The sequence below is a fragment of the Oreochromis aureus genome, linkage group 17 (genome assembly GCF_013358895.1).
Source record: "Oreochromis aureus strain Israel breed Guangdong linkage group 17, ZZ_aureus, whole genome shotgun sequence".
Lineage (NCBI taxonomy): Eukaryota > Metazoa > Chordata > Actinopteri > Cichliformes > Cichlidae > Oreochromis > Oreochromis aureus.
Window position 1 is genome coordinate 8,943,968 of NC_052958.1, and position 144,179 is coordinate 9,088,146.

The 144,179-nt window shown below is 40.5% G+C and overlaps 5 protein-coding genes and 3 non-coding genes across 16 annotated transcripts; 5 read left to right on the top strand and 3 right to left on the bottom strand.

The window, feature by feature from the left end:
- Positions 1-460: 460 nt before the first annotated feature.
- On the top strand, positions 461-22,170 carry nampt1 (nicotinamide phosphoribosyltransferase 1). Its single transcript, XM_031726509.2, has 11 exons — positions 461-617; positions 6,876-7,032; positions 8,599-8,702; positions 10,471-10,599; positions 15,563-15,721; positions 16,021-16,157; positions 17,707-17,932; positions 18,045-18,164; positions 18,240-18,380; positions 18,543-18,677; positions 18,804-22,170. Exons 1-11 carry the CDS (start codon positions 564-566, stop codon positions 18,915-18,917), a joined length of 1,476 nt encoding a protein of 491 aa, XP_031582369.1. The 5' UTR covers positions 461-563; the 3' UTR covers positions 18,918-22,170.
- A 2,778-nt stretch (positions 22,171-24,948) lies between these two features.
- sypl1 (synaptophysin-like 1) lies at positions 24,949-35,372 on the top strand. The gene is made up of 6 exons (XM_031726598.2): positions 24,949-25,049; positions 25,583-25,770; positions 32,933-33,051; positions 33,146-33,350; positions 33,447-33,638; positions 34,126-35,372. The coding sequence occupies exons 2-6, from the start codon at positions 25,699-25,701 to the stop codon at positions 34,255-34,257; spliced, it is 720 nt and encodes a 239-aa protein (XP_031582458.1). The 5' UTR covers positions 24,949-25,049; positions 25,583-25,698; the 3' UTR covers positions 34,258-35,372.
- On the bottom strand, positions 29,446-29,556 carry trnal-caa. Its single transcript has 2 exons — positions 29,519-29,556; positions 29,446-29,491 (listed from the first exon to the last, which is right to left on the bottom strand). It is a non-coding gene; the product is annotated as a tRNA-Leu (tRNA).
- On the bottom strand, positions 30,297-30,408 carry trnal-caa. Its single transcript has 2 exons — positions 30,371-30,408; positions 30,297-30,342 (listed from the first exon to the last, which is right to left on the bottom strand). It is a non-coding gene; the product is annotated as a tRNA-Leu (tRNA).
- Positions 30,743-30,815, bottom strand: trnak-cuu. The gene has a single exon. It is a non-coding gene; the product is annotated as a tRNA-Lys (tRNA).
- A 3,449-nt stretch (positions 35,373-38,821) lies between the features above and the next one.
- Positions 38,822-72,158, top strand: atxn7l1 (ataxin 7-like 1). 2 transcript variants are annotated; one of them, XM_039601101.1, is made up of 12 exons: positions 38,822-38,999; positions 39,460-39,534; positions 47,192-47,296; positions 55,345-55,543; positions 55,652-56,079; positions 58,568-58,650; positions 60,457-60,719; positions 61,355-61,565; positions 65,241-65,362; positions 65,904-66,425; positions 66,628-66,880; positions 68,007-72,158. In XM_039601101.1, exons 1-12 carry the CDS (start codon positions 38,903-38,905, stop codon positions 68,022-68,024), a joined length of 2,376 nt encoding a protein of 791 aa, XP_039457035.1. In that variant the 5' UTR covers positions 38,822-38,902; the 3' UTR covers positions 68,025-72,158. The 2 variants fall into 2 exon arrangements, with proteins under 2 accessions (XP_039457035.1, XP_039457036.1); XM_039601102.1 differs by lacking the exon at positions 38,822-38,999 and adding an exon at positions 54,723-54,831 and having other exon boundaries at positions 39,499-39,534.
- Positions 72,159-80,262: 8,104 nt separating this feature from the next.
- On the top strand, positions 80,263-112,655 carry znf800b (zinc finger protein 800b). Of its 8 annotated transcripts, none has more exons than XM_031726582.2 (12): positions 80,263-80,436; positions 94,303-94,414; positions 97,510-97,852; positions 102,075-102,170; positions 103,659-103,802; positions 106,324-106,504; positions 106,593-106,782; positions 106,868-107,030; positions 107,731-108,095; positions 108,194-109,360; positions 109,744-109,855; positions 110,355-112,655. In XM_031726582.2, the coding sequence occupies exons 2-11, from the start codon at positions 94,358-94,360 to the stop codon at positions 109,843-109,845; spliced, it is 2,808 nt and encodes a 935-aa protein (XP_031582442.1). In that variant the 5' UTR covers positions 80,263-80,436; positions 94,303-94,357; the 3' UTR covers positions 109,846-109,855; positions 110,355-112,655. The 8 variants fall into 8 exon arrangements, with proteins under 8 accessions (XP_031582442.1, XP_031582441.1, XP_031582443.1 ...); XM_031726581.2 differs by lacking the exon at positions 80,263-80,436 and adding an exon at positions 81,528-81,877; XM_039601269.1 differs by lacking the exon at positions 80,263-80,436 and adding an exon at positions 83,479-83,582.
- Positions 112,656-117,894: 5,239 nt separating this feature from the next.
- On the top strand, positions 117,895-132,408 carry LOC120433795 (metabotropic glutamate receptor 8-like). Its single transcript, XM_039600686.1, has 3 exons — positions 117,895-117,984; positions 124,832-125,676; positions 132,270-132,408. Exons 2-3 carry the CDS (start codon positions 125,134-125,136, stop codon positions 132,282-132,284), a joined length of 558 nt encoding a protein of 185 aa, XP_039456620.1. The 5' UTR covers positions 117,895-117,984; positions 124,832-125,133; the 3' UTR covers positions 132,285-132,408.
- Positions 132,409-144,179: the final 11,771 nt, after the last annotated feature.

Consider the following 144,179-nt stretch of genomic DNA (forward strand, 5'->3'; position numbering starts at 1 on the left):
AGCATCTGCCTAATAAGGGGAATAAATCAATCATCTTCTGAAACCAGACTTCTGTGTACAGTTAATATGCTGTTGTGATTTCCACATCACTAATTCCACAGAGGTACTCTAGGTGTTTTCACTCACTTTTGCTTCTTCACGTTAAATGTGCATGGTGTTCGTCACTATTCAACATTGACCTGCCTTTTTACTTTCACCTGTTGAAGGTGAGACAACTTTCACCATTACTATTCTTACAGGTGAAAGAACCTAGAGCTTATGTTGGAGCTGTATTTGATGGCCAATACTGATGACCAATACTGCCCTCATCTGCTCATCTTGAGAACTGCATGTAAGAGGGCCCAACGCGCAATCCAGCCGAGTGATTCCGGATATACACGACGAACGTCGGAATTTCGGTGTGACGTATGCGCCCGCCCCCGAGTCCCCGCCCCTTCCCCCGCCCGGTTCTCTCTGCCCGTCCTTCCCCCTTCCAGGCTACACACAAGGCTGGAGAGTCTCCGGCAGCACGGCGCGTAACACAACCTACTGACAGCTGCGACTCACAACCAAGGGGGGAAAAGATGGAGCACAGAGACACCGACTTCAACATATTGTTAGCGACCGATTCATACAAGGTACGGTACCCGTGATCGTCTCGGGCGAACGAGGCATTAGGTGAAGGGAGAGTCGTTAAGAGTGAAAATTGACAAAGTCAAGGTGGTTTCATCATCAGTCCCAAGGCCATCACACTGTTCTGTGTGGCCGGTATCCATCGGTTCACCGCAGGCCAAATTAGTTGGGGGAGGGAGAAGAGGGCTGGTACAACAGAGACGGTATACCACATTCACAAAGCAGGCATCCTTTTTTTTGCCTAGATTTCATGTAAGATCGCTGCTATTACCATACCAGTCCCCCCTCGGATTGCTAGTCATAGTGGTTTGCAGCTAGCTGAGTTAGCTAGCTAACGCATAGGGAGCGCAAGAGAGAGATGAAGGGTATTGATATAAAAAAAAGCTAGTATTAGCCCCTAGCTAGCAAGTGCTGTATGAACTGCACATGGGCAAAAGCTCAGTCACACTAGCTCGACGTCGTGTTAGCCACTATAGGGCTAGCTCGCACCACTCATAATGCAATTCATGACTTACGAGAAAACAAAAGCGAAAGTTAAAAATGAATCACAAGGAACAGACTTTCAAAGCGGGTTTTTAATGATGTTTGGCAGTGGGTAAGGGTTTATACACTGGCTAACGACAAGAAAAAACCCGCTGATAACCAACAATATAAACAGAGGACAAATGATTTTAGAGTATTGTTTAAGCTCACGTAGCAAGTGGTTGCCGGGACGGCTGCCAGGTCAACTGCCATGTGACACCATTCAGCAATTCGGTGATGCTGATGATAGGAAAGTAAGTCAGAAATGACAGGAGAGGGGAGTATGGGGCTACAGCAGTACAATGAATGAACAAAAAACTTGGAAATGCAGTCTAATGATACAAACTAACATCTTGAATGTATGTATACATGGATGTACTTTCATTGTGTTATCACTTTTTAAAATGTGTATCATTTACTACCACTGTGTAAAAGAATCTCTGATTAACATACTGTCTTTTGCAAGCCTGGCAGTCTATCTGCCATATTCATTTTATACAGGAAAAAACCCAAAGAGGTGTGTTTTCATTTTTTAAAAAATTCTTTATTAGCCTGAAAATGTCAGAAATATACTAATGTTAGTGTGGTTTAATTTGCCTACAGCATATCTCTTAAGTGTGCTGTTCAGTTATATTTCATGTTCTGTACCCATATATATCAGCTGCATTGCCATATCATAATTTTTTTCACCAAGGAAATAAAGAAAAAAATATCTTCACTTAAATACCTCCAAAATCTCCCGTCGGTGTGTAATGCACAGTCACACCTTACCTTTCATTTCATCCAAATGAGTGGTTTTGGTTTCATTTCATTGTTTCATTTATATACATTACAGTTTAACTTTCACTATAGGAAAAAATGAAAGTAAGCGTATACCTGATTCTGGAAGTATTCATCGATTGGGATTATCGATGAACAGCCAGTACCACTGCTGACTGGTGTTAAGTGGATGTATATGTATATTATATAGTGTGGGTGTTTTTTATGAGCTGAAACATCCCTTTGGAAGTGGTGGCGGTTTCGTGTTGAGTGGTTTCCAGAAAGTCTTAGCTTTCTGGCACCTCCTTTTGTTTTAAACTAAGTGTAAAGTATCTGGATTGACTATTTTAATAAAGGGCTTATGTAGTTAACCCCTTTATGAGACATCTACAGTGAAACTCAGTCTAGAGTATCGGATATTTCCCGATGCAACAATTACATCAAGTCCATTAAATCCTCCCACAGAGCTCATATTTCATTGATTTGACTTTATTCAAGTTATTGGAAAACAAAAAGTAGATTTCAAACAAAGACCCAGTATTTTCTGCTCCGCTTCACCACAATGTCAAAAATCAGAATACAGAATACACATTTCCATTCATAGAAAACAGTTTTTCCTTGTAACTTAAGAAATGTCATGAAGAGCTGCATAATGTCAAATAGAAGGCTACAAATGTTTTTGTTAGGTAGCAACAAAGTGTGTTCAAAGTAAAGCACAGCATTGTGTGAGAAGTCGTGTTTTCAGTCAACTAGTGATAGTTAAAGCCCAGAGAGAAGCAGCAAATGACAGTACAGATAAATGTCTCCTCACTGCAGCGCAGGCAAGTCTTACTTGTGTTGCAACACCTGTCACCCATCTTTACCTTGTATGTGTAGCTTGGCCGTGCATGACTGCAAGAGAAAGGTTAATTCAAAGAAACGCTCGGTGGTCTCTCAGAACAACTGAAGGCACACACAGGACAGAAAAACAAACTCCACCTGAGCACCTTTGTGTTTTGTGTGCTTGAATTCAAAAGAGAAGCTCTCTGTCCCAAAGGCACGCCGGCCTATTGTCTGGAAGCATGCATCCAAAAAATCTCTGCATGTTCGACAGGGAGGAGTTATATTGTGTTCTATTATTAGCACAGATTTTTAAAGAAAAGCCACATTAGTTTGTCACCATGTGACCACATTTACATATTACACTCTTCTGACCCTTAAATCCAGAGTGAAAGATGGTGAGAAAGTAAGCAGGGATCCAGGGTCTTACATTAAAGTATCTGGGGATTCATTTTAGCTTTTCTTTCTTTTTTTTTAATGCATCCCCTTGCTCTTATTTTGAAAGTTCGGGTCCTACTGTCCGGCTAAACCCGGCACTTCCTGCTTTGTGTTTCCTAATCGGAATTGTTGATACCTTTCACCTGGTTCTCCAGCGTGTCTTTCGTCCCGTGATTGGACAGACCAACTGCACGTGTTGTTTGCGTCTTTGAAAACTGGCTGCAAGCTGAAAAGCCACTTCGACAGAGAACCGTTTCACGTGCCACTACAGAGAGGTGATCAAGCCCGGAGTTGCAGAGTTGGAGTTTATCTTTGGGACCAGACTAACTGAACTTTCAGTGTGTGTTGTTCCATTATTTGTCTTTGAATTGAACTGTTAACTTCAGGTAATGGGGCAGTGCCCTGAGTGTACTGCATTTTAGGCGTGGTGATGATGGAAAAGGTTGTGGTAATAGATTTAAGGAACTTTTGTGAAACGTCCAAGCGTTTTCACAAGGCTGCCTTCATCATCTCCTTTCCAGTCTCGAAAGAGCAAATAGAAATTACGTGATGTTTATAGATGGCAACTTGTGTGCGAGAAAATTACTGACACTGCATTGACTTTCTGCGCTGTCATAGACGATCAGCGTCAGTGTATATGTTTGGTGTTTTTGATTTTAAGTATCGTGGAATCATTACACCCTCAGTTACCTCAGTATCATCAGGGTTTTAAAGGAGGAAGGAAGGAAAAAGAGGAAGCAGATAACAAGCCCCAAACCTTACTTCAGTTGCGTTTGTGTCTGATCAGTTTTCTCAGTACAAAACCCAGACTGAATGAGCTTGTGATTGTATAATAAGTACTCAAAATATCATATCCTCAAATTTATGAACCTAGAGCCTGCTTACGAGTTATTCATATATGAAAATAGTGAGATTTACTTAACAAACATCTCCTTATAGTTAAGAGGTACTGGTAAGTGATGGCACTCTGTGGTTTTACCACTACATGCACCTCCTTCCATTACTGATACTGTTACTGTAAAACTGAATTGTGTAGCTCAGTAGTTGGTCTTGTTTGTCGTAATTAGGTTCATGTTACAATAGATGGATGTTTTATAATCAAATATTCATATGTGTGTCCTCTGCTGACATTTAATAATATTGTTGGAGGACAATATGGACGTACCGCTCGTGCTTTGAAACTCTCTGATTAGTTTTGTCATTCTAAAGCCATGGGGGGGGGGGGTTGCGTGTGCGTGTGCGTGTGTGTGTGTGTGTGTGTGTGTGTGTGTGTGTACAAGGGGTGCCAGTGAATGTGTACACACGTGGTTGCACTCAGTGTCATGTTAAGTGTCTTGACTCTATTTTGAGTCCTCGAAAGCCCAGAGGAAAGGACACATACGGGGGTCAGAGTAACTGAGTGGTTCATTGACATTTATCTCATCTATACTCAATGTGGGTGTTAAGCAGTTTTGTATCTTAATGTCTTGATGCATGCTCAGTAATCCAGGTAAGGAACGCCCAAAAAGTTGATTCTGTTCTTCTGGATGTAGCGTTTTAAGTGGGAGAAACATTTTGTCACTCATCCGAGTGACTTCTTCAGTCTCAGCTGACTGCAGGTTTCCCCAGACTTATAGCATAATGACTGAAACTAACCCAATGAATGAACAATGGGCTGTGAGGTCAGTTCTTGAACTTTTATATGGATATTGTCATGACCACTGATCAACAACCGCTGATCAATAGCCATGAGTACCATTCACAGAGAGTTGGGGAATGGCTCCAATCACAGTGTTGTAAGATGGTGAAGGATGTACCCTTAGGCCCCCTCCTCGATTCACCCTTTCTCTTTTCACGTAAATGGCCTCCTTGACTCCGCGCTCAAACCAGCATTCCTCCCTGTCCAGGATGTGTGTACCCTCATCACTGAAAGAGTGGCCACTGGCCTGTAGGTGTGAATAGACTGTAGAGTCCTGGCCTGACGAGTTAGCTCTTCTGTGTTGTGCCATCCCCTTAGCCAGATGTTGTTTGGTCATGGTCATGACCCTTTGCATATTAATGATCAAGGAAAAAGAACCACCAAACTTGGAAAAAGTGGGAGTCAAACTGGAAATGGAGAACATTCTTTCAAAGTTTCACTAATGCTTAGCAAGTAGTTAGTGTTTTCAGAAAAGTCAGCGTTTTCCATACAAACTGCAGGCAAGCTGTTAGTGACCAAAACCATCGCAAGGTGTTTTTTGGTGCAGCGCTGTAAACTTCTTTGTGAATCAATTTCACATCCTAGCGAAAGCAAACAGCCTACTGCAACCACTTGCCAACCTGTCAGCCATCAAACTTTTCCCTAGCAACTGAAGGTTACCACTGAGTCTCTGCACTGTCTATGGGTTTTTGTGACTGGGCCTTAGCAATCAGTTTCATAGCAACAACTCGCCAACTGGTCATTGAGTACTTATTTTTCCTTGGTGACTAGTGTTTACCAAGGTGGTCACCAGCCGGTCTCTAGGTATGTTTGATCAGAGTCTAATGTCTAACAATAATAAATGACTCTTGCTTGTACTGTGACTTGTACTTTGACTGTGTACACGTTAGGTTCTCATGTGACACATGATGAGGCAGGAATATAATTTCTAAATGTAATTGCACTTCAGTTGTGGTAGGAGCGTTGCTGGTAGGAGTTAAACCTTTAGTTCACTCTGGAAATCCATTAGCTCATTTAGGGATTTAATTAATGACTGATGGCTACCACTGACTATGTATCGTCTCCTTTTTGTGAGACTGTATCATACGGGTATGATAGTAGAGTCTGTTATTGAAACATGTCTGGACTTGCCTTAAGCTGTTGACTTGATTGCAGACACTCTGGATTCAATTTTCACTAGAAGTGCACATAAAGCTCCAAACAACTGTTTTCCAGAGAAAATGTGTATGTGTGAGAGACAAATTTGACTTCTTTCTCCCTGAATGTGATTTTTTTTTTTTAATATAATGTTTGTTTGTTTTTTAATTTAATGCATGAAATTGAAACACTTTGATGAACTGAAATGTTTCATGCGATCACAGATAAGTTGTGAAAATGTGTGTTTATTTGGTAACAGGCTACTGATTTTATGGGATTTCTTCATTTCTGTGGAAGATAAGTTGTTTTTTTCAGTTTGAAAATGCTGCTGTTTTCCTTTGAAATCCCTTCGACGCCCTGAAATCAAGCAGGGTGTTGGTCATATTGCGTTGGTCCAAATTCTGTGTACACTAAATATTATTTTAAAGACTTGCACAATCTTAAAACGCATTCAGATAACATCAGTTCCTTCGAAAGGTGGGATTGTGCAGTATTGTACAGTGCAAAATGTACAAGATACATTGTGAAACTGGGCTACAGTGCAGGCCCATTTCCTCCTAACACTAATGATAAAATCTAGATGAGTCAATTTGCACAGTTGGCATGTTAACATGTGCATAATAGATAAAAAATAAAGTAGTTAGTGATCATGTTGGATGGGGTTTGACTCAACTTAGAAGTGAGTACACCTTCACCAATGTATGTCAGACTGAAATAAGATAAATTGGACATGTTGTCTTAGTGTTCCTGGATCCAGAAATTTATTCATGCATGGTGTCTAGGGAATTTTCAGCTGTGGCAATGGTATGCAGTATCAGACTGCTCTTGTTTTAGTTTTCTCCTAACTCGGTTAAACTGGTTAGTCATTGTTTATAGCCAGTCTAATTTGTCTTATGCTCTGTTTTGGCAGGTAACGCATTATAAACAGTACCCCCCCAACACGAGTAAAGTGTACTCCTACTTCGAGTGCCGCGAGAAGAGGACAGACCCCAGCAAAAACAGAAAAGTCAAATATGACAAAACTGTCTTTTATGGCCTACAGTACATCCTGCACAAATATCTAAAAGGTAAGTTTGGCTTTCATTTAAGTAAAAGCTCTGTAGCCGGACTAAACGAGTCAGCATGACCTGCAGCTAAGTCCAAGCTTCTCAATGGCAAATAAACACAGACTGGAGGGAGTCGGGTCACATGCAGCCATCGCGTTGTGATGTTTGCATAAATAGAAGTGCTTCCAGTCCACTTAAATTAAATAAGGGTAACAGTTCAATACTTAAATCACATAACCAGGACATGGAGGCATTTTGAACCAGCTGTGCACATTATGTTATGATTCTAGTGCTGTGAATGCAGTTTACCCAACCGCTATTTTGCTGTGGTCCAGCAATCCTCAGTCTCTAGTCAGGCGAAAGATTTTTACTGGTTAATAAAAAAAAAATTAAGTGTAGCTGAAAAAGTCGACATCCAGACTTTGGAGGGCCTTTTACAATACTTGATTGGTCCCTGTGGGAGCACACTATTGTTTTGGCCGTCCCTCTACAGGGCAAGGTCAGCATACAGGGTCAGTTGCAGAGCAGCGTGCCCAAGGCTCTTCAAAGTCATTGCTTTGCTGAAGGACACTTCAGCAGAGCAGGTGGTTTCTATCAAGTCCTGCAGCAACAGTTCTTTTATTCATTCGAAAAACAGCGAGGCTGCAGCGTGCTGCTTCACATTGATTAGGCCATACAAAAAAAACATACAACAAAAGAATCCAGGTTGGGAAAGAAAGGAGAAAACAAGACCAGCCTGAAATAAGCCCAAAACACTCTATGCCCTAATTAACTCAAGATGATTAACGCTGACGCTCACGTCCTGAGAGGCAAAAGAGAGGGCAAGAGAGAGTGTCGAAAGAATGCATCTCCCTCATGTCTGTTAAGCGGATTTCATGGTGTGGTAACAGAGGTGTGGAGAAAGTGCCACGGATAACAGAGAACATAGACGGAGAGGACAAAAGCACAGCTGCTCTTTCGCTGTCCGAGGGAGAAAAGCTGGCTCGGCAGAGCGTCGCTCGGAGCACAGTGATTAGGCCATCTACCAGCGATGCATCCTCGATCCTCTATCCTCTAACTAATTTCATGAAGAAGTGCAAGTAAAAAAAACAGAACCTCTGTTACCAAAGCTACAAGAAAACCTCCCCATTCAGAGATTTTAACCCGCTAATGCATTGTTGAAAGAGGGTTACATTAAAGTAGCTTAGTATAAAATCTAGAAACCAAAGAAAGCAGCTAGCTCCACTTACACTTCATGGTTTTATAAATCACGATAGAGATGATTGCACACGCATGTAACACTGTCAGACCTTTCTTTTGCATTTCCTAATAAACCACAGTATCCCCTTATAGCGCCTTTCCCATCTGTGGTATGCTGTGTTTAATAGTTTCCATGAACTAGAAACTAGTCAGACTTGAAATGAGACAAGGATGTAGTTGGTGTCACATGTTTTCCAAACAAAGATGCCTTCTCAGCAGCTTCAAACTTGATTATCGTGGTGGACAGTAGAGAAGCACACCAGTGCTGCGGTGTTTGTTTCACCAACCTCTTCGTCTGTACTGTCTCCCGCTTCCTCCCTTATTCCCCACCTACTTCCTGCTCTCCAGGAAAAGTAGTGACTCCAGAGAAGATTCAAGAGGCGAAGGAGGTCTACAGAGAACACTTCCAGGATGATGTTTTTAATGAGAAGGGGTGGACTTATATTTTGGAGGTAAGAGAGTACTGAAAGTGCTTAGAAAAATGTTTTTTTGTGTGTCTTTTTTCCTATATGATGAAACATTTTTTTAGGTATGTTTGTAGATAGGTTTCCTAAACAATACAGACTGTTTCAGGAAATAGTTTATTAAGGAAAAAACTGTGTGTACATGTACACAAGCACATCGTAATGTTACCACATGAAACACTGTGGTGTTGATGTTTCGGGTGTCAGAGAAGCTAGAGGTCTGAGTGCACACCAGGAGATTCAGCGTGTTCCTGGAAAACTGTTTTAAGGCAATTTTTTATCATTAAAAACTAGAGTTGTTTAAAAAATCATTACTAAAAAGAACGCCTCTATCAGATGCTCGTTTGCAGCGGTACAGACACAAAACTCCTGTCATGGCCTCCTCCATTTGGCACATATCACAGTACCAGACCAACAGGCACACACACTCAGCCCCTCCCCTTACTAGCAGCACTATATGAGGAATTCTGAGGGGTCAGTAAAGCATCAGTTTCAACAACATTTATCTATTAAACAGTTAATTTGAATGGTACGTGTTAGCCATAGCCAGCTAACTATTAGCAATTATCAGTTAGTCACATTAGTCGTTGGTTAAAGTAGTGGCTACGGCTAATAATGAAATAATATCGTTAGTGTTGTTGCTAGGAAGCAAACATTAAATCTCCGTGTCTGTAATGTTAATACATTGTTCATTTCACTGGATACTAAAGTCTACGAACAAATAGACAAAAATAGTAACAGCCTGCTTTACCGATTCCACTCTAACAGCAATTAAAATATAGTGCTGAGTCAAGTGCAGCACTACCCCAGGCAACCAAAAATACTGTTTTTTTGCTTCTTTTTTTTTTTCTGATAGAAATGTGTACCTTATTGCTATGTTATGTCCTCGATGGAAATTGTGTTTTGTTTTTTGTTTTGCAACCAAACCTAATCGGCAATTAAAAACTATGGAAATGAACGTAATGCTTCCCACTTTAACTTACCTTTCCTTCCGAATCAATGGTTTATCTCTGAAAATCTTTTCTGCAGCTTAGATATAAATCCTGCTGTGCGATATGACCAAAATCTCTTATCCAAATGTCCCGACAACGATATATATCACAAAAATGTTACATCTTCTGTAAATTCTGTGAATCTTGGGGAACTCGACTTGCGTTAAGTGTTTTCAACTGTGCGTCGTGTAAATGGAGTCAAGTGTTGCATAAGTTGAAACGGCTGCAATTTTCTTTGTATTTATTACACGGCGGGCTGTGGGGAAAAGCCTGTTCTAAGGTTTATTTTTTAGCACCTGACGGCTCTTCTTGGCTTCTCGTCCGTAAACTCTCTGCATACTATTTCTCGTGATTCAGTTTATTTTGAAAAATCTCAACAGGCTCTTCAGCTTTATTGTGAAAGGTTTATGTGGAAAATAAACAAGCGGACGGCGGAGCCACGCGATGGTTTTACCGTCGTTGTTGCTAACGACAACGCATAAAACAGTCGCGTGTCCGTCCGTAGTGTGGTTTATAAAAAAGAGAGAACTTTAAGAAATTCTACAGTGACCATCAAAACGATGAAAAAATATTGCCGTAAACAGTTTATTTTGCGACACCACGAAACAAACGATAGCATAATATGAAACGATAGACGTTTTTATCGTCATCCGATATATATCATTATGTCGAACAGCCCTAAATCCGTTAATATATCCAGGAAAGTGATGCTGGTAACCTTTAAAGCGGCAAATATATTTGTGTGCATTTCTTTGTCTTTACAGAAATACAACGGACACCTGCCCATTGAAATCAAGGCAGTGCCAGAGGGGAGTGTCATTCCTCGAGGCAATGTTTTGTTCACAGTGGAGAGCACAGACCCCGAATGCTACTGGCTCACTAACTGGGTGGAGGTACGTTTGGTTTATGGACACGGGTCGGGGTGGGATCTGAGAGGGCCCTGACATGACGTCTTTTATTCATTTATGGATTTGAGGTGTACGTTTTATGTGTGATCTATAACAAAAAACTGAATTTTGACTGTTGTTTAGATCTGTCTTGTGGATTTCAGTTGCTTTTCAGTGTAGTGCTAAATCACAGGAGAACCCCTTCACAGTGTCACTACTGGAAGAGCTCTATCAAGTTAAAAGCCCTCGTAAATTTCATACCCCTGTGCCCTCATATGCCATTGAAATTTTTTATGTGCTCATCACATTGCTACTAAAACTACATCGCTAGGCTTAGCGATACCATTTAATGGTTATTTGATAATTAATAGAAGAAGGAAGACATTAGCAACGTTTAGGTCCCATTTATTACAATAGAGAGGTAATAGTTTTATAAAAGCCATAAACAATTTAGTTTGGCAGCATGCCCTGCGACACTTCATGACTTCTTAAATCTCACTGAGTTGCAATTCTGCCATAGTTTATAGCTTAATACCCACTTGGAGACGTACTTGTGTTACAACTGCAGCAAAAGGATAGTGGCAGGAATATCCTTACTTGTTGCTTTTTATTAGACCCTTTCTTTCGGAAATTATTCTAAGAATGTAGTAGTAGTAGGTTCATATGGTCATTGTTGTACACTTACACTTATTTGACACCAAAAAAAGAAGTGTAAATTGAGTTTTGTGTGCTGCAGACTGAAACACACTTAATCGCTTCTTTGTTGAGATCAAGGTGAAAATATTGATACCACTTTGGTGGCTCTGTAAAAGGCATACAAAAGCCACCTACCAGCCCATTTTAAACTCATTAACTACAACATAATGCATGATCCCTTTTATTTAAAGGTCAGGGTGAGGAGTTAGCGCCACTCGAGACTATACAAGACTGCTGTGAACTAATATACTGCACATCAACAGAATAACCTGAGCATATACTGTTTATGTGATTATTTATATCTTCAAAACAAATCTACAGATGCCAGATATATGGTGTCTAGTTCAGTTAGAGCTAGCTGGCTAGCCAGGCCTGCATCACTTTTGGGTATTATTCCTTTGTATATTTACAGAATTTATTGCTGTCCAAAATAAACATGACTTTTTGCTTCATGACTTAGTATCATGGAACTATGGTCACTTAGTATTTTATCTAGTAGTATTGTTAGCAAGAAAGCTAAAGTTAGCCTTGGGGGATTAATATTGAAATTATTGATTTGTTATCTTATTGCACTGATTGTAGTGCATATATGAATATAAGTCTGTATCTAACCCATCTTAGCTTACTCCCTGGCTAAAGTTGTTTCTGGCAAAATGCTATCACGCAATATCTTGTCTTTCTGTTCAGTGTTTGTTGGCGGTGAAAGCTTGTTGATTTGTGGACTCCATTCATTAGCTAATGTTAGCAGGTCATTGACTTCAAAGTCAGTAGTCTTTTTAAATATCAGGGAAGGTCTAGTTTTTTGAGATTATATCATATTTGATTTTGTCATGTTATGATGTCATATTTTACCTTTCTTGACAGCCAGACTACCTGTGCTTTTCCTGATTCTACTATTTGTTCTAAGATGATCTAATTATCTTTAGTTTTATTTTTCACTACACAGAAGAGTGATGTCACTATTTCCATCTAATAAATAAGCATATTTAGCAGATATCTTTTAACCATACTGTAGGTTTCACATAAAATTCCAGAGAAAGTTAAGCAGATTTCAGTGACTTTATTCTGGTAGTTTGAGTACTGCATTTTTACACTGAGCTGATCCACAGTATGACTCCTCTCTGAGATCAGGATTATCATGAACTTAATGCTGCATGAACAGGCTGTCCTCAATGACTCGGCAAAACTAGATTCATTTACCAACCACTTTCTTCCACTTCACTTTCACTTTCTGTTCTTCTAACTGCTGTCTTGTCTCCTGCTGTTTCTTTTTCTTTTTCACCATGTCAAACCAGTTCATAAATATCACGTTTGACTGTTCCTACAAATGAATCACTCGTGATTAATCAGAAACAGCACGCTTTTGTTTATGTCTGTTGATGCAAAAAGGCTTTTCATAATCTATATGCACACACTTACCAGCGCATTAGTATGTTCAGAAATTCTAATGTATCCTGAAAGTGGTATGCGTTTGGAGCTATTATGTGATGCACACACTCTCGACTCTGTGATGGCATAGTACTTGGAGGTCACCTACAGCCAAGAGCTATGTGACGGCACGTCCACAAACCCATTTACACACACTTGGTAAGTTTCTGTGGCTGATATAAATACACACATAAACAGACACACACGGGGGGGTCATTCTTCATGGCTGTGAGGTAAAATTAGCCACAGACTGGTGTCCTTGAGCTGCGTCATTAGGTCATACTCTATTTATCTCTTTCCCTTTCAACCTTGCTGTCTCTTCTTGTTTCGCTTTTCTAATTTTCTTCTTTGTCACATCATTTTTTTCCCTTTCTTCTCTATTGCTTTCTCGTCCTTTTTATTTATTTATTTATTTATTTATTTTTTGCTATTACCTTCCCCATTCTCATCCCGCTCTGTTGTTCCTTATCGCCGTCCATTTTGTTCTGGGACATTGACAGAGTAGTTGTGTTGTTGTGTGTACGGTGTGCATTCCTTCTTAGTGTTGCTTTTACTGCCCCTCCATTTTACCGTGGCAGAAAGTATCCTTTACAAACTGTCGCCTGACAATGACAATGGTAGAAAAATTGCAGTGTAACATTGCTTACACTGTACTTAATCTGTTACACACAAATGTAGAATTGGTTATAACTACTACATGCCCATGCTACAGTGTTGTTTGATCTGTTTGTGCAGTTGGCAAACCGATACACTTAATCACATTGAGAAAAGTTGCAAAAAAGATGGCGTTTGTATGCTAAAAACAGGCATTTTAGCACACCGCTAGGTGTGTATTATTTGGCTTTTGTAGATAAAAATGACATGGTATTGACATAGGATGCTTTTATAAGGTATAATATGTGTATAAAGGCTCAAAACAGGGTGATTAAGCCTGTTGCCAGGCAACACAATGCCATGTTGACATCATAAAATCTCATGCATAACTCAACTTTTCTAAGATATAAATTAGATGTTACTGTTGTGAAATAAAAAATGATACGGTTCTTTTAAACAGTGTATAAATGCTACCAGTGGGTCACTTTAACCTGTTGCGACCAGGCAACAAAAGGACATGATAATGTGTGATATAAATAAGAACTTTCAGCGGCCTGTGCAAAGTTTGGTTGCTCAACTTCTTATAGTCTAGGAGGAGTTTGCGGACAAGGAAACAAACACGCACATGCGCACAGAGTTTTTGTTTTATTGTAAGAAATTTACAGCCTGCAAAAGTAAAATAATAACTATCATTTGAAAAAGAAGACAGCTGGGCTTCTTTAGGTTTGTGAAGACCTTTCAAGTTTGTATCCAAGAGGCTTCTTCAAGTCTAAAAACTAATGGTGGAGAGTCCCAGAGATTTAACTCCATGTGGTAGGTGGTGCTCTTTGGAGGCGGTCCTGAGGGTCCACCGCCATTTGTTTTTAGGAGTGAAGAAGCCTGCTGGATAAGAGCTCAAGCTCTCAAGACTACCAGGTCCTGGAACCTACACAGAAGCAATAAAAATTCAAAATTTAATTTTAATGCTTATGTGATTTCATAGATTTTTGATTTCCAGGAAAATGATACAGAGCCATCATAACACAGTCAGCATTTAGATAAGTTTAAAAAAAGCCTATGTGTTCCTTTATATGTATCTCTATGAGGACATGAGTTCCAGAGGTGGTGAGTGGGGATATTTTGGCCTGCCAGAAACCCCTACAAGAGCTATTTAAGTGCTGAGACTCGTTTTAAAGGTTAAGGCTAGCATTAGCATTAAAGGACAGGGTCAGGGGCTAAATGTCAGTGAATGTCCTCGCAAAGATAGCCTTACAAACGCGCGTGTGTGCGTACACATGGACTTTGGACTTTCTTTGGCAGTCACATGAGTCCATATTATGGAATTATAATTAGGCTGAGGATGCATGTGACCTGATCAGTGTTATAAGGTAGAAACACACTGCATAGTGTTAGGAGGCACAAAGAGTGTGAGCTAGGTAAACAGAGAATTTTTATAGCCTTAGTTATATTTAGAGTTTTAGTCTTGCTTGGTCTCTTTATCTGCTGTTAATGAGGTTCAATCTACATAGCATAGTACTTGGTTGTCATTCCTAACATGAAATGTTTAAATCGCAGTATGCGGTTACATATTCTTAGTTTAGTGCTCTTGTTCATAATCCTCTTGTCACCATATTGCACAGGTTTCTCTTTTTATCAAACTTTTTCTGCATTATCTGTTCTTACCGCAGCTTAAATCTGATGACTGCTTTGACAAAATGGATTTTGAATTTACAAGGAGGAGAGCTTTAGAAAGCGAGGGCAAAACACTGACTGGCAGATCGTCACAGAATCACGCTCTATGCTTCAGACTGCAGAAACTATGTATTCCTAAAATTTCCCAGGTGGCGGAGAGTACAGATAAGCCACTTGTTTTCATATTAAAGTCATTGACTGTGGTCCAGAGTTGACATGAAGCAACAAGGAATGTACTTTTCCCAGAGTTTGTCTTTGGTGAATGAGCAGGCCGCTGTGATCCCTCTGAGCCTGTTAGTTTTGGGTTTTAGTTCCATTTAAATATTGGGAAAGCAAAAGAATTGGGCCAGACATTCACCGGTCTGTTGCCTGCAGGGGAAAAAAACTTGACTACGCTTGCTTTTTTCTTTTTTCTTTTCTTTTTTCTTTTTTGCTTACCATTAACTGTTATGAATATTTAGTCTGATAACCTGGTTTGCTATAATAAATGCACATGGAAAAACTCGGAGCATAATGACACCCTGAAACAGTTATAAATATCCAGTAAAGTGAACTGAACTCTCCTTTCTTTCTCCGTCAGACCATCCTGGTTCAGATCTGGTATCCCATCACTGTGGCGACCAACTCTAGAGAGCAAAAGAAGATCCTTGCCAAGTACCTCTTAGAGACTTCGGGGAATTTGGAGGGGCTGGAGTATAAACTACATGACTTCGGCTACAGGGGCGTTTCCTCACAAGAGGTATGAAGAAAGCTAAAGGATTTAAATCTGGTTAATTTAAGGACAAGGACAATAAAGCTCATCAGAGATTTCAAAAACAAAGAACATTAAGACATGGTCTAGTCCACATTTTGCTATCCCTTGCAAACGTAAGGTTTGAACAGGAGGTGGGTGGGGCTTCTGTGCACAAAGCCATCAAAGAGCATCTGCAATTGCAAATCTATAAATGAGAAAATAAGGGGAAGCATATTATTTCCACTTTAAGGTTGTTTAAAGCACTTCAAGGTCCCTAACCACCAACCTATCCTCTTTATTCACAGACTGCTGGCATAGGAGCCTCCGCCCATCTGGTCAACTTCAAGGGCACAGACACAGTCGCTGGCATCGGAGTCATTAAGAAGTACTATGGCACCAAGGACCCTGTGCCAGGCTTCTCAGTGCCCGCTGCCGAGCACAGGTACACACACGTTTTACTTTACTGGCCTTATTTATTTAGTGTTAATCTGTAAAGGACTTTATGTTCCTGCTTAGAGATGGAATATTTGTCTGTGCAGTGTACCGTTCTGAGCTGTGTTTTATTGCAGATACGGCCGCACAGTTTACCGTGCGGTTTCACCACCTGCTTTTAAACTTTTGGAGATTTACTTCCAGACTCCATGTAATGACGGGTGTCTGAGAAACGCTGCTTTCAAGGGACTCCAAAGATTTGCACAAACTTTAAGCAGCTCATACAGGTTGCTAAATTACTGCACACAGTTTTAATTATCTGCATTTAGGCCACACATTCACCTGTTCTCTAGGAAAATCTCAGCTGTCTTTATCTGTATTGCTGCTTTTGATGAAATGGTGCACAGTTTGGCCAAGATCCCGCTCTGGAATCCAGCTTTTCATCCACAGAGAAGGAAACTTGCTTCACCTAATTATGTGCCAAAGCTGTTGATGTAGAGATTTTTGTCAGCCAGAGTGAATATTTATTCAGCATTTGGCTCATGATGGTGTTAATTTTCTCTCCTGACTTGTGCTTGGTCACCCTCGCAGTCATTATCTGGTTCGTCTATTTCATTCGGTGAATGGTGCTGTGATTAGCTGGAAGTGAGAGTTTTGATTGGCTGCTGCCCCGGCGCACATCCCTCTCCATTTATCCTGCCTACAGACACCTCTCCCTTTCTGTTTCGCTCTCATGCGCACACACACACACAGCAGCTTCATACTGGCCGCCAGCGCTGTTACTGCTGCACCAGCGCACCCTTCTTCCCCATACCAGTGCATTGTGGGATAGTGGCTGGAGTTGTTATAGCAACTGTTATGCAATGGCCTCCCTCCTGACATCGGTTTCGTTTCTACCTCCTCAGTGGGAGGAGTCGCAGTGATATTCCAGAGGAAAAGGGAGGGTTGATTTTTAGAGAAAAGGTGTGTCACCCTCAGTTTGAAGAAATCAGTGCCAGCAGTGTGTGCACACTGCACATGTTTCATGTATTGGGGTTGTGCCAAGAATCTCAGGAGCTGCAGCGCATAAAACTAAAATTATCTTCAGGGCCAGGTTGGATTCTGGAACAACACAAAGGAGAGCACCAAATCCTTAAAACAAAGCAAAATGATCATAATAAGCATCTGCTGTCCAAGACCTAATAAGCATAAAGTCCAGATCTTCATATTTTGCTGATGGCATAGAATTTGCCCTTCTCCATTTACCTTACCTTGTTATCATGGTGCGTGATGCATTAATATTAATATTTGATGTATTCATCAGGAGCTATGGCCTTTTTTTCCTTGTCTGACTACACTGGTGATGCTAGGTGATGCAGAAGAACGCCAGCATCAGAAGTGCACACAGCTGTTGTACAGTACCTGTAAGATCATATTTGGGCTCATCTTAGACTAAAGCCTGGAGTGCAGCGCCCTCTTCTGGACACTCTGGGACACTATCACGCGATCAGTGTGTTTGGTCTTTTCTGTCTTACTCTTCTTCAGATGTATATTTAATAGCTCTGCCATTCTCTCTGCAGTACCATCACAGCGTGGGGGAAAGACCATGAAAAAGATGCCTTCGAGCACATCATCAAGCAGTTCCCCAGCGTGCCTGTGTCCATAGTCAGCGACAGCTATGACATCTACAACGCCTGCGAGAAGATTTGGGGAGAAGACCTGCGGGCGCTGATCGAGATGCGCAGCGCAGACGCCCCGCTCGTCGTTCGACCAGACTCAGGAAACCCGCTCGATACGGTTTTGAAGGTGCGGTCACACAAACTTTACTTTCTTTATCTTTATCTTTAACCCAGCCAGGAAACTCAACTTTTCCTCTCTGTACCTCCTCCTCCATCCTCTCTTCTTTGACCGTTTACAGGTTTTGGAGATTCTAGGTAAGAAGTTTGCACCAAAGGAGAACTCTAAAGGGTTCAAAGTTCTCCCTCCTTACATTAGAGTCATACAAGGAGATGGAGTGGATATCAACACACTGCAAGAGGTACAGGCACATGGCGCCAGATGATCAAAGTTCGAAGTCAGCGGCAAGGTTTGATTGTGTGTATTTGTTCTCCAGATTGTGGAGGGAATGAAGGAACACAGATGGTCCATTGAGAACATTTCCTTCGGGTCCGGAGGGGCTCTGCTGCAGAAACTGACCAGAGATCTGCTCAACTGCTCATTCAAATGCAGCTACGTGGTCACCAACGGACTAGGGGTGAGGACCGGGTGAATGGGTCTACATTTTTTATGTGGCTTTGTAGCTGTTAAAGTGCACTTTGTGGAAATCATCATTTATTCATCCATGATCACAGACAGACTTTTCAGGGATGTCCTTTCTGTTTCAGTGTGACATAGATCTTTTTGTGCTGTATCTCAGGTGAACGTGTTCAAGGATCCGGTGGCAGACCCCAACAAGAGGTCGAAGAAAGGTCGTCTGTCTCTACACCGGACCCAGAGCGGAGACTTTGTCACTCTGGAGGAGGGCAAGGGCGATCTGGAGGAGTATGGCGTGGTGAGTTCACACAAACCCTTTTCTCTACTCAATTGTTTTGATTGTTCACAAGTAATTTGATTTCATACGAACGCTGCCATTCTCACTTTTTTGTTGTTGTTGTTTTGTCTTTACTCTTTCTTCCAGGACCTGTTGCACACTGTCTTTCGTAATGGGAAGATTGTGAAGACGTACACATTTGACGAAGTCAGAGACAATGCTAAGCTCAAAGAGAGCGAGCTTGAAGAGCTGCTGCACTGAGTGCAGTCCTGCTAATCCCCACATAATATCCAAACCCCCCGCCCTCCAAAAAAAAAAATATCCTTTTCCTTTCAATCTTTCACCTGTAGGCCTCCATTGTTACCCTAGAGAATGGAGGTAGTGTGCACTGTTGATAGACCCCACCTTTGAAGCCCGAGAATCTGTCAGAGTGTCCCTAAAAACTTCAGATTTCCTTAAAATTCCTGAATTTTCACCCTCTGTTCTCCAGCCAAGTGGGGAATAAGAAATTTTAAAAACGCCTCAGATCAGTGACAAAGCCCTTTAGAATGTGGGGGTGGGAGTCGGGGACAGAAAGAAAATGTGTTGTTGTGAGCAAAAGAAAAAGATGTGAGAGAAGTTGTGATTGTGATGTTAGAACATTCAAATCCTTGTGCTACTGCCCTAAGTTGATCACCAGCGCGTTGCACTGATAGGCCGGCTACATCGCAGCTTAACAAATATGTTGGTCCGGCTGCTGGTAGGAGGCGCGGCGACAGACCTTTGCCGTGACGCCACACGCGCGAGGGCACTTGAGATGATTGTAGGTTTTTTGAATGAGCTTTTCGACGGCCGCGTGCCGAATGAACCTGAGATGAGTGATAAAGAACCTGGCGGAAGCCACACCCACACGAGTTAACATTCTCCATGTATCCTGTACAGAACTGTTTAGAAAAAAAAAAATACATGTCTGAATCTACTTAGCGTTGTCTTTTATGTGAAGAAAGAAAACGATCACGGTATATCACAATGCACCGATTACACTTGGACTTACGGAAAAATCATGAACGCTCGGACTTGGAGCACGAGTAATGAAAGGTTAATTTCCTCCACAGTTCTTGCTTTTTAGTAGTTACAATAAATAAATAATACTAATTATAATAGGCCAATATTCAAGTCAAGTACTCCCACTGTCCCACCACAAAATTATTGGTGCATCTCTGGAGGTATATCTGATCATTTGCTTACTGTTATGTTGCCCACAGTGCGTTCCCATCATGAAGGTTTGATCCACAATCCAAATCACACCACAAAAATCACAAATGGAGGAAGACAGAGCTTAATCAAGCACTTTTTTTTTTCTTTTTTTGTAATTCTCATTGAGTTTTCAGATTCAGGTTTGATTACATTCAAATAAACATTCAGTAATAGACATTTAAATCAATCGGAAATTAAAAAGGTGCAGAGATTAGATGGTTCCCACTGAACTTTAAAGAGTGGGGGGTTTTTTTGGATTAGGTCTTCATGATGGTGAATGGCCAGTCTTTGCTGTTAATCAGACCAAGAGTTGATGTGAAAAAAATACATTGCAGAAATCGCCTTCACTGGAATGAAGAGGACAAAAACCTTATGTGTTTCTGAAAGATGATGTGCATATATATGGCGCCTTGGCTGAGATGTTTGTTCATTGTTGGTTCTGATGTCTTTGTGTGTGTGAATGTGTGTGTGAGTGTGTGTGGGGGGGGTGAGAGAGACGTTTTCTTCCTTTAAACGACTGTGTGGTATTTCCCTTTTCTGCAAATGTGCTTGTTTGTCGTGGGGATAAAACAACATTCTTCCCTGCCTTTTATTCTGAAAGGAGACGTTGTGACAGTCTAGTGGTGACATGCTAGAGAGTTAGTTTAACTTTTTGGCAACCCAGAGGCTTAAAAATTAAAAAATTAAAAAAGCGAGAATACTTTCTGACACTAACATGCACCAGCCTTGCATTGGTAGTCAGTGGAGCATAGTTGCTGGTCAGCAAAGCATTGCCCCTTAGTATCACTGCCTTAACTTTTGAAGGGGAGGAATGGTTGTTTGGATTTATTGCCCTGGTGTAAATGGGGGTTTTGCTTGCTAATGCCTTTCGGAGTTGATCAACTTTCCATTCAGAGCATCTTAGCCAGATTGTGGTGGGTGTCATTTCCTGAGTTGACCTTTTTCAGAGTGAAGGGATTTTTCTAGTAGAGTGCTAGGAGCTGGTGACATCACAGGACAAAGAGAGTTGCGTTTTTTTAATGGCAGTCGCCAAGTTGTGAAAGTACCAGAGTGACTTATCTCAGTACAGTCCACAGGAGATAAAGCTTTTGGCGCTCCTCATAATTCACGTAGCACCACCAAAAGGATTACATTTGAAGCTCTCGGGTTTGTGGACTGCCATTTGTGATTCGTTCCATGGGGTTGATTTAGTCGTAATCACATGATACTGTAATCGTGAGCGTTGCTGGTAATTCAGGCTCAACGGCACCCTCACGGAGCTGCTGCACCGGCTGTAGGCTGTCTTGTTTAAACTTTAAAGTCTCCAGGTGGTAATTTATTCCCTGTCCGTACACGCTCTTCAGACGCTCAGCTGCTTCACATTCATAACTTCACACGCTACGCCCTCTGGGAGCTCCACAGAGCCGCCACAGCCTCACCGGAGCTATTAGAGCATCAGCGATCTTCTTTTTTTTTTTCTTCTCCCCCCCCCCCACAATGTAACCAACCTTGATAACGCCTGTGATGTCACCAACTCCCATTCCTCTCCACTGGCTCAGACCCATCGCGCTCAAACACAGACAAGCTGAGCAAATCACCCACTGATACAACATCGGACCGTTGTTCAATTTTCCTTTATTTTTTTCCCCCCTTCTTTCCGCTGCTGTTATCTGTAAGGTCATATGTCATCCAGCTGTAACAAGTAATGAACCTGTAGTCCTTTTACATTCAGAAAAATTTTCATTTTACTATTTTGATACTGTCTCGGTTCTTACCTCAGAGAAATATTATTTTGTATGACAAAGGAAAAAAAAAAAAACGAATATGCCAGAAATCTAGCAGTAAATATCCTTATTTACAACTGATGCGGCCATACTGCCTTCTCACTTGTACATAAAAACAAGTAGTTTGACTGAAAGTGGAGAGGGCAAGTTAGGGGAGGCAACCACACTTGATGAAATTATTATTTTTGTCAAAACGATCATTTTTGTACCAACAGAAGAATATCCAAAACTGCTTGACAGACCTAGCAGTGCGACTGTCAAGCTTTTAGCTTCTGTTTGTGTGGGCGCATGGTCCGGTGGGAGTGCTCTGTGTGTGTGTGTGTGTGTGTGTGTGTGTGCGTGTAATGAATGAAAGTGTTTGTGGATACTATTTTTTTTTTCTCTCTCTGTTGTTGTTGTTTTACTTGTATGTATATGTTGATTGTTCCAAATTCTCTCCCAGCACAAATGATATTTTAACTAACATAACATGCTATGTTGTCAACAATACATTGATTAAAGATGCCACCCTGTCAGTTTGAAGTGCTTCATTTATCGCGCCCCTTTTTTGTTTTTCGATTGATAGCATTGGCCTTTCCAACAAGTGCCTTTGAAATTACTTAACAGCCCTAATGCAGAAACAGCTGGGAGGCTGTGTGAGATGTACATAAAAACACAAAGTAGTGAATATGAACTCTTATAGAGCCGTTTTTATTCACAATAGAACAGAAAACATCAAGTGTTTAAAAATGAGCAAATATACCATTTTAGGAAAAGTATTGGCTCGTCACATTCACTGAATTTGATGGCAGCGTTACAAAATACTTGCGACACGGCCATGTTTACTGCTGTGTAACGACAGTCTGGGAACTGAAGAGACCAGCTGCTGGAATTCTGGGAGAGGAATGTTGTCCTGTTCTTGTCTGGTATACTGAAGGATTCAGCTGGTAAGAGGTCTGGACTGCAGGCAGGCCAATTCAGCACCCGGACTCTTCTACTATGAAGCCACGCTGTTGTAATTGATCCAGTATGCAGTTTGGCATTGCTTTGTTGAGATGTGCAAGGCCTGCCCTGAAAAACATGTCTGGATGGGAGCGAATGTTACTCTTAAACCTGTATATACATTTCAAATTGATGGTAGATGTGCAGGCTGTTAATTCCACAGGCACTAATGGACCCCAATACCAACATAGATGCAGGCTTACGAGCTGGATGGTCCTGCTCCTGTACTCCAGAGGATGTGGCGTTCATGTTTTCCAAAAAGAATTTCAAATTTCAATTAATCTGACCACAGAGCAGTTTTCCACTTTGCTTCAATCCACTTTAAACGAGCTTTGGCCCAGAGAAGACGCCAGTGTTTCTGGATCACATTCACATATGGCTTCTTCTTTGCATGCTAGAGGCTTAACCTGTGTTAATAAACCGGGATTTCTGGGAGTGTTCCTGAGCCCATGCAGTGATGTAAAGGACAGAATCATGCCATAATTTTAATGCAGGGCTCCAGTACTGATTTCTGGCCTTGTCCCCTCTGCATAGAGATGTCCTCAGTCTCTCAATCTTTTTCAAAATTTTCCTCCAGCTGCTTCTCTTTAGTCTCAATTTAAATATTTGCTGTTTTCTGTGTTATACTGTGAATAAACTGTGGGTTAATGGGATTTGCAAATCAATGCATTCTATTTTCATTTACATCTTACACAGCATCCCAACTGTTTTGGAATTAAATGATAAAGCCTTAGTAATTTTTACAGCAGCAACGTAGGAAGGCATTAAACAGTGAGCCCACATTTGGAGATTTAATGGTCAACCAAGCGTCAGACTAACACAGGAGCCTGCTCTTTGTTTTCCTTCTCCAAGTGACAGCAGCCCCTGAATCATAATGTTTCTTTAAACCTAGTAAATCTTTAATCACTGGTTGGAAGAGTTTGTATATTTAACGAGTTAAAAATGCTGACTTTATAATGTTTATTTGAGAATTTAAAATCCTGATAAAGTTAATAGTATAAAAGATGGCTGCAGCCTTTAGTACTGAAAAGTAAAAAAGCAGTTCAAAAGTGCCTTAAACCTGCATTCGCTTTAATCACCAGCAGGGGAGTGCAAGAACACTGCTGGATGTTCACAAGACTTTGGGAAAACATCCCTCTGCTCCCTCTCTGTGACCTCAGAAAACACTTTCCTGGTTTCCTCCCAAACTTGAGTTTAATCACAAGTTGAAAGTCAAATTGAAGAGGGCGTTAGTATCATTTTGTAAATTATGGTCATTCTAAGAGTCCGGAAAGAAGGCTTAGGCAGGATATTCTCACTGGCTAACAACTTGCCAATTATAACCACTCCTCGTCCATCACACATGGTTTCACAACAGAAGGCCCAAGCTCAAGGCTTCATAACAGAATTTCACTAACTAATGGGCGACATCATGGTGGTTATGTCCAGCTTTTATATTATCTGTGGTACAGATTTGAAAATGGAAATTCCTTCTCCTGCAGTTTCCTCCTCTAAATGAGCACAGGCAGGCTTTGTGTCCCTCACACTCCATTCATAAACTTTTCAGATGGATGGATTTGAATGTAGCTCCTGTGACAGCATCAGTTTGTTTTGGATTTTTTTTTTTTCTTACAATTTTAATGTTGTAAAGTTGGACATTTTTGACAGGAATCGATCTATGTGAATCTATCTGCTTTTAGAGCCAACCCCGAGTGGTCATTACAGGAACTGCAGTTTTCTAAATTTGATTAATTTTATAGCTCTGGTGACTGCTGCTTGGCTTAAATGAAAAAACTTTTTAAAAAAACGCCACGAGCATGTTACTCATTATAAATGTTACTGCTAGAGAATAACTTGGGTCACCTTATAATCTAACACATTTGCCTTATATCAGCCTAATAGCTTGAGTATGATTTCAGGAACCATACAGTTTCCAGTCGCTTTCCCATCCCGTGAATTTTCCCAGTCAGACATTCAACCTTCCAAGAAAATTTGAAAACCCCAGCTTTATCTAGAAGTGCACCGCTACTCTGGGTCCGCTACTTTTAAAAGTCTGAAAAGTGATCTGAGATGAGGTGCAGGAGTCTATATCAGACTATAGTCACCTCCCAGATCACTTGAAGAATAATATGATGAGAAATGGATTGTTTTGTCCAGTGATTCCAAACATATGCTGAACGCCTTAGATTTGAATCTTGCGGTAGAAAATGTGGCGTAATATCCCTTTATTTTCACTGGTCCTTGCAGCGCATCCTTAATAGTAAATAAATGTCAAGAATTCTTCCCTTGCGCTTTGCTAAGAGTCATATGACCCAGCCAGCACCAAAGGGGCGGTGCACAGTTGGTGCAAACGGCCCAAGGGGCGGCAGCTTTCTGGAGAATGGATCCAGTGAGAACTCAGTAGGACACTTCCGATAGTTTTTGGGACTCAGAAGTGAGTCAGCGGTAACTTTCGTGCCTCTTGGTGTGAATTTGCATTGGTTTTCTGCGGTAAAACCCCAGTGCTTACCTCGCAGCTGTAGGGTTTTCCAAGTTGTCTTTGCGGCTTTTATTTTTTAATTTCACCTGGCTCGGGGGAAAGCACGCTTCTCTCAACAAACCCCCCCCCCCAAAAGACTAAAGAGGTTTTCTCTTTTGTTTTAGCCTTGATTTTCCTGTAACCAAATACACGGCACGCGTTCTGTTCAAAGGCAAAGCGAGTTTTGGCACTCTTTACGCGCGTATCCGCTCCATCTGAGCTTCAGCACCAGTCCAAAACGGATCTACACTGGAAATTTTTTTAAAAAAAAGAAAGAAAAAAAGACGAATAAGGAAATTTAAATTAAGATTTGTTGTTTAAAGTTTATTAAACGAGTGGAGCTTTTTATCTTCCACGCTAGACACACTAGATCTCCTTTTTGGGGGGTAAGAAGTTGGATTGTAAAACTCAAAATCTGCTCCCTGTTTTTTTTTTTTTTTTTTTTGCAGCGTTAGCAGTAGAGACCACGTCACTCGGTCTACTCCCCCTTTTCCTTCCCTTGTTGGAGCAACATCCACAGCTTAGAAACAGCTGGATAAAGATTTTGGATCAGAAAAGCGCAATCATGATGACCGGATTTCGACTAAACCTGTCGCCCCTGAAGGAGCCCATCGGCTTCGTCAAACTGGTGGAGTGGGTAAGTTGGACGCAAATTATTGTACGCGTATTTTCTGAGTTTGCAGGGAGAGTGTGGGTCCTACCCACAGGACAGGACAGGGAGGTCCAGTTCTTCCTTGATTCTTGGGTTTCCCCTTTTCCCTACAGAAGAAAGAAAAACACTAGTTAGAACGTTATAGCAGATTATTAGATTAAGCCTCAAAAGCATGACCACAACTTGATTAAACATTGGTTGTGGTTCAGGTTTGAACTTGAGCCAAGAAGAACGTATACATATGTGTAAAGTTAATTGTTGTTCATTATAACACTAGAATGAATATGATAAACACACTAACATGGTTAGCATGAAATAATGTAAGGCCTCTAGACAAATGTGGACAGCATTTTTCTAGGACACTAGAAAGTCTGCTGAAGTGGTGCAGATCAGTCCAGCTGGACTTGCCTGCCCTTCAGACAACACAGTTACATATTAATGCATCTTTTACCAATAATTCACCTCCGAGTGACTGCTGGTGGCTGAAACGTTTCGGTTACACTTACACTCACTTAAACATGCAGGAGATTTCTTGCGGAAAGTCCAGCGATCAGTTGTTCTCTGCATAACTGGGTCAGGAATCCAGCCCAGCAACGCTTTCCCTCAGCTGTTCTATTTTTTTATAACACACACAGGCTGGAAGAGCTTTATCGCAACAGTAACGCTCAGTCATCTGACTCAGAAAGTGTTGGTTTTATACAATCCCTTTGCGTTTCTCATTTACGCGGGGCTAGATGATGAAACGTGCAGGTATTCACACAATAATAAAGAGGTTTAACCGACATGATGGTACTAATACTCCAGGAGAGGACATGGACACAATATAAAGGTTATTCTGTGTAAGGTGTTTCAGAGGAGCTCCCATGACAAGCGGGAAAGATTACGTCTCTTGGTTGACTTTGGAATGCCCCCCCACAACCAATCCCCGGAAGAGCCGAAGGAGTTGGCTGGTGCGTCTCTGCTTGGACTTGGACTCTACAATCCGGACTCTGATTAGCAACGAAGAATGGATGGATGCACTTTTTGTAACAAACACTACATCATAACCAAATGTTTCCCACTAAAAGATATTTTTAACATGAAACTAGTGTGTGTGTGTGTGTGTGTGTGTGTGTGTGTGTGTGTGCGCATCCCCAGCAAACTCTTAAACACACAATCCTACAGACAGCCTACAGACAGTATCCTGCCTTCAGGTGATAGCACGTTCAGTAGATCTAGGGACAAAATTTAATGTAACATGAAAATTGAAGGTTATCAAAAAGTTTTGGGGTTTTTTTTATCCAGTGTCCATCTCCCTTATAAATTGTTTAGTGAATCAAAAGCCACTTTACTTGTACTCATAACTGGCATGTCCTGAACAGTCGCACCGCCCAAGATGTTATCTCCCACACAGTAGGACACAAGGAGGAGTCTTCAGCATAACAAACGCTGCAAGGATGCCCCCAGTCGCTCATCGTTGTTTAATAAGAATGATAATAAAGCTTTTTTCTCTCTTTATGGACTCGTGACTCCACCACATTTCTCTGGCTAAATATGGAGAGCCAGTTTGTGCAGGGCCTCTGGAGGGAAACACAGTGACACAAGTAGGCGTGCATACACTCAAGTGGATTTGGGATTTGTGGTCAGACTGACCAGAGCTCTGCGACTTCTGTGTGAGAAATGAAGGGAAGTGCTGATTATCCTGCTTTTCTGCCACTGTTTCTAACTTTTTGGGAAATTTATCTTTCCTTAGACCCCTCCTTCTGCAAGCACTTTCTCTTTCCTTATCAGTTCAGGTCTTTTTTATAACATACAAAAAATAAATAAATGGTAGCTTCTTCTACGTATTATGAATAGGTGCTGTGTGTGTAGATTGTTTATTCTCCCTCACAGCTCGATTATGAGCTCTAGTTTCAGGAATGTCCATAATTTGGCACTGAGGGGTTTGCAGATGTTTTGGATGCCAAACAAATGGAGACTAAGGACTGATAAGGTATTGCTGTGTTGCCACAGTTTTTAGGGAGTCACAGGGTTTTAAGAAGATGCCAATGTGTGTTTGGTCTATGCTGGCCCTTGCAATAGTTCATAAAGGCAGAGAAAATTTGAGAGAAGTACGTTATTGTAGCCAAGAAAAAAAGAGAAAAAAACAGGAAGTGGCAGTCAGTGACATCTGGAGAAACATCTGGAGAGAAGTCTCGAGGTGTGGGGGTTTGTGGTGTACATAAAGCGTTAAATGACAGCTGCCCCTGTTGAAAGCACTTTTCAGCGTGACCGTGTGTGATACAGTTTGGCTGACAAAACAGAATTCAGGAAGTGAGCTTAGAGTATTGTAAAGGTTTTAGTTGGTGTGTCCTCCTAAATGGGCTGATTTTTTTCTATGTTTTTCTGTATAAGGAAACATTCTCTATGTGCTTTGAGTCAAAGGCCATTTCTTTGTTTTCATGATGCAAACCACTTCCTGGCCTTCAGTCTGTAGACTCCCTGTACAAGGAGATTCAGAGCCAGTTCACATCCACCTTTATCTCAGGGAAGTAACTACAGTATTATTAATTGGACACTTCTCTTTGAGGAAGCACTTGGTGATGGTGGGGAAGAAGAACTTCAGTTTGTTTTATGTCATATTCTGTTTCTTTGGGTTCTCAGTTCTGTAGCTTCATCTGCTTATCCTGAATTTGATAAGTGGAAGAAATTGAATGGATTATTTGGTCTTTAAAAAGCGTTTATTTAAAAATTCCTCATAGTCCAAGGAAGCATGTTGATGAACATCTGTGGTCAAGAGGGTTAGCGAACTGCATCTGTAACTATATGGCAGGGGTGGGCACCGAGGGCCGGTGTCCCTGCAGGTTTTACATGTGTCCTTGAACCAACACAGCTGATTTAAATGGCTAAATTATCTCCTCAACACGTCCTGATGTTCTCCAGAGGCCTGGTAACGAACTAATCATGTGATTCAGGTGTGTTGACCCAAGGTGAGATCTAAAACCTGCAGGGACACCGGCCCTCGGGGCCTGGAATTGCCCACCCCTGCTATATGGGATGGTAATTAAATACATGCCGGTTATAAATCAGGGAGTAGGGAATTCCAGGCCTCGAGAGCCGGTGTCCTGCAGGTTTTAGATCTCACCCTGGGTCACCACACCTGAATCAAATGATTAGTTCATTACCAGGCCTCTAGAGAACTTCAAGACATGTTGAGGAGGTAATTTAGCCATTTAAATCAGCTGTGATGGATCAAGGACACATCTAAAACCTGAAGGGCACCTGCTCTCGAGGCACTGCTATAAATCATTAAAAAACTGAACATCCCACTCCTTAGAATATATTTTAGTGCAACTTCACAGTAAACAAGCAAGGTGTGGATGTGAGTTAGAAATTGAGGACACTGCACACTCAGAGAATCATGGGGTACCCAGACATGGAAAGAAACCTGTAGGGAAGTTTTATGTACTACATCATCCAGAGTGACGATGATACTTTGTATCAGAAGGAAATCAGCAATTTGTAGTACAGAGCACAGAAAACAACCTACTGCTTAACAAAAAACAAAACTAAGGATCTGACTATTGATTTCAGCTAAAAGAAAGCAAATTGATATAGATTAGTAGAGCTGATGAACCTTTTTCAATATGTTTTTACTAACAAAGTTTTATAAATGTAAATTAAATGTGAGAAGAAAGAGTGTGTCAGGAGTGGGATTTGAACCCACGCCTCCATTTGGAGACCAGAATTCCCTTTTGTGAGGCAGGAGTGACTCCTTGAGTCTGGCGCCTTAGACCACTCGGCCATCCTGACAGTTGTGAAGTACTGATTAACAAAATCACTCATGACATCACAACTACACCTAAAGACTTGCCCAATCTCAATCTATTTTATACTTTGCTGTGACTAAGGATGTAGAGGGCTGGTATAAGAGTTAATCTAACATTATTCTCTATCCTTTCTAATTATGGTCAGTTTTCTGTAGCAGGGATATAAAATGAATAAGACTCAGAATCACTCAACAGATTGAAATCAGAAACTGCTGTGCCTACATATTTACAGAAGCTGGGCTCAGTTTTCATTCGAAACTCAACAAATTCACAGAGTATGCCATTTCCCTCCACTACACCTAAATCGGAATGTTTGTTTTTTGCTGATTTTACCTAAGCATTCATCCATGTTTCTCCATGGAACTAAGTGGCACATTCTAGTTAAGTATCACACTTTGCAGTTGGATGTCTTCACAAACAGACTTCAGACAGTTTGGATAGGCAGTTAAACCTCCTCCACCCCCTCAGGGTTGTATGCTCAGCCCTCTTCCTGTTCACTCTGTGCACCCTTGACTGCTTTCACAGACATGAAAAGAAACCTGTGTTGAAGTTTGCAGACTACATCACCATCTTCAGGAGGAAATCAACATTGTTGCATTATGGTGGACAGAAAACTTCTCAAAGTCCACGAAACAAAGGAGCTGATGATTGATTTTAAGAAGAGTCAATCATTCCATGAGTTGTAATCAAGCAGCTTGATTGAAATTGGAGAGTAAAAGATTTTGTCAGGAGTGGGATTTGAACCCACGCCTCCATTTGGAGACCAGAAGTCCCTTTTTGTGTGGAAGGTATTTATCCTTGAGTCTGGCGCCTTAGACCGCTCGGCCATCCTGACAAGTTAGCTGATAGTGTCATCTAAGTCAAGACTGACATTACAAAAACAAGCCAACAATTCCACCTTTAGCCCTTTTCTCTTCTGGGGTTGTATTGATGAGCAATACAAAACATGTAATGTGAGGGAAAATGGAAATGTTGACATGCCTGTCTTTGTCAGCTAGAATTCATTCCATTCATTCCATTCCAATTCATTCTCTGATTATAGTGATAGAAAAACATCAACATAGTGACAAGTGATATACTGCCTGACAGCAACATAGTTTTGAGTCTTATAATGGAAGCAAGAATTAGTTCTTCCATTTCTTTGTCATTCAATTATTTAAATTTGCTTTCACCCAACATGGGGCTTGAACCCATGACCCTGAGATTAAGAGTCTCATGCTCTGCCATCTGAGCTAGCTGGGCTATGAAGCCAACTTACAACACTGATCTCAAAGCCAAAAAAGTTGCTAAACAGACTTGGAGCGGAGCATAAAAAATCTGAGGCAAAGTTTAGCTAATGGTAGTATGCCTCCTGCTTGCATACTCATCTGGACTAAATTATGGATTTAAAGGGTTTGAAAAAATGGTATAAAAGAGATCAAAGAGTGAGTTGCATACCTGAAGCAGCAGGCTTTTGTGTATCATTCTATTGTAGTTCTTTAATAACACTAACACAGTGGTCCCTCATTCATCGCGGGCGTTACTTTCCAAAAATAATCCGCGATAGGTGAAATCTGCAAAGTAGCCAACTTTATTTTTTACAATTATTGTAGATGTAATGCTGTAAAACCCCTCACTACACACTTTATACACTTTTCTCAGACAGGCATGAACATTTTCACAGTTTTCTCTTAGGACAAAAATATGGCTGCGTAAAAGATTACCACAAGAGACAAGCAAAGTTAGTAACTAGATAATAATTTTAGTGTAATATTTAGTTGCCAAAGAAAGACCCACAGATTTCCATAAGGAGTCGGTGGAGACCAAAACAGAGGAAAAAGGAAATTGAAGTTTACTTCAAGATTACCGTGCAGCCAGATACAGAATTCCAAATGTAAGTTACTATTGCATATCGTTGCAGCATGTCTGCTAGATGTGCAAACATGGAAGCCTCTATTTGCTTCGATCTTCACCATATTAACTGTTAAATGCAACATTAGTGGTCACAGGGCAGTCAAAAATCTCAAAGTCATAAATCTAAGAGCTATTCATTTTTTGCAATAAAATACGAAGCTTTCCGTGACACATGGTGCCTATCAACAACTCTCTTTCCGGTCTCCGTTCCACCTCCACTGGCTCCCCCCAGGGCTGTGTGCTCTCCCCCCTGCTCTTCATCCGCTACACTGATGACTGCAGATACACACAGCCCAACTGTCACCTGGTTAAATATGCTGACGACACAGTTCTCCTGTCACTGCTGTCAGGCCCCTCACAACACCACGGGCCCACTCTTCAGGAGTTTGTAGAGTGGTGTGACAGCTCCAAACTTGAATTGAACGTGAGCATAACCAAAGAGATGGTGGTGACCTTCTCCAGTAGGCAGAGGGATCTGGCTGCTTCAGTCACCACCACCATCCACGGGAAGCCAGTGGAGGTAGTTGACAAGTACAAATACCTGGGAACCATCTTTGACAACCTCCTGAAATTCTCTGCCAACACAGAGGAGATTCTCCTTTGTCCCCAAAGCCACTCTGCTTTTTAACTCCAGCCGATAAGACCATTTCCCACACCCATAAACATAAACTACACTCTTCTTATACTACCGACACTTTATTCACTTTTAGTCACTTACAGTTATTTATTCACCTTTCACTCACTTTAATTTTAAAAATGTGTAATTTTAAAACTGTATATTCTGTGTATTTATTATTTCACTCCTATTGCCTGTTCTTATTGTCCTTACCTTCAACATTATGCTCCTTGGTTGTTTGTTAATTGCCCCTTGGGGATAAATAAAGTCTTCTGATTCTGATTCTGATTTTCACTTGAAATCATTGTTACCCATCATGCTGCTCGATGATTTCTATTATCATTGGTTAACCTTGTTTAAAGGTTGAGCTGAGTGGCAGCCACCCTCACTAAAAGAATTCTGTTTGTGTTGGTTTAAAGGGGAGCATTAGTGTCACATGGTCAGCAGGCTGAATCAGATGCTTTTCTGCAAGAAAGAATTTAAGAGCTGAGTGGCAGGATTAGTGAAACCATGCAAGTCACATTTTTACATTTTGAAAAAATGATGTGGTTCTTTAAAGGAAATACTTGATTTGTGCTGTCATGGTTTTTTTCTGTATTTTTTTTTCAATAGCAAATAGAAAGTAACTGACCCAATATTCGATCCTCTCTTTCAAATTCTTGAAACTCTTCTTTTATGATCCTGTAAAAATTGCTCAGTTGTTGTGTGTATTCTTTTCATGCGGTTCTTTATATTGAACATACTGAGCATAATCCTACCACTTAGAAACTCTCCAGAGCCTTTGCTTTCCTGGTTTTGATGTTATTAATAACATTTTTCTCGTGCCACTATCTTCTTACTGCCCAAACAGCTCACAGCCATATTTGCTTTTGGCTGCTGCTGTGGATTTTCAGGGAAGAACGTCATATCTATCCTCTGTGGCGATGGCAGTAATGAAACTCTCAATGCCATGTATCAATACCCATTTAGGTGAGCATTTCAACATATTTAATTTTCACATACATTTTAAGTTAATTATATAAGAAATTACCCATTTATTCTGTCTATTCTGTATCATTCCCAGGTTAAGCCAGTTCCCGCTCATTGATAAAAATACGACTCTTTGTAACCAATCTGTCACTACAACACACATGATGGGAGACTCGGCCTCCTCGGCGGAGTTCTTTGTAGGTGTTGGGATTATCTGCTTCCTTTACAGCATGGCAGCTTTGCTGGTGTATTTAGGCTACATGCACGTCTACAAGGACTCTGACTTTGGACCCATTTTTGTGAGTCTTGATCTTGCCTCATGTAATCATCCCAGTTGATGCAAGGCCTGATTTGAAATGTATTGAAATTGTTCATGTATTTACCCTCCTCTCCAGGACTTTGTGATCACAGCGATCGTGGTTTTCCTGTGGCTGGTGTGTTCATCCGCCTGGGCTAAAGGCCTGCAGAATGTAAAGAGTGCCACAGACACTGAAGGCATCAGTGGCACGCTGGCACTCTGTAAGGGTAGCAACATCACCTGTGAGGTCACAGAGTTTGCTAACATGCGGACCCTCAATATCTCTGTGGTGAGATGAAATACAAAGCAAAACATTTCAGTTATAATACTAATAATAATAATAGAAATAAAGCTGAAAAGAACAAACAAACAAATAAAAATACAGCAGTGCCAACATACAGCTTCACAGAGCATGCTCATATGGCTTTGCCTTCTTGTTTTTTTGCTTGTTTGAAAGTTTGAAAATTTTACACATTTACAATAAATTATAAGAAACTCATGCTTTAGTGTAGATGTGGATTATTAATAGAGCTGATAAGATAAGAGCCAATAAATGAAAATTTGTAAAGCATTGAATACACAGGAGCAGCACTTTTGATTGATGTTTCATCGTTTGTCCACCAGAGGGCATGTTTGGAATGGCAACAAATGTTCAGGAAATCTGTTTCTGCTTTGTGTGTTTGAAAGATAAAAAAATACCGTTTTTTAACATTACCAAATATTGCATTGATATAAAAAATATTTCTAATTATTATTTTTTTGTCTGCATTATCCAGGTGTTTGGCTACCTTAACATGCTTGTGTGGGCCTTCAATGCTTGGTTTGTGTACAAAGAGACTCGCTGGCACTCCCGGAAATTTTCATCCCAGCCTGGACCGGGAAGGCACCAGGTCCCTGCGCCAATCTAACATACAGATACACACAAAGACTCAGTACAAAACACAGAAAATGTGCACATGCCACATACAGAAAATCACCCTTAAGTGCACACACATACACACACATACACAAAGTATGCATGCATGTTAAGTACATGTGGAGAAATGAAGAGATTTTAACACATAAACACACACACACACACACACACACACACACAAATACTCTGTGAAAGTGATGAAGACACACAAAGTGAAGGATGAATGGGTAGCTCATATTAAAATGCTGACTGCAGTTAAGTTTTGCAGCAGTACAGATTTGCATTGGTGTTTTGTAACCCAATATGACCTAATGTGGTATCAGGTGGTAGACAAGAAGCCATCCACACACAATAGCAGCACCAATGCAACAAGCATGCCAAATCCTTTTAAATGTGCCTTTGTTCTATTATTCTTAAATGGCTTCAGATGCTTTGCACACAGTGATCGAATCCTATGACCTGATTTGGCCTTCATAGAAGTATTGCAGTTTATGAGGTTTTCTGCCTCATCTGGTTTATTACACTTATTTTTACACAGATGAATGTAAAGTGCTCAGCCCTTTCTCTGTGACACCACACTTGGACATTTTATTTTCTAAGATCTAAGATCAACTGCTTTAAGGGCAGTGTGAAAATCCAATTTTATGACCCCTTGTTAACCCTAACTAAATGTGTTTATTTACAAAAGTGAGTGTGATCGATATTGCAAAATGTAATATGCATTTTGCCTTGTATTTGCACATTTTTCAAAATATTTGTAGATTAAAAAGATATGCCTCATTCCAAAACCACTTATTTTACATCAGTTAACTGACTCCCTCATACCCTCTAGTGTCAGAAAGAGGGAATCAGTGAAGTCTGGATGAAACTCCACTCATGCCAACCATTTATCCTTACAGATTTTTCTCAGTAAGAAACAGGCAAGCAGCCTGACCTAGTTTATCTCCAAGGTTAAAATAACTGTAGTCTAGGACCTTTTTTATTTTGCACTGATGAGGTGCTTGTGTGATTTCATCAATGTCGCATTAAAGGAACAATTCACCCTCAAAATCAAATATACATTTTTTTTTCTAGGTGTACTACTATGTGTCCATCTTGGCCACATCCGCCCCCAAAAAAAAAAGTATACATCTAAGATTACAGCTGACAGGGCGCAACCTGTTTGTTCACATCCTGTCACGGTGTCAGTCAGCTAAGCAAATATGTAAATTTGATTTTTGGTGTGAATTGTCTCTTTAAGCACTGTGAGCATAAATCCATAAATACTTGAGAGTTGCTTACTTTAATCCAAATGCAGTGCAGTCACACTTTTCTTCAGAGGTACCAGTTAAAGCATTTTCAACTTTTTATGCTAATTTCATCACTTTTTACATGAGCAAAAATATTCAGCCAAAGCGCTATTTTCTTTTACCCTGGTTTAAGCTTTCTACATATCTCGGTGTGATTTTTAAGCCTGTTATTGTGCCGTTGTTTAAACTAGTCCATCCTGTTCTCCATAGTTGTTTTGGGGGTTTTTTTCCAGACCAAATGGTGAGCTGGTATTGTGTTTTAAGAACTGTGTTGTATTTTTGTATCATTTCTCATTTTCAGTATATCCAGATGTGTTTTTTGATTATTATTATTTTTTCTTCTTTTCCTTTCTGTTGTGTTTTGATAAAGTCTGTGTGTAGGGTGGTTTCATCCCTTCTATTCCTTTAACTTTAAAGTTCAGTGAAACAGCAAGTGTCTGGTGTACTGGTTACACCACTGCACTACTGTTATCAGCTATAGCTTTTTTTAAATGACTCCTATACATTTAACCTGCCGATTTGTCTTATGCAATGCACTCTGTCACATGCACATTTTGGATGTACTTTTTTCCAATAAAAAACAAAATAATGATGACATTCCTGTTAGTCTGTGTATGTGTGCAAGCCTACATTCATTCCCACAAGAAAAGCCATTTAAAATAAAAGAACTATTTCACTTTTGTGTCACTAAGTTTTTTGTTATATAAGAAAAAAAAACACAAAACCAGTAGCATGTAACACAAAACCAGTAGCATGACCTCAGCTGAGTGTAAAAATAGCACTCTGTGTTTCCTATATTGTCCTGTGACCTTCTGATCGGCCGCGTGACCTCGATGTGGGGAAATAAACACAACACTGTGACTGAGTCATCCTTTGTGTGTGTGTGTCAGGAAGCAAGACAGGAAGGATTGTGTTTAAGCACAGATTATAATGTAAGAATGCACAGACTCGGTGCTTGTGTCTGTATTTCATCTGATTGACACATCAGCGTAAACTAATCAAGTCAATTTCCTTGCCCTCATTTTTGGGCTGTCATTTCCTTGTAATCTCCGCCATTCTCTGTCTTTCTCACGCCCCCTCTGATTCGCCTAAAAAGATGACTATATGTTGTGTCATGTGTGATCTGAATCCATTTGTTCTGTTCAGGTTTCAGAACACAAGACCGATTTGCAATCAAGTGGGAGTGGAAGTGTGACAGAGAGTACTTAATCCCTAATCATCGCTGTCATACTGGAAATGACGAACACATTGTGAGAAAAGGGACAAAATCTTGATTTATTTTTCTTTGACAAAAAACGTGTGTGTATATATACCTTAAAATAAACTCACAAAGAGCATCTCGTCTCTGAAGTCAGTCAAAATCATTAATAAATAAAAACATGATTTACTTCAGAAGATATTATACATTTTTTAAAAGTAGACCAGTCCATTGGCTTGGTACTTCTTTGCACAATGAATGCAGCTTCTCTTTTCAACCACAAGAGGTCATTGTAATGCCATGAGCTCAACATGCACAAGCCCTGCTGTGCATCCTTGCTTTCAGTGAAACTGGCTGACCAGGAGAATTCAAGAGAACTTAATGATTAAGCCTCCCACTTTGGTAACGGCAATGGCTATTTTACTTACAACACACATTTTATAACATGTAAACTCAATGTGCTTGACACAGAAGATCAAACATCAAAACAATGACTTAAGGCTGTAAAAACAGCAAAATATAATAAAACAAAAAACCCCTATTTCATTGAGCTATTAGTGTTTTGAGCAATTTGGGTATATACTAGAGGGTGAAAGCATTGAGAGTTTTGTGAACTAATCAAAGGATTTCTAAGGTAACGCTATATTGAACTGGAATAAATAATGTAACTTGATTACTGGGGTAAGGTGGTCAAATTTTGAATGTGCATTTTTCATTTTGAATGAGCTGAAATCATCCTATGAATGATTTGGAGAGAGCATTACAATAATTGAACCTGCTTAATATGAAAGCAATTTCTCAGAGTCAGTTTGAGGTAAGAATTTTTTAACCATAGATATAGATTTTAAGTGATAAACATTAGTTGTGGTAATCCTATTGATGTGACTGTCAAAACTGAATTCAATATCCAGAAATAATGCCAAGGTTCCTGACTTGTTCACTGTGTTTCAGAGAAGAGGAGGATAAATAATGAATGGCCTCTGGAGATAAAACATAAAAAGATCTCTTCTTCTTCTTCTTTTGGTTGCTCACTTCAGGGGTCACCACAGCAGATCATCTTCCTCCATCTGGCCCTATCCCTAGCATCCTCTTCTCGCATGAATCTTTTCTGAGGTCTTCCTCTTTTCCTCGTGCCTCTTTTCCTCCATATTCAACATCAACATCCTTGGCTGAATATATGAATATATCCACCACCCCTCCTCTCAACATGTCCAAACCACTCAACTTGAGCTGTCCCTCCAATAAACTAAGACCAAGGATCTTTCCCCAGATATCATCGTAATATTAGACAAAGATAACCCGAGTAAACACAAAATTCAGCTTTTAATTCAGCTTTAGTTTGCAGCTTTTAATCCAAACCTACTAGGGCCCTATGTGAAAAAGTAATTGGCCCATAAAGCTAATAACTGGTTGTGCCACCCATGGCAGCAAGTACTCCAGTCAAGCATTTGTGATAACTGCCAATGAGGCTTTAACATTTTTCAAGCATGGACAGCTTGTTTAAGGTCACAGAAAAGCATTTAAATCTGCATTTTAAGTCCGACTTTTGACTCCAAAAGCTTCCATCACACTAGCAACACCATTTTTGCCTTTTGGTGTGATATTATTTTTATGAAATGCTGTCTTGGGGATCATCAAGAGTTTTTTGTGTTCTTCTTGCTCAGCAGTTGTTTTCTCCTTGGAACTCTCCCATGGATGTCATTTTTGCCCAGTCTATTTCTAATTGTTGAATAATAATTGTGTATATAGCTTTTCTGCTTTAACATCGAGGTAATTTCTAATATTTTCCCCCATGAAGATAGTTTTTCTTAGCTTTTTAAAGGGCAAATATTCCTAAAACATGCTATTGCTAAAATACTAAAAAAGGCATTTATTTATTTTTAATGCAGCCTAGTGTAATCTTTAAATTATGGACATTGTGATGATGGGTTTTTGGCTTTACCTGAACTACGCTGAACTTTTGAACTCGTGAATAACCATACTGTACCTGCCTTTCAGCCCCTCAACCGCCCCCGCCGAGAGTTGCCGGACAAAGCCGAACCCTGACGAGAACGACGTCAGCATATCTCGTTCTTTCGTTTTTCGCCTGCTGCGTGCGAAGGAGAGGCAGAAAAAAACGGCTCTCAGCAAAGCAACAAGAAGGAAGAGCAATGGCGACACTGGATCGCCAAATACCAAGTCCGGATACATTCCTTTGCGAGCCTTGGTCTTCCTTCGTCAGTGCGGCTAAATTACGTTTTGTTGACAGTAAGTTCGCACGACGGGTAGCGTTGTTGTTTTTGTGGACAAACTGTCGGGAAGTGCGTGGTCCAACTGTCTGTGATTGAGTTGAGTAAGCTCCTCCACCATGCAGGGTGTCTGTCAGAGCGCAGCAAAGTAACTGTCAAATAATATTACTACGAAATGCAATATTGATGTGTTGCTTTGACAGTCGTGCACATATGCGCGGGAGCAAAGCTATCGGTTACCGCGCGGAGTTTGTGTCGTTGTCGCGTGCAGTAATGCTATCCCCCAACTGTCCAGCTGTAAGTTTGTTAGCTTTGACAGCTCCACTTGATTTAGGAAGCCAGCGTAGGCGCTAGCAAGCTAATGCTAGCCTCTGGTGGTAGCCAGTCTGGGAGCAGGAGCAGCGGCAGTAGGGCTCCACGCCCCCCAAAGTTTTCTGAAAGCCCCTGCGTGTTTCTAAGTGCTTGTTTTGTTTGTTCAGACGCAGACCCGTCCTTGGATAACAGCGAGAAAGAGCTTTACTGCCTTGGTGAAGCCGTGAAGCTCCGCAGAGAAGGTAAGGGAAGTTAGTCTACTAGATACTTAACCGTTTGTTATTGTTTTGTTGCACATGCTGTGGAGCATTAATGGTGCCATCTTTGACCACTTCTCTCACGAATTACATTTATCCTGCATGGCTGCTGCTATGTACTTTATATTTACATACTTTAGAGGTCAGGTGTGTGTTTTTCTGATTGCAGGTGTGTTTTACAGTAATCTGGGACTGAAAATGATTATTTTTGTCTGCTTTAATCGATTAATCGCTTCAAAATAAAAGGTTCGAATTGTGAAAAATACCGACACAAATTTATTAGAGACCAAGAAGATCTATTTAAATATTTAACTTAGACTGACATATAGTTCAGAAGCGAAAGGAGTTGTGTTTACTTGCATATAATACAAGAAAAGGCTCAAGTCTTCAGATTTGAGAAGCTATAAATACATTTGTTGGATTTTTAACTTTGAAATAGACTAAAATGGTGAAATCATTAAAGTAGTAGATTCCATTTAATTCCCTATATTGTTCTGGATCTTCCAATATCAGGTATTCTTACCCCAAACAAGGCAAAAGAAGAGACTGGATTGATGATGTCTTTGTAGAGCTTTTAACTGAAACATTATGGAAGGTATATAATTGAAAAACTGCTAAGTGATCTATAGTGTCTTGGCAAAGCTATAGCAAATTATAGGAGCAATAACTTTGCTTCCTGTGTCACATATTTACATGGCCTAAACCATCAACAGCAAACAACTATGCTTGAATGTGATGGGCTATTATTCGTTGTATTTGTATCTATGGGTTGGAGGTTGATGATTTCCATCAGTGACTCATAATCTGTTAAAATGGCTTAGCTTGTGTGCAGCCGTCGGTTTTGTGCATGTGAAGAGCATTGTGGGGGTGCCCCTGAGCAGGCAGTATGTGCCTCCCTGCTACCCTCCTTAGGGACAGAGCCAGAGGGCTTCCTTCACACCTCACCATGTATAAATACCCACTGGAGCACGCGCTGCACACTAACACAGTTGAGTCATCCCTGAGAGTTTAAGCGTGCTGTAGCCCTCGTAGGAGCACACTGACGCACATGCAGAGCCGGGGAAACTCTTCTCAGTCTCACTGGTCAAATACCAAAAGCCCCCTCCCACATACACACACACTCTATCAAACACACTCTCACATGCCTCCTCTTCCCCTCTCTCAGAGCCAGACTAGAGCGGTGTTTCCAGAATTGCTGGTCTGTTGGCAACATGACACTGAGTGCTGCTGAGAGTGATATGCAGACACACGCTCACGAGCCTCACAAACACAGGGAAGCATAGCTTTAATGTTTTATTTGTAAATTTGCATCAACTACTAAGTGATTCATCATTGATTCATATATTATGTGTTAACCCACTTGACTTCATCTGCATGTGTGCACATTTCTAAATACGGAGGCCAGTTTGGCAGTGACTGATGTGTGGTGCAGGTCATTATGGTTATCTGTCTCTTTTGTCTCTCTTTCATTCTCACACTGTGTGCAGTGGAGATAATGCCAACCAAAATCAGCTTAGTTTTATTAGTCCAGCAGCCTCTGCCGTCCTTCATCTAGAAATAGGCAGTACTTTAATGTTGCTATTTGTATGTTTACTACTCACTTTATTCAAAATGGGATTCGCCTAAAATGTGACATTACTATGGCACTGCTTTGGTTGATAATTTAGTGTATGTAGGTGTTCTTTGACTGTATTCATTGCTATGAAAAATGATTGATTATGCTGTATTATGATTTAGACATCTCTGTAAGCATGCTTTAACAATTATACCTCACCAAACGTACATGGAATGGGAGCACTATTATTTGCAGCATTCTCACCCACAGGGTGACTTATGACATTGTGCAAGCTATGGTAAAATACTGTGAATTATCTGTGGCGCTTCCTCTGATGTTTGAAACTTTTAAGTTGAGTTTAAGAACAGTTGTTTCCAGATGTGCTGTTGCAAGGCTCAGTGGTGTGCCATGAGTCATGTCGAAGTGTGCCACTGGAGTTTCTGACAGCCGTGCAGGAATTTATGAATCAAGTTCATAAAACAGAAACAAAAACAAGAAACTTCAAAAACCGTTTGTACAAGAGAAACTCAGTCTAGTCACACAGTTTCTAAACACCTGCAAAGATGTTATTAAATGGGCGAAGGGGTCACTTGTGAAGCAAACAAAACCTACCAAGCAGTGAGACTAAAGAAATAAACTAGAACATACCCACACTACTGCATTATTTAGTCTGTTTGTACTTTTTCATTATGGTTTCATATTTTCAGTGTTTTATTTTTAGTAATAAATGTCAATAACATGAGCTTGAGGAAAAAAGCATATAATGAAATGTTGGTAACAAGGTCTTTTTTTTATATACATTTAAGTTTTTCTTTTTTCAATTTTTGTGGGCTAGACTGATTGTCATGCCTTGGAATCCCTTCTACCTTAAATTCATTTATATTTTTATTTATGTAACATTAAACTTTTATGTATAGTCTTTTTGGTATAGTCACAAACTTTACTTCAGAAGCTATCATGCCTAATGATGTATAGTAATACTGATACTGTAAACCTCACAATCAAAAATAATCAATATTTGCTGAATTAGATGTTATTGTTGTGATAGTATTACAGGGTCTTATAAGTGCATAAACACTACAAATAAGTCATTTTAGGAATGTGATGACGCCATATTGTCTGATATAGATGAGAAGTTTCAGGCCTGGGATGTACTTGTATTAAAAAGCTGGGTTGCTCAATTCTTGGTTATGTGTCTTGCAGACAAAAACCAGACAGAGAGATTTTGTGTGTTATAGTAAGAGACGTCAGTATTTAGCTGCCTGTTTTATGGCTTCATCTGTACTGGGGATGCCAGCAAGTCTCAGCCCAAGTGCAGATGGTTGAAAGAAATGGTTACTTGGTGCCAGGCACACTAAAGAGGTGCTTGGAAACTACATATTCCCTTTAAGGGAACCTTTATTTACCTTAAAAGAGCACTGGCTGTGAAACCGAGACAGGAAGTTGTTGGTTTGTGTGAAATGGTTTGATAAGGCCATAGAAGTAGGGTATATGCTAGTGGAGTAGTAAAAGGTTTGCAAAAATTAGTGATAGGTCCTTGGTATATTATCCTGTCATACCCGGATTGCACAGACACGATGCATGCTCAAATATGCTTGCAAATGTTATTTATAAAGCCAAAATATTAAAAAGTCTATATTTAACCAGAAATAAAGGTTTTAATAATTTCAGAGCAAAACTGTGAAAGAAATCATTGATTAACTATAAAAATCAACCTTGAGATTGAGATATAACCTTTAAAAAACCACCATGGAATAGAAGCATCATCAAAATGAAAGTCTGTAAGGATGAAAGAAACAAGTTAAAAACTTTGATTCCTCTGTTCTTAATTAGAAAACTTTAAAGTTTTAGTCTAAATGGCAAATTGTAAATACACTCTGACAACATTGATTTTCTAGTAAAACCATCAACTCTGCTCTTACATTAAATCAGACTTTTTAATGTTCACACAATTTCGACTTTAAAGCGAGGAACGGTCTGAATTAAACTGTATAGTTAGGTAGAAGTGGCTTTCAGTAGCATTGGAATCATAAAACGTTTAAAACTACTATTTAACCTTTCCACAGCTCATTTGTAAACACTTTTCGTGACATTATGTCTTTACAGCTTTATTGTTGGCGCCAATCAAATGTTTAACCAGCATGTTGAACTCTAAAACTTTAACAAGATTTGTATCTGGGACATTTATAAAAGAGGTGAGTTTGGCTGTGCCGTTGTGTGCGTGTGTGCAGACTAAGTTCTGCAACATTAGCTGCCTGCCAACTGCTAGTCAGTTTGTTTACACTATCAGAGCTTTTGGTGCCGGACCAATAATTATCTGGTGTGGCTGTTCACAGAACAACTTAAGCTGAATTTGTCAATCTCGCACATTGCCGCCTCTGGAATGGTAATGGTGCAAAATGGAAACGCGATCCAGAGATAAGTTAATTGATTTATCCACAGAGCAGACTTGCTGCTTGTTACAGTTGCCTTATTACTTTGTTAGTCAACCAACCCTTCCTTAGTAACCGCTTTTGTTTTGTTTTTGATTTTTTTAATTGAATATTGTGTAGGATTCTTTCCATACACTCATTCTGCAATAGTAAACTGATTAGCTTTACTGATCACTGCCCAATGATGGATCACTTCAGTTGCGCGAAACATACTCATTCACTACTGAGTGATGTTTTTGGAGTCTGCTTTTTTTGGCCTGTCAGTCATTTGGCAAACTGTGGCAGTTGGCTCAAGAAACACAGTCACACAGACATAATTCAGACTGAAGAAATATGCACTTAGTTTGCATTTGACTTGGCAGTCGCAGAGGAAATTACTTCCTTTTTGTCGTTGTTGTTGTTGTTTTCTTTTTTTAAGTGCTCTGTTAATGTCTTTTGATGTTGCTCTATACATTGGAATTTGCGAAATGCCAAAAAACAAAAATCGAGTCATAGTTTTACATTCTCTTGGCAAAAGTTTCCTAATAATGAGAGAATGTGCTCATTTCCTCTGAAAACGATCACAGGAAAGACACAAACTGCGCTGATCAACTTGTAAACAAAAAAATGGTTCACTTCAACTGCTTATATTACAGAGTTGTTCATTTTTACCTCGTATCAATGTGTTGACAGCACTCACATTATTTAAAGGTTGCTTTTCCACATGGAACCGCAGGTCTGTTAACATACTGTGGTATCAATCAAGCAACTCTTTGAAAAAGCAAACAGTATAATTTATTTGTTGGTGAATGAAATGGAGTTCTTTGTTTGTCAAACATTAGGAGTAGAGAGTTTGAATTGTGGCCTAAATCCAAGAGCAATGGTTCGATTTGTGTGTGGGAAATATTCTCCTCTTCCAGATGAGCTTGTTCAAAGCATCTGCTGACTACTTTACTGCAACTGTTGAGCAACAGATGTGGAGCTGTTTTCCTTTGCAGTGCTCATCAGATTGAATAGACATTGCTTGGAATTTATGGTCAGTTTTATTTGCTTAATAGTACAATATCCTAGCTTTCATTCTGCTTTATCACCAAATATGCTTCCCAGTGACTTTCAAGCATTATTAAGCATTTCAAGCATTAATTGATTACTCTGAAGTAATCACTTAATGACAGCCTCAGTGTGTTGTATGTTATCCTTGAAAACCTATTGAGTAATGACCTTTTATGCAAATGCACAGAGGCACCGTCAGTCACCAGAGTGACATGTTCTGCACCACAAATGACAGAATTAAAAGTCATACTCAACCCAAAAGTGACTCTAAAAATCTTTTTAGTTTTTTGGCTTTGGTAATGGAACTAATTTGTGTTTATTAGTGTCAAACAAGTTTTTAAAGGAGGCATAGGCCTGGCTGACATGTTCTGTAGAGTTCATTTCCAAGCATAGTATTTTTCAGTCTCAGACTTAATAGCAATAGCCATGCTTTTGTTTTGCCGTGTATTGCTGAGCAACCCGAGTCTGGGCCCGGTGTAACTTTTTTTCACGTTAACTGGCGTTTCACCTCGGAAATAAAGACACTACATCATTTGCAAACTGGCTTAACCACAAATAGATGAGCCAAACTGGAAAATTCACAAAGGTTTAGCATCAGTCAGTAATATATGTGTCCTAAATGTAATTTGCATCAACTATCTGTGGGATAAATGTTCAAGCATTGTGTGTTGGAGAGCTAAAGCAGGGTATAAATAGCAATAAGAATAAAAAAATATATATATTATCAGTATCAGGTATTTAAACATCAGCATTGGTATCGGTATACAGTAAATATACAATAGTGACAGGGGATTTGTGCACTGTGTACAAAGGTTTTTGCTGCTGCTAACATTGAAAATAAATTGAGTACTGCTTCAAGCTCTAATTTTTAGGCTGCAGAGTTGAATTATTTTTTCTTATCAACTGTAGCATATAGCCTGTATCCAGCAAAGACTAGCCTGGCCCATTAGTTCATCTGTAATGTGCGTTCCATGTTTGAACCACCATTAGTCCCAGCTCATTTGTCTCTTGAGGTTTTGTCTTGCTGAATTAAACACAAGCTCCTCCTTTGTGTGTGAGTCTGTGCTTCAAAGTATAAAGTCTTGAGCGAGCGGCAGTAGGTTCTAAACACAAACTCTACACATTGATAACTTTCGCCCTGTCTCCCTGATGTGCAATAGTACCAAGTGCAGTATTTTGTATAGTATGTTATTCTATCTTATCTTATTCTATTCTACTTTTTTTCTTAATTTTTACTGCTCTTAACTTGTACTTTCTCACGTGTGGGACTTTATCTTATCTTATCTTAAAACGACTGGCATGATTCTGAAACCAAACAAGTGCAAACGGGTTAAAGGAAGCACAGGCCTGCTAGAGGCCTGTGGTTAACATAGCCCGTATGTGTCATTTGGTAGTAACAAAGTTCATCAGAGACTTTTTAAGCAAAAATGCATGTATATGTTTAACATAATAATATAATTGCAACATCCAGGGCGGGGAAGAATGTGACACCAGTCAGCAATGAAACCCACTTGCACCACCCGCACATAACATATAATGTGGTCTTCCGTGACCTTAAATAACCTTGTCTTTTATACATCTCTCACACACACACACACACACACACACACACACACACACACACACACACACACACACACACACACACACACACTCTCTGACATGTATTAAGCATGACATCCTGTCTGAGCTTTTCTAGATGGCAACAAACTTACTAGCAACGTAAGATCATGACGACACTCCCTGTCAGACACCCACACTTTTAAAAGATAAATATATATTTTCCTTTGCAACCTTACACAAACACACACATACATCCATCCAGCCTCTGCTGAGTGATTCTGGCTTAAGCCCCTTGCTAATAAAAAGCTGTGATTTCTGACAGGGGAGCTTGTTTAGGTTCAGAAAGATTAGCTTCTCAAAGCTTAGCCAGAAGAGATAATAGATGTTTTCCATTGGACATATATGGGGGAGGGGGGTTCTCAATATTTAATTTAATCTTCAACTTTCGCTGAGCGGGTGGGGTGTAACCTACGGTGTTTTGTTCTAGCTAGTGTGTTTGAAAGTCTGTCTGTGTAGTAATTAGAAAAGACACTAATTATCCATGTGCCTGTGGTAGATTGTTGGTTTTGGTAGTATTAAAAAAAAGATGATTAGTATTTGGTCCGAAGATGCGTATTTTAAAGCCTCATATAGTATTGAAGTCTATAGATGATATTAAACACAGTGCCACTAAATGTGTACATAAAAATGTGACATTGGCTTTTTTCTCTTTTTACTATTTAATATAAATTGTAAAGGTATTCCCATTATTAGCCAATAGTCATGATGACTGACCTGTAGAAGAGGCATGAGACTTCTACTCTTTCCATTGGATTGGAATGTGCCAGGCAATGGGACGTCTGATCTGTTAAGATGAAGCCGATGACAAGTGATTGTTCAGCTTAAGTGTCTCTCAATATCCTGCATGTAACAATCCTGACTTTATCTTTATTATTTTTACATACATCCCTGTTCTGCCAAGATATGTCATATTCATTTGCTCATTCTGTCTCTGTGTCTGTTCGTTCGGCCTGCTTCTGTCATTCTATAATGTGGCACCTACTTTTCCTGTCTCTTTCAGAGATGCTTGTCTACAGCCAGTTCCCAGCACTGGAGGATTTTTCTCTTGTTGTCTGCCATGTCTGCAGTAAGGTGGTCACTCCTCAGGGCATTCTCACACACTATGGTAAGCCACACACATACACAAACCCCTTAGAGCAGACTACACGCACATAAAACTTCAGGGCATAATCATACACTTGACTAAGTTGCACGCACATGCTTGGGAGTATGGTGTTGTCCCACAAGAAGCCCGAAACAAACGTATGCATACATGGACACACACACAGAGCGGTTTAGATCAATAAGTAAATTCTATTAATCCCTGCAAGGCACTTTCAAACATGACCTCCCTGCTACTTTCCGTTTGTGCAAATAGCCATCATACAGTTTTGCCCTCTAACACTCAGCAGATGGATCAAAGCTATGATACACTAAATTATTTACAGAAGCTGTGTATATGCATTTTTATCTAAAACAATAGGCACATGCACAAAAGATTTAATGGACATCCCCACTGTTAAAACAATAGTACTTCAAGACTACATGAGGCTCAAAAATACCTCCACATCTTACGTGAAGTGAGTGTCTGGATCCAGACCATGATGCATACATCATATGTATCATAGCAACATGATGTATATATGTGGTGCTAAGCTGCATATGCTTCTTGCACAGGCAGGCTTACCGTCAATTAAGGACATGCGACCATAGCATGTGGTCGCTATGGAGACTGCAGCCCAATGAGAATAGCTCACAAAGTTGCTCAGCTGCTGTCAGTTGTCATATTTATTAAATAAGATAGATAGATAGATAGAACTTTATTAATCCCTCGGGTAGGTTCCTCTGGGAAATTCAGTTTCCAGTAGCAGAAGACCGACAGGAATGTGCATAACTAATTGTTAATTTTTTTTTGTTAATTTATTTCAAACATGTAATCAATATACAGGTACATTTAGTAAAGAAATTAAGAGAGAAAAAAATACTATACAAAAGTCAATACATTTCAATATTGCTACCGTTCTGATTCATTTACATGTTGAAAGGGAGTGGGAAGAAGTACACACTTATTTAATCCCACCCTTTTGCCATAAGTTATCAGTTAATGTTTAGTCAGCTTCCTTATTGATGTAATCTGTAATAAAAATAGTGAACAGTTCTGTAGTGAATAGTTCTGATATAATATATACTATATACTATAATATCACATCATGAAATTTTTTAAATAGAGACATTCACTTAATTTCAATATTAAGTAACTAACTGTTGAAACTAACATATTGAAAATAATTGTTAGTCTCTCTCTTTCTTTTTTTTTTTTTAACATTCTTGTTTGTTCAGACCTCATTGGCCCCTCACACTGTCCAACTACCTCTTGTTTGTTTTTGATTGTGGCTCAACTGAGCTCGCTCACATCTGCCCGTGAGCTGTTGCTTCCTTCTAGCCTGAGCTTTCTGTTTGTGCGGAAAGTGGGGGGGCATGGTCACGCTTAATATACACACACATACACTAACACACTTATTTCTTCCTGTGAGTAGAGAGGCCTGTGAAGTTTCATGCACACACACATTCTCACTTTCTGTTTCTCAGCAGAAAGAGGTCAGTGGTATTGTGAGACACACATGCACACACTCTCTCACAGACTCCTGGCAGCCAGTGTTGTTTTGTCCCTGCTCCTGCCCCCTGCAGGCCCCCTCCTCTCTCTCATTGGCAGCATTTCTACTTGCTGACACACACACGGTCGGGTGACAACAGGTCTGAAGCACACTCATGCACACACACAAAAACACAACACACAGTCGGGAGTGGGAATCTCCTGAGAGCTCCCCTATAAAACAAAGTGATCCTCCAGGCCACATTACCATAATAGTCAGGCACCAAGCAGACCAGCAGGGCAGTTCACATACTGACTAGTTGGAGACTCTGGTTTTTGAGGAATTCAGTGTGGATTTCATCATGTACTATTATTTTTAGTTTTGCAGTGACCTATAAGTCTTCCAGTCCAGTTACTGTAGTTAAGTCACTTGCTGCATACCTAAATAAGCTTTATATACGCAACTGCTGTGTGTCATGGCGTGAAAAATCCTCTTCCTGACCTCTGTTGAGTAGATTGCCTCTAGGAGCTCACGCTGTCAGGATATTCTTATGATATTTTATGCATTTCCTCCCATTGTTGTAGATCCTAATCATGTCACTGCAGTATCCTCACAAGCACGGTGCCATTGTTCCCTGCCGGGGATTCTGCTTTAAATGTTGTGACCCTGTAGTAGTATCTTTTTTAGTCATCGCAGTTGCCTTGTATTTGATTTTGTGTGTATCCATCGTGGGATTAACTTTCATGCTTGACCTGTATATCAAAACGGCACTAAGGCCTTACATAAACCGAAATGCATGCATGTGCACACACACACTCATGCACAGAGAACGAGGAGGGGATTGGCTGCCTCAGGGGTCAGTGGCTCCTAGTTATACATGCCCAGTTTGCTGCTCATTTCTGATGTGTTTGAAGAGATAACTTAAAGCTAGAATGCGCACTGAATGCATTTAAATATATGCAGAGTCTTCTGTGCTAAAAGGTTAACATATACTTTCTTTTATACATCAGAGGCTTGCTCTATTTAGTGGATTTGTTTATTTAAATCTCCTTAGAGTAAAGCAAGCATGTATATTCTTAGCATAAGTGGCCCAGTGGGATATCAGCTAAATCCCTTACTCTGGCAGTGTTAGCAGCATGTTCGCTCCAGTGAGTTTGTAAAGACAAAAATGTGCAAGTAAACAATATTTAATGCTTGTGAGTGAATCTTAAAGCTTTTTATAACCAGATCACGATGTTCATATGAACCCTTCCCAATGAAAAAAGTATGATTTCATAACTTTAGTCTTATAATCTTATAAATGTTATCTCTACAGTGTCTGTGGGCAATATTTTGGCAACGACGCTTGATTATCTTTGATCGCGTGCCGATAAAAGTGCACGTGGACAGCAAAAAAGAAACACATGGATGGGAAAATAATGGCGTTATCTGATTGTTTATCTGCATTCATAGTTTGGCTCTAAACAATAACCTGCACGTGGAACAGGAAGTAAGTCTGGGCTAGATTATTTGTTGTCTCTGGTATGCCCTTCCAGTAATGCCACTATCAGTAGCTGATTGATGCCTATATTATGGTAATTATAGTTGTATAGTGTTTCAAACAGCATGTAATTTTCACCTCTGAGTCTTAAAAACCATTCGAAACTACAGAATGCAAGAGTCACAACTACTTGTTGTAACGAATGAGCTGTGCTTTTGAAGCCACGTCGCTAAATAAATCAGGTCTCCACAGTATGTTCAGATATTTCTTTCAATTCTCATTTCCTACTGTTTCCTCTCTTCACTCTTCTGAGCGTCTGTATTCTAACCTTGCTCCTGCTTGTGCCCTGCTGTGTGTGCTTGTGTGTGTCTGAGTGAGTTGAGTGCATGATTTAAAGGTTCACGTTGTTTCTGTTGGTTGCTTTACTCGCTTTCCAACTTTTCTCTGTAGTGGTGAATTAATTGAGCAGCAGGTCACAACGCAGATCACAACCATTTCGTTTCATTTCCACCTTAAACAGGTGTATTGGCTGCTTCTGTGTTTGACGTCGTTGTTGTTAAAACGCGTGTTCCTGGGCTGTGGCGCACATGTTATTTGGCTGATGGTGGAAAGTTTTGCCCTTAACCACAGAATTTCTGTTGAGTTTCGTTCACGCCACAGTTGTGGTATTGTTATTGTGGCTTGGCTGTATGTGAGCCATTAGCTGAGGTATGGACCAATTAAAATGCCAACCGAGAGTGTACATCTGAGGAAGTGTCTTCACATATTTTTTTTGTCTGCACTTTAGAGAAGAGAAGGACATGACTTTGATATATTTTTAACTTTATCTCAGATGCTAACAGAGACTTTTCTCAACAGTCAAGAGTTTTTATAAATACATATCTATAGATACAGAAAGTAATACCCCCCCTAATAGCTGAAGGGCCCATTAGTGAGCTACTGACTTTGCTCTTAATGCAAGAGAGAAGTCAATCCCAATTTTTTTTATATTTACAGAATAAAAAATGTACATGAGTGTCTAACTGGCTGCAGTGCTTAGTGTAGCAGTTAAGGTACTTTAGCTGCTTGGCTACAATAAGAAGTAGAAGTTTAAAGTATAAAATAAACTTAAAAAATATCCACTGAGACAAGTGCAACATTATGATAGCTAACTTAAATCATTCTTTGAAAACCAGCAGTGCAATTTAAGCTTTGGAACTGCAGAAAATCATGCCCCATTTTTCTCTTCCTGTTAAACACAGAGGATGTGGCTGTCTCATTTGTAAAAGCTTCTGTTTGTAATGTCAGAAGTCAATGTGAGAAGGGGCTTGGTGTCTCCGTCCAGGAGGCAGATAAACTGCAGGACTGATTTAAATTTTTAATCTAGAGGTAAAACTTGGCACATGTTAAATATACAAAAACACTTGTTTGCCCATCTTCGAAGACAGACACCTGATCGTGTGCTGACAAAATGTTCAGCTGTGGCATGTTCAACAGAATATTTGTTCCACAGTGATATTTTTTTTTTCCTCCCAGGTTAGGCTTCTGTCTATTTTCGTTGTTGTCGTTGTTGTTTGGTTGTTTTTTCAGACTCTGTTTAGGGTTAAGATCAGCATCGACAATAAGAAATCTTACCATCACTTGCTGTGACAATCCGTCTTTCTCACTGCTCTTTTCTTGTGTATTACTATGACAACCCATAACTGTGAGCTGCTGTTACCACTCTCTGATGCAATATAACTGTGTATCCATCATGCTTACTACTTGTGATTGTGATATGTTTGAAACCATGCAAGTTCTGCCTCGGGTAGATGGTTTCTGGTAGATGAAATATTTTAAAAATATCCTTTAAAAAAAAAAAAGAAGAAAGTGTTTCTTCAGTATGTCAGTCTGTCCGTATTCCTGGGAACTTCTTCAGTAGTGGTATTTTTGGAAACATGCTCTGTATACATCCATAATGCCTTTTTTAAATTCACTGTTTATCCCAAACAACTTGCTCTTTTTAAAATTCCAAGTCCAATGCCTTTGACTCCAACACACTCTGAGAATCTTCATCTGTATTTCAGATTTTTCTCATGCCATTCCTCTCTCTACTTCTATTCCCTGCTCCTCTGTCAGTGTAAACAAACCCAGCTGAGCTCTGAGAACTTGTGCTTCCTCATCATCAGCTGGCTCCTCCCACAGGATGAGTCAAGAGCCTATCAGCAGCCGTTGGGGCTCTCTGCATTGCCATAACAACCAGCAGGCTGAGAGTGTAGTAGGGAGGGTGCCCTTGTGGTTGAGTGGCTTAGTGACCTTGCCTGGGCACTCGCCCATGTATTGTACGGTAAATTAGTGTGGTTAACTCCCAAACGACTCCTTACTCCCTGGATGAGTTCTGATATATAAGATATAAAATATATATCTGAAGCTGTTCTGGGGGGGAAAAGTTGATCATTATGTCACATACAGCTATAAAAGATTTTAAAAGTCTTGCAACTTTTTAAGAATTATTTTTTAAGTTCTATATCAGGTTATTTTGTTGTCTTATCATAAGCTATTTGTATAATAAAGCAAATAAAGTATAGTATACACATCATATAAACCAGATGAGTCACAGAGTATTGGGGGTGTCTGGCTTGGCTGAATAATCACAAGAAATCTGATATCATATTTCTTCAGATTTATGTTGGTTTTTGTTTTGGTTTTTTTTACCTTTTTCATTCCTGGGAAAATGATAAAATGCCTAAATCGGAGAATAACCCTGAATTACATGCAAGTTTTCCCCATCTATTTCTGCAGCGCAGCTTCATCGAACCGTACAGTGGAGTTAACTACTTAATATGGCAAACTGTAAAATAATGAGAGATTTAATGTGCAAAGTTTGCACTGTTGTAACTTAGGGCTGCCACGATTAGTTGACTAGTCACGATTACGTCGACGAATCGTCGACGACTAATTTAATAGTCGACACGTCGTTTGAAGCTTTGTAAGATCCCAAAGACGCAGGAATAAGTAGTAGGATTTAAGAGTGTAATAACGGACTGAAACAGAAGATGGCAGCACTGCATGTACAAGGATGCCAGCTGCCGTTAAACCCCGAAGAAGAAGAAGCTGTGTCCCAGAATTCATAGCGCGGCCCTGCTCAGTTTTCAACAATGGCGGCAGCTGGTTAGTTTTAATATCACTCTTATTATTCTTTCTGGGTCACAAAATAAACGTTTAACATATTTTCAGGCGAGAATGTAGCTGTGTAAACCTAAAATATCTGCTCAGTTTATCAAGACATATTTTCAAAAGCGCGCCGACGTTTTCGGAGACGTCTGTTACCCACCAGCTCGATAGCTAGCCGGGGTTGAAGGCTCACTAGAGCCGGTGAGAACCCCGGCAAATCGTTTTCAAACCCACCGCCGTCTTTCGCTACTCAGGTTAAACATGATATATAAGTCACTTAGATAACTTAAAAATGATATTGTTTGGCTTTTTTTAGTATTTTATTTGTTCCTGAGTAAATCGGTTTGGCTGAGATTAAAGTTATAGTTTTTACACAGCTGAATAAACATCAAGCAGACAACTGATTATCAGAAGTGTGAGATGCTCGAGAATATACTCCGGTGTCCTGTTATATTTTAGATAGCAAGGAGCAGACGGCTGAGTTTATTAAACTCCACCGAAACAATCTGCAAATGTCATTAAAATTTAATAAACTATCATCTTGTCTTTATTTTTGGTTAGCACATACCTTAAACACTTAAAGCTGTAAGCTAATGATAGTTATATCATAAGAGCAGATGCATGCTGGTGAAATAAGCTGTACGTTTTACGTCCAATGGATGCATGATCTGATTAGTCGAATAATCCCAAAAATAATCGGTGACTAGTCGACTATCAAAATAATTGTTTGTTGCAGCCCTATTGTAACTGCATACCTGTGAATGTGTCTCTGGACTTTGATCCTACTACTCTGAAGACAGCTGCCTCTGTGGATGTCTGCCTCCACTGGCTTATTTACACACCTGCCACACGCACACACACACCCACGCATGCAAATTATGCTCTCACAAAGTAATCATAATATATTTCGTGGATGCCTGACTTTTGAAAACTTTATATTTGCCTCCACATCCGTGCCTCTGCACAGTAGTCTGTTTGCAAATGCGTATGAACAGGTGTAGTTTCAGCTGTTTAACAATGCTAGTGTTCATTTAATGATAAGCAGAAGGTAATGAGTCAAGTCACAGTAAAGCCCGCCAGTGATAGGATCTCAAACTATTGTCATCCCAAAATTAACATCAGCTTTTCTCCAGCTTATCTGTGAGCCAAGTCTTGCAGATGTTGGTTAGGTTTAGTTAGCTCACTTGTAGAAGTGACGTGCCTTAAGGGAAACAGAAAAAGAGGATGACATTCCACCTAATTTGTATACTCTATTAGCTATCCAAAGCACCGTTTTACTGTTTCTGTCTTTTCCCCGCCTCGTTTCTCAGTGCTCACGATGTATTCAATCCTCTGTTTTCATTCAGGTAGCTGGGGTATAGTTTCCCTGTGAGACAGACACAGAGACAGTCCTGGACCACACACCCCCACTCCCCCACCCACCCTGATCCCACAAAGACATGCATAGCAAAAACCGTAAGTGTAAGCTCCTCTCCTCTCCGCCGTGTTTACTCCCTGCTGCTTTGTGATTTACTCCCGTCTATGTTTCCTTCTGTGTTCTCAGCATCTTACTTTTTTCCAACTTGTGTATTCTGATCAAATCTGGGTCAAAAATATTGCAATTGTTGGCTATTGTGGTGGTGGGGGGTGATCACGAAAAGGACACTTCAGATGGTGTTAGGCATACTGCTAATTAGTGAAAAGCATCCTTGGTTGATTTGAAATTTCTTTTTGTGGAGAAGTTCAGCCACAGATTTGCTCTCCCCTGTGTTACAACATAGCCATCTGGCAACTAAGCAGGGTAGAGTTGGTTTAAAAAGACTAATTGAAGGCAAATCAGATCCAAAGTTACCACTAGCAGTGCATGCTCTTTTTGGTCTGTCTTGATTGTCATAATGTGTTTATGATTATTTTTATTATTCATATTTTTGTCATGCATGAATAAGAGCTTTTTTTCCCTTTCTCTCTTTTGGGCTTGATCTGTTTTAGAGAAGCAGCACAGCTCCCCAGTCCCCTCCAGGAGTCCTTTTTTGGCCATGAAGCCCAAAGCATCCCCAGTGCCCCCTGCTGTGGCTCCCAGTCCTGGGGAGACACTGGCGTTCAGGATACCTAAAGATTACCCTCACTCCCGTTTCAGCAAGGCCCCACTTGCTGTGTACCCGCCCAAGGGAGCGCGGAACAAGACCTGGTGGGTACACAATATGATAACATTGTTACTTAGTCCGATAAAATCCCACATTTTATTCATTAATTGCAAAAAAACGTTGCCTGCAACTCTCTTCCCACTATTCTCCAGTGTGTCGCTGCCAGTCGTAAGCCTGGAGAAGATGCCCTGCCTCAGCCGAGGCGATTCAGCGGCACACGTGCGCCTCACCTCTTCCTCTTCCTCCCCTTCCTCGCATAAGCCTTCATCCCTCACTACCCAGGCCTCCCAGCGATCAAGCGAAAAGCTCACAAATGGTCGCGGCAGCAGCGGCCCATCCACGCCGCGATCCATCACGCCTCCATCCTCTCTAGATAAGCGGCCCAGTCCAGCTCGCTCCCCGCTGGACAGAAGGGCAGCGTCAACGCCGTCTCCCTCCCCACTGGATCGGAAATCCTCCCTGTCACCCTCGCCTTCTCACCGAGCTGTTGCTCTCCCAGCTTTGCCATCAGTGTCGCCGTTGGAGAAGAAGCAACAGAATGGGACTAAGACTCCCTCCAGGAGTCACAAAAGACTTTCAGGTCAGTACTTTCTTTCTTTCTTTTTTTTTTTTTTTTTTTAGGAAGGGGGGGATCCAGCAGAAGTCTTACCGCATGTGTGTATCACTGTGACATATTGAGTCATTTTCCTTCCTGCCTTTTTTATGGTTGATTTAGGATTTCAGTCCATCAGCCTGCAGCTCAGGAAACTGATTCTTGACGCTTCAGACGATTGACATTCCTGTGCTGCAAGAGTTACATAATTCAGCCTTTGCTCATTTAATTCCTTCTACTGAGCTTTACATTAGAATTCCTACATTACCGCACGCGTGCACCCAGATAAGCTCGTGCACTTTTCCTCAGTGTTCTTTTGACAGCTTCCAGCCTGAGTGTTTAGCGGCACACAGGTCAGCAGCGGGTGAAACTGTGAGCTTCAGAATTGGTCAAACACCTCCCTACATTTAATGGATTTCTCTCTCCTTTTTTTCCCTCCCCTTTCTTGTTATTCACTGCTTGCCTGCCTATCTCAGCTTTCTTACTAATTCTCAATCCCAAACTTTTTTCCTTTCATATTCACATTTAGGCACAAGTTAACTGAATATATCATTCTGTATAAGAAGGTGTGAAAACACATGTGGCAATAAAGTTAAAAAGATTTCCTATTGATATTTCAGGGTTTGTGTTTTTTTGTGTCGCATCTCTCTATGCTGCTTTTCCTTCTCTTCCTCTTTTCATTTCACTAATCTTTCTCTCAGTTTGCACCGAGTGCCTCTATGCTCTGAGCCTCTGATTTACACCCTCTAATTCACGAGCTCCCACTGCCAAAAAGCTGCTTGTCTTCTTGAGAGATTTTCCCCACCTCCTGTGTGTCTACATTTTTTTTTTTTTTTTTTTTTTTTTTTTCCCTTCCATCCTCTCACTCTACACTGCCTGCCTCTCGACCTCCTTGTTTCCTCCTCTCTCGCTTTCACAAGCTCATGCTCTATCCTAATTTTTCTTTCGCAGGCTCCTGGCTGCATCTTTTTCTCTCTGCACGTCACTCGTCTTGTTTCTTGCTCTTCTTGACCTTCTGCTTTTGGTGTTGTTTGGGTTGTCTTGCTCGGGCTCTGTTCACAGCAATCGTCTTCCTTTCTCTCTCGCTCTCTCTCTCTCTCTCACTTCCTTTTATCAAGTTTGTGAGAACTGAGGGAGCGCGCATGTGAGTTTGTTTATGTCTGAGTGCGTGTTTGTTGCTCTGGCTATATCCACTGGAGCTGCTGTCTCATACTGCAAACACAGAACGATTACAGGGATTATAGGAAAGGCCAGCACGAGATTACAGCCCTGTGATAGTAACACTGTTCAAGATAACCTGCTGACTGGAGGCTGCTGTTTATTTGCAAGTCTGTGTGGAGGAAGAAAGGTCTGTCAGTCTGCAAATGTAGGCAGAGTAGAGAACTAACTGCTTTTTCTTTCTTTTTTTTCCTTTCTAAATGTCAAACCCAACTTAAATAGTTAGGTTTGACATTTTCAAGTTTACAAATGATAGAACACTAATTGAAAGGCTGATTTAAATTTATTTATTCCAAAAATAAAATTCTGTTTTGCAGTTTAAGACTCACACACTTAACGGCTTAAGTTTTGCAGACTCCTCAACTAAGCACAACTGTGTAATTGATGCCATTAACAAGTAAAATCATTTGTCGGGTACCCTTTTTTGTCGTGTCTCCAATGTTGTCACCCCAGGCACACTGCTTTTTGTTTTTGAAGGGCTGCCAGTCAGAGAAAGTTGACTTCAAAGGTGATGAGCCAAATCAGCTATTTTGGCTGTAATAATAAGAATAAAACCAGAGAGAAAATTAGTATAATTAACATCAAGTGAGTAAACAACAAAGACAGAGACTTAAAAAAATGTTAAAACTCAAGCCAGAAGAAACTGCTGTTATGATAGGGAGTTGAGTCCTCATCATAACTGGCAGACCCTCACAAACTACATATATGTATTTCATCCATTCTTACTAGTTATTTCATCATATACATTTTAGCATTATTCCTACAACACACATCAGAGACTCGGGTTAGAAATTGACCTTAACTTTTAGGGGTGGAGATCATTATCAAGTGCAAATTTTCCCCTCTGGATACGATTCGTTAAGGCTGGAGAGAGTGTGCTCGGCTGTCAGTCACTAGTGACTCTTGTCAGGCTTGACAGTATGTTGTGTCAAGAATAATTTGTCACAGTATGAAGAGTCTTTCTTTGTTTTTTTTCTTTGTTTGATACTGGAAGGACTGCTAATAATGTCACACAGACTGGTACTATTAGAGTAGCCTCAGACCACAACTGAATGATCAAATGAATATAGCAACATGCGAACAGACAAATGTGAGCGAGGACGCTAGCGAACTGCTGTCTCAGAAGAGGAAAATTGATTTCCTCGTGGTGTTGCAGCACTCCCACTCCCATCAAATGTGATTTGGTACTCGAAGGAAGGAAGGAAGAAATTACCAGATGACTCCAGTGTGTGTTTCTGTGTTGTGTTTGTTTTTGCAGGGAGAGTGTTTGATCCCAACAAGCACTGCGGAGTGCAGGACCCCGAGACTAAACGACCCTGCACACGGTCTCTCACCTGCAAGGTAACGCAAATAAACGCATGAATGCAGGGTTACCCACACTCTCAACCTCTGCGTGTTTTCTGTGGAGATAATAGTTGCATCTGACCCTCCTGCTCTCTGTCTGAGGCTGTCTGACCACAAGAGCAGCTCTTTTTTTTTTTTTTTTTTTTTTATAATTTATGAGAGTAATAGCGTTAAAGGGCATATTGACGTCGCTACTGAAAGACGCCGACCACAGCTATGATCATATCTAGCTCTCTGGCTGCCTCTCTTGTGTGTACACCCTTTCTCAGTTAATGCTGGGTAGCATTGCTCAGGCATTACAGGGCCTACACTTCCCCTGATGAGGTAATTATAGATGTTGGATGAGGCTAAAACATCTTAAGAAGTAATACTCTCTTTTACTGCCCTATAATTACCTCTGCTGAGCTTTACTAATCACTGCAAACTGGTTAAGTAATTAAAGATGTATCAGGCTAATGTGTTGCCATTTTTTCATGTGGGAGTGGTTTGTCAAAGTAATCTTGTTCAGATCTACTATCTCCAGCATCACTAGACACATAGCATTCTGTCTTGATAAACTAGAGGGCACATGCCAAACTATCCACAAAACAAACCAAAAAAAACCCCAAACATATTTACAACATGTAAAATTTAATATCGATCGGTTTTGTGCTGTTTGTGAAGCATCCGAGGCTGTAAGAATTTGTGAATGTGTCCAGTATGGGCTGATGAGTCACTGGAGCTCATTTCAGATCAATGATGGTGATATTGCCAGTGTTACAAAAAATGTTTTTAAATTGGATTTTAATGTTGTCACACTCAGGCAATTGGCAAATGAACTCTCACACAATGTGAGAATGTAATCAAACTGTTTATCAGAGGGACATTGGCTTTTAACCAGCCAGCTCAATGTCAGCTATCCGGAGGCAGGAAGGTCACATGTCTAATCTGGAATAATCTAATCAGGAATAAATAGGCATGTTTATGGACATTTTCTGATGTTAGAGTCCTGATTTCAGGTCAGGAGATGAAGTTTCGGGTGACAAGGAAGAGGATGAGGTGGAGATGGGGGAGGAAAGTGCAGTGGTGGTGAATCTTTAAATTAAAATTAAGTTACATTTGACACTTTTCAGTGTTTTATTTTATTTTATTTTTTAAAGAAAGTTCAGATTTCCCTTTTCTTTCTGAATTCAGCATTACTTCAAACTGTAGAAAACCCTAATACATCACCATAATTTCTACTAGATGACCAAACACTGGCATCTTGTTCAGTTTTTAAAAGTTTCATTTTCTTTCAAATGTGTTTTCTAACTATCCTGACTATTGAAATGTGATACATAAATCTTCCAGACCTTGTGGTTAAAGATGCACAGACCTTCACTGATCCCTTTGAATAAGTGCAGGAAGCAGTTTTCTTTCCAAACGCCACCCTGGCAGTCTAAAGCAACCTCCCTGACTCGTTTGGTAAATATCTATTGGAAAACCAAATGTTTGATGGCTGGTTACCTTCCAAAGTTCCTGGAAAGGTATATAGGCACAGGTAATATTTACCCGTGTTTGTGTGGTGTGACGTAGACACATACAGTGTGAGGTTATGGAAACTATCATGAAACCAAAAAGTCATGTCTTGAGCCTCTCTCAATGCCGCATTCAAGCCCAGTGAAGTGTGTTTGTGGTACAGTCAGTTCTTCACAGATCAATATTTTCATTTACAAAGTCTCTCTGGAAATAACCCAGTATTTCTAAACGGTCAGAGGAACAAAAGAATAAAATAATTGGTTTTTCTTTTGTTGTGTTTTTTTTTTTTTTTTTTTTTTGCTGCAGACTCACTCTTTAACCCACCGGCGGGCTGTCCCTGGCCGAAGGAAACATTTTGACATCCTCCTGGCTGAACACAAGGGGCGGGCGAAGGAGAAGGATGGAGTGAAAGAAAAGGAGAAGGACAAGGACGGAGCGCAGGGAGGGAAGGAAGGCTCCAGCCAGAGTATCACATCTAAAGAGAGCTCGTCTCCCAGCAAGTCTCACTGCCCCAATGGACGACCTCTCTCCACGCTGAAGCTGCGGCTGGCAAATGCACACATACCAAGGTACAAAGGATGTGAAAAGTATTAAATATGCATAAGCTTTAGGAATCTAATCAGCTTTAAAAATGAGGAGTGTTTTTCAGGAGCATTGTATAATATAATGCCTACTTTCTATGGTTTTCTATGTACTTCTGCCATTTTTATGTTGTTAAACTTTGGCCACTGAAGTTAAACTGCTCTTTTAGAGAAAGGGAATGCTTTCTAAACAGAAATAATGGCTTATTTATTTTAGTCTTCAGTATGTTTACTTGTCATTTTGAGAAGATTGTGTTCACTTACATACTTGAGCATTTTTTCTTCAGACAGATGCACCCTTTTCCACCAGGGGATGCTATAGACACAGTTTGCTAGAAGGGCGCAACAGTAGCAGAAAAATCACCCTATGTCAAATTGTTGTGAGAAACATATATCCTGTTTCTATTTAAAGCACAAAACCCTTCTTTAAAAATGAACTTATTGGGTGTTTTCCTTCTTTCTTTGTTTACACTCTTCATCTTCTGCATTCACATTTAAATTTCCCTGTCACGGCTCCTGTTCTGTCTCTTTTCTTTAATTTTCGTTTTTCTATCCCATATGTTTCCACTTCTTTAATCCTTAACCCACTTTGTCTCATTACTTTATTCACCCCTTTGTCTCAGGGTTCCAGGAGGCTCCTCCACTTCCACCTCAGGTCCTCTGCTCACAGCAGCATCTCCTGTCCAGGCCCCTAACCCAGAACCAGCTCCCCACAGCTGGGTGACCGCTGCTGGAGAGAGCAGTCGACTTTCCAGCGATGAGGGCGATGCAGATCCAGAGGATGCTGACAGACCTGCTATTCACTACTCCAGTCATCACCCGCAGCCTTTAGGGGTAAAATAGAAGGACCAGTAATGCTACACTACCATGCATTTTCTTATTCCATAACCTCAGGGCATTCAGTAACCCATTCACAAAAGTTTTAGTCATCCTATCTCCTGTCTTATCCCTGCAGGGTCTGCTTTTATATGTCATTTAGTGAAAATATTTTTGTTGCAGTTCAGCCTCAGGTGTAGCTTGATAGTATGTGTTAAAGGAAAAGTTGGCTATTTTGGAAAAGAGATTCTGTTCTATGTTAAATGGTTGATCTCACACTCTTATCCAGTATGTGTTATCCTTAGAGCTAGAGCAATGAGCCAGCGTAAAGCAGGGGTCTCAAACTCGCGGCCCACGTCACCCCTATGTGCGGCCCGTATATTGACGTGAAGAAATCTAATGCTATTTGGCCCTTGAAGTTTGGGGTATTTGTTTGTTGTTGAGTGCAATGTTAAAATAGGTTCTTTAAAAAGCAAAACATTATTTAATATGAAGGCAATATGAGCAGACAGTACAAACATGTTAAGCGAATGGCTGTGTTGGTTCAGTGAGAGTTATTTGTAAAGAAAACAATTTTGAGTTTTTTCTTGTTATACAATATTTGAAATTTTAAGGAAAAAACACTACATTTTTGGAAATATTTGTGGGTGTTTTCTCCAATTAGATGACAGGGCCAGCAGTGGCCCACAACTCATTTAAGTTTGAGACTCCTGGCGTAAAGATTAGAAATGAGATTGAGGTCTTTAAAATAAAGTGTGTTGCCATTTTTTGCACCACAGTTTTTGTACAGGCTCCACATGCAGGTTGTGTATAGGCTCACTGGTAGGGAGTATTAACTTGCTGAAGTTATGCTGACATTGGAAGTTTGCCAGGCATGTCCTCTTGTTCCTTTTAAAATGGCAGGTACTAAGTGCCCGTAATATTATTAAAATATATGGAAAGCTGATGCAGACATGTTTGCATTTTTACTCCTGAATTCTGCATTTAACTAAATTTAAAGAAATGCTTGATATTTATACTTCTTCAAGTCAGAGCTCTCACGTCATAGTCAGTTTCAACCTGAACGGTTAGATTAATGGGAGGTTCTAAAAGTCATCATACTCGATAACATTTGTACACTGTACTGTATATTTCCTGTTAAAAGTTCCAGTTATATTTTTTTATTTTATCTGAAATTCTAAAATATTTTAACATTGCTTACAGGGAGTGCAGAATTATTAGGCAAGTTGTATTTTTGAGGAATAATTTTATTATTGAACAACAACCATGTTCTCAGTGAACCCAAAAAACTCATTAATATCAAAGCTGAATGTTTTTGGAAGTAGTTTTAGTTTGTTTTAGTTTTAGCTATTTTAGGGGATATCTGTGTGTGCAGGTGACTATTACTGTGCATAATTATTAGGCAACTTAACAAAAAACAAATATATACCCATTTCAATGATTTATTTTTACCAGTGAAACCAATATAACATCTCCACATTCACAAATGTACATTTCTGACATTCAAAAACAAAACAAAAACAAATCAGCGACCAATATAGCCACCTTTCTTTGCAAGGACACTCAAAAGCCTGCCATCCATGGATTCTGTCAGTGTTTTGATCTGTTCACCATCAACATTGCGTGCAGCAGCAACCACAGCCTCCCAGACACTGTTCAGAGAGGTGTACTGTCTGTGAAGGTTCTCAGTCATCCAGGTCATCGTAGTCAAAGGAATTTGCAAAGAAAAGCGTCTGGACTTCTTTAAGTTGCTTGAAGACGTTTCACCTCTCATCTGAGAAGCTTCTTCAGTTCTAAGGTCAAATGGCCGAGAGTCCCAGATTTAAACCCAGTGGGAGTATCCCCCCAAAGAGGGACAAAGGACCCCCTGTTGATCCTCTAATCACATGAGCCAAGGTGTGAAAGCGGGTGTGGGACCTAATCAGCCAGGGTTTCGGGTGAGCTCATTGTGAAACCTGACCCCACCTTGTCATGTGAATTCTTGAGGTCAGATGGCCCAGGATGTGAGTGGGCGTTAAGGCGTCTGGGGAGGGAACTCAAAACTGGAGGTTAACTGTTGTACTGTTTTCCCTCCTTGTAAATCTCACATTTGATGATGGACCACAGGTTCTCAATGGGGTTCAGATCAGGTGAACAAGGAGGCCATGTCATTAGTTTTTCTTCTTTTATACCCTTTCTTGCCAGCCACGCTGTGGAGTACTTGGACGCGTGTGATGGAGCATTGTCCTGCATGAAAATCATGTTTTTCTTGAAGGATGCAGACTTCTTCCTGTATCACTGCTTGAAGAAGGTGTCTTCCAGAAACTGGCAGTAGGACTGGGAGTTGAGCTTGACTCCATCCTCAACCCGAAAAGGCCCCACAAGCTCATCTTTGATGATACCAGCCCAAACCAGTACTCCACCTCCACCTTGCTGGCGTCTGAGTCGGACTGGAGCTCTCTGCCCTTTACCAATCCAGCCACGGGCCCATCCATCTGGCCCATCAAGACTCACTCTCATTTCATCAGTCCATAAAACCTTAGAAAAATCAGTCTTGAGATATTTCTTGGCCCAGTCTTGACGTTTCAGCTTGTGTGTCTTGTTCAGTGGTGGTCGTCTTTCAGCCTTTCTTACCTTGGCCATGTCTCTGAGTATTGCACACCTTGTGCTTTTGGGCACTCCAGTGATGTTGCAGCTCTGAAATATGGCCAAACTGGTGGCAAGTGGCATCTTGGCAGCTGCACGCTTGACTTTTCTCAGTTCATGGGCAGTTATTTTGCGCCTTGGTTTTTCCACACGCTTCTTGCGACCCTGTTGACTATTTTGAATGAAATGCTTGATTGTTCAATGATCACGCTTCAGAAGCTTTGCAATTTTAAGACTGCTGCATCCCTCTGCAAGATATCTCACTATTTTTGACTTTTCTGAGCCTGTCAAGTCCTTCTTTTGACCCATTTTGCCAAAGGAAAGGAAGTTGCCTAATAATTATGCACACCTGATATAGGGTGTTGATGTCATTAGACCACACCCCTTCTCATTACAGAGATGCACGTCACCTAATATGCTTAATTGGTAGTAGGCTTTCGAGCCTATACAGCTTGGAGTAAGACAACATGCATGAAGAGGATGATGTGGACAAAATACTCATTTGCCTAATAATTCTGCACTCCCTGTAGAGTTTGTCTCTTTTCCCTTCGACATCTGTTCTTCTTCATCTATGGCATTTTTTACACATGTACTGCAGTCTAGTTCATGTTTAGAAGTTTCCCAACCTACGTAGACATGAAAACACAAATATCTGATGTAATTGTATCTAAAATTACATTATTTTTAACCTGACACCTACTTTTTAGTCTTTATGATACCCGATGGACAGAATTCATGCCCTTTGCCCTGCCTCGTATACGTTGTATCCAGTTAGCACCTTCGCCTAAACCAAAAGAATTATTTCCAGGATTGAGAACATCTGAACCAATCTGAACCAGGCTGCCCCCTGCTCTGCACAGTGTCCCAACCTAATTCCCCTGATGTTGTCCAGAGCTGATGTGTGAAAACAGCTTATCTCTTTGGTTCCATCATTTGATGCCTCTTTTACTGCTTTTTACTCCTCCACTCTTCCTTTTTCTTTTCAGAATTGTTTGCCTTGCCTCTCTTTATCATTCTTTTACTTTCATAACATTCTCACCTGAGCTGTCTTCTTTCTCCCCCTTACAGTTTTGCGTATTCAGCAGCAGGCTGATGGGACGAGGCCACTATGTGTTTGACAGGCGATGGGACAGGATGAGGCTGGCACTCCAAAACATGGTGGAGAAACACCTCAACGCCCAGATGTGGAGGCGAGTGTATTCTTTAATTATTCTGCTACCATATTTTGCTTAAAGGTTAATAGATTTGGGTGAGAAATGGTAAAGATGAGCAAAATGTAATGTTTTAATGGAAAGATGTGAGAGAAAGGGATGAACTCCTCAGCTGTGGGAAGCAGAAATTCTGTTTAATGTTTTAGACGGAAGGGTTTTTTGTTTTGTTTTTTAAACATTAGTAGGTGAAAAAAAATCAAACATGAAGCCTGCAAGTTTTTAATCAAAGATCAAAACTAGCAACAATAGAGGAAAAAAAGAACAGGTTTGCATGCAGTTAATGATTGCACAATTCACAATAGATAAATAATTTCTGAGTTTTAATCGTGTGAAGAGAAGTAAGAATAGCCGAGGAGGCTGATGAAATGAGGGGAAGACACTAAACTGAGCTCAGAAAACCATTGTTCAGTAAAGTACTGCACATTGATTGTTACTTAAGGTTTCCTACAACCTATTCTGGCAGTAAAACAACTTTATTGGTACATTTCTCTTTTGAAAGATTCTCTTCTTCATGTTTCAGGAAGGTGCCTCTGGCTGCTGAGAGCCTCCTCTCCCCATCTGGTACATCCTCCATACCTTCACATCAAGCCCCTTCTCCCACCTCTCGTCTGCTCAACTCCCTCCCCAACTCCCTCTCATACACCGCCACGTTTCCTCAGTCTGCATCCACAGCTGGGGTATTTAACATCCGAGATTCCCCGCAACCCCACACCCAAGTCTTCGCACAGGGCAAAGCCCGTAACGGCACGCATAAAGCGAGTCGTCCATCCAAAGACGTGGAGGAACCCGTAGCGGGAACTAAGAAGAGAAAAAAAACTTCCTACTCTTCCTCCTCATTTTCCTCTTCTTCCTTTTTTCCCACTGTGGATAATTACAAGAGGAACAACAGGGGCTTTAATTCACAGTTACAAAGCTCGGGAGGGACAGCTGCCTCCCCAGCCAAGAAAAAGGGACTTGGTCATGGGGATAGCGAACTTTGGGCAAGCTCAGAGGACTGGCTATCTAAAGCTGATGGCCCTCAAAGCCACATATCACAAAACAGGTGAGTCCCCAGTAAAATTTAAAAAAAAAAAAAAAGTTTCATGAAGAGGCCACAATTTTGAAAACTTGTAAAAACTGTACTTTTGATATTTAACTTTAGAAGTAAATGTTTTATTTCCCAAAAATATTTGATTATACCTACATGTTATGCCATTAAATTCTCTTTTAGAGGATAACAAGTAACTTCTTTTGCTTCTCTCCAGTCGTGAACTTGGCAGCACCAGTATACCCTATTCACCTAACAGGGAATCAACCTCAGCTGCCCACCAGCCAATGGCTCCTCCCACAGGACCCTTAGCTTATGGGGGAGGAGCAGAAGGGAGGAAGAGGCGAAGTCCCAGCTCCTACAGAGGGAAGGGCAACAAGCTGAGCAGACTGGGTGGGTTAGATAGCCTCTTTGGGAATGGAAGCGATAGTGGGGGGATACTAGCTTCAGGGCCTGAATCCCCAAGACAGGTAAGCAGTCATCTACTACCTGGAATATATTTTAGTGTGCTCAGTTCTGAATTCTCAAGCTAGTCTGATAGTCGGCTAAGAGCTGGTTTGTAGGAGACCTTCAGCATTTATTAGAAGACTCTCCAGTCATTGACCCATGATAGACAGTGAAGACATACTTCACCATTCAGTGGTGAATAGATGAGCAGGTGAAGTTTGCGCAGTTGTTGTGTGACCACTTAAAATTAGGTGGTCCTAGACATAGTGAGAGATATAAGATACAGAGATGACAGCTGAGCAAATTAAGTCCGGACCACCTTGTTTTTGAATGACAGAAGATGCAGTTTTGTGTAAAAGCACAAAAGAAGAGGTGTCAGGCCTAAAAACTCTCTACAACATCTGAGCAGTATCTGAGAGTCATGTCCTTAAGAAACAGGAAAAAGAAACAGCAAAGATCTGACACAGGGCTGAGAGATGCTTTTGGCTCTTCAGTTGATCCACCTCTTGTTCACTGAAGCCTCATCTGAAATGGTCTCAGTGGAAGGGTTGCCTTGTTAGAATTATACAAACTCTACAAACTCATTTTTTTGTCTTATATACAGCATTATGAATTCAAGTGTTTTGGACATATTTCAATTCATTGCTGTACCTCTTTCCCATTTTCCTAAAATAAAGTAATAAGAATAATGATTAAAAAAGGTACGAGGGGTGGTTCAATACTCTGTATGCATGGTCAAAACTTTATTTATTCTAATTATTTTCAGAAATTGGGAGACCCACCAGTTTAAGTGATGTCTCTGTGAATCTGAGCGCCACACCTATGTTTCTCACTTTTTGATGCATTAGACTTGGATTTTGGTTCATTGTCCTCAGAGGATGATCCTAGACTTTTAGCACTGTCACTGCCTCTACTAAAACATAAACTGTTGCAGATTTTGATTAATGAGCAAAAGTTGCAAGCTAATAAGTGATTTTTAAATATATGCTTATTATAAAATTGGTATCATCATTAGCTCTAAGAATGAATGACTGTGTTGTGCAAATAAATTAATAAATTACAAATTAAACTTCCATCTGCTGTGAAACTGCTGCTGCTTTACAGGCAAGAAATTAAAATCACTAGACACGTGTGCGTTTTTCTCCACAGGCCAAGTTGCATCACTGACAGAAACCTGTTTCATGGACAGAATGTTGGGCAGCTGTTCAGGCCACCACCGTTTGTGACCTTTGACCTCACCACTCTTCCAGTTACAGCACCAATCAGACTGCTTCATCATGTCACATCTGTTTTATCCAAAAACAGTTCAGTTCACCTGCTGTGACAGCGGGACTCTGAAGTCTTTGCCCACAGTTGGCTGGCAGTGGCTTCCACCACTCATCCCTCAGTACGGATCATTTTGATGGAAAGCTGCTCCGCGTCGCTGTGGTTGTGGTCTTTACAGAACAGGATTTCAAAACCTATTATCCTCCTGATAAGGGAATTTTAAGGCACTGTTAATGATACCACCACTGTTGACTTTTGCAGGGGGATAACCAGAGTTTATTTTCAGAAATCTGAGTGGAAAGACAACTGTGATTTCTTTGGGGGAATTTGATGTTTAAAGGACCTACTGACACGACTACTGTAGGACTCAGACTTCAGCTATGCCACCTCAGTGGCTCCACAACCCTTTTTTTTGTGTTTCTCTGTTTTTTGTTTTTTTTATTTTCCTTTTGCTTTAAAAAGAGATGAGCTGGGTTTTATCCAGCATTTACCTTTTCTTTAACCTCTTTCTTTCTGTACCAAACAACTTTGTCCATTTCTCTATTTACTGTCCCCCTGTCCCCCAATGCTCCCTGTTCATCCCAGCATGCCTGTGTTCAAAGTGCACTTACTGCCCTCAGTTCACCTTCCTTCCTTGTTCGCTGATTCCAGAGCCATCTCCAGCAGTGCCACACAAGAACCTGTTCAGACAAGGGAAGAAGACATCTGTGTTACCAACAACGCCACATCAATGCATTGTATTTCAATATAGGAAGAAGTCAGATTTAACTTAAGAATGTTTTTGTTTTTGTATTTTTTCCCTTCGTCCTGGCTTAAACATTGCAAGAAACTCCCGGACTTGCATCCAAAAATGGAATTATTGTTATTAATATTAAGGTGTTGGATGGCGCTTATTTTGTATAATAATTTATCATTCTTTTGTTTTTGTTTGTTTTTTTTATCTAACTGACCTTTGAGGTTTGAGACTTTTTTTCAGCAAAAAAAAAAAAAAAAGATTTCTATGGCATTTTGAAGAAATGTTGAAAGTATTATTATAGTTCATATTGTTAAAAATGTGTACATATCTGTTCTTATTTTTGTATTTATTCATAATTGTCCCCTTTTCCTAATTATGAGGTAGGAGAGTGGGTATTTTTTAGCTTTCCTGTCTTAGTCTGTGTTTATTAATGATAATGAGCTCGGCCTGGTTTCTCAAAACTTTCAATAATTTGATCATTAGTTAATAATCACACAAACCAATTTGAGCCATGGCTGCTGTCTATGTTTACTGTCATCAATAGAAAACAATACATGCTTTTTCTGTTCTTTTTAAATTTCTAATATTAGTTTTAAATAATTATTGTAGTCTGACAGAAATCTTGATTTCTGAAACTTTAGAACCATATCCCATATGTTGTTTCTCATACTACAATTATGTGTATACACTTTAGATGCAGTACTGTGCAAGCATTTAAGTGAAGTAGTGTGGTTCTACTGTGTTCTCGTTTAGATCCTCCTTTGTCCTGTCAAGAGATAACAGGCCAGGAGGTCACAAGTATTTCTTCCTACTATTGCAAGACAAAAGGCTGGTTAGGTTTTGTTTTGTGAAACCAGGCCCTTATTTGTATTTTCATATAAAGGGGCACCACTTTCCCGATTTCCTGTGGTTCCACCCTTTTTCATAATTCTTCCAGTGTTCAAAACTATAGCTATATTTTTAAACTATCTTTATCTTCCAAGGCTGGTCGGCCTCATCTCAGTGCGATTACGCTTGGTTTGTTGTGTTATGTCGAGTCAGAACTGGGTCAAAATGTATCCGCTTGCTTCACAGCTGCCCAACTCAAGCTAGGTACCATTTCTTCTCCGGTAGCTCGGTAGTCATTCCTTTGAGCCTTCAGTGTCTTTTATTAGATGCAGCATCAGGTGTAAAAAGAAAAAAAAAAGCAGTGCTGATTTAAAAAGACGACACTTACATTTTCAAGGGAAACTATATGCTTTTGTTTTCTATAGCACTGTGTGCCACAGGTTAAATGTTTAAAGTGTTACAGAATTTAACTGAGGATATCAAAAAAGTCGATCAGAAAATGTGAAGAGATTTTTCTTATTTCAAAGGGGATCTCCTATGCTTGCTTCCACTAATAATTCAAAATAATTCAGGTTTTCCTTATACTGACTTTTAGCTCCTCCCTTTGAGGCAGTTTTCATTTGATTGGTGGCCCTTCCCAACCGCATAAATAGAAAAAAAAAAACTGTCTAAAAAGGGATTATATCGGTCTAAGGCTCAAGCTTTTGGCTTACAAAGATTACTTGTTAAAACTAGACTTTGACAGCTAATGAAGAAAGGCATAACAGGTCCCTTTTGAAGTGCAGCAGATGTCGTAATCGGTCAAAAAACAAATGGCATAAACCTTTAAAATGTCAGAGAAGTAGCCCCCTCTTTCATTCATTGCTGCTGCCGATAGAGCTAACATAACTGAAAGCATTTAAATTTGCTGTTTAGCAGTGTGACTCTCAGAAATGCACTCACCTGGTACTTGCCAACTGCTTCAGTGGAAACTAACTCTTTTTGGACTCATTGGTTGTTTTGTTTAAGCACTAATGATGAATGAATTGTACATAATCATTTGTATTTGTGTTAAGTTTTTCCAAGTACTCAGTGCTTCCTATGACTGTCCATCAGCGCGTGAGATTGTCTACCAGTTTAGATCAGTTTAGTAGAACCTGCATGGTAGTCTTTGTTTCGCTGTAGATACACATGGTTTAACTGGGTACTCGCTGTGTACAGTTAAATGGCTAACATCGCTTTTATGACAAGATAAACAAATCTTTTAATTTTTCTTCAGTTTTCTTTGCTGTGCTCACACGTTTAAGTCAACAGACGTTTAATAACAGATCAACGCATACACTACTAAAGCGATGGTTGATACTTCTTTTTTTTTTTTTTGTTATTTACTGGTTACAGATCTTGGTATCATTGGATAGATTTCAGTTTTCTCACCCAGTACCTTCTCACATGTATCTACTGATCAAAGATCAAGTGTTTGTTGGGGAAAAGAAGCCAACCTGGGTTACTGTTTGAAGAAATAGAAATGGGAAGTTACGGTCTGTTGCAGCTAAAATGAAGACAAGGCTCATGGTTGCTGATTTCAGAGCAGTTGTATATTGTCTTTGCTGTTAAAGTTTTTTTTTTTTAAAACCCTCCCTGTTTCTTTTCCTTTTTTTTTTTTTTCCCTGTTTTGCACTTTGTCATTTTGCCCAGATCTTTAATTACCTTCTATTTATATAAATATTTTAGATATTAAAAAAATCTTTATATTTGTGATAGTGTTTCTGGCAACTCCAATAAAAGAAGATGAAGAGTATATTGTTGGTCAGTTGGCCCCCTAAACCAGCACACTGTTGTTATTATCCGATCCAAACTGTGGTGAATGTTGAATGTCTGAAAAAATGCCTTGTTAAGATTTTGGGGGTTTTATTCACTCTTACTGCAATTGGTTTAGAAAATGGATTCTCCACCAATACAACTTAACACATGCTGTAAAAAATGAAAAAAAAAAAAAAAAAAAAGGTCTTGTATCCAAGCTTTTATTAAATGATTGAAAGTGGATTTGTGTTGTTTGTAAATCAAAGGTGCAGCTTTTGCATTGTAAAGAAAGTCCCACAGCTCTTTATTACAGCTCTGTTTTTTACCTTCTGAAAGTATCTCTCGCTATCATTGACATCTGACATATTTTTGAATTGCTGGAGACGAGCAAACGCCTCTTATGTGGTTGTCGGTATTTCACAAGCTTTTTATACTTTGTGCAACATTTTGGTACATTTTAATGCTTTTATCTTACCAGGTCAATCTGTAACTGTACAGCATAACTATTCTTTCTGTCTTGCAATATTTAACTTTTTAAATATGTAGCAGCAGTAATGGCAATTATAGGAATGAGCTTACCACTTTAGTCCATCTGAACAGTTTTACATTCAAAGATCTGTCCCACTGAGTGAGGTGATCTCCCAATCTTGTTGTCTTTGTGTTGCCTTTTCATAAAATTTCATGACAAATTATCAGATAAGTTTTCTTTACTGTTTTTCAGAGGACAGATTCTAATAACTTATGGATATACTTACGGCCTATGGTTTGGTTTATCCACTTCTTTTACTTTCCAATTAGCCTAGGCAAGTATAAGAACCCGCTCCAAAAAAGTTGACTAACTAAAAGAGAAGTAATGCAAGTGATTGCCTTACTGTTTTCAAAAGTTAAATACTTTATTACATGCTGTAAAGTTGTGAAAAACAAACTAGACCCTCTTTCAGGTCCAAAGTTTCACATATCAGGATATAACAAAAAAAATCATCTGTTACATTAAACCATTTTAGAATCTGTTAAATACAACCACAGATGACATCTTTCACTTTTCACAGTTATTTTACATTAACTGAGAGCTTGAACTTTCAGCCTTTCTGTTGTAGGTTTTCTGCTGTGCTTGGATTCATTGTCATGTAGCATGATTGAGATTCAGCCAAGCTTTACCTGACAGATGACCTCCAATTTCACTCTAGAATAATTTGGTGTACAGTGGAGTTCATGGTTGGCTTAATGACTGCAAAGAATCCCAGTCATGTGGCTGCAAAATAGGCCCAAATCATCTCCCTTACACCACCATGCTTCACAGTCGGTATGAGGTGTTTGTGCTGATATGCTTTGTTTTTCTACAAATGTTGTGTTATTCATTACGGCCAAACATCTGCACTTTGATCTTGTCTGTCCAAATGACATTGTTCCAGAAGTCTATTCTTTCAGAAGTCACTGCCGTGTTCTTTTTAGAGACAAGAGGCTTTCTCCTGGCAGCACTTCCAAACAAGCCAAACCTGTACAGCCTTTTTCTAATTGTACCGGCATTAACTTTAACCTTTAACATGGTAACTGAGCCTTGGAGAGTCTCAGGTGTAGCTCTTGAGTTTTTTGCACTGACCTTGGGGGGGATTTGTTTGGATGTCTACTCATGGGAAGATTGGCAACTGTCTTGAATGTCTTGCATTTGTGAATAATCTTTCTCACTGTAGAATGATGGACCTAATATTTGGAAATGGCCTTCCAACTCTTTCCAGACTGTTGGGTAGCATTGTGTTAACATACACCTGAATGATTCAGGTTCATTTGATTACAGCTCCTGGCTGTTTCTTACCTTCTTTATTCCTATGAAAGGAGTGAAGGTGTACTTAGTTCTTCAACCACTATTTCCTAATTTATGAAATATATAGACAGTGTAATATGTCATGTTTTCTACGTCACCTGAGGTTATATTTACCTAATTTTGAGACCTGATAAGGACCTGATTATTTTTATTATGCCCTGATAGGTAAATTATTTCTCATATGACTGTATTTACTATTTGATTGTAATTTATCAGCTTATGAAATCAACTTAAATATTAGTTATTTTATTAAGTGTCTTGTTTAATTTGCGATACACTACCACAAAAGTAGTAAATGATGTAACTATGCCTTCTCAAGTACCGCGGTTAATGAAGTCAGTCATATTTTAATGCAGTCATTACTAATGAGCATGGCCTTGCATTATGTTAAAAGATGACTCATTCGTGATAAACATCAGAAAGACTGCTTGAAACTGATTTTAGAGATCTTCCGTCTTTACAGAGCAAAGCAGCACTCTGCATACGCCTGAGCGTGGTAGTCAGTAACCCAGCTAGCCCATGGCTAATGGTGTTACAGCTATAGCTCCTGTAGTTCCTAAAGCATAACCTATGAAACTAAACTGTAAACACAGAACAACACAGAATGATGCTAGCATAATTTTAAACTAACTTTAACAATTTTCTACAGCAAACCTGAACCATCGCCAACACCTCACTCTGCTCACTACAGGCCGAGTACTACTGGATAAGCGCAGACTAACATCAAAGAAATAAGCGGTCTGAAAATGTATGTTTAAATAGAGCTTATTTAACCTATAACATATTTCAAGTTTATCAAAAGCAATCAGTTCCATAAAGTAAGTATAAGATTGGAAAAGAAAACCACACACATGTGTAGTGCTGTGCCTACAACACAAAAAGCCTCACAAAGGTACTACCGTGTTTTCCGACATTTTTTACCCTATCACCTGTTATTACATAAGTCCAGTTGAATTGCCTGACCATCCAACCTCTATCACAGCTTTCCATTTCTACAAAGGACTGTAACAGCAGCCACATTAACAGTTCTGTGTATTTTAATTAGATCCTCTTGGACTAACAGAAAAGGGCTCTTCTGAACAAAACACAATGTCGACTGTGACTCAGAAGCTTCTTCTCCAGACCACCAGGGTTTACTTTCCAGGTCAAGGTCTAACCCTAAGGATTGATGACACAAAACGCTACGGAACAGTCACCTCTGCTGGCAAGCGAATGGAATCCACAGACAAATTTTGTGGACAGCACAACCAAAGCATAACAAAAGATCACGCTATGCTTGTTGCGAGAGCAAAGCAAATTCTTTATTTGAGCATTTATCAACATCTTTGAGTCTCATGTTAAATCCCACAGGGCCTCTCAGTGACTGACCTTTGATCTCAAAAACCATGATCAGCTGATGTTTTGTTCAGATCAGATAGAAGCCCACGATGGAACACTAAGTCAGATTGTTCTGCTGTGTCATTTCAGTGCCCTTCTCTCCATAGCACTGATTCTGTTATTATTGTTTACAGTCAGAACAGGCAACCGAGACTCCATCTCTGCTCCAGACTGTCATTCAGTATCCTTACTCAGCCAGAGAAAGGACATTACAGGCAGTAATTAGCCATTTGCCCCTCCTCTGAGCAGTCTCTGTCCTCTGTTCTTTATGGACAGGAGTCCAAAAATGTTACGATACTTACACACTGACTGCCTTATTCACATTCTAGCAGCACATATCACATGTTCGTCATTTACGGGCTTTGCCAAGTGGGGTGAATTTAGAGATTCACTTATTATGTCAGTGATAATGTGGTGTCCAGTTAATATTTCTACAGTGTTAGTAGATTTTTAGATCAAAGAAAGAGTGGAAAACATTAAAACAGAGGTTATTTTTTTATCTTTTACACATTAAATGTTATTCACGTGAAATATATCTGGAAGCACTGTGATCAGTTATTGCACATTAAACTATAAATGCTTAGTAATTTAATTTATATAAACTTCTTTGATGCGAGTAATGACCCTTCTTGAGTCCTTGCAGATGCTTGTAAAGAACAGCTGATATTTTTTCCCCCAAGACTGAGTCAGATGTGACTGTATAACCATCAAGTTTGATGATTGGAAACTGAACAAACAAACAAATCCCCACAGAAAAGCAGGACATTTGAAGTTCCCCAATTTAATTTTAAGAATTTATGTAGCTTTTATGTAAACTTATGGGAAGATGTTAAAATACCCTACCATAGCAAAGTGAAGAAGAGCATGTCAACAACTGATCACATGGCTAGATGGCCACGATACCGTAATGAGACAGCATGCTGTACAAAAAAGAAGGGTGTGTCCAAGGGGGTGAACTAAGTTTAGGCTAACACAATTGATCATATATCAAACAAGGCTGGTGCTTCAGAAATTACCTTTACACAGACTAGCGTTTTATTAGCTCATAAATTCAGTTTTTATTTCATAAATCAGTGACTGTGTTTTTCTTTCTTTGAAAAGTTCTATAGTAGCACTTTAAAACCTATATTACATTCTAAAAATACGATTTTTATAAACACTGTGTACCACAGACAGGGCGAAGCTAATCAGAAATGTAGTCCACTTACCTTGAATGGAGTGGTTGTATGTGACTGTTTTATCTCCAGCAAATATTAGCTTGATCAGGCTCGGGTGTTTACTGTTGAAACGTTTGAGGTCAACACAGCTTTGAGGTATTGGGATCATTCTTTTAAATTTTGCTGGGAATCTTGCTGATTTTACTTTCCAAATCTATATCATACACTTAGCAAACATCTCTCATGATCGCACCAATCTTTCTCTGCTTAAGTTATATGTTTTTTCTGCTGTTCTAAGTTTTAGTTGAGTACAGTACTGTGCAAAAGCTTCCCTTAATTTCTTTATATTTTGCATTTAAGGAGCCAGGCTGTGGTCTATTTCATAGTCTTTCAGAGTTTTCTTTTGGACATTGGCTGCTTTTTCAAACATTTTCAGTCAAGTCGTTGTACCTGACCACTTTTAGAGGAATTTTTCATTTTATTAAGCAAATTAACAATGTATTATGAATCTTTTAAGCATAAAAACATACCTGACTCAAACGATCAACCAGTGTTGTGTCTACACATAACAGATAATTTAGAAAAGAACTTTAAATTGTATTTTAGGGCATTATGTTCCTAGTAATTTGGCATTGATAACAAAAACCCATTTTTGTTTGTTTGTTTGTTTGTTTGTTTGTCTTGTGCAGCAACAACAAGGTGATAATCAAAGAGCCATTAGGCCAAAACTTGGCATATCTCGGTGTGGTGTGCAGTGCTTACTTAAAAAATGTGAGGAAACTGTGTAAGGGATAAGTGTCCTTAGAAAACAGGAAGGAATCCAGCAAACCCCTGACAAAGGAAGTGAGAGATGCATTTGGCCCTTCAGTTACTGATGCCTCGTCAGAGATTTTCTCAGTGGAACCGTGGCCAACAAGGAGCTATTCTGAAGGAAGTCAAACAAAGAAAAGGGCTGAGGTATGTCAAATTACGCAAGAAATTTTGGCTTATGGAGTAATGCATCCAAATTTAAAATCCGTGGTTACAGTTGTCTTTAATACGTATGCAAGAAGTGAGGAGTACAACAGTGGGTGTCTACAGCCATCTTTAAAACACGATGGAGGCTCTGTCATGGTTTGGGGCTGCATTTCAGCCATTGTTGTTGGAGATCTTGTTAAAACTGATAGAATCATGAATGAAGAAAAGTACAATCAGACTTTTATCCATTGTGCAATACTATCTGGAAAGCACCTGGAAATCCTGCCAGTGCAGTAAAAGCATACCTGCATAGAAAAACACAAAATAAAGCACTATCAGTCATGAGTTGGCCTCCCCGGAGTGCAGACCTCAACATTTTTGATGCAGTGTGGGATCATGTGGACAGAGAACATACTGAAAGGAAGCCAACATCAAAAGAGAAGCTTTGTCCTTCAAGAAGCCTGGAGAACTGTTCCTGAAGACTGCTTAAAGAAATTACAGGAAAGCTTTTCTAACAGTGTGTTGAAGAATAGAGGTGGCTGTATGAAATGCTGACTTTTGAGTTCTTTAGAATTTTACAATCTCTGTTTTTTCTTATATACTGTATTTCCAAGTATTTTTGCACGTTGCAAAAAAAAAAGAAAAAAGAAGCTGCACACATGCACATATGTTTTCTCAATAAACTATAAAGAACTGAGGGGGTGGCTCAAGACTTTTGCACATTACTGTATATTGAGTCAAACAGGAATGCTGCAAACTTCATTTGGTCTTTCTCATGGTAATTTTTTTTGTTGTTGCTTCTAAAAAAAAAAAGTAAATAAAAGGAAAAAAACTGACTTGGCAGGGAGAGGTGGGAAAACTTAAATTACACATGAAAGTGAAAGAAATCTCATAGCACTGCAATGTTATGGTCGGTTGATGTCCTGTTACGTATCCCACGCATCTTAGGTTGGTCATTATCAAAGTGTCTCCACAGAAATGAGCTGCTGCATTATTTTCTTTTTACGCTCACCATTCTTGCCTGTCCATTCAACACATTTCCTAACATCAATCTTATTTTATAAGGAAAGGTTTAAACAAGAATCAAGAAATGAAAATAGACAAAATACAATGCACTAGGGATTAAATTGTGATAGAGCGCCATAAGGATGAAACCTGCTGTGTTAAGCCAGAATTATACATTACTGAGGCATTGGCAAGTACAGATGGCTCTCCTTCCGTCTATTCTCTCTGGACAAATCACTTCATCTTCTTAGATTTATGTGAGCATGACATCCGGTAGGCATTTATACCTGCTGCTTTCCTCAGTGCTTTCTCCATTAATGAACCAAAATGACACACGGCAAAATACATTCCCGGCAACATTGACACCTTGTGGTCAGTTAGCTCAAACACGACCCTGAATCTCATCATCAGCCACATAACAGATCAAAAGCACTCAGGCAGAAATGTGATTCAAAACAAATGATGTTAGCCTCAAAAGAAGAAACCTGCCCTTGTTTAGTCTCTTTAAACTCAGATGCTACTGCTGGTATGAGCAATTACTGCACAGGTGGTCTTCTGAATTCATAATTGCAGCAGCATGCGCACGACTTGCAGGCGCGCGAGATCCTGACACTTCTTAGGAGACAAAACGGTCACATTAGGAAAGCAATGTACGCGTCACAAAACGCTTCATTTTCATTCCTTTGCAAGAGATGAACATAAATCTGATTATGAGGAATGTTTGGAGACTATTAGCAGTTACAATATTTGCTCACATTTAATTCCCCGTTAGAGAGAAACAAAAAGATTTTACCAGTGTCGTCTGTTTGTCTTGGAGTCCCTCTGGAAACGAGTCCCACCCTAATCTCACCAGTCCCTCCAAAAAAAAAAAAAAAAAGGCCCACTGCTATAATTATAAACAAGCCATTTAAATTACCAACATAAACGAATTATTTGTTGTGCACAAAAAGTGTCCAAACATGTCACTAGGTGGTGTGATGAATGCAGCCTGCATGTAATTGAGAAGATAAAAGCTCTCAGCTCTATTCGACCACGGCCATGAATGCCGAGGAGTCCCCCCTCCCGCCTTTGCAAACAGCATTCTTATGATAATGGAATAATGCTGGTGCTTTAGTTAATTGTGTATAGGCGATAGTGGTGGGCACCTTTTGTTGTGGGCTCTCACAAGCTTAAAGGAAAGAGCTGGCGGGGATTATAACTCTTATGGAACTTCTTTAATTCCGCCCCCCTCTCCTTAAAACCATACTTTATTCCCACTTTGCATTCAATGTGTTGAGTGTTTTTCTTTATTTGATGTGGTCTAAGAGTTTGCCGGGTCGATTCAAGATAAGATTTCACATATGTGATGCTTATGCTTTTTGTCAGTTAAATAACAGAACCCTTTATAACAGGTGTAACATATCAGTTTGTTCACAGTGCGCCCAAATCAAAGTTCTACCCTGTTCAGGGTAAATTAGCACATTGACTTTGCTTAAGTGAGACACCTTTCTTAAGCATACCAATAGCCACACAACATGCTGACTCAAGTTCCAACTGTGAGGGGGTAAAGCTCCATTTTAACGGAAATCCTTGTATTTGTATTTAAATGGTGCATTTCAAGGCATTTAGCTTTAGTTACCAGGAAGGCTGGTTTTACCAGATCCTGCCAGACTGTAACAGCCTCAACAGCAGCTGATGGCACACTGTGATAACGCTGCATCCCATCATACTATAAGAATGTAACTAAGATATCATAGTAGGTAAGGTATAAAGAGTAGTATAAGATTTGGAAAGGCCAGAAAAAAACTTTATATTTATTGCAAAACAATCATGTTTTCTCTATAAACTGGTTAAACCTGCACTTTAAAAATAACTCCTATTACTACCACAAAATCAACAGTTTTATTAGAATACTGCTAGTAGTTGGGTAACATTTTACTAATTATTCGAGCAGCAGAGCATGACCTCCCATCTTCCACATTACTTATGTATCACATAAAGCTTTTATATTCTACATTTCTTTAGCTAAATACACTGACCTGCACTGATCATACCCTCTCTTACTTACATTACTTTTATCCACTGTCACAGTCAAATCTCTATGTTTTCTTTTGTTAGTACAGCTAGTCAACAAAACATATACATATATGCCCATTTCATCTGCACTATAAAAATGGCTACAATTACTACTACACAGTAACTAGTTCTATTAGGCAAGGGGAACATTTTAAAATTTGCCCTTATCCAATTATTTAAGCAGCAGGTGCCTAGGCCATGTTCAACATGAGTAATGCATCACATGAAGCTTGCATATGCTATATTTTTGATCTAGATTAAATGAGTCACCATAGCATATATATATATATGTGCCACTATCATATTCAGACATATTATGCATACAGTTATTATGTTTTAGCCAGCTGGCACCAATTAGCTTAACTACTTTCCCTTTTTTCTATTTTAATTCGCACTTATTATTAGTGGGTGCATGAGCTCGGTAGCAAAATAGTCTGTCTGTTTAATTGATTTAGATAACCTGAAGTGATAAAATGTAGTAAAAATGCTTCCTTTATGTGACATGATTCAAATGTAAGGGGGGGGGGGGGTTTATTACTAAGACCCCATGGCCTGCATCAACAGGTTTGTTTTCAGCTGAACTTGTCTGGAAACAAGGTAGGCGTGCAGTTACAAACTTTATTTCTCTGTTTTGTAAAAACTCATTGTAGTTTAACATACATATGTGCGAACTTAAAACAAAAAAGCTAACCTAGCTGTATTACCTTAGAAGCTGTTGCTGGCCTTTTGCAGTTAAGCTAACTAGCTTAAGGATGCTAGGCGGGTTAAATTGCATTCATACCAGTGAAAAAAGTCCCAGTCTTGTATTTATATGCATCTAAAATATCACAAAACAGTTGGTTTTTTTCATTATTTGTTACAAACAAGTGAAGGAAGTTGTAATGAAGCTAGGACAAGTGAGGCTAAATGCTTATTTGGCATAAGTTGGGAAAGCTAGTGTTTGGCAGACTAGCTAGCCAGTGACATGCCATTAGATATGTTTTAGTTAAAAAAAATGTGATTAATCAACACCAAACAACTGAAATCATAAGGGTTGTTATTGATGAGAAATGTATGATCACATTAGTGTTATTACTAATACACTTGGTCAACAGTTGAAAAAGCTACTCCTGCCTTTTAAATGTAGTTTGAAGTCAGTATTTATAAACCAATGCCATTTGGAAATTTAAAAATAAAGCAGAAAACAACATGAAGTAAGAAACCAATTTGTCATCTGGTATTTTTAAGGAGATCAGTGAGAGTTATCCTTGGAAACACATTTTTAAAAGGAGAACCTTATACCTGTTCTTATGTATCACATATAACTTGTCATATAGTTACACAAAATTTTCAATTTACTTGAATTCATTTAAAGAAGAAAAATAAACTCGTCAATTTTCCCTTGGAGGAAAACTTTAAGCGCACAACTGTGTTTTATGCACTTCTAAATCATATTTTGGATGAAATTGTGATTAAAAACTATAAATATTCAATTAGTAAATGAAACAGTATTACCAGAAATGCGAATAACTCGTTCACGTTTGTCAGTAATTTTGGTTAAATAGTTGGTATTTTATTAAATTGGCGGTGTAAATTATTTTATCTGCCAATTTAACTTCTGGGTGGGTACAAACACCCTGGTGTACTTCGGAGTTTGCGTCGTGGACTCTTCTGGAGAGGTCTGTGTCCTCGAAAAGGTTGCGCGTTTTGGGGGCTAAATCAACGCTATAACCGAGACACTGGATAAAAAGCTGGTCAATTTGTCAACTTTTTGTAATTAAAAAAGACCAAATCATCTCCCTTTTCCGTAGTGTCCCTCTAAAGTGCCGATATTTTTAGCTGAAATTGGACGTAGAGGGTGCACCTTTGCGCAGAGACTGGTTTAACGCTGAGAGGCTCCTCTGGGTGCACAAAGACAGCGGCTCGCAGAGGAACTTGTTCAGAGTGAACCAGGGACGCTGGGAGGCGAAATAAACAATCTCCGGACTCGAAGTAGCAACGGTCGAGCAGTTTTATCTCTCGAAACACGCTATTTCGCCACCCATCCGAGAAAAACAAGGTAAGGACTTGGTTTAAATACGTTTCAGCGGGACTTGAGGGCTACGGAGCGGGTTAAACCTCCTTCGCTTTGGCTTCCCGAGCATGGTTGTTTTTGCAGAAAATGGCGTCATCGCCCTCTTGTTTCTGCCTGGCCGCGGCGGGGAGAGGAATAGTTTCAGAGACTTGTAGCAGCCTTTTACACGCAGCGTTTACTTCCTCAGTGGTAAAATCCCCTACCGCGATGTGTTTTATTCAACAGAGACCGGTCAAAATACGGGGTTGTTCACCAATTCGCTCGGTAGAAGGACGCGCAAAGATGGAAGGGTCACCGGTCCTGTGCGCCAAGCTGCTTCTTGGAAAAGGTGCCACGGAGCCGCAAAACGCAGCGTTTCACATTCGCTGTGATATCACCCCCGGCCACTCCAGGATAATCCAAATGATCGGGGACGTTTTAGTGTTGCGATCACGGTGGCGATGGACGGATTCGTGCGAGAGCTGCACCTTGTCTTTGTGTGTATTTTATTCGGGTTAGCTCGTTTTTACGCCGCACTCCCCTGCCATGCTGCAATAGTTACGAGGGGCCTCTCTTTAACGGCGTGAAAGGTGCATTTTATACTTGGCCTTTTCTTTGATCACGTTAAGCTGCTCCTTTGTTGCTCAAAATAGTGGCGTTTTTTAGGCTGACAATATAACCGTGTAAAAGGAGATTTTCGGGGATAATGGGGGGCGATGCAAATCGTGCCATGAGAACGACAACTGCTCTGCGCTCTGGTTTGCGGTTTGCCAGACGAAGATAGCCTGAATGAGGTAAAAAAATAAAAGTCTTTTGAGCGAATCGCACAGTTTGCACAAAACTGGGGAAGTCCGGCGCTGCGCAATGATTGTGCTGTTGCTTTGCGCAGAGAACGGTGGCAGCTGCTGTAACCGCCGCCACCTTTTCGCCGCGATATTTTTTGTGTGTGTTGGCCAACCTTTTGTAAATAGTTGGACTCTTGGATAAAAGAGCACAATAGCATTCATGCGGGCCCTTTATGGCCTGTGAATGTGGTCCTAAGTCACACTCCGGCTGTCCTGTCTTTCCCCGTCAGCTACGTGCATGCGTCCTAGCTCTGGCCACCACACATCCACCATAGCGAGGCCACTGGGTTCCCTGTGTATACGCTCTGCTTGGTTCCTCCTGTGGCCAAAAGTCGATGACGGATCGCGTGGTGAGTGCTAGCACAGGCCAATGGGATTAAATCGAAACAACCACAAAAAATCAGCCACGGAGACTGAACATCGCTCGCTCCGTGCACATTTTTATTAAGTTTCCTGAGTTATGCAACCGCATCCCCGTAGAGCGAACTGCTCATCCGCCTTTATTTACTCGTCCCCCACCGTCGGATGGATATTTCTGTGGTAATATCTGGTGAATTGGACCAGTCCCTGTGGCGACGACACCGAATTAGGAAGATATGTCATTTGCAAATCACCCAGTGCCATTTGCGTCACAGCCCGCGGCCTCGCACGCCCATGGGGGGCGATGGAGTTGCAAATGGAGACTGTGTGTGTGTGTGCTGACGCTGCCCCAGCTGAACGAGAACCAATAGACACGGACTCGGGCGGCAACAATCGCCGTGCGCTTTCACTCTCCAGTAGTGCACCGACTTGGGATTCCGTATAAACACGGAAGATCGTGCCGTTTATTCGAGATGGTTATGTTTCCATCGCTCTCCCTGGGATGCGTAAGTGGATGCGTACACACACACTGGTTAAACCTGCTACAGGGCTCGACAGGCCAGCCGGAGAGGAGTATATCCGTCCGGTCCTTTCCTCATGGTGCTCGGTGCATGTGGTTATTGTGAACTCGCTCATGTGGATACACGTCTTTTCCACTGGATCGCGATGATATGGCCGTGAAGCATTTATGAACAGCGCAGAGAATGGGGTTGGATTATGATTCGGGCACTGGATAAGCACTCGCTCGTTTTTTACTAACATCCACGGCGCGCCACGCGTTTCTGGTTTGGAGATGAGCATGGCGTTTTTACCCAGGAACGTTTTATTTGTTGCCGTTGCGCTTTGGGGCACTGCGCATGGTTTGATCGGCCAGACAGAACTAGAGAACTAAGGCAGAAAGTCGCGAAACGGTGATAATGTCAGCTAGAGAATCCTTTATAAGATACTGTTGTGCAGTAAAGTCAGTTATATTTTATCACTCTTTTCTAAGCAGTTTTTTGGATTAAAGGAATGTAACGGAAATGCGTGAGCTTTACATGAATTTTGCAGCGATGCCAATATACAGGATTTTGATTCGTGAAATTAATGAATAATATTATTTCATATTACCTGAATTTCTTTACCTGACTAACCCCCACCTATGTGTTTACATTGAGTTTTTTTTACATAGTTTTTTTTTTTTTTTTTTTTTTTTTACTGTGCAGACAGTTTCCACTTCCTGTACTTTTATTTAAAAAAACAAAAGGTTACAGATCAGTAGAGATTGCTCCCTGTACTGTGAAACATGTTCCCTAAAGCACAGATGCCACCCTGAGGTAATGGAGTGATATAGGAATCTTTTCTTCTTTGACAGTTTAAAGCTCCCAACTTTGAACTTGCAGGTGGCTGTTATTTCAGTATTTGATTAACTGAAAACTTATTCTGCACTGCATGCTGTCAGAACCTGGTTGCACTGCCCCCTATTGCCTCTGTTTTCTCTATTGCCCTCTGTACAAGCTGTGACACAGTGCATGAGTAACTTTGACAGAATAGAGATGGTCAGTCTAACCTTCGGGAGTGACATGAATGGGTAACAAGGCCGTGAGTGTAGATAACAAAGTGGGTGACAAAGGACTAAAATAAAAAGGAGGGCTAGTCTGAAGTTGACAGAATTGTTCTTCATGAGCAACTACTATATATTTGTTATTCCCTGTTATATATATTGTTTCATATTACTTTTATTTTTGCCATGTTTTGCAAATCGTTTAACTACCTCAGCTGGGCCTCCATTCATTTTATTCTAGGCGTTTATTTTTTTTAGCAGCGAGATTAGAACAGCAGCCAAGACTGCCTGGCTTTCTTCCTTGCTGAGGCACCACAGGTATCTTGGTTTTCACCAGGGTGGATGCTGACTGCAACAGTTAAATGACGTCACTGTATGATTCAGTCAGGTTAATGATGTAGTGTTGTGTTCAGTCTCTGAGTCAGCTTGTCAAACCAGTGTGCAAGTTAAGTCAGTCAACAAGCCTTTTAACCTGCCAGTCACACACCACAGTAGAAACACAGCAAAATATCCATTCAGCCAGGAAACAAGATAATCAATTTCAGCAAAACGGCCAGCAAGCTAGGTAGTAAGTCAGCTAGTGAGCCAGGAAACTGTGGTGGGGTATTTCGAGTCTACAAACCAATTAAATAAACTAGGGAAATGTATTTTGCAGTGTGCGTGGTAAAGGCAAACACAGTTTTCAGTACATATCAATCTGTCACCAACAAAAAAAGACTTTTTACCTATGGTGATAAAAATATCTGACTTTTTAGAACGGTTGTTCAAGGCTGTTGTCACAACAGTGTTGCCTCATTACAGATGGGTGGGATCTCAGGTGATCTGTGTGTGTTTTGGATTTCATAGATTGTTGCTTTCTTTCTTTGCCATTCATTGTTGACATCACCCTCTTTGGGGCTTGTACTTAATTATACATTTATGTGTGTTTTTTAAAGCCTCGATATGAAGTAGACTATGCGCTGTGCATCCACACCTGGCCTGAAAATGCCCATTATGCATCTCTTGTGGTTATATTTATTTAAATCTGTGTCTGTGCTCCCTTTCCATGCTTTGCTGCTGCTGCTGCATCTCTTTATGTTGCTCTAATGTGCTGTGTGCTTGCTTTGAATTAAGACTACACGATGTCCTGTGGAGAATTCGCTTCATATTTGGTTTGGTCTAATTCAGCTGTTGTGTGTACTGCCACTGAGTGTGCCTTTAAAGGGTGTTCTGGCTCAATTGGGTTGATGAAAATGATGACATGAAAGCAAGTCAAGATCTTAAGTTTCAGTAAACTTTGCTGAGCAATGAATTCTGGGCGGGAATGAAGTTGCTGCTGGGGAGAATGAGTCTGGGTAATAACTCCGCTGGTGTGGTCGTGGTGGTACCGCTCAGGTATTTTCCCATTTGCAACCAAAACGTTGTAGAGAATGATTTCTTTCCACTGTGATTAATGTTTGTGAGTTTCAGTATAATATCTCAAGACCAACTGGTGTGTGTATGTATATGAGATCCCATATGTTCCTGAGCAGCAACCTGTTAATGCTATCACACAGGATGTTACTGTAACACACAGTGAGATCAGTTAATCATATTTGAATGTGAATGTTTATTTTCTGTCACCAGTACCTTTCTTGAAGTGAGAAACTCCACCGAATTTATGTAAGCTTGTTTTAGTGTTACAGTTAGAGGGACTATTTTACACTTGTACAGCTATGTCTCCAAAAATGTTGGGACACTGTGTAAAATGTCAATATACACAGATGCCTCAGTCTTAAATGCTTGTCCACCACAGGGCCATAGAGGTGATATAGAAGGTGAAACACAAACTGGGCAGCTTTTCAAGTCTTTTGCAGTCATAACAAGTATTTCTTTTGACAGTGGGAGAAACTCCTGTCAGGCACAGGGAGAACATACAAGCTCCACATTGAAAGGCCATATCAAGCCATCCAGTTTGAACAGGAACGCTCTTGGTGTCAGGCAAAATGTTAAGCAACAGGACAGGGGGATAAGACTTGGAAAAGTTGTGGAGGTTGAACAGATTGAGACGTCTTACTCTGAAACTGCTCAAAAACCAATCTAAGATACTTTAGGATTTCCATCATCTGTTGTACATGTTATCGTTAATTAATTCAAACAGTTTGGAGAAATCAGTGTATGCAAGGGACAAATAAAAAAATAAATAAAATTTGGTTGCGCCGGCAGCAGTGCATTAAAAGCAGATACGATTCAGTAGTGGAAATCACTGTGTGGGCTCAGGAACGCTTCTAGTAACCGTTCTCAGTGAACACAGTATGTTGCTGTATCCACAGTTGCAAGTTGAAACTCTGTCATGTATAAAAACAAAACACACACACACAGATGCAAACAACTTTAGGGATGCAGCAATCTGCAAATAACCTGGCTTTGGTTATCTGCTGATACAGAGTAGTGTTCAGGTGCCTGTTTTCAGTTAACAAACTGTATTTTCCTGTTTGGAAGTTTCCTGTGAGGAAGTGACTGAGAATTGAGACTGAGTATAAACCAACATCAGGCTCAACTTAAAAATTATTTCTTGTCTTATCACATTTTATTTGTAGCAAACAACTGCATCTTAGAATATACACTTACTGAGTTGGTTTTCACTGTTTTACTGGTAAAATAACAAATCACAATCAGGAGCAAGATAAACATAATGAAAAATAAAAAATGTATTGCAGTTATTCCCCCAGTATATTTCGACTAGGCTAATTTTAGCTTATGTTAAGAGTCATTAGACAACTGCAACCTGCTGTTTTATTTTTATTATTATTATTTTTGCGTTGCGTTAGTTTCTCTTGACCTTGCTCTCACACATTGTGTGTGTGTGTGTGTGTGGAGCTGACAGGAGACAGCTGAAGTGCAATAATATGAATCGAGTTAATGAGGACACCTTATGTTACTCAAGTCCAGTAAAAGCTTTCCAGCAGGAGTTACACCAAACCAACGTCCTTCCAGCTTCTACCCTGTGTAACGTCTCTGACTGAGACGGAGAGCTTTGAGCTTTTCAGTCATGCCAACTTATTTGAGGAGAGTTTGTGGTAAAGTGTAAAACTTTTGGAAATATTCAAGAAAAGCTGCTGGTGTAGTAGGTGTGAAACACCTCCGAACTATTCTTTTTTTGCTGTTAACATCTTCTGTGGTGCATTAGCTCCCACTCTGGTTGATTGTGTGGTGAAGTGAACACAGAAAATCAGAGAACTGAATTGAACAGATAGGTAGGTAGATAGATAGATGGATAGATAGATAGATAGATATCAGTGACAACATGGGTCCTATGAAAAAGAACAATATCTGATCCAAATACTGGATTGGCGTATTCTTGATCAACATCCTGCTTTTTCTGGGGCCCAGGTCACCTTGAAACCTGTTAGTAGCGCACATTTCAGAAGCCAGCATCCTGGGAACATTGGTGCATGTGAAATGCTTAACTTGCACCTGTGCAAAGGTATTGTTAGTTAATTGGTTTCACTACTCAGAGCGCTGTTTAAAGGAATAGGTGTCTTTCCCTGTCCTTCAGTCAGACTTTCAAAGTATAGATGTGGAGAAAAAAATCTCTTATCAGAGATTCTGGATAAACTGTCCATTCTGTGATTCACCGTGTGGAAAGTGTTTACATTCAAGCAGTGCGAAATATCACTGCCTCCATACTGTCCTGTAGTTAGTATTGATATACCTGCCAGCAGCTAGCATCATGTCAGTGTATAGAGTTCGTCCATTAGGAGGAAGTCTTCTCCAGCGGCCACAGGAAATGCCTAGTAGATCATGATTGCTGCCATCTATCTAATGGCTATGGCGCTACATAAGCAGTACATCTTATAAAAATGCACACTTAGAATTTTAAATATTATGTAGGCTAATATTTTTTTATTTGCTATACCATAAAAAGCTGAGGTTTCACTGTGGCATAGAAAAAGTTATTTTCTTCTGTTGTGAATTTACCTTATCTATTTGCTCTCAAAAGGAAAATTACGATTTGTCTTCTAAAATAAGAGATGTTCCCAGATTGGAAACACAGTTTACAAATTGGATCCATCATAGTATTAACAGAATTCACTATGGATTACCACCAGGGCTGAAACTCACACTCAGGCGTATTTTGTGAACTACTGAGCAATGGATGCCAGCTTGTTTTGCTGGGAATGGGTATACTGGAGTATTTGAATTGAAATTTTACAGCTGGAAATGGTAATGGTACTCAGGCAGTGAGTCATACTAGCCAGGTAGTGGGTGATTTGTTCAGAGTTATATTAGTATATAGGAGAGGAGAAGAGTTGAGCACTTATTTTTAGAATATAAGAAACATGTGATTAATTCTTAAGATTGTCAGCTTTGAGACTGTATTTCCAAGTGCCTCAGGCAATTTAGTCCCAGCTCAGCCTTTCATTGCAAACACAAGCTCATATCATTCATCTTTTTCTACATTATCAGCTATTGTTCAGCAGTTGTTTATCAAGTACTGTTCTGAGGAGGATGGAAGGAAATTCCTTTTTCAAACCTGATTCTTCTTTATTGATCTTTTGAAATTGGTCTTACAGCATTTGTGGAGCGTCGTTTTCTTTCAGAGAGACAATTTCACAGAGCATCACTGTACTAGATGTACAATGCATAGTTTTCTCAACAGATAATATAGACCTTTTTTTTAAATTTGAAAGGTGAGGATAACAATAATCACTGATAATGTTTAAAAGGTAAACATTAGTATACATTAGAATGGAGTGAAAGATGATTGATGGCCCTAAAAGTAGAATTGTAGAACTACTTAAAATATCTGACATTTTGATAAATGTGAGCAAAATAGCGTGATTTTAGGCCAATGTGCTAACATCTTGGTGTCATTACCAGAGTCATAACACGAATCAGTCCTTCATAACCACCTCTGTCTGTTGCCATACAAATGTGAGAGTCCCCGGTATGTTGTTGACATGTGTGTTGTTAAAGGTGTTTGTTTTCAGCCTTTGCCTCTTTAAGGTATCAGTCACACAGGCCTAGAGACTGGTCAGTGAGTAACTGACAACCACTGGTTGCTAAGGAAAAATGTGTATCAGCGATCAGTTGGCAAGTGGTTGGCTGAGGTTGCTGGCTCTTTTTTGTAGAGAAGGTACTTCCTCTCCTTGTGATTGGTATGTTTGCCTGTAGTTTGCATTAACAGAACTGGTCTGTGAAGATTTGCTAACTAACTGCTAAGCTGCAATAAAAGAACAACACAAACTGGAAAAAGAGACTGTTCACCTTCAGTGTAAAAGTTGTGCCTTAGTGCTGAAACCAGATTGTTTTGAAAGCAGTTTGTGTTGGCCTGTTCTAAAGTTTCATTACTGCTTGTTAGTTAGTTAGCAAGTGTTTGTAGACAAGTTGGAGTTTTCCATGCACGCCATGACTGCAGCAATCTGGTAGGGACCAAAGCAATTGCAAGACACTTTTCAGGTCAGGGAATACTCATTTTGCTAGAGACACTGGTGATTGGCAGCAGGTCATCAACTGGTCTCTAGGACTCTATGACTGGAGCCTAAGGCAGTGTCCACACTGGGTTTTTTAAGGTAGGGTCAGCTCCAGCAGACTGGGAAGAATGGCGTTATTAGCTGGAGTTATCAGTTAGTAGGTGCTGCTAGTCTTGGGTCGAGATGTGTGTCTGTTTTGATACTATGGTATATTCAAACATGTGGATAAACTTATGTGTCAATTTTCTGTATAGTACTTGTCCTGTAGATGTGACTGGAAAATGGTAACAAACATTTCTGACAGTTCTGGATTTAGTATGAAACTCAGATGCTTAGACACTTTCAAATGTATGTTTTCATGCATAGTTCTTTGTGGTCAGAGTGACAGGAACTTGTAATCTGTGTTTGTTTTCTGTAATAATATATTCGTATTCAGGATAGTAGAGTGCTTGAATGCATCCCAGCATGCATTAAGTGAAACACTGAGAAACACCTTAAGCAGGTCATCAGGGGCCACTGAGCTAATGGATTAACACATAATAGATAGCCAGGTTTTCTTGAATGCATACTAAGACCAATGTAGGGTTCTTCACCAGTATTAGATGTTTTTAGACTTCTCACAAACATGGTGTACAAACTACACTCAGGAAGACCAAGGATCTTTTTTTGCTGAGCAGTGAAGGGTAGGAGGAGGATAAGTCCACAGTGGCTTTAAATTTAGCACTTTATAGCCTTTATATGTTGTATCTAAGGTTAACTTTAATATTTTTTTAAATAAAGGAACAGAAATTTTAAATGAGCTTGTTTCCTTACTCACCAGTAGTCGGCAGGGTAGACAGACTTTCCGGTCAAAGTCCTCATTTCCCATTATAGTTAATGGCTGGTGTTAATCTCCCTCCTGATAAAAATAGAGCTTAACTGGGTAGGTGCATGATGTATTAATATGCCTGCTCTTAATTTTAGTCGAATATACATAAATTTAATTGAATAGTTCTGTTAGAAATTCTGACTTTGTTACAGTTGAATCTTAAAAAAGAAAATTGTGTTCAGCAAAGGTTTAGGAGCACTGTTGACCTTTAGCATCCTTGCTGTCTTCACCTTTTTGAGGTTTTTAGATAGACAAGACAAAAACAAATGCATTCCCACAGACTGACATTTTCTACTTCTCCAGCCATGGCTCCACTCTAGTTGAGCTCATCTGTTAAGTAGCTGCTCCATTATTGCAAGTATCCTCTGCTGTGGCGTTATTGCATAGTGCTTGACTGGTTCATTATTAGTGCTAAAAGTCGGGATCCAGAGATGAAAAGGCGTGCTGTGGTTCTTAATGATGCCTGGCACACTAGAAATTTAAATTCAGGAACAATCTATATATAAAATATCTCTCCCTCTCTCTCTCTCGCGCTCTCTCTCTCTCTCTCTCTCTCTCTCCATATGTGTGTATATATATATATATATATGTATATATATAGTAGGGCTGTTCGATATAACGATATATATCGGATGACGATATAAAAACGTCTATCGTTTCATTTTACGCTATCGTTTGTTTCGTGGTGTCGCAAAATAAACTGTTTACGGCAATATTTTTTCATTATTTTGATGGTCACTATAGTGGCTATATTAATTTCCTAAAGTTCTCTCTTTCTCTTATATTTAATATAACCACATTACAGACGGAAAAGCGCTTGTTTTTATGCGTTGTCGTTAGCAACAATGACGGTAAAACCACCTCGTGTCCGCTTGTTTATTTTCCACATAAACCTTTCACAATAAAGCTCAAGATCCTGTTGAGACTTTTCAAAATAAACTGAATCACGTGAAAGATGCAGAGTATTTACGGATGAGAAGCAAAAAAAGAGCCGTCAGGTGCTAAAAAATAAACCTTAGACTCAAACGTTAGAACAGGCTTTTCCCGCAGCACGCTGTGTAATAAATACTCACAAAGAAAACAGTGGCCGTTACAACCTATGTCTAAAAAATGTATCGTTTCATGCATCAGTTAAAACACTCGACTCCAGGTACGCGACGCCCAGCTGGAAACACTTCACGCAAGTCGAGCTGCCCGACATTCACAGAATTTACAGAAAATGTTGCATTTTGTGATTTATATCGTTATCGGACGATAGATGTCTTAATATCGGGATATGAGATTTTGGTCATATCGCACAGCCCTAATATATACACACATATATATATATATATATATATATATATATATATATATATATATATATATATATATATATATATATATATATATATATATATATATATATACATATAGATATATACAGCATCTCACCTGCTGTTATATATATAGCATCTCACCTGCTGTTCTTAACCAGCAGGCCAGGCATAATTTCTGCACCCACTTGAGGTATACTAAACATCTTTTGCATTAGAGGTATGTTGCATTGTGACATCCTGTGTCACCACACTCTATGTATATCAGCTGTCTTCAAGCCCTTGGTCTTGTAGAAAACACTATAAAACTTTTCAACTAAAAAAAACCCCTTTCCATTACATGCTTTGTCTCCCTCTGCTGGAGTTTCAGTAGCAGTAAAAGTGTTTCTGAGTGGGGGACATGCCTGTGCATGGGACAGCGTGCTTTGACATTGGCTTTGTCTTGAAGCATTCGGGGCCCCCGCTGCATCTACTGACACAACTGTCGCTGTTTGCCTAATGTCCCTTCCCCAGTAGTTGAAAGTCATAGTGATTAATTTCAGAATATTAGTTTCAATACTTAATAAACTTAGTATAAAGTCTCAAAATCTTCGCTACTACATGTTTGCTTCAGGCATAGAGTCGATGTGATCTAATTTCAGTTGGTGATCTGTGCTTTCCCTTCTTGATATTCATCTAATTTGTTTTGTTTTCTTGCGGTCTCCTAAATCCAAATTACCACAAATTTGGGATACTCATAGTATGTCATAGCCAAACTGCTTCAAGCCACTGTCACTTGCAGCACCTTATTAGTTCAACATTGGACTCTTCATACATTTAAAACTTGTCCTCTGGCAAAAAACAACAAAAGTCACTCTGCAGATTGCAGTGACAGCTAAGACTTCTTGTTGTTAGATCTTATGGCGGAAGATGGCAAATTTTGGAAAAGTATGGTTGTTCAGCATGTGCCTCTGAAGCTGGATGATCTTATGTTAAAAAAAATACATCCAGTAATATGGTGTCTAAATGACCACTAGAGGGCAGCAACTCATACTGTTTCACACCTAAATCTGTAATACAAACCTATGGTACTTTGGTATGATACAGAGCAACCAATGAAAGATATCTGTACAGCATCCACAACAATTTAGCACTGCAGTTCTCAGTCTGACTCATAAAGGACTCAAGTGGGTAACTCATTCAAAACCAATGGCTCCTCACTTCCACCAATATAGTTCCTGTATCAAAAGGAAACTTGTAACAAAAAAAAGCCCACTTAAAAGCAGTTTCAGATTCCACACACCCAGTATCTGTATTAGACCTTGTTATGGGTGTGTTTTCTACATGTTATATTGTAACTTATATGGCTGTGTTTAAGAAGTGAAACTTTTTCTCTACCAGTTTTTTTTTTTTTTTTTTTTTTTTTTACAGATTCTTGATTTGGACACCACAGTGTTGCAAAAATGGGTAAAAAAATGTATTGTATGAACATTTCCCTCTCTCTGTGGGTTTGCTGACTGCACCAATTCTTACTTCAATAGAATTACCTGTGACAACTTATTTGGCTGCAACTATAAGGTGTTCTTAGAAGAAATATATGCTGCATATCAGTTAGGACAAGCAATGTTCATGAGGCAGAGTACTCTGTTACAAATGCACACATAGAGATGGTGCAAATCATGTAGTGTATTGGTTCATGGTAACATGGAAGACTGTTCTCATCAACTTTCTGTAAAACTCCCACATTTTCTGAAGGCTAACACATGTTCAAGATGATGTTAAATGATATTAAATTGGTAGCATTTTATTTAAAGTTTAGATTGTGTGACTTACAATTCTTTCACTAGTCTGCTCCACTGATGTTGATAATGTATCATGGTAAAGCTTTGTGTAATCTGCACACAAACAATCCTTTACAAATGTATTGCAAGTGTACATCTGTAAACAAGAAAACAGTGCACAGTTAAGATATGAGAAACTATAATTTGTTTAATTCTTTAGACAGCTTTTCATGCTTTAGTGGTTCTTCCAGCAGAAGGTAATTCATTCAGTCCAGTTCTTGGCTCATGTGGAGTGTTGTTGCAGGTTACAGGTGTATGCTGGTAGTGAACGTGTGGGGCAGCAGGCCAGTCTTGGCAGCATGGTGAAGGCCCAGAAGTCAGCTGGGAGGAAGAGCTCTAACTGTCCCCGCAGACAGGTACTGGACAAAAGAAAATCTAACAATGCCTGTCTGATTGTAAAGTCACACTTCATTTATGTTAGACCCAAATGAAACCTAACCTATTATTGAAATACCTCCTGCCACATGTTACAAATTGCACTGGATGTGAGCTAGGGAAAACTTGAATTCTGTCCTTATATATTTCCCTTTAAGTACCTTCTTTTATTTGTCCTGGCCCCTGTCTTGTTTGTGTTTTTTGTAGCATGTGTATTGTGCCTGCAGTCATTACAGTGTGCACTCCCTATGCCACAGCCTTTGCATATGGGAAATAGGGATTGTACAGATACACCAGGTAATACAATCAGTATTTTTATTGTGAAAAAGAGAAAATACATCAGTGATTGTGTTACAATAGAAGCTTATTTACAGTCTAGACATGGCTATTTAGACGGCTGGGCATTTTTGAGAAAAAAAACAGTCAATACGACAAAGTGCAGAGTCTTAGCTTTAATTTGAGTTGTTTTTCATCACTGGGGAGGATATTTTAGGAGCTGTAGCCCTTTACACATAATGCCAACATTTAGTTTACATTTAATTTAATGCCAAACTAAATCATGTTATATGTTCTAGCCTCGCAGTCAATCTCAACACTCTTTGTATCTACACCAGTGAATCTAGTAGGCCTGCCCTTTCAGCAAGTGAAATGCAGCTCAGTCAGGCTGAGATTATGTAACAACGACTCCACGCAAGGACTTTTTTCACCCTGAAAAGCTTTTTGGGTGCTCTGGCCACATGTTAAGGATTATTGTCCCACTGAACGATGATAGGTTGTCTGTTGTGTTTCAGCGCATTTGCCTGAATACATTTAGCAGTGTTTATCCTTTTTCATCTGTCAGTCATTTAATAATCAAGAAATTCTTGTGTACCAGCTCTACTGACAGCAATGCATGACATCACCATGTTTGAAAAATGAGGTGCTTTACTGAGAGTCATAAGCTGTTCCTTTTATTTCTGCATGTTTGTTTTTTCATAATTTTGATATAGATGCATTGTTGTAGAGTTCTGTTCCAAGAATTCTTGCCAAAGTTTTGTGTGTTTTGGCAAACTGACACTTTATCTTTGTGAGGATTCTGTGTATTTTGTAAGTTTTTTTTTTTCTTTACTTTTTCACTCTTCACGTGTTCATTTTCTTAATAACAAGAAGCCTTACTGCAAAGCGGGACACAAAATATTTAGTAATGTTTTTGAAATTTTGAAATTTGATCACCTTATTAAAGGGGCTTTATCTCAAACATTTCTTTTAGTACTACTGTAAACCCTATTAATATGTAGTTTTCATTATTCTGTTTTGATTTGGTTTGCTGATGCGCAGAGCCCAAGCAATAACCAAAAACTGTAAATGCCATATACAAATGCAAATCTACAAATCTTCATTAGAGCCCTGCATCTTTTTTTTTGTTGCAGTTACAGACCTCATGATTAAATACCATTCATCGTGTGATTAATGACATAATGCTGTCAATATCCTTATGAAAATCAGTCTTGTTAAATAATTATCACACTGTTTTATCCGTGATTTTTTTGATACCGCTTTCACCTGTTCGTTTTATTCTTTATTCCACATGATATTTTTTTAAGGAGTGGAATTTCATAGCCAGCCCACCTACTCTAATCAGTCTTCTTTCTTGTGCTTTGTGCTCACCACTTTCCATTGAAAATGAATCATGAATAGTTGACTGATTGACTGGCAGATGAATTGAAATTCTAAGTGAATGGTGGCACTCCCTGATGTCTTTTTTTTTTTTTTCAGCTCATGATGGTGATTTTTTTCCCTCTTTTTCTTAAAGTAAAAACTTGCTGTGTTTCTTTCTTTCCCTTCATCTTTGCACTTGAACCATTGGTTGAAATAAATCTGTCTGGGTCCACTGGGTTCATTAGGTTTTGTGTGTATTGCACAAATGGGATATTGTTTGGCTATTTTGCAGCTATTTGTTTATGCCATGATATGGCAATGTGTCTGTTTCTATGTCTTTGTGCCTTAGTGTCCAACTGGCCCACTTGTCCTGTGGTGATGTGCTGTAATGTACTTAATGTGGAGTCATTTATCCCTCTTCAAGGACAGCAGGGACACGAGGAGTTAGTGAGGCAGACACAGACAGAGAGAGAATGAGGATAAATTGGTGGGTGGCAGAGGAGCTAAGATTGGGGACTTGGATAGAAAGGAGGTCTGGTTAAGAGACATAAATACACACACACAGACAAACATGCTGTGTGTGCACACATTGAGGAGTTGATGGGGAGTCACTTATCTGCTGGGGGGTAGCTGTGTGTGACAAGGTTAATGTTCCTCTACAAAATTTCTGGATGCTCAGGAGACGTGTGCAGAGACGTATACACAGTCAGCTGTTGTGGTCCTTCATTCTGCCCAACAATTGGCATTAATTCAGGACAAGGACAGCTACAAATTGTATTTGTAAGGGGGTCTCTTCTAATTTACTTGTCTATGAATAAGTTTCGTATTTTGTGTGCATTTTATGCATGAATTTTCAGTCTTCAGTAGGTAACATGCATGATTTCGAACTTGTTTTTATTCTTCGACTCTGCTAGAGTAGCTTTGTAGGATACACTGTTTAAAATAATGTCTTTTTTACTATGTATTAGACCTTGGTGCAGCCCTTTATATTCATCCACTGTCTAAAACAAGCCATTTTATCTCCTTTCCCTTTAAGGTCATTCTCTCTTTTAGCCAACTTTCTTCTAATTGGCTTCCCTTTGCAAACAGAACCTTTTACCAGGGGTGCGTTCCTGAGACGAGCCTGTTAAGTATAAAAAAGATATTTAAAGCTTTTGGCTCATAAGCAGTTCCACATATGCTAGTATCCACCACTGCAGTGGCTTGCCCTTTTACCTACAGTGTTAGTCACTTTCTCTTTGACAGCTACTATCTAAAGCAGTTAAAGATTTTTGGATTCGTCTCCCTCCAGTGGTTGTATATTATCACAGTGGCAGGCAGCAATTCTTGCTGCTACCTACAGTACCCACAGGAGCATGGAGATTACAGTGGCTTTAATTATAAATATAGTCCATTTTATTTGTGTGTCTTATGTTGTCATGTCTGGCTTTCTTCTCAGAGTGGTGTTCAGCCAGAGATGGAGGGAGGCCAACTCCATTCGGACACCCAACATCAACAGGTGCAACCCAGACGTGGAGATCAGTGCTCTGATCAACTCCATCTTCAGACCTCTGCTTCAGCTGAGGCGCTGCCGGTGAAATGGGACCAGAAGGAAACTCCAGTGGATGTTCAGGAAAGGGGCAACTCTGCTGGACAGCACCAGGGTAAGCCTCTGTGGAAGCCCATTCCCCCTCTACTGCCTGAGCCTCATAGGAACAGTACCACTGAGACCAGGGACCAGAGCTGCCAGACTGAGGAGCAGCTTCTGCAGACCAGTGCCTGCAAACATGGTCAGAACACAGGTGAGTATGACTGTTGTGTGCAGACTCAAGCTGTTGCACTTAAGGTTTTGAGTCGTCCGTTTATCCCATTTTCGTGAGCTCATTGTTTGAGGAAAGGGCATGGGGAAATGTAGTGCAACCTTTTGCTTGGGCTCATGGATGAACTGATAGATGTTGCTGGTCAGAGCTACTTTAAGAATAAGTAGCTGTGAATAAGAATAATGTTTATAATAATGTTTAAAACGATGTTATATATAATAATGTTTAAAAGGACAAAATTCAAAAGGTTAAAGGTCAGCTAAATAAACATCATTATGTTTTGCAAAAACACTTTTCAGGGCAGTGTTTAACACTATAAAAGAAGAGCAGACAAGGCTTTTGTTACCACATTTGTCATTTGGTCTGTTGCATTAGTCTTTTTTGCTTTCCTTCAAGTTCTTCACCAAGTATATTAGTAGTCTGGACAGACATGGCTGTAAACTACAGCATGGCTGGCTGGCATACAACCTCATGGTGGGAATTTTAGTCTTCACTCTGCACTACTCGCTGCCTTGATTCATCCACCTACAGGCTAAAACTGTCTGTCGGCCTCCTGTCAGGGCGCTGGAGTAAGGCTGGACTCCAAAGTCAAAGTGAATGGTTTGTTTATACACAGAAAATGGGAACTGCCTTTGGCTTTGAGCACCACTGTGGGGACCACTGGTTAGCTGGAGCTGTCAAATGTTTATGAAAGTTTTATTTGGGAACTGATTTATTACATTAGTTTTTTTTTGCATTACTCCTCCATTTGTAATGGAACTTGGAAGTCATTCTCCTGGTGTGAATGGGATTAAATCAATAGGCCTAACAAATAATGTATAGATAAATGAACACAGTTCTAGTTTAAGAATAAGACTTAACCCTTTATTGATTAACTTAATAAAGGGTTAAGGGTTAAAATAGTCCCAATTCTCCACTTAAGATGAGAACTTGAAAAGACTTTCATGGCTAGATTGTGCAGTTGTCACATCTGTCCTGCTTATGTGGTGTGATTACTTTTAGCTAATGTGTTTCATGACCCCAAAACCAAGCTTCTGGCTAGAGTTGTAATTTGTAATACAAGGCTATGAAATCTACATTTTATGATGACAGATGTTCTGTCTGAATTCTGAAATATTTGCTTTATTCTATTCTTTTGGTTTGTTAGATGAACCTTCTCTGCCTTTCATTCACAATAGCATTCCTTCTTGTCTCATGTTTTCGGAATAGAAGAGGTGTATTTATGCATCTCACATATGTGTACACTGATACTGTGTTAATGTCATATAGTTCTGGTAGCAATAAAGAAACACTGCACAGAGAAGCTCTGGTTGATCTGACTCTCTTGCATAGGGGGATGTGGAGGTCAGAGTGGTCACTAACCTTCACCCCTGGGATTATAGCAGCATACGCAGGGGAGGTGTTGGGGGATGGTAAAGAGGAAAACACGTTCTGTCACACATTAATACATAATCTTCATCTCTGTTAAAGCCTCTCACACAGTTGTCATTTACCTTTCTGTCTCTGTGCCTTTCTGCCACCTTCTCTGTGGGTGTATTACTCTGTATGCTAGTCTTTTTGACTTATATGCGTCTCTCAGGGTGTTTTCACACCTCCACAGTTTAGTTTGTCAGAGCAGAACAACCGCACTGAGACCTATGGATAAGTGGTCTGGGTCCAGTTCACGAAAAACTCCAGAGCAGTTTGTTTACAGTTAAAATGTGATCCAACCTCAGTCCGATGAAGTGTGAAATATCACCCAGATATACCGTTTAGAGAAATTCTCCATGTTATCAAGAACACAGTACCTTTTTCATTTAGTTTTATTGCTCCTGCCCCAGCAACATCTAGCCAAAAAGCAGAATCAATGTTCTCACTTGGTTCACTTGGAGTTTGCTTGGGCTTTTTCTCTGTGTGAAAAAACAAGCTTACAAACTCATGAAATAATTCAGATCAGAGTAAACCAACCGCAGTTACACCACTTTTACACTTGCAACATGTACGCAAAACAGGTCTACTCAAGGTGTGTATGGCATTTTGAGTAGACCTGCCTCCCAGTATTATAGAAACTTCTTAAAAATAGACAATTGATAACTAGATGAAAGCAATGTGATAACTTTGTATTGTTTATAAACATGCTGTTTAAAAATGAAATATTGATACCACTATTGCACATGTGAAATAATTATGTAATTGTTCTTTTTGTTTGCTTTTGTTAAAGTTATACTGACAGACTATATTTTTAATTTAACTTGATAAAAAAAAGACAAAAGACAAAACGCTTTATCACATTTTTTTAAAGATTTCTATACATATCACAGTAATGTTGTTGCCTTGATGCATTTTAATCACAGTAATCATGACTTGAAAATCTGACTGCCCTAGTTGGCATTAAAATATATTGTACCAGTGCAAAATTTTTAAACATCAGCTTCTGAATTCCAACATGACATTAATTTACGTCATCTTGGAAATAGCAGAGCTTTCTACAAATTAACAGAATGCCAGTCAAAGGGTACCGCTACAATCTCCAAGATACACAAATGGTAGTTTATGGGCTGTAATATATGTGCATGCTTCAGAGGGAGACAAACAGTGGATATTTGTCACAGCTGGAAGCAATGATAATGTTTTATTTGGAGCCTTGTGGTAGCCATTGCTTTTACAAACTGCTCTTTTGTTGCAGTAGAAATAATGTTCTCAATGGCATCTTATTTTTTGAGGTGATAACAGGGTGTGTGGTGGTGTATGTGAAGGTAAACACCCCTGTGGTTGTTTGTATCCCCATCTCAGATTGTATTGATGTAAAAAAAAAAAAAATTGTTCATGGAATACAAAAAAATAATTACATACAAAATAAAAATTATGCCCTCATTCTACCTTTTATTATAGAGGAGGTAGGATGAGGGCACTTTACCTACCCATAAGTCATTTCAGTAAACCACTGCAGGTCTTTCAGCCACAGTCAGCTTCTATCAATAATGCAAGAACCAAAGCTCTGCTCCTGCTATGTTATATTTAATGTTTTATACAAAGGAAAACTAAATTTGTTTGACTCTGAGACCAATAAGTTCTTTCTTTCCATGAATGTGTGCTGATTGTGTTTATTGTGTTGTGGCACAGGATGTTGTGATCACTAATGTGTGATCCTAATGATGCATTTTTTTTTTAACAAAAGATGACAATGTTTGTTTATGGTTCATCCAAAATGACCACAGGTTTTGAATTGAAGTAATTGTATAAAAAAAACTAACAAAAACAAACTTATTGTCTGAAAATTGTTTAAAAAGCTTTAAAAAGTTTTTTGTTCAATCAATAACAAACAACTATTATCACAAAGGCCAATAAATAACACTGTGGCGACAAATTTGATCTTTCGTGCAGGTAGAAAAATATCTGATTTACACTTTTTTTTAAACTTGTTGACTAGTACTGTTGCATTGAGAGTGAACATGAATCAATTCAACTTGCATGAAAACAAGAGAGGAGCAAAAGACAAGTGTCTCACTGTATTATATGACAATTGAGTGAATGATTACATGCATTAAAGGGAAGCTAGTGCAAAAGCTGGTACATAAGTCAAACAAAACATTAAATCCCTCCCATGATCAGGATTGCTGCTTTCTAAGCCTGCATCCTCCAGTAATTGAGGTCATGCATAAGCAAAAAATATTCTCCAGTGCACGTCAGTAAATTTCGCCATGTTCCTCTTTTGGCAGATGTGTGGCACTGTGCTAGACCCAATTTGGAGTATCCAATCCTTTGCTGGTGCCGAACTCTGTTGGAGTCGGCACAAAAATTTGCCAGCAGCACGTCTCTGCCCTCCCACTGCACGTTTTTCATCACTCCCACTTGAGCTGTAGTCCTCTGAGCAATCCCTGCAGAGAGATTTCATTTGTAAAGGGTGTTTTTTCATTTACACCCGTGTCCTGTGTTTCCTTTCCGTTATAATGCTGATCCTAGAAGGCAAAGATGGAAGGCATGCTTTCTCATTGTGTGTGTGTGTGTATTAGAAGGTAATGATTTCAAAATGAATCACTATCCTGAACAGACTTCATTGTCTGACTCTGATTGTATTTGCCCTTTAAGCACTGGCATTGGCAATATACTTTGTTCCCACCAGCTCCTCAGAATTTCTAGGTGATGCTTTATTTCTCAGTGGCTTTCATACTCTGTTGTAATTACATGCTCACTTTAATAAAATGCTCTCTCTCTCTCTTTTTAGGTCTCTGTGTGGAGCCGGGTGATCCTCCTCTGCTCCAGCAGCCTCTGCAGACCTCCAAGTCTGGGATTCAGCAGATAATTGAATGCTTCCGTTCTGGTTTGTGTTTTCTTATTGTCCTTCATTTCATTCTTATTTATGAACTCCTGTCACTGCTCCCTTCTTTCAGTTGAGTATGTGTTGACAGTTTTCACAATGGAGTGCCACAAGAAATTGTGATCTAATCCCAGTAACACAGCAGCAGGATTGCCATCCTTTATAGCACAAATTTTATTGATTGCTAATTTGTTTATTTAATAGATTCATTGTTTAGTCTGAAAAATATCAGCAAATTGCTACATTGAAAAGATGCAACCCTGAACTGGATAAGGAGTTAAGAAAAAAGGATCCCTCTTTTCCATCCGTCTTGCACTTCTTGATTCCTGAAGCCATGATTATGCTCTCTTGCGGACAAGGACATGAACAGCTGTAGACACCGTGGTCAGTCTGCTTGAAGTCTGCCTGAAAGGCACATATGTAGGTGGTGTATTGCAATGTAAAGTCTCCATATCTGATGACAGTGAGCACCTATTAGCTGGTCTTCCTTTGCCCAGCAGTGCTTTACAGTTCCTCCTGGGTCTTCCCGAGGCTATATAACTATAAAACATCTCCAGTGATTTCTGGGTCTACCCCCAGTTCTCTTCCCAGCTGGGAATGCTTGAAAAGCTTTCCAGAGCTCATGCCCATAGGTGAAGGTTGAGACATAGCTCGACTATTAAATCCAAAGCTTTTCCTTCCAACTAAGTCTCTTAAAACAAATCAACAGTACAATACAATAGTCATCAGTATTCAAAATACTGTAGATTATGTTTCTGTTGAAATAATGATTATTCTGCCTCATCATGTACCTCTAAATTGTAAGCTCACTGTGGTTATGCCTTGCTGTTGTAATCCATGCCACTACACATATAGTTCTGAGCCACTGGCAGAGGGCAGGGGATAAAATGAAGTGGCAGGTGTGTGTGTGTGTGTGTGTGTGTGTGTGTGTGTGTGTGTGGTCCTGACATATGTGTGAGTCATCGTAACAGTGTTTACTCTGATTTTTACATAACATAAATGTGTCTATGTGCATATATGTATGGACACATGTAAATTAAATTTCCAGGAAGGTGCAGCAATGCGTCACATACCCAACAAAGCGCTGAACAGATGCACAAATGAAATGAATGCTGAATGACAGTTTTTGAAAAAGTAAAAGTAATGAAAGGAGTGTAGTCCTTAAAACAAAGACTTCATTATTATTATCAGAAATCCTTTAAAAGAACAAAGTACTAATTCCAGGGATTATGATATCTATCACAGTTACCCTACAGGGTTTTCATGCATACAGGAACTTATCATTCCTCTGTGATTAATCCTAATTTTCTATGCGGTGTCTTATATCAAGATATAATACAGAGTCTTAAAAAAGTGAAAAAAATATAAAGGAATTCAAATTTTGTCTAATAAAATGTCCTTCAGCATTGTGATGCTGCAGCCAACCTACGCTTAGGACTTTTGTTGAAGATACTGTATCTGTGCTTTTGACTCCGTATATTTTTGTTGCAGGCACCAGCCAGCTAAAACACATGCTGCTAAGGGAGGTGGACACCATCTTTGAGTGTAAACTGTGCCGCAGTCTGTTCAGAGGCCTGCCCAACCTCATCACACATAAGGAGTACTATTGCCTATCACGCCTGCCTGAATCTGATGGTCAGTGACAACGTGCCTAAGCGTGCAGACACACATTCATCAACATGTCTGGAATACACCTTCATGATCCAAATTCTGCTGAGAAAGCCCTGAAAAGAGCAGAGAAGATGCCTGAAAACTCAATAATAAAATCAATCGGTACAGCAAGAACTGGGGACAGACCTTTTGTGAAGACTGGGGGCATTCAAATTAACTTGTTAACACCCCCAGACAAACTGTAAGTCCCTGGATAAAGCAGGGATCAAACTTCACTTCAGCTTGGGCCCCATAAATCCCTGAGGTTACCCACACACAGACGCCCTTGGCAAGGGAAAAAAAGCCTCTGATTTCTTTAACGTCGCCTTCTGCTTCTTTAAATTTGACTTTCTCTCACTCCCAAGGTTCCTTTACTCTCTTTCATGCCATCTGTCTCATACTCATTATTGTCTCTGTCTTTGTACACACAAACCCACATCCCATTGCACATCTATCCATCATGCAGTTTCTCCTCTCGTACTACTAAGCAGAGTGACTTTGATCTCGCACCATTTGTTTTATCTACTCCTCATTAGCCATAGTATGCGTCCACGTCTCTTTGCTTTACAAGAGGAAGGAGGCTCCAAGAAAAGATGTACACTAAGAAAGTCCTCAAGCAATTTCTCCATTAGCTTTCTCTGCTTTCTTTTAAGAAACAGCTGTGTTGGTATGAACAGTCAGTTATATTATTTACCTTGTAAAAAAAAGCCTTTTAATTGTATCTGATCTTCATCTGCTTTTTGATCTGTGCAGCAGTAAGTACAGCTTTGTTTTTGTTTTTCCTAAACGGGAGTCTATCAACTAAGGTTTTTAGTGTATTATATTAGAAAATGACTCATTCATACTTGTCCAATACAGGTATGACCCATGATGTACTACATAACTGTGCAAGACAACCCTACAGTGCAGACACTGACCTCATGATTACATTGCCAGTAGGGATAACAACCACAGAGGTAGACTTTACAGTAACAGCTCTGGTAGCTATATAGTGTGTATAAATATACCAGAGGATAACATACATGGTTATGCCAAAGAGCGTAAAGTTCCTTGTGCCATTTAAGGTGGCGGTGTATGTCAGAATGTAGATCTAGTGAAGTATTTTAGTCTATAGCAGAGTTGTCAAACTCCAGTCCTCGAGGGCCAGCATCCTGCTTGTTTTAGAGATATCCCTGCACTGCCTGCTGCTGATTACCTGGTTTAGATGTGCTTTGCCAATAAGAAGCTACAAGGGCAGGTTAGTTGGAAAACAAGCAGGACAGCAGCCCTCGAGGCCTGGAGTTTGACACCTGTGGTCTAAAGCATGTCCATACAGTGTAGACATACTAGAGTGTAAAATATGACTGAGTGAGCGCAGCCTGTGTTCAGTCTCTTGGTGCAGTGAAGGGGCCCCAAGCTTTGAGGAGGCTTACTGCCTGGGAGAGGAAGCTATTTCAGTGTCTGGGAGTGTTGGTTTGGATGGTCAGATATGCCGGACAGCAGAGCAGTGAACAACTGATGGAAGGGCTCTGTAGACCAGATACAATGTTCATTGCATAGTTCTGTAAGTGGTAGGGCCACAATGATCATCTCTGCTGTCCTTATAATCCACCTGAGGGACTTTAAATCAGTTTTGTTGCAGTTCCCATACCACACAGTGATTTATAAGAATAAAATAAGGGCTTTATTATTGTTGAGGAAACCCTAGTCCTGTCAAGAGTAAACATTTGCATTTACTTGAAATAAAATACTCTTCGTGGATAAGGATATGTGCCAATCTAAAGTTGCACAGAGACGGTGTTTTGTAGCCCTGCACCCTCATCCGTTCACTACATAACCTGAATCACATCAACCACTCTACACTCCAACAGTATTAAATGTTGTTTCACTCTCTCCTCTTTTCAGTAACACAAAAGAAAATTAAAGAGAAAAGCTGGTTGGCCCCTGTGAGATTATTTTGTCTGTTTAGATTTGGGCACTTTTATCTGATGCCTTTGCACAATTTGCCACAGGTCAGAGATTTTAAATGAATACAATGACTGCTTCTGTTTCTCTTTTTAATAGTATAATGTAGCAGCCCATTAGGCCAAATTGCAGTCTTTCAGGTGATGGCATTACAGCTGAATGAGGATCATTTTCCACTAATTAAAATCTTTTCATTTTGGGTTACCTTGTCTTCATTTTTTTCCGATATATATTCAAATATCCTTTCTAAATGGTGTTGTCAGTAAAACATGGCTCTGTAGTAACCTCATGTGAGCACAGCCGGTATTAGCATTTTATTTTTAGCAAGGCAAATGTTTTCATGACAAATTTCTAGCTTGCTTTTTATAAGGCAGCTGCACCAGAATAGCCTTCAAGTCATCCAGACTTTAGTTCAGCTTCTAAAGATCTCACTGAGACTGAACATCTGTGTCACACTCATATACTTGTGTATATTTGTGTTTATTTTCATACATTTGTTTTTCTTTTGTGTATTATGTGACAAACAGCTGATTGATTGTTTCTTGGGATTTTTCTTTCATAGGTTCATCAGGTGATGACAGGCAGAGTGTTGCCATGAAGGATTTACTGGATGCTATCTATCCACGAGCCGATCGGCCAGATTACGTAGTCCGACTGGAGCCCATTCAGACCACTACCAAGGCTGTGTTTCAGTACCTCACCACAGAGGAGGAGCTGGCTCGATTTCCATCACACACACCCAGGTCAGCACTGTGCTGATGGAGTAAGATGTACCACAACTTCTAAGATCATGTCTTTTCTTCATTTGTGATATATTTTTATTTCCTGCAGTGCCAGAGAGAGTCCAGTAAATTGGGAAGGAGAATCGATGGAAGGTGTGGAGAATAACCAGGCAAACCAGACAGGTGGACCAGAAAGCCACAACAGCCCAGGACACAACCAGGGACAGAGGAGATGGGAGCCTGAAGAGGAGGCTAAAGAGGAGCAGCCACCGCCTGAGGATGAGGGGTCCAACAGTGGGGTAGGTGTCGCAGAGAACAAAGACAAAGCGTCGTCTTGTTTGTGATGCTGAGTAACTCAGTCTTATTTCTCTCACTCTCATTCAGGTTGAAGATGTGACAATCTCCTGTTGTCTTTGCGGTCAAGACTTCAACTCGCGCCGCAGCATCAGACGCCACTGCCGCAAAATGCACCAGACAAAACTTGAGGAACTCAGAAAGTTTACAGAGACACGCACAGTTCCTACGAGCCTGCTGTCCATGGTGAAAGGTGTGCAATCTGTATTTGTGTTGGTAAATTGACTAGTAGTTACTGTTGTGCTTTTTCTGTTCTGACAAATTAAAATATCTAACAAAACTTACTTAAAATTGTGTCCTTTCATACAATCCTCCTTGTTCTTCAAGAAAAAAGAAAAATGGATCTATGCATTACTGTAATATTACTAACTTGTTCCCTCTATTGTATAACAGTATTTTGCATACCCGTCCAATATTTGTAAAAGTTATTGACATGTTTTTACAAAGAACTGACACTGAAAAGCTTCTTTTGGTTCCTCTGTTATTCACAAAGGGTCACCACATTAGATGGCATGCCCTTCCTGAAACAGCCCCGAAGGCATTTGTTTCACATCCCAGTCTCTCAAACTGGGGATCTTTTGAATGTTAGGTGAATGTAAACCTTCAAAAAATGTTCATGTCTGTAGCCTGATGAAGTAAAAGGCATTTATTACTCATTTAAACCTACCTCGAGTGCCTGGGCTTGAAGTTTTTTTAGATGTCATTTTTGGTAACATTGTTCTAAACATTCCACGTGAAGTATCAAATTGTGGCCATTTACTATTATTCATTGTTCTCTGTGTTTACCTACCATGCTATAAAAAATGATGGTTTTTTTTATAATGGGGAATGAAATTTTTACTTTTCCACATGAATGATCGTTCGAAATAATAACCCTTTTCATGACACCACAGGTCGGCCGAGGACCCTCAGCACACCAACTGGAAAATCATGCCCAGTGTGCCTCAAAACCTTCGCTACCAAAGCTAATGTGCGACGCCACTTTGATGAGGTGCATCGTGGTCTGCGAAGGGACACCATCACACCCAGCATCGCCTCACGCCCCGGTCAGCCCTTCTCACTGGAAGTCACGCCTCCCAGAAAGAGCAGCAATGCCTCGCCAACACGTGGCCACAGCTCCAAGTCCACCCCTGTGAACTCTAAAACATCATCTTCAAACCAAAACCAAGCCAAACCTCAGACTCAGCTCCCAGCCTCGACACAGGCAAACTCGGCATCATGCCGCTGCACGCTCTGCAAGAGGAATTACAGCTCACAGGTGGGGTTTGTTAATAAGTTGGTATTTTGTCGTCATGTAATTTGCTCCTTCAGAAAATGAACGTGAATTAATTTTTGAATTTTAATGGTGTGTTTCAGCTCATGTTGAAGAGGCACATGCGTATAGTCCACAAGATATACAGCATGAAAAGCAACAAGTCTTCTAGTACAGCAACGTCCACCGCTGCAGCAGCCACTTCTAACAGCAGCAGCACTAACTTGTCTGTCAGCAACAATGTCAGGGTTAAGGAGGAAGCAGTGGAGCCCTCGGATGAAGAAGACGACGAGGACATCGACAGCAGTCCAGCACCTTCTCCTAGTGACAGCACTGGCACAGCTAAAGGAGTTTCTGTGGCACACAATGCCACGAAGGTGAAGGAGGAAGAGGCCCCATCAAGCCCAAAAATGACATCATTATCATCATCATCATCCTCCCGTGGGGGAAACGCGTGTAGTGGCAACATGGCCGCCAAAATGACGAAACTGTCAGTGGGCTTTGACTTTAAGCAGCTCTTCTGCAAGCTCTGCAAACGACAGTTCAGCTCACGTCAGAACTTAACAAAACACATTGAGCTGCACACAGACGGCAACGACATCTTCATTAAGTTCTACCGCTGCCCGCTCTGTCGCTACGAGTCTCGTCGCAAGCGCGACGTCTTGCGTCACGTGACCGTAGTTCACAAGAAGTCATCCACGTACCTCGCCAAGATCATGCCCAAACTGGAGAGCAGGGCAGTGAAGAGGCTAGCAGAGGTAGTCCTCAACAATTCGAACAAGAGGACAGGCAGCAGCATCAAAGAGGAAGTGAATGGACGTCACGCTTCGTCGTCTTCCTCCCCCTCACCTCCCGTCACTCGCAAGCAAGAGTGCTCCACAACTGGCCCAACAGCCTCTTCAGCCTCCTCTTCCTCCGCCCCACCTCCAGCCCCCATCACTCGTAAACAACAGGAGCTGTCGTCAACGGTCTTCACCCCGTCCCCTCCTGTCACCCGTAAGCAAGAGAGACAGCAGACCCATCAGCACCGCCCCATCAGCCCCCCGCTGACCCGTCGCAGCGAAAAACACACACACCAACGCAACAACTCCTCCTCCTCCACCAACACCACCACCACCACCTCTTCCTCACCCAGCAACCAAACCCCACACACGCGGCGACATGAGGCCCAGTCAGAGAGCAGCACGGGGACATCGTCCACTGAAGTCAGAGTGACAAAGAATTTCTCCCTTCACGCTTGTGACCAGTGTGGACGGGCCTTTGCTAAGAAGGTATGACTGACACAAATTCTCCCTGTGACAACAGAAAGAAAGAAAGATCAAATAACCAAATAACCTTTGTTTATACCACGGAAAGTCTTACAGAGGTTAAAAATGTCAACAGTTTTAAAGAGTGCTCTGACCGAGACAGGAAGTAGCACAAATTTGCATTTAAATGAGTCACCTTGGACTCTCTGCAGTTTTCTGGCATATAAGCAAAATGATTAATTGATTAATCAAAGTCATCCGTAGATTAAGCATTCATCCGTACGCTGTTTTTCCTGCAACCACAACATTAAAATACATTTGGCCACTAGTGACTTTATAAAATGAAAATAAACCACTAGCATACATCTGCATAACATTTGAATGTATTTGTGAATGATTTTTCTCAGCTGTACCTGGAGTCACATAAGCGAAGCCATCGTAACGCAACGACAGCAGCAGCCAGCAGGAGGAAAGGAGTCAGCACCCGCTCCAAATCCCTGGTCTGGTGAAAAACACAGTGTAAGAACACAGAGTTTCCCTCCAGTACAGCGACTCCGCTGCTTCATCGCTACCTCATTCTCACCCTGCCAGTTTGTCTTTTTGTTTTTTTGTCTCCCTCTCGATTTCCTGATGTGTGTGCCAAAACTGCAAAAAGACAAGCTCCTGCACGATGAACTTGTAGCTGAGCAAATCTGTAAATGTCTGCTTGTGTTTGAGATGGGCCAGTTTCCTTTGTGGCAGGAAATGTGTGTTTATTTGTTAGTCTTGAAGGCCACTCCCTGGGCAGAGATGAGAAATCCCAATCAGCCTCCTCCTTCTTCTCCTCCTTTAATTAACTGCTTGGCATGTTTTACCAGCTGTTTCCTGCATGCTCACTCTCACTTACTTCTCTATGTATCACTCTGCTCATTAGAAGTCTTTTTTCTTACCTCCTGCTTCTCCCTTGATTCTTCGTTCGACTCATTCTGATCATTTTTTTTACCCTCACTTTTACATCTCTCTCTCTCTCTCCTCACAGACCCCCTGGAATAAAGGGCGAGCGAGCCACTAACGATGACAAACTGGAAAAATAATAGGTAGATGGAGCAAGCACAGGAAAAAGATGACGGAAATGTGAAGGAAACAAACAAAAAAGGAACAACGGAGCCCGATGGAGGAGTGAAGTACAAACAGTTTTATGTTCCACATTTGCTTAAGAACCAAATATATTGTTGGAATCTGACATTCATGTATAATTTCATGATGAAGCCAGCCAGCATGCTGGATGGTGGCGCTGCTATCTACACAGAGACTCACTACTGCTACATATTATCTCTATTTACCTACTACAAGATGTGAATATGGATCCATATGCAGATGACTAGTTTGTACTGCTTTGCTCCTGTAAACGGCCTTTAGTAAAAGGATGAAGTTAATCTATGGAAGTGTGTATGTGTGCGTGTGTGTGTGTGTGTGTGTGAAAGAGAGGGAGGGAAAACAGACCTGGATTGTGGTCTCTGCAAAAAACAGACTGAGAGATAAAGCTAAATTAACCCTACACAAAATGAACCTATATCCTTACAGCAGCATTTCATTAATTTATGACTTATATGTATGTCCATATCTTAAATTGGGTGTGATGTAGACCTAATATATTCAGCTGGTTCATCTGCTTTTCCCCCTCTTACTTGATTCCTGTGTTGATTGGACCACTTTTGTGCCCTGCTGTCTTTCCAGGAAGAGAAACTGTAGCCAAAGTGTTTGATGCTCGCCTTAGAATTGAATAGTCTCTATTTTGTCACGTAAATGTCCCAGAAATTTAAACTGGTCGGATTTAGTCAGCTCTAAAGTGACCAACAAGTTCAGATGTTATGAATTACAGGGTACAGCCAAAGAAAAGGAAATACCAGAGTGGATTTTTAAGTTTTCTTTAAAGATTTAAAAAACAAAATGTGTGCGTGCTTCTTCTAATATCACTTCAATCAGTTTCATGTGGTAATCACTGTTTTTTCTGCCTTATCTACTTGGTGTGATTGCATGCTTGTAAAGGGTGTTTCCTTTACCGTGACAGTACCCTGAACCACCAGGTTATCCTTCCAGAGAACTTTTTTGTACTCCGGAAGGAATCGTTCGCTCAATAGAAAGTAATCAAATTCCCGCTTATAAAAGTCTGAAACAACACGTGGTACAGCAGGGGAAACATTTGGACTATCAAACTGACACTCTGCATGCTAAATCACAGCGAGAAGGAACTGAACAGCACATTACGTGGAGTAATGTGTGCTTGAATGTTTGCAGGATGTGACAGGTCACCAACAGCCATACTGCCTTAGATCTTAAACTGTTAACTGGAAGACATTATTTTCTTACCACTGTCATCTTGCTGATTCTTCCTTTAGTTACTGTACTTTCCATCACAGGTCCTGGTAGATGTGTCTCAACCTCAGTGCCTAAAGCAGCACGCATGGCAGGTTTGAATAATAAGAAAGCCACAAATCCAGAAAGCAAAACTATTAAATTCCCCTTATTTAACAATTGGCATTAAATGTTTTGTTACATCCACTTAAACATGCAGGGGCATGAACTTTTCTTTCCCTTCTTATCTGTAAGATTGTTTTTTTGTTGTTGTTGTTGTTTTTGATTTGACTGAATACTGTATGAATTCCATTCAAAATATGATTTCATGTACCCAAACTGGAGAGGGATGAGAGGGTTGGGATTTACTTGTTTGCTAACAGCTCCTGATGGTAGTCTTTGAGACACTGGCACATAAGAGTTGGAAAGAAAGGATCGAGGAAGACCAAAAGCAGATATGTCTTACTGTTCAAACAGAAAGCCATGAAATGGAACAAAACCTGAAAAAAAGGAAAGACCAAACTTTATTTTTATAACCGAAAATGCTAGAGCAGCGAGGTCTTGACAGCGTGTATATATCGATCCATCCTGCACGGATGGTATAAATAATAGTTCTAATAGTCAAAATAGTTACTCACTTGTGTTGGTTGGCCATATGCTTTGAACACGTCTGACTAGTTACAACTCTGTAATTGTTTATTGCTGAGGCAAGCTTGCATTGTTCCACCATTAGTTCTTTTTTTTAATCTTACACTGTTTGAAGGAGTAGATTTTGTTGTTGAAATGTGTCCAGAAGAGAGCAGGAATGAAACCTCAAGAGACTTTTAGATTATTATTATTTTTTAATTTTGACATTTCTTTAATCATAAGTTGTAATGTTATTAAGCTCACCTTCTAGAGCATTTGACAAGCGTTAGAAAAGCCTTTCAGTGACAAGAATGTTGAAACCAACCACTTAAATAAAAATATACTGCTTTAAACCTCAGTAGGTTGTTGTGTGACTTTGTCTTTTTTTCTCTCTTTAAAATGTGAGTCACCTACTTCAATCAATCTTGTTTGTTTACAGCATTTGCAGATTTCATTTGGTTTTTCAGGAATTATGTCTTTGGAGACTTGGCTTTTTTTCCAGCTTTCCATTTTCCCCACCCAACTTTGCTGAAATGCATCTTTTTATTTTTTAATGCCACTGAGTTGTGGTGACAATGAAAGACATTTTATTGAGTGCAGGAAATATTATTCAAAGGTATGAACACATCTCTATTCGTAAGTACAGTCAAAGCCTGATGTCAGTAGGTCCATAGACAGTGAGCCACACCATTACACTGGGTAATAATTTCAATCTCTGCCAACAATATAAACAGACTGCAGGTTGCATATGCTCACTGGCCATTTTATTAGGTACACTGAATTCAGCTGTTCATTAACACAAACATGTAATTAACCAATCACATGGCAGAAAGTCAATGCTGCTGCTACTAGCAGTGTCTGCCTGTCAAGACAACTTGTTGAACATCAAACTGAGCAGCATAATGAGGAGGAAAAGCAATTTGAGAGACTTTGTTGTGTGGCTGTTGGTGCCAGATGGACTCTTCTTTCTGCTGATCTACACAACCATCTCTAGGGTCTACAGGTAAGAGGAGGATGGTTCCTGTCGTTGAAGCAAAGGTATGCAGAAGAGCATCTCTGAACACAGATGTCAACGGTTGAAGCTGATGAGCTACAGCAGCAGCCACTCCTGTCAGCTAAGAACAGGAAACGGCTACAGTTCTCCAAAATTGAACAATAGAAGATTGAAAAAATGTTGCCCGGTCTAATGAGACTTAAATCTTGCTGCAAATTTTTGATAGAAGGGTGAAAATTTGCCATAAAGTATGGATCCATCCTACCTTGTATCAACAATTTAGGCTGCTGGTGGTCTGATTGTGTCTGGGATATTTTCTTGGCACACTTTGGGCCCTTCAGTATCAGCATTAGCACAGAACATTATTTCACTAGCTGGGCCCACGTCCTCATTTTAGGTTTGACAGCGTTTTAGTAGGTAAAAGTGAATGCTTTGACATGAATTAAGCTGCGGTATGGGGAAGGCCTTGAAGGGGACTGGCGATGGCTCCCGGGCCTGGCAGATCCCCGTGCACTAAATAGAAATGAAGAAGTTAGAAAATTGAGAACAAGGACGGTGGGGCACGTAAACGAGAATGAGCAGCTTGCAGAACTGGGGGAACCTATATAGATGGCAACCGGAAGGAGCGTTTTTGGAGGCGTGGTCCTGATCCTGAAATTCCGATAGATAACCTCCAATTAATTGCCACAGGCCCACAGCATACCTGGATATTGTTGCTAACCCCTTAAAAGTCCAGCCACGGGGGCTCAGCCCTGGCGCAGGGGGCCTCTGGTGCATCGGCCTAACTGGGGGGCTCTTCAACTGGCAGGGAGGTTGTTCCATCCTTGCAGAAGTCCACTCTGCAGGTGGGGGAGAGACACAGGAGAGGTGGAGAATAAACCTAACCTGGGTGTCTGTTGTCTTGTGTAGTCTGGAGATGATTGAATTTTGGGGTGGGTATAGTTTCCTCTGCGGTGGGCTTCCCCAGGTCCTGTGGGGCTTAGCGGTGCTGCTGCCATAGGCCCCGGTCTGGATGGGCCTGGGCTCCCTTGCTTTGGTGGGTACTAGAGGACGGGGGTGCCTACTGGGGTCAGCGGGGGAGCTGGCCCTAAGGAGGGGCATCTTGCCCCTCCCTTCTTTTCCTCCCCATCCCCAGCTGCCTCCCTCTTCCCGCTCCACCACACCCACCCACACAGGTAGGGCCTTGGGGTGCGGGTGTGTCACCAGGGTGCAGGGGAGGCATTCCCCCCCCCTCCGTCCCCTTCTGGCCACCTGTGCCTCAATTTTATTTCACAACTTAGACATCCACATTATTCACACTCTCATAACACACACACACATATATATATAGGGCCTTGAGGGTGACCACGTTAACGGCGTCCAGAGGACGGTCTGTGTATTCAACCCTACCTCTGGCGCCGGTGCCCACCTCTCAATTTTAAATCCATGTAGACATTGAGGGTTCTCGGGAGGGGCCGTGCTAACACCTGCTGCTCTCTGGCAGCAGCACCATGCCCTCCCTTGTTTTAAATGCACTTTAGAACAACACGCAGCAACACTACACATGAGCGGGAGGAGGGAGGTATGGGGTCTTCACACACCACCGTTCTATACTAGCCATCGGGGCGGGGGGCTGGGAGGAGGTGTTGGCTCCCTGCTGCTGGGCCTGGGGCGGTCTGCTTGCCTCCACCCCGGGGGAAAGGGTCACATCTCTTGGGTCTGGGTGCCGTTTCCCCCTCTGGGGGCGAGGGTACCCGGACCCGGGGCATAGAGTATGTTTGGGGAGTATGATTGTGTGTACATGTCTATGTATGTCTATCCCTACGTTGGGTGAGTGCTGAGTGTTTGTATATGTGTCCATGAGGGTGGGAAAGCATGTTTGTGTCTGTGTGTGCCTGTTTGTCTGTGACTATATGTCAGGTCGGGTCTTAGACTCCACCTCCCTGGGTACTCCCAGGCCCTCCAAGTGTGGAGGCCTATCTCCCCTCACCACACTCCCTGCTGGTAACTGATGCCCTCAGGGGTTGGTGCATTGGTGGTTCTTGGTGTCCGGGGCTGGGCGCTCAGGTATGCACCAGCTCACTCCCGGTGGCTACTTGGCGGGGCCTGGTGCCTGTCGCTCGGTCAGGCCTCTTCCGGGGCAAAGGGGGCCCTCGGGTCTCCGGCCTCGGGGCCTGCAACTCGGTTCACTCTGGCACCGCTGGCTGCCGGCAGAGCCGGCGGGCACGCCAGTGCAGCCCCCTCTGGCTTCTGCTCCGTGGCTACTGGGTGACCCCCTCGTCTGGGGATCTCCTCAGCCCTTCCCAGGAGGGTGGCACGGATGCCCCTCCGTGGTACTCCTTGGGCTCTCGCACTCTGGGGCCTCTGGATGTCTGGAGCCTGGATCTCCTCCATGCCTGCTTCATGCCCTGGGGGACGGGGCTATGGGCCTCCACACCCTCTAGCAGACCGTTACATGGGGAAACCTTTTGTATACAAGCGCGTTGAGCCACACAGGTGTGCACATGGGTGTTCACTGTTCGTAGACATAAACTACACCTTTCTTAGCTGCTACTTCAAAGCACATTGTGCGCTGTCTGTCCTGCGTGCTGCACAACAACTTTCAATATTTAGTATTTACTGCTGTTCACACTTAGCTAGCTTAACGTGATGGTGTTGTGTTTAGTATGTTGCTTTGTTTTTGTTTGGTTTTTTTTGCTTGTCTTCTCTTCTTTTTCTCTCAACAGGTGATCCAGGAGATTTTTTTTTTCTCTTTGTCTTTGTAAGTGCCCTTTCTCACTGTCCCTTTTCCCTTCTGTTTTTCTTTTCCTTCCTCTCTTTCTTTCTCCCTTTCCTATCCCCCAGTCATGTCTGTCCCATCTGTAACAACTGAAAATAAAATAAATAATAACAACAAAGTTTGATCAAATGGACCAATACGGCAATGCCATGATGATCCATTTGGCAAAATAAATCCATTTGGTATCCTTGTTGGTCTTCAGACAACAATTCTGACGGCTAAAGAACCAAATGGGACAGACAAAAAAAAAAAAAAAAAAAAAAAGTCCAGCCACCCATCTTCTGGTGGTCCATTCTAGCAGGATAACCATGCCACAAAGCTCAAATCATCTCAAACTGGTTTCTTAAATATGAAACCAATAAGTTCACTGTAGTCAAATTACTGCCACAGTCACCAGAACTCAATCCCGTAGAGCAAATCTACAGCAACTGTGTGATGATAGCATGTCACTATGGACCAGAATCTTGGAGGACTGTCTCCAGCATGTTGTTGAATCTCAGGCATACAGAATTAAAGCAGTTCTAAAAACATAAGGTCCAATCTTGTACTAGCAAAGTCTAATTAAAGAAGTGCATAAGTCATGTATCTGGTGGAAATATTCGACTACGTTAAAGCTGCCCGATACAAATCTGTCACTTACTCCAGTTTTAGTAGTCCTATCTAAAAATGAAAGCTCTTTTTGATAAGTTTTACTTACTACAGCTGTTTGTACCATAACAATATAAAAATGAGCAAATGCAACGTTTTTGAATAAGATTTTGAAAATGAACTGAAAGGAATTTGGCATGTGAAGAGAGTTTAGTCATCACTGTTACAGGATTTACTTCAAAGTTCTGAGCTAAGGGGACCTGAAAAAAACAAACAAACTAACAAACTTATGTACAGAAGTATAACATTAAAGGAGATGAAACAAAATGTGCCCATTACTAGTGTTGACATGAAGGTAACATTTTAACCTGAAAGCTCATGTTAGTACACTTCTTACATTGGCCAATTGAGTCCATAAAATTAAAAAGTGTGCTGCTGAAGCTGATGTACAAATTTATAAAAAGCAAAACTTCAAAACTGTTTTCTTTAACTCCTGTCATGACTTTTTCTTTTTTCTTTCTTTCTTTCTTTCCTTTTTTTTTTTTTAAGAATTTGATAACGGTGACCTGCCCCTTTCCTGTTGCAATTACAGAACATCCACCGCTAGATGGTGCCATTGCTCCGCGTCTATGCACCTCCCTCAGAATCGGAAAAGCCACAAATTGGACGTGTTGCGCACATCTTACACGCTGTCACATGAGGGAACACCCGGGTCTGTTTCAATTGCCTGGTTTCTGACTCCACACAGCTTATCAAATTGTTATTACACAGCAGATGGGATGCGGTTCATTTGTTTAATTCCATTCACCACAAAGAACCATGGCGCTATGATTGTACAAAGAGGAAGAGGAGGGGTGTGTGGAAGGGGGAATCAATGGGCGCAGTTAAAAAAAACAAAAAAACAAAAAAACGGACTGAAGTTGAAGCAATTAAAAGTGTGGCACAACCGCCCGAGCATATTCTGATGACTTATTAACGTGTTCTAATAACCAAAGCCTTCCACTGTGGAAACAATCGATCCGATTGATTGGTAATAAACTTGATTGAATGGGTGGATTCTGCTGGACGACAGTGGCGCAATTAGAGGATGATTTGGTGCGGGCAGCAGGGGCAGACTCGACGCCTCCAATACATATGTTTCACGTAGAGCTGGGGGACGGGGGGTTCGCGCTTCGTGTGGCAGTTTCGTGTCGTGCGCTGTCCTTTTCAGCACCGACAACCTGGAGAAGGGGGGGTGTTGGTGGTGTTAGTGTGCGCGCGCGTCCGCGGAGCAGCGCGAGCGGACTTCACGGGAAGGGTTTATGCGCAAAGTGCGGAAAGCTTAGAGAAGGAGCGGATAACAATCAGGTGGGTTTTAACGGCGTTATTGATCGTTACTGACGAGAGTCCGCGCATGATGAATTCCTGCACTCTGTCCCCCCCCCCTTCATCACCCTCTCCTCTCCCTCTCTCTTTCTCCCTCTCTCCACATCTCTCTGTGTCTGAGATTCATTCCTGGGCATCGACTTCATTACAGGCAGCCTCCCTCTATTGTCTCCATTAACAAGTGCGGAGTTAATAGTTGATTTTGAGCCCCTAAATCAGCGCTGTTGGTCACGACAGAACACTTTTTCTTTTTTCTTTTTTTCTTGTTTTTTTTCTCTCTTGTGTGGCAGCTGCACAGATCTGCTCGTTTCTCCAGTCTTCGCCATGAGGATTGTCTAAATTGTCTTCAAATTCCTTTTTCTGTTGTGGAACAAACAAATTTTTACTTCAGGATATACAGATATATATATATTGTTTGTGTGTGTGCGTGTGTGAGGGTGGAGGTGAAACTGCTGAGTTCCGCAAGGAAGTTGCTTTAGACGGACAGGGACCCCACGGAGCCTGCGGGGGAGGCTGGAGCCGGAGCATCACCGCTCGCACACTGGCGGATGATTTGATTTTCTCATTTCCGAGGTATCTAAACACGCAGATTCTTTTCTCCACGTTACTAAATCCGCTGATCTCTTTTGCATTTCTCAGCGAGGGGGTGTGTGTGTGTTTCCCACCTTTTCCTCTCTGTCTCTCTCTTTCTCTCTCAAACACATTCCTCTGCTGAATGGTTTTGACCAGTCTGTGTTATTCATTGTCTCAGTTTCACTGCTTCTTACTTCTTGCGGGATTTTATTGTTTTATGCATTTTTTATTCTCTCTCTCTCTCTCGTGGATTTCCCCACGGTGGTGGCTGGGTGAGTACATGCTCTAACAGTACCCGTTAAAAGGTGTGTTTTACTCAGAATTGCGTGGATGTGTGTTAGGGGAAAAAAATAGAGATGTGATATAATGAGCATGAATTTTGCTCTTCCAGATATCATTGCACGGGTGTTTCTCTGCTTTTACTGAGGATGGCAGTGTCTTAATTAGGCTGCAATCAGAATACCACCACTGCTGTACTGAATGAAGCCCAAAGGGCTGCATAATGAGCACACACACCCCTAGACTTTGATCTCGCACAGTCTTATTTTTGAACCTGAGCTCTGCGTTATCTTCTGACACATGACTTAATCACATCAGAAGCATGTGTGTGTGTGTGTGTGTGTGTGTTTTAAAGGGATGCATGAGCTTTTTTCTGCGTGCCCCACTGATGTGTGCTGAGAATGGAAACAATCAAAAAGGTTTTAAAGGACTAAGAAAAGTGTTTTCCCCCTCTGGAGGTAGCATTCAGGGGTAATGTGAACTATGTTTGGAGTGTTTGGAGAGGAGACCAAGAGAAAAAAAATGCATTCAAGTTCAGCCACATTTCATTTATTTATCTATAGCCTTGGTTGGGGTTATAACAGGCTGAGCGGAAGTCGGATCCAAAGATTTGTGTGAGTGTGTGTGTGTTTTGAGGGAATCACCACTTTTTTTAGTGCTCCGGTGGCCTATGAAACAGCTAAAATAGAAAAAAATAATAAAATAAAGTGACAGCGAGAGAAGGGAGGAATAAAACGAGGCATGTATGTGAGAAGATGAAGGAGGGGGTGGCGAAGAGGCTGATCACAATTGTTGGATGAGGCACTCAAAGGAACACCTACTTAAGGGGAAGGTGGAGGGGGGGAGACAGGAGGGGAGGATGGGGGAGAGGACAGGGCAGCAGAAAAGCTATCACTTTCTGAAAAGAGCAGTGCACTCTCAAGAGAGATGGAGACGGCCTGTAGAAGGTGATGCGATGCAGCAGCGAGGCAGACGAGACGGTGGCAGAGAGGCAGAGCGTGGTAGGGAATAAAGAGAGAGAGAAATGGAGGGAAGGGGAGAAGGAAGAATCTGGAAAAAAGTGAGGAGTGAAGAAAAGATATATACCCCCCCCCCAAACCTCCCTACTCGACTACACAGCCAGAAGTGGGCAACAGGCTCGTAGACAGCCAGCCGTGGGTGTGAATTAAAAAGAGTGATGAGCCAGCTGCAGCCTTTTGGAGGGTGGGGGGGGGGGTTAACACACTTCATCGTTGAGCACATAAGCGTCACAACAGCGGGAGCCTCCTTCTTCGGGATTTCTCCTGCCTCCTTCTAGGCTGCCACATGGGAGAGGAGAGAAAAAAAGCAGATTTTTGAGCCTTCAGAGTGTGACAGGGGCTCCGATTGGAAAGCCAAAGAGCGGTAGCCAAACTGGTTAAGAACAGCATAAGCCAAACTGGTTAAGAACAGCATAAGCTCAGGTGTGTAGTGCTGCTTCAGGAGCGTGCGTGCAGACAAAGGATGTCTTTTCACCTCTTAAACTTGATAATCCTCAGAGGGCGTGAGTGTAAATGAGACAGGAAACTTTTAATAACCTCGGGGCCTCAGCTCAGTCACGAGACGTTCACACGTTGCCCTGATCTGTGTTTTTTTTAGTGCCCCTCCTGAGACGTTTGCATGTAGTTACATCTTGAACCAGTGTAGCTGTTTTTTTTTAAGTCATAAATGCCCCCTTTCTGGTTTTAAAAATATTCATGCAGTTTGCTCCCTGTTTGGGAATATCAGATGTCTGCCAAGTGCTAAGAGCTGCAAGGATGAACTAAAAAAAAAGAAGCAAAAAGCAGGCAAAAGGATTGACAGAAAGCTGTACGGCAGTTTATTGGACCCCGTTGGAATATACTCAGATGTAGAGTTGAGCTAGCTATAATCTAGTGCGGCTTAATGACTGGGGGGCCCCAGGCCTCAATTTTAACCCATTATCTGCTTGAATTCAAGGCAAAAAGTGTCGAACACACAATGTTGCAGGGAGAACACTGTTAGATGAATCAGAACTGGATAACCTATATAAAGCAGGGTTTTTAATCGTAGCGGGGGCTTGGCCATATGAGTGGCTTTGACCTAATTCCATTTAGAGTGGAGAGAAACTGATGAATTAATTGGGACAGAATCGAATTATAAATGGATTCTTCAAGAGTGCACCTCACGCTGGGATGAGATCTGAGTCCAGAACCTGTTAGGCCTCCCGTGGGGGAAATCAAACAGGTCCGCAGAATGGTTCAGAAGTCTTTAAATGATGCTTGGCTTTCATTACAGGAAGGCTATGCTGTTGTTTTATGGGGAGACGGTGAGAAATCTTTTTTGAAAACTGCTCTGGGATTTGATTAATGGGCCAGCAGACATACACAGTTCAAGATTATGAGTACTGTAGCCAAATCCTAAGGAGTCCTGGATATTTCAGTATTGGTAGCGCAAATGTTTAAGTTAAACTAATGCATTTAGTGTTTTTTAAGGGCTATTTTACATAATAAATGGTCAGGATTGAAAATGGGCCAATCTCCTCTTGTGGTAGGTAAAAAACAAAACCCATAAGAAATCAAATTCTAGATGCACGGTTGAGGATATGCAAATAAAGGAGGGATGTCAAAGTGACCACACACTGGCAAACAGGCAGATTCATTCTATACAGTATAGTTGCAGCTTTCACAGCGATAAACTATCGTTGCAAAAAGAAGAAACTGCAAATCTAGAGTCATTTAATATGAAAAACTCTTACAAGATGATATAGGCAAGGCTGTAATGACTCACTGAAGCGGACCCAGTGCTGGTGTAGGTGGTACCTTCAGGTCCAGTATTGTCTAGGTTATCACATATGTGCTGTTTATTCCAAGCTTTAACGCTTGAAAAAGGAAAGATTGAGCATGTTTTAAAATATGAATTCTCACACATCTGTTATTTTCTCCAGGAAATGTTTATGCTTATTTACCTTCACAGTACAACTCACACGTGCATACACTAAATATAAAGCGACAGCCAGCAGCCAGTTAGTTCAATTTACTGTAAAGACTGGAAACGGGGAAATGGCTAGCCTGTTGCATAGTCATTATCATTTGCGTAAGGTGTGGGTGGAAAATATCCTGGCAACTTCTTAGTGTTTCCACCCGTTCTCAGTCTTGATATAGTCTGCTGGCTTCTGTTTAACGCACAGACATGGCCTCACCTGACTCTTTGTTAGAAAATGAGTAAGATGTTCCTCCTAAAGTCTTCCTTTAACATTAGGATACAACTCAGTAGTTTACTTGTGCTGAGACACTATTCTCTAAGGGAAGAAGATAAGGATGAAAAGAACTATGCGGCCAATTAATGGGATTGGCTGTGTGAAATAGGCCACCTCAAAAAGAAACGCTTGTGTGTATTTGGGTAAGCAGGACAACTATAATAAAGACGTTTCAGAGTGATGGCCTAAATGTGTGCAATGATGTAATAAGATTTACACTCGCTGGTCACTTCATTATGTACACCTTGCTATACAAAGATGGACCCCCCCTTTTGCTTTCATAGCGGACTTAATTCTTCGTGATGTCGATTCATCGAGGTGCTGGAAACATTGCTCAGAGGTTTGATGACCATGATATGGTCAGCAACAACACAGGTAGACTTTGGTATTTCAACAATACAAAGAAAATATCCCACATCACACCAGCTCCACCAGCGTGATCCACGGACACAAGGCAGGATGAATGCTTTCATGTTGTGTACGCCAAACTCTGATGCTACCATTCAAATTTTGCAAGAGAAATCAAGACAATCAGACCAAGAAATTTTTAGTGAGCTCATGCAAACTGAAGCCTCAGTTTCATGTTCTTAGATGGCAGAAGTGGCACCTGGTGTGGTCTTCTGCTGCAGCCCATCTGCTTACAGATTTGAAGTGTTGTGCGTTCAGAGATGCTCTTCTGCATACCACTGTTGTCACACTACATTTTTCATTAATACAGTAATGTAACATGTTACTGTACTAAGTTCATTAATTACATTACATTTACAATATGTCCATACATACCTCATACAATGGTTCTTTTAGTGGGGCGGACTAAAAAAAAAAGAAAAAAAAAAAGAAGCTTTTTTCTTCCAGCTGTTCCAGTCAGCGATTTCATGTTCTGTGCAGAAAATGTTGGATTGGTCTATAATTTTTGAGGAGTGGAAGTGTGAACACTGCTTTCATTTTATTTTACAAAAGGACAATAGTGCAAAATGTAAACAGACAGGACAGAAACAGCAGCATTATATGGCTAACACAACTTCGGCTCTTTCCAAGCATCTGCACAGACAGTATGCTAAGGCTATGCCAGCAAAGAACCCAGAGTATGTGCTCACCCCAGTAAGCAGCCGGCACTGGAACTGGTAACAAAGGCAGGTAATGTTTTTAAATTAAAATTCAGTAATTCACTTACTTTTTTGAGTAACCAGTGATTTGAGCCACTGTTGCCTTGTTATCAGCTCAGAGCAGTCTGGCCAATCTCCTCTCACCCTTGAAAAAGTTATTTTTCTGTCTTTTCTTTTTTTTGACCATTCTCTGTAAACCCTGGAGATGGTTGTGTGGGAAAAGCCCATCTGTGTGGGAAAAGCCAAACAGCTACGCCATGCTCAAAGTCACCTAAATCACCTTTTTTTGTTGCCATTCTTATACTTAGTTTGAACTTCGCCAAGTTGTCTCAATCATGTTTACCTGCTTAAATGAACAGGATTTCTTCCATTTGATTGGATGATTAGATGTTTGCATTAATGAGCAGCTGAACAGGTGTACCTAATGAAGTGACTGATGAGTGTATATCAACCAAACACCCACGGTTGGTCTTAAATGCTAGTGAATTGTATATCTGATGCTTTAAACAATAGATTTCTTAAAAAATGGATGGGAAAAATGTTTTTTCACTAAATCTGTTAAGTTATAGATTAATTAACCCACTTAGGGTTCGATTACTTAGGGGCATTAGCAAATTTGCATAAATTACCTCTTCATGCAGCATTAGTGCAAAATAAAATCTATGATTTTAGATCAGGGTCGAATTAGAAATTAAATCCCCTGAGGCATGAACTAATGGAAGCACATTAGCACACCTATCATGTAGAAATCAACACATTTGTCAAAACCAAGTTTTAAAGCGACTTTTAAAGTCATGTTCTTCAACATGACTGCTAAATGTAGCATTGCTCACCATAGATAGAGCTACAACTCTCCCTACAGGAGTGAGTTTAGGGTAGTAATCTGGTGTCATCTTGCAGGATCTTCTCCAGAAAGGGTCTCAACATTAATGCTACCTGTTGTGATTTGAAGCTCTGTGCACGCGTGTGTGTGAGACAGAGAGTTTTGCACTGGATGTAATGTGTTCATTTAACTGCAGCAGAAACAGCAGGTGTTTGAATGATGCAGCACACTTGCTCAACAGCAGCGCTCTCTGTCTTTTTCACCGCTGACTCTGTTTCTCCCTCTCTGTCTTACATGCTTTCCTTTTCTGTCTCTCCTCCCTTATCTTCATCTTTTTCACCGTCTGTGTCTCCTCTGTCTCTCCCCTGCTGCTTCCCTCGGCTCTCTTCCTCTCCCTCCACAAGCAGGTATCCACGTGCCTTCGTGCGGATAGCCCGAGGAGCTCGCCAAAAGGTTTCTGTGCTGTCATTTTAGCAGCTGTTCCACTCATCGATATGCCAAGACAAGAGACTATGTGTATGTGTGAGTGTGTAGAGGTGATTATGAACTGACAGACTTTGGGATTTCAATTATAGAACTGAAGTGCAAATTCTGACAGTTCCGCTGGAAAGAATATGCTCATGTGAGCGCACTGGTGAATGAGCATCAGCGCATTTGTTGTGCTTATTTTTTTGATATATTTCAGTGCATTTTTTCCTTGCCCTTGAGTGGTTTTACACATGTTTGTCAGGTGGACCTTACATCCTTGCAGCAAGCTTGATGTTCACGTCACATTGGGCACTCAGACATCCTGTTTCTGTCTCTCTCCAACAGGCTCTACTGAAGATGTGACTTGTGGATTACACGCTTTACTCCCTAAATAGATTTCTTCAAATTCACTGACACATTTTTGCACTACCGCTGTTTTTTTTGTTTAGTTTGTTTGTTTAGCCTTTTTGTTTCTGTGCTGTCTTTTGGATTATGATTTCCTCATGGGGCTCGGTTAGCTCCATCTCTGGGGTCCTTTACCCCTCCTTTATCGACCAGTAGAAAGGCCCAACATTTATATTCATTCCAGAACTCTCAGTTTTGGAATCCCTCCTCAGAGATCTCCTTTGTTAACTTCTTCATTGATCATGGAACCACAGTGGAGACCGGTTTCCTACCCCTTGTCTCCCTCCTTCATCTTCCTCCTCGTGGCTACTTCTTACACTTGGCTCATTCCCGTCGCCTCCCCTCAGCGAATCCCCACAGACCCTCAGGCGGCACCAGAGTACGCCCACTCCATCCGACTAGATGGCGATATTATACTTGGCGGATTATTTCCAGTGCACGCCAGAGGGGACCGTGGCACGCCATGTGGCGAGCTAAAAAAGGAAAAGGGCATCCACCGCTTGGAGGCCATGATGTTCGCCATCGACCTGATCAACAAGGACCCTGAACTGCTACCCAACATCACACTGGGGGCCCGGATCTTGGATACCTGCTCCAGGGACACGTACGCTCTGGAGCAGTCCCTGACGTTTGTACAGGCCTTGATAGAGAGGGATGGATCGGATGTCCGCTGTGCCAACGGAGACCCTCCAATCTTCACCAAGCCGGATAAAATCGTAGGAGTCATCGGAGCTGCAGCCAGCTCAGTGTCGATTATGGTGGCCAACATCCTGCGCCTGTTTAAGGTAAGAATTGACACATGACCGAGCCGCTTTATTTTTGTTGTTGTTGTTGTTTCTTTTCCCTTCTCCCTTCCTATCCTCTCTTTTTTGCATTTTGTGTTCATATTTGGCTCGAGAATACAAGTTACACGGGGTGGTGGTGGTGGGAGGGGGTGGGGCTTGGCTACAGCTCTTTTCAATGCTGCAAGTTCAACGAGGCAGAAGAGAGAGAGAGAGAATTTTTGGAGTGTTTGGTTTTGCCTTTCAAAGCCTAAAGTGTGATTTTATCTCATGTTCAGATGTGTGTGTCTATGTGTGTGTGCATGTGTGTTTGTGTGAGCGAGAGAGATGTGTCAAGATGTGTCAAGTGATGCTTGTAAGAAAAGGGTTTTTGTGTGTGTGTGTGTGTGCATATGTTTCTGCTGTGCAGCTTAGATCATTCCTGGCTTGTGGTTTGAGCCAGATAAAAATGGCTGCCAAACACGGGTATCAATTACCGCTGAAATCTGTCAACAGACCCTTCATTCACTTATAGTTTGTGTTTATGTGTGGTTGTATGCGTGTGAGCACATGTGCTGTATGTTTCCCTGCTAGGACATCTCTTTGTGTCTCTGTGTTCTTCATCACACGCGTGGGCCTAATTGAGCATCCTCATGAGTGCTCATGTGTATGCTGTGCAACGGTGTGCCTCATCGTTGTGCCGCTCATGTTTGTGTCCTTGCAGCAGCTCTCGTGTCTCTGGTTGAGAACAGTTGTACCTCTCTTTCTCTCAGAGTATATTTCTATGAGTGCGTTTGTGTGTGTGCTTCTGTTGTCATCATTAGCTGCACAGGCCTGATGGATAACCATATGATTATGAAATATGAGTCCAGTAATGACGCCCATGGCATTTCACATCCACATCTATCCCACGCTCTTTCACAAGGTGTGTGTGTGCTTATATATATGGTGTGGCCATGCATTTTTCACCTGCCCACTTTCAGAAATCCATACGCTACAGGCGTGTGAAAACGTACAGGGTTGTGAGAGTGCACATGTGTTATTGAATGCACTTGTTAACAACCAGCTCGCGCTTCAAATGGGAGATTTGCATATTAAACAACAACGGCAACAACTAAACATGATTTATGCCAGGATCTGTCACAGCAACAGCGCTCGAACAGAGCCTTTCTGCCTCTGTGCCGTCTCATTCTCATTTGCCTAATACGATTTAGTGCTGCGCATGTGTCTTTTTGCGTGTGTTTTTAAGCGCGTTGCATGTCGGTATGTTTCAGTGCTCGCTGGCGAATGCGCAAACCAGTGTGTTTGGTAAAGCGTGCCAGTGTGATTATTTGCGAACACGTGGGAGTCTTTTAGGCGTTTATCTGTACGTGTGCGATGGTATCAACCACATGCCTGTGGCGGTGGTATTGTGTGACACACGACTGTATCTTTCTCTGCGTGGTTTAACATGAATAATGTACCATAGCTCGCAGTGTGAAAATAGTATGGAGGACACACACATGCTCACAAGCAAACATATGTCTTTTTTAAATGGGCTAATCTGACAGCGCCAGTCACAGCTAGTCGCCCACTCAACACAGGGGGCTCAGAAAGCAAGTACAGAAGTGAGGGAGAGTGTGTGTGTGTGTGTGCACACACGTCTTCTAATCTAACAGCAGACAAAAGAGATTCAAACAACAGATTGTGTGAAAAAATTCTAAATCCTCAAGAAAACTGATTTTATTTTATTTTTTAACCAAGCTTAGCTGCAGAGGGAGCCACTCACTGACAGTCACAGCTGAGAGAAATCTAGATGAACAGCATGACGTTATTGGAGCCTCTTGTGCTGCTTGTCTGTTTTTAAAAGATCTTTGCACTATCTTCATGTCAGTTCTGCACTGTGGAATGAGAGCTAAGAGGCAAAGGGACTGACATGAGAAATAATAAGATAAAACTTTGTTCATCCACATGGTGGAAAACCAGACATGAACCAGGCAGCGGAATATTGGCACGCAAATTATACAATTAACTCAGTTATTAAAAGGAACTACACTATATTGCCAAAAATGTTCACTCGCCCATACATATCAATTCAGATGTTCTAGTGACCTCCATAGCAACAGATGTAAAAAAAAGAAAAGAAAAGCAAGAGCAGAGGAATGCAGCCTGCTTCTACAAAACTGCATCCAAGCCTTAGATCACCAAGTGCAATGCAAGGTGTCAGATGCAGTGGTGTAAAACAGCAGCCCCCAACCCCCGGACCGATATCGGTCCGTGAGTCGTTTGGTACTGGGCCGCGAGAGTTGAGGCTCGGGTGTGAAATTCATGGTCTTCAGGGTTTTTAGCATTATTTTTTTTAATCGTTTTTATCGTTAACTCGGTTTCCCTGGGTCTTTTCCCGTGTGTTATGACTAAATCTTACCGGTACTGGTTTTATTTTGTTGTATTTATCCACGACACCTTCAAGGCCGGTCCGTGAAAATATTGTTGGACATAAACCGGTCCGTGGCGCAAAAAAGGTTGGGGACCACTGGTGTAAAACATGGCGAAGCTGAACTCTAAAACAGTAGAGATGTGTCCTCTGGAGTGCATCTTTGTCTGGCAAGCCGATGGACAAGTCTGGGTTTGACAGTTGCCAGGAGAATGGTACTTGTCTGACTATATTGTGCCAAGTGTAAAGTTAAGTGGAGCTGGGATTATGGTTTGGGCTGTTTTTCAGGAATTGGGCTCGTCTGTTAGTTCCAGTGAACGCAACTCTTAAAAGTTCAGCACGCCAATACATTTTGGACAATTTTATGCTCCCAATTTTGTGGGAACATTCTGGGGAGGACCACTTTCTGGTCCAACATGACTATGCAACAGCGCACAAAGCAAGGTCCATTAAAATATATCATAGATCAGTGAGTTTGGTATAGAAGAATGTGACTGGCCTGCACAGAGTAATGACCTCAACCCGATAGAACAGCTCTGGGGTGAATTAGAGTGGACACTGTGAGGCAACACCAGTGTCTGCCCTCAAAAATGTCTTTCTGGAAGAATGGTCAAAATTCCCAACACACTCCTAAACCTTGTGGAACACATCTCCAGAAGAGTAGAAGCTGTTATAGCTGGATAGGGTGGACCAACATCATATTAAATCCAATTGAGAATGGGGTGTCACTAAGGTGTGATGGCAGATGAGTGAATACTTTTGGCATCATAGTGTATGTGGAACAACTGTCAAGGTTCATTTGTTGATTTCGTTTTGACTTAATAAATGAAAGGAAAATCAAACTTTAGTACTGTATAACATACTTACTGAGGACAGTGTTCTGGAGCTATAGTCACACATATTATCTAGATCAGCAGTTTGCACCCTATAGGATTTCGAACCTGCAAACTGGGTCATGGAATGTGTCTGAGAGATGATTAATGGGATTTGAAGGCAATAAAAAGCACATCTTCTCCACAAACTCTGCTTTCTGTTGTATCATGCAAATTGCTTGCCTGTATACTGTAGTTTTACCCCTGAAGGGCTCTTAAATATATGAGAAAGAGAATCAGTCAACTCATGATCTACTTTACTCAGAGATTAGAGCGAATAAGAGAGCTCCAGAAATGTGGGCAATAATTCCACATTGCCAGGGAAATTGGATATGTGGAAAAGAAAGGCATAGCTACAATTGAACCATGAAGTTCATCTGTAAACTGCATGTGATGGATGTTTCCAAATGATCTGATGGAAATGCAAAACACCAGCAATAATTTTACCCAAGCTTTCTTGTGTCTCTGTCACATCAGTTTGTCTAGGCATTAGTCACGGGTTCATTTAAAAGCTGCATGATTCTCTGACTTCCTCGCCTCCATTGGTCCCCTAGATTTATCCTTCAAATAGTCATGGTTTAAAATGAATGTGTGAGACAGCAGATGTAACACTGTCTAATGAGCTCTTTGTAAAACTTTGGAGCGTTTTCAGGTTGCATTGTTTGTTGGATCGATGGTTGAATTGAATTAATGAGGTACTATTGATTTATATGATGAAGACTAGATAGGTGGTGCTCTGGGTTTTTTCACAAATTGCAATTTTAACCTGGAGCCTGAAACATCCTGTGTATTACAGGGCTGCCCACTCGTTTCCTGATTGCTGTTGCTGCTAATCAATAACCTTGAGGAGTCTACTTTTTTGTCTTTTCTCTCATATTTTGTCTTAATTTTTCTCTGCAGTTATTCACTCACCAGCAACTACCTGCTTCATCCAGGTTTATTGATTGTGTTTGTGCACGGATGGGTAATTACAAAACATTATGGATCCATGAACCTCCGAGACCTTTAGACAGCTGTCAGACCTCCTTGAAGCTAAACTTTGCTTGGGGACAATCGCCATATAAAACTATCACTGTAAAATGCTGACAACACACATTGGCATCAAATTTGTCTTGATAATGTGGCTTGATACTGTCGCAAGTAGTATTTAAGACGCTTTTACATCAGTGCCCCCCACCCCAGTACGTGGCTTTGTCTGCTGTGTCGCCAGGAAATCATACATTGAAGTGAAAAGCACATTTTGCTCAATGACACCCGCACGCCGTGTGTCAGAAGCCGAAAATGAAAGGCAATTCATAAATTGATAAGTGGTGGCTTTCCCCTAGTGAGAGCAAATAGAATGACTTTGCCTTAGGGAATTTAGGAAACACTTCTAGTATGCACACATATCTCTCTCTCTCTCTCTCTCTCTCTCTCACACACACACACACACACACACACACACACACACACACTGAAATCTCTACCCTTCATTCAATCAGCATCAGTTCCACTTGACTCTGCTTGAGGCTTGCAAATACACACAGACACACTCTTATTTCCTCTGAGAAGACAACTTATTGTCTGTGTCTCTAGTGGTTTTAATGAAGTTGTGTGTTCCATTTCCAAGGTCAGAGCAGGAAGCCTTTTCCCACGCTCTGCGACATTGCTGCACATACATCCAGTTACTCTTGAACCGGTGGGTGAGTGTATGTGTGAGGAAGACTCATTGCCGAGAAACCTTGTTATTGCTTCAATAATTCAGCTGCAGCTTCCCTTTCTTGTACGTCTAGAGAATTAACTGCTGCACTGTGCGATATTCATTTGCCCGCATATTACCGCCACCTTGATTGCTTTCCTGGGTTTGTTGTTTGAGCTGTATTTTTCCACTGTGACAGGTACATCCTCAATCCCAGTGGTAAACTGTGACAGTTGCGCAATGAGTTAACTGCATATATGAAAACCTCCTTATCCGTGGGTACTGCCTGTCTCCAAACAGAATGCACAAACAGACATGCGATAACAGCCCAGTCTCACATTGATATGTGTAGCAGCTACGCTAGTAGCATAAAACCAAATGGAAACATGTGAGGAAGTGTGGTAAACAATAGAATTCCTCGATAGTGACTTGAGGCTAAAAAGTAGTCAATCCCTGTGCTAATGGCCTTATGTAGTCCACTAGAAAACAAAAAAATGCTTCTGTAGCTACTTTGATTCTTAAAAATGTCCAAAATATATTCTCACTGTTCAGTTTTAGCTCGCATGTTTAAATTATTAGCCTTATTAGGCTAAGGAATCAAGTCACTTAACACGATCTCTCCACCATGTGTGTGGTGTTTGTGCCCTTTGGAGGACTTTAAGGAATTTATCTGAGAAATGATATATTGTAAATGGCTGGTTATGTAGTTAACTGTACTAACAGACACTCTAAGAAGTCACATGCTAGCACTGTTAGCAGGGATCTCTCTGCTATCTGCTATCCACTCCTATAGCTTGTGGAAGCATCTTGCTAACTGTAGAATAATACACTGATACAGTATATGGATACACCTTGCTTGAGTTAGCTGATATTTTAGCTTTTCAGTCTCTCATCCAACTATGGTCCAATCCAATATGCCGATGAGTATAATACCAAACTCAAGACTTAAAAACATCAACAGGTTAATCTCAGTTTCATCTGCTCGAAGAGTTGTTTTCCAGAACTGTGCAGGCTTCTTTAGATGTTGTCTGACAAGGTCAAATCCGATCGTCTTGTTCTTGAAGTGTAACCAGTTGTAAACTTCCCATTTCCATTTATGAAGATATCTCTTGATTGTAGACTTTGAGAATGATATGGCTGTAGAAAGCCCTTGACTTGAAGATGAAAGTTGGCAATTTAGTTTTCACCCGGTTATGTTAAAAACCTAAAGTACTTGCCAGTAACAAAAAAAAAGATTGTGGCTCCACTTAAACTCTTTCACAATATTAACAGCATTTGAGAAATCTCCATTTTCCGTTTTGGTGCGAACAAAATCACATTCTTTCTGTTAAAGAAGTGCTAGAATGCAAATTACTGAGAACATATGTTTGTTCAAGCTGCTGAAATGCAATGACGACTGAGAGTTTTGCTCACATAAAACAATCTCCTTTTCAGACACATCATTGCCTTCTGAATTTACAAATCAATTTGGCATCCGGCTCCACAACGATGACAACGGCTGCATTAAAATGCTATTAACAGGAAATGCTGTAATTTCATTCAGATGCTTAGTCAGACACAAGTCTGAAGGGATTTGCTATTAGTCTCAAGGTCAGGTCGGTTTGTTACACAGTCTTGTTCTAATCCTGCGCACTCTTTGATGAAATAATGACAGGAAAGACAGCAGTGAGCGGAACGTGAGTGAAGGAGACTTTGCAAGGAAGCGAGAGAAGAAAGGGGAATTAAGACAAGAAAAGAGTGAAGATTGGAGAAGGAAAATAGACAGAAGGATAAAGGTACAAATAAAAGATAAAAAAGGCAAAAAAGCCAGAAAGACGGTGAGCAGGGGAGAGTGTGACATTCTCTAGAGTGTAATGATATGGTGTTGATTTCTTTCATGGAAGCATTATGCATTAAGAGGGTGATGATAATGAAGCCACAGAGCACTCCGAACAGCAAGCAGGAAGGCTCATTAGGACATGAGTGGGTCTCTGTTTCGTGTTGACTTGTGCACATTGCTTCACTCCGAATTATCTGCAACAGGGAAATATCACGACTGCTGCAGCTGGGCAGGACGCGATCATCCAACCTCTACTAACGAAGGCAGACTTAATGATCAAATGGTTAATGAAGGGAGACTTAATTGTCCTTCTGAAATTATTTATTACTTTCATTTGTAGAGTGTTGCCTGGAGATTCATTAACAAGAGCCATATGTTATGTGTGAACATGGACGAAAGTGGATTCGTTTGCAGCTGAATAGTGCCAGGCTTGTGATGTGGGTTTGAAAATAGCAAGCAGGAAACCCCCAAATATGAACGTGCTTAGTAAAGTATGAAGCCGAATATTAATGGAGCATAGCGCTAACTCAGCCTAGCGACAAAGTCAAGTTCAGCCATTCCAGCAGATGCCAGTCCACTTTAGCTGATGGCCATCTCCACATCCAATGTGCTCTGTCATACAGGGTGTGTTATTTTTAGCTGCTTTGGCCAGCTTTAGTTACTTTGCACACCACCTCCAGTCTGGCCAATCAATGTCATACTGTCATTTGAAAAATAAAGTTTTCACAGGTTTCTATCCAGTCCTGTGAAAACCTACATACACCTGATAATTCAAAAGCTTGTAGAACCACCTTTAGCAACGACTTGAAGTAATGGTTTTCTGTTTGACTTTATCAGTCGCTCACATCATTGTGGAGGATTTTTGGCTCACTGTTCTTTACATTGTTTTTTTATCTGTTCATTAAGGTTTATGGGCATTGATCTATACACAGGTCCTAAAATCAGGTTGAGCTCTGGACTACGACTGGACCATTGCATCACCTCAATTCTGCTGTAATTGGGATCATTGTCCTGTTGCATGTTCCAGTTTAGGCCAACCTGTAGCTGTCAGACAGATGGCCTCACATTTGACTCTAGAACTCTTTGGTATACACAGGAGTTCATGTTGCACTCAATGACTGCAAGCTACCCAGGTCCTGTGGCTGCAAAACAAGCCCAAATCATTACCCCTCAAACCATCGTGCTTGATGGATGGTATGAGGCGCACTTGCATCGTACATTATGATCAGGGATACCCCCTTTGGCTTTTTCTGTTCAAAGGACATTATTGGAGAAGTCTTATGGTTTGTTCACATGCAACTTTGTAAACCTAAACCATATTCTTTCATGACCTTTGACATCTGACATCTATCTATCTATCTATCTATCTATCTATCTATCTATCTATCTATCTATCTATCTATCTACAACTTTTTTGGCTCACCTTTTTCATTTATTTTGAAGGTTTTTTTTCAGTGTTTTCATTTCTCACTCTCTTCTTATTACCGTATTTTTCGTACTATAAGGCGCACTTAAAATCCTTTAATTTTCTCAAAATCGCCAGTGCGCCTTATAGTCTGGTGTGCCTTATGTATGAATTCTGATTGTGCTTACTGACCTCAAACCGATTTTATGTGGTACATGGCGCTCAAAAATCTGTCAAAATGTTTTAGTACAACTTTGGCAAGCTACGAAGCCGCGTCGCTTGATGGATTGTCGGATCACTACGGCTACCGTAGTCAGGAGCCTCACGGAGTAATCTGGGTCCAAAACTCCGTCCCCTTAAGGTCCCAAAGTTAAATGAACACTGCGGCATCAATGAGGGTTAAAAACTGTCTAAATTCCTTCATCTTTAATAAATGATCAGTGTTGCTGCTTTACCAGGTGCAACAATTAAATTTAACATCCAGGCATCCATGAAAACAGAATCTATTAAATTTAACGGAGTTAGAAGTTAGTAGGAAGTTAGCTCGCTAGTTTCCACCTAAACATGATATAGCATGTTCTGACTGAGAGATTTCTGAAAATATTAAAACGTACAGCTCTGCTATCACTTCCAACATAAATGAAGACAGTAAATGAAATGAAGAAAACTAAACAGCAGTGACTTTTGTAGGGTTACTGAAGTTGGGCTAGCTGGTATATAATGATGTGCTACGTGATTGATAGCAAACAGCTATGTTAGCATAACATAAACACAGTGAAGCTGGAGGAGGAACGCCAACTTTTTCCACGCGATAAAAGTTAACGTGAGAGTTCCCGATGGTTAGGGACAAATATAATCGCATGGCAGGATGCTGTACACGGACCAAACTTCAGTCAGGAGAACAACTGAAATAATCCATCCACAATACGAGGTTAGTCATTAATATACTGCAACAACATGGGAATAGAGCAGCTGTGAGAGAATTCAACATTAATGAATCAATGATATGGAAGGAGGAGGAGGAAGCAAGAAGAATGAGTTAAGTAAAGTTTGACTTATCTGACTGTTTTGTTTCGCTTAATGCACCTTATAATCCAGTGCGCCTTATGGTCCGAAAAATATGGTAATATAATTATTTTCTAATTTATCTGTAATAACAATTATATTTATAAAGACTGTAAACTATTAGTGTCCGGTGTTATTTTCCAGTAAGTACAAACTGTTTAAATGGATTAGAGCCTTTAAAAAAACCTATGCATGATGGATATGGCATAATCTTGTAAAAAGAAAAAAAAAACAATCAAACAGCTAAACAAAGAAACCATTTAAAGCCTTTAAAATGCTCGCAACCTTTCTAGGAGAGGTCTACGTTTCATCTCGCCACTCATTCATCCAGACAAAACCCAGCGTAGCAATGCAGGTCTATTTACTTGTAAAGTTTTGTTTTTGTTTATGAGGCAAAATGTGGAATGTAATTTAAAGTTTAATCAAGATCTCTGAAAGGAACTCAGAGGTCATTATTAATGTATAATGAAACCGCTGATTGTGTTTGTGTTAATGTGTGGATTTATTTGTGTCCACTTGACCATGAATGTGCGTGCCTGCTCGAGAGAAAGGGTTTTCCTGTAAGGCCTTAATCGAATGTATTTGTGTGTGGATGTGTGTGTGTTTGAGAGCGGTGGGGTGAGTAAAAGAGATTGAGTCTGTCAGTATTATCTGTATGTTTGTGCATGGAGAGCACCAGTGTATGGAGCGCATTATAGTGGAATGAGATTCTATCTCCCCTGCTCCTTTCATCAGGTTTGCGGCTGAATAGAAGCTCAGATAAGGGATAAGTGAAGCCATTACAGACAGTCAAAGGTTTCACACATCACAGCTGGACAATACAGACTTGGCACATTTGTTATGTTATATTTCACAGGGCTTTACTTACTGCGGACATTTTGACTTTTCTAAATGTGAGTATAACTAATAGCATTATTAATGGGTGAATTCTGCACCTCACCTGAAGGGATGGAAACATTATTAATGTCTTTGAATTTTGGGAATTATTTCCTCCACTTTGATCTGTTCCCACCATTAAGGAGCAGTCAGGCAATTTCGGTGCAGTGCCCAGGGATCAACTCAATTTCCTCTTTTGCATCTTGCAGCAAAACCGTTGCTCTGCATGTTTTGGGGAGAGTTAAAGGAAACCAATGTGTTGTGGTGGGATCTGGGGTTCTGTGGGCTGCCAGTGATAACTACTGACTCTACACCCATTGTGTCCTGAGCCAGGAAGCTATGCCAGTGAGCCAGCGTGTACAATACCAGGACCCTGGCACACTTTCACGGAACACAGACATTAGTGCAATTAGTCACACCTCTGTTTCAGAAAACAAAATGTCTGCTGCAAGAAGGAGATAGAGACTACATCTGAAACAGCTGAACAAGTGCAGACAATTACTGAGTAAAATAAAGTACCTTGCTTGCTAATTTTTGGTGGTTATTTGTATCTGCGTTCTATTATTGAAGCCACACTTGCATCCCATTTATCAGCATGTAACCAGCGTGCCAGCTGTATGAAAGGACCCCGTGTTTCACAACACTTGGATGAAACTCATCTTGTCATTCCAACATGAATTTCTGTTGTTACTTTGGTTCCCTGATGAAATGTTTTCAGCATGCTTGATTTCACCACTTGCTTTGGAAGACAGCGTTATCTGCAGTGGAATGATGCGCAGTAATGGATTCTCTCATTTGAAATAAATGAACTCGACAAGGAGAGAGAATGAGATTGAGGGAGGACACAAACACACACAGAGTGAAAAGTGGTTTCTAGAAGTCGAGCGATTTTATTCCAAAATGAGATATTCACTGTTTCATGATGTAAATGTGATGCAAGTAAGTAAAACTTACTGGAGTTTCAAGGTTTGTTTCAGTGCACGGTAAGTGAAGTGTGGAGGTAGGAGTGGGTGGTAAGGCAAGCAAGGACTGTATCACCGGTAGCAGTTACTGCTAATGAATGTTATTTTTAATGCTAAGATTTAATTGTGACAGCTGGTAAATGCGTGCCAGGTGGTCAAAAGCATATTGCTTTTACTTCTCTCCAATATACCAGAGGCCTGACAGGTGACAACCGGCATCATAATTCCATCCATCCATCTGTTGCAAGGGGCTGGAACCTGTCCCAGTTGTCACAGGGCGAGAGGCAGGGTACACCCCTACAGGAGCTCCTCAGCCAAGGTTGCCAGGGCTATGAAACTAAACCCATCATAAATGCAAAGTTAGTGGCGTCATTTGGGGCGATCGCGGCTCAAGAGTTGGCAGTTCGTCTTGTAATCGGAAGATTCCAGGTTCGAGCCCCGGCTCCGACAGTCTCGGTCGTTGTGTCCTTGGGCAAGACACTTCACCCGTTGTCTACTGGTGGTGGTCAGAGGGCCCGGTGGCGCCAGTGTCTGGCAGCATTACCTCTGTCAGTGCGCCCCAGGGCAGCTGTGGCTACAATGTAGCTTGCCATCACCAGTGTGTGAATGGGTGGAGGACTGAATGTAGTGTAAAGCGCTTTGGGGTCCATAGGGACTAAGTAAAGCGCTATACAAATACAGGCCATTTACCATTTACCATCATTTAAATACCATTAAAAACAGAGAGGGTAGCATTTGCTAATGCCTATTCTCCACTGTTTTTGATGATACCAGCTAATTTTTTTGTAGGATTTTTTAAAATAGCTTGCAGAGGTCTGTTGACAACCAAAATGACCATAATCTTTTCATCAACAGCCATGGGGCACGTGCTGGGTATTTGATAAGAATGTCTAAAAACATAAAGATACCATTTAAAAGAACGGCATAGCCTGAGAGTCTTAAAAGTGAAGTCAGTAAAAACTATCCAGATGAGTTTGTGGCTTCAGTAGCTTTATATCTTCTTGGATTAAGTCATGCTTATTTTATGATTAATGGCTTGTTAGAGTGTTAAGGATAGGAATACATTGTGATTGACAAGCCAGTAGTCTATGAGCAGTGTTGGGAAGGTTACTTTTAAAATGTATTTCACTACAGATTACAGAATACATGCCCCAAAATGTTGTTTGTAAAATGTTCCATTAAGTTACACAATGTAAGTAACGTATTCTGAATGCTTTGGATTACTTAATAAATTGTCATGCTTTTTACAACTACATGACTGTACTATTGCTGTGTGCTTTATTACTATTAATGAAGGATACTCGTCACCGAGCTAACGTTGTTAGCTGGTGTTAGCTGCGGTTAGTTTATAGACTGCTTTCAGAACTGCACATGATTATTTGTAGCGAGCAGGTTGTTAATGCTATCCATCAAGTTTAACAGTCTGCAGTCTATGAACTAACCTCAGCTAACGCCAGCTAACAATGTTAGCTCGGTGGCGAGCAGCCTTCAGCAATAGTAATAAATCAAACAGCAATAGTACATTGAATACTGAATTGGCACATAACCCAGGTAGCTACCGCAACTAAAACAAGGCAGTTGCAGTAGGCTAACGTTAGTTTTTAGAAAAGAACTTACTTCCAGATGTTTCTTTAGGTTGGAGGTGGAGTGTGACGCTGAGAGCAGCTTGGTTGCGGGCGAACAGATTTTGCCCATATGAAGTGTTGTCGGAATTTCCAATTAAGAAATGCATTCCTGCCCATGCACTGCTGGCTCTGTTGTGCTGGCTCTGGGTCCATTGTGTAACTGATGCCACCAATGTTAACAGGACTCTTACATTAGAGCCTCTTATTCTGTGTTTTGTTTGAGTTTCCAGCAATGCATAGAATTACCACAATTAGAGTGGGGATAGAGAGGGGATAGCCTAACATATCAAACAGGAAAAGACCACAGTGTAATTCATTTATTTCAACAAAGTAACTGTATTCTAATAATCACCTTTTGAAACGGTAATTGTAATGGAATACAGTTACTCATATTTTGTATTTTAAATATGTAACACTGGTACATGTATTCCATTACTCCCCAACACTGTCTATGAGCAGGCTCTGTCCCTTGGTTTCTCAGTTAGGTTCATCCCTTCACTTGTTTCTGGAGTTGTTATCTACATTATAAAATTTGATAAGCTGGCATAAATTGTTGCCGAAAGTGTTGCGCCATAAAAAAAGTGTTGGCTGCGGCTCATGAGAGCAGGTTGAAGAGCAGGTCATCTATTAATTAGAAGGTTCAGTTCCTGGCTACACGTATCCTTGGGCAAGGTACTGAACCCCAAGTTACTCCCATAGTATGAATGTAGGTGTGAATGTAAGATAGAAAACTCTTGGATGTAGAAGTACTTGTGTGAATGGGAGGCATTGGATAAATGGTTTTGAATGCTCAAGTAGAAACTGCTCTATAAGAACACCTAAAAGACTCAGTATCTGCAGATTTCCAAACTTTGGCATGCTCTCTGGCATTAACATCAGTACAAAGACTGTGCACTGGAAGCTTCATGACATGGGTTTCCATGGCTGAGGAGCTCCCGTAAGTGTGCATATATAAGAAACTTCACCTTAGGGTAAGTTAACTAAGCTGTTCACTTAAGAAGTGTGACACTTAAATGCGATAAGTCATGTGAACCCAACAATATGCCAAAATAGAAGAGCTTTAAGTTGAATACATTACTTAAAAACTATATACGTATATGTCAAATATATGAGAATAATAATGGCTCAGATTGTTTTGAAAAAGCTTTAACTTGTATTTACATTATGTTTTGTATTATATACTAATCTCTCTCACTCTCTGTTGCAAGCTGAATACACAATACAGTTCAGAAACACTGGTTGTATTAACGTAAAACACTGACACTGCACAACAACACCGGCTGGGAGTTATTTGTCGCTGCAGGATTCTCTGTAATTTTTGGCCTTTTGATAACTAAACCTTTACACTTGTCTTTAGCACTCAAACACTGAAAAGCACATCACATAGTAATCAAACCCTAAACACGACACATCTGAAGTGTTGAGCTACAGAAGTACTAAATTAAGGACTGGAAGGCAAACAATAACAGTTTCATGAATCGATGCACTTGTCCTTGCAGAAGTTGTACTACATAACTGAGACAAATATACTTCTTGGGTAAGGGGAAAAAGTATAAATAACTTGATATCAGAGAGTTTCAAAAACCAGTAAGAATTTAAGTAAAGTCACAGATTTAAATTAACTTCAGGACATTGTTTGCATTTACAGTGTAAAAGCATTTTCAAAATGATTTATGCCATCTCTTTATTCAGAGCGCTTTGGCTATTCAACATTTGGTGCCTTTGTGAGTAATGCAATTATTAAAGCAGAAAGAAATAGGATCTGTTTAGCTTATTTGCACAAATCAATATTTATTAATTGCCAGTCATATCATCATTGCTACATTTAACAATGTTGTCACACATGACGGATTTTCCTCATATCACACGGGCCTAATTGCCACTTAATCTAACGGAGAGTTAGACTGGTGCAATCTATCTCTTTGGTAGCTGGCTTCTTTCCTTGCTGTGTGGTTAGTTACGGATATTGTGGAGGTTATTTTATGTACTCTGCTTTGTTTGTTTGGAGCCTGACTTTGCTGTGATGCAGCAATATTACAGGAAACTGAAGCAGGGCCAAAAGTAATTTAGAACATTGTCACTTTTGTGGCTTCTGTTGTTTTACTCACCTGATGGTATTGTGTGATTTGTGAACCAGCCTGTACAGAAGCCCTGGTAGTTACTACGAGAAGATGTGGTGTGAAAATTAGGCATTCGAATTCAGTGTTGGGGAGTAACGGAATACGGCGTTACGTATTTAACCATGCACGTGACAAATAAAGAATCTTGAATCTTAAAATACAAAATATGAGTAACTGTATTTCGTTACAGTTACCGTTTAAAAAGGTGGTATTCAGAATACAGTTACTTTGTTGAAATAAAGGGATTACACTGCGGTCTTTTCCTGTTTCATATGTTAGGCTGTCCCCTCTCTATTTTTGGTTATTCCACGTCGGTGGAAACCCAAACAAAACACGCATCAAGAGGCTCTAATGCCTGTGTCTCAATCTCGCGGCCCATGTCACCTCTACTTGCGCCCCCATAATGACGTGAAGAAATATTTTTTAAAAGTATTGTTAAAAAAATTATTTAATATGAAGGCAACAGGCAGAGTTTTACAGGCATAGCCCTAAGGAATGTGTAGCCCAGTTGTAAGTAAGCTATTAAGACTCGACTGTACACTGTGTCCGTGTTTTTCTCTAAAACAATAAGTTCTGTTGGAGCTGCCTTTCAACACCTCTCTCTGTCTCTCGCTTGCAAAGTTTACCCAGACAACAAAGTAAAGCTAGTTTTCGGTTACGAGCCCGACACGGAACCCGATGTATTAGCCAGAGGTCCCTTTACGGTTCAGAGATGCAGACCTATTTTATATGCGCGCGGAATAGTTTTCTATACGAGATCGCTGCAAAAAGTGCAGCCTTACCTAATGTCCACCCTACTGTTACTCATTTATATTAAGATTTAAAAATCTAGTTGGTATTGGTATGTCGAGTATTCTTCAGTAATAGTAATAAATCACACAGCAATAGTACATTCATGTAGTTGTAAAAAGCTTGATAATATATTAAATCCAAAGTATTCAGAATATGTTACTCTCATTGAGTAACATAACGGAATATGTTACAAAATACATTTTGGGGCATGTATTCTGTAATCTGTAGTGGAATACATTTTAAAAGTAAACTTCCCAACACTGTTAGAATTATAGCTTGACTGATAAATCAGCCTCACCGATATATTGGCGCTATCGGCCAATAGTAGCTATTGCCTAACATACTGGTATTGGCATTTGTGATGGCTGATGAATTAAAAAAAATATACCGGTTTGTAGAAAAGGAGAAATACAATATAATCATGCTATGAGTGTTGATGTTGCTTAGTTTGTCCACCAGGGAGCACTTTGTAACTTATCCCGTAGCAACGCATGTTTGGAAGATGTTTGGAAGATCACAAACACAACAATCAGTTTATCTGAGCAGAGTTGGACAGTGTAAGCGAATAATCCTCAACTTGTGACAATAAAGCAAGTTTATCTTTAAACTGCATTGCCATATTATCTTAGTAAGGATTCATAAATAACTACTCAAAACAAGTGTTAGGGAAATCTGTCCAGAAGTAAAAGACATTGGCTAATATATCGACTTCTTAAGTTACCAAATATCGGTATTGGTATCAGTCATGAGCATATATCAGTCGTGGTCTAATTAGAATGCAGGAGACTGTGCTTTGGAGACTTTGTCATACAGATGCATGAATACATTTATGTGTGAAGATAACTTTTAAATCTGAATGTTCACGGTGTCTGTGTGCATTTCACACTGAACTGTGCTTATATAGCCGAGGCAATTAGTTGATTAGTCAATCAACAGGAAAATAATCAGAGGCAATTTTGATAATCACTGAAGCATTTTAGCTGTTTAATCAACCAAATGTACACATTAAATATGAGAACCTCCTGCCTTTCCGTATTATTATTGTAAATTGGCTCCTCTCTTTTGGGTTAAAAAAACCCAAAACAAAACAAAGCTGTTTCATTTTTTTAAACTAAGTTCTCAAAGGATTGGTCTTAAGTTGTGCTCTTCCCAAAATAAACCAAAACACAAACTTGTGATCATGCTTCCATCAGCAAGGAGAGTGCGCCGTATTGGCTTAGTGCAAATGCTGCGTGCAACATCTGACAAAGCTATTTGGGTCATCTTTCAGTTTGCAGTTTGGTCAGAATATCCTAGACACACACACACACACACACACACACACACACACGCAAGAAACTACATAGGTGTGAAATTTGGTGGCAACCTGAAAATGAACAGAGATGCAGTTTTTAATAGGAGGACACATTATGTTAAGAGTAATATCACCAGTTCAAGTGTATCAACTCACTGTTGTGTCTGCTAGACAGCTCTTAAAAAATACTGTTGTTGCTATAGCATTGTTTCTGACTGGAATAATAAATAGCTGTTGTGGAAAAGGTGCTTCTTCTTCTGTTTCTGCTGTCAAAAATGATCTGAGTGGTTGCTTTCTGGTCACAGTAATCAATTTGTGTGGTTTCTAAAGGGTTATATCAGTCTGCATCGCTGCCACAGGTGGCAGAATGAATACCGGGACAATAAGTTCAATAGTGTGCTGGGGAACAACATAGGTAGAGACATTGGCACGCTGTTTCTTGCCTGTAAAGCCAGTTTTGTTACCTCAAAAGGGAAATCTGCTGAGATCTCAGTGTAAAACAATAATAAAAGAGGTTAAAAAAATTGAATGAGACATGACTCATATATTATTTCTCAAGCCTGTTACTAGGGCGTCGACAGGAAGTCTACATGAAAAAACGTTGCATTCGAATACATTTTTAATATTTACGGGGAAAAAAACAGAGAGGGGTAAAAAAAAGTGCTTCATTAAGTCTGCCTTATCTTTCAAGACGCATTTCAAGTGTCAGTGCTGTTGAAGACTTTGTGCACTTAAAACAAGAGAACGCCACATAGTTCAGGGATTAGAAAACATTCCAGTATAGAGTACTTTTTTTAATAAATGTGACTGAAAGTAGGACAGATAAGTAGAGAAAATGAGACCGAGGAAAACTCAAAGGGGGGAGAATGGGATGCTTTAAGGGCCACATTTTAATAACATGCTGCTGGTGTAGAGCTAAAAATCAATGGGTAGTATGTGTGTGTTTGATAAGGAGCACTGAACATCATCCAGTAAGATTCATGATGTTTGGTGATAAAAGCTGCGGATATGAAACAAGTTGTATAGAGAAAATGATGCGCTTCTTTCCTTTCATTTTCCCTCATCTTTTCGCCTCTTTGTTATTCAGATTCACCTCTTAATATCGTTTCACTCTTTTTTTTGTGTGTCATTATGTTGTTTCCTCTTATCCCCGTTTCTCCATTTATTTTCACTCTCTACTTCTTTTCCATCTCTTGAAAGAGGATGACGGGGGCAGTAAAAAGCAGGGCAGTAAAGGTGGTAGATAAGGAGAGGGAAGGCAGTAAAAGTGTAATCGTCAAAAGGAAAGAGTTCAGTAAAAGAGAAGCGGAAGACTCGAGGGAAAATGCAGGTTGCAAAGACTTTTTTCTTTTCTTTTTACATCTTGCAGTGATGTTGCATTAGATCGCAGAGAACAGGTGGGAGGACCGAGAGGAAAAAAAGAGGTTAAGTGTTTGGTGTTCCCACATCCCAGCTCTCCTGCTCTTGGCGTGCCTCAATCTATCTTCCTCTGCATCTGCGATCTTGTCTGCTTGCCATCTCCTGCAGCCTTCCTGACCATGTTAATAGCAGCAGCGTGTTATTTATGAACGAAAAGGCAAGAAGACATGGAAACAACATTAGCAGA

What these genes read in the sequence shown, in the direction of transcription:
- nampt1 (XM_031726509.2), top strand. Translation starts at nt 564, where the DNA reads ATGGAGCACAGAGACACCGACTTCAACATATTGTTAGCGACCGATTCA. An exon ending in CCTGCACAAATATCTAAAAG is followed by an intron (nt 7,033 to 8,598) that starts GTAAGTTTGGCT and finishes CCTGCTCTCCAG; the next exon opens with GAAAAGTAGTGACTCCAGAG. An exon ending in GGCTCACTAACTGGGTGGAG is followed by an intron (nt 10,600 to 15,562) that starts GTACGTTTGGTT and finishes TTTCTCCGTCAG; the next exon opens with ACCATCCTGGTTCAGATCTG.
- sypl1 (XM_031726598.2), top strand. Translation starts at nt 25,699, where the DNA reads ATGATGACCGGATTTCGACTAAACCTGTCGCCCCTGAAGGAGCCCATC. An exon ending in CTGACTTTGGACCCATTTTT is followed by an intron (nt 33,351 to 33,446) that starts GTGAGTCTTGAT and finishes CCTCCTCTCCAG; the next exon opens with GACTTTGTGATCACAGCGAT. An exon ending in GGACCCTCAATATCTCTGTG is followed by an intron (nt 33,639 to 34,125) that starts GTGAGATGAAAT and finishes TGCATTATCCAG; the next exon opens with GTGTTTGGCTACCTTAACAT.
- atxn7l1 (XM_039601101.1), top strand. Translation starts at nt 38,903, where the DNA reads ATGGCGACACTGGATCGCCAAATACCAAGTCCGGATACATTCCTTTGC. An exon ending in CTCAACGCCCAGATGTGGAG is followed by an intron (nt 65,363 to 65,903) that starts GCGAGTGTATTC and finishes TTCATGTTTCAG; the next exon opens with GAAGGTGCCTCTGGCTGCTG. An exon ending in AGCCACATATCACAAAACAG is followed by an intron (nt 66,426 to 66,627) that starts GTGAGTCCCCAG and finishes GCTTCTCTCCAG; the next exon opens with TCGTGAACTTGGCAGCACCA.
- znf800b (XM_039601267.1), top strand. Translation starts at nt 89,981, where the DNA reads ATGCACGCCATGACTGCAGCAATCTG. An exon ending in GCCATGACTGCAGCAATCTG is followed by an intron (nt 90,007 to 94,302) that starts GTAGGGACCAAA and finishes GTGTTGTTGCAG; the next exon opens with GTTACAGGTGTATGCTGGTA. An exon ending in GACGGGCCTTTGCTAAGAAG is followed by an intron (nt 109,361 to 109,743) that starts GTATGACTGACA and finishes GATTTTTCTCAG; the next exon opens with CTGTACCTGGAGTCACATAA.
- LOC120433795 (XM_039600686.1), top strand. Translation starts at nt 125,134, where the DNA reads ATGGAACCACAGTGGAGACCGGTTTCCTACCCCTTGTCTCCCTCCTTC.